Raw genomic sequence first — 144179 nt, 5'->3', positions numbered from 1 at the left:
GTAGAAGTACGTCACCCAGCACAGGTGACTCGGTGCCCTATCAAAATGGCGAGGGGTGTCTGTGAGAAGCGTGATGTGGATGTGTGAACTATAAATGAGTGTACTTAACTCTTTGTCATCCTTTTGCTGTAGTTGAATGGACGAGTGAGTGCAGTAAGCTGAGTCCCCCTTTATAGTATCATCCAAGGCCCATGTTCAGTAAGTGGGTGATGGTTGTGATATTCTAGTTTATACGATATGAGAAAACAACATGATACTGTTCTGTCTCCTCATAGGTTTCCCCTTAGGCGGGCTTTGCACGCTGCGACATCGGTAACTATGTGTTACCGATGCTGCAGCGATAGTCCCGCCCCCGTCGCACGTGCAATATCTAGTGAAAGCTGCCGTAGCGATTATTATCGCTACGGCAGTTTCACACGCACATACCTGCCGTGCGACGTCCCTCTGGCCGGCGACCCGCCTCCTTCCTAAGGGGGCGGGCCGTGCGGCGTCACAGCGACGTCACACGGCAGGCGGCCAATTGAAGTGGAGGGGCGGAGATGAGCAGGATGTAAACATCCCGCCCACCTCCGTCCTTCTCATTGCAGGCGGCGGCAGGTAAGGTGATGTTCCTCGCTCCTGCGGCTTTACACACAGCGATGTGTGCTGCCGCAGGAGCGAGGAACCACATCACACCTGTCGCTGCACCGGCATTATGGAAATGTCGGAGGCTGCAGCGATGATACGATAACGACGCTTTTGCGCTCATTCATCGTATCAAAAAGGATTTGCACGTTGCGATATCGACTGCGACGCCGGATGTGCGTCACTTTCGATTTGACCCCATCGACATCGCACGTGCAATGTCGCAACATGCAAAGCCGCCCTTATTCTCTCCAGTAATTGTATTATTACAGCAGATTCTTTATGATGTTACATCGTCATCTTCTCCCCATTCAGGTCCCTACAACATCGGATCCTCTCAGTGGAGATCTTCTATAGAAGAGAATTCTCCTGATTGACTCATCAAGGATGGATATGGACAGGGACAAGATGGCGGAGAGGATATTACACCTCACCCTAGAGATCCTCTTCCGGCTTACTGGAGAGGTGAGAGATTCTGATGACGTCACATTACACCATTCTTATCTATGGGAATAACAGATGGACAGAACTGGGGAGGTGAGGACTCTGGAAATAACTGAATAGGATAACTGAAGTGAGCACTAATATATATATATTATGAGTGCAAACCAAAAAATACATACTATATAAGGATAAGGCTGCACATCAAACTTAGATAATTTTTTTTTATTATAGTACAGTTGGAATAAATTTGTGAATTTTCACTTTTTATATGATGCATGCCAATTTCAGATCGTGCTGGTTCCCCCTTTTTTCTCTGTTTTGACCGTAGTTATGCTACAAATCTGGTGTCTGACCAACACCATACCATGCACGCCTGATTTTGGTTTGCAATATATTCCTCCTGTTGGTAGCTGTTCAGACTCAGTTACCTCACCCCTTTCCACAGGCAATGCTAATTAAGCACCATTCTTGGATCTGGTCCGCCTTTATCAATGGTTGCTGGTTGGCACTGGGAGGATCAGTTCTGATATAGTCCTGGTATGTGTGGGGCTTGCTCCACATGCTGGGACCTGGGCTGGTCTCTATCCACAAGTGCCTTTTTTGCAACATGGAAGCGGCTATATACAGGTTGCAGGTATGTGTGCTCCATTATGGTTCTGCTTTTAACTTTATCTAGGAGGCCGCATGGCACATGAAATACAGAATGTAGAGTAGGACCCCCCTATTGAGATTTGCCGTGACGTTGGCAGGGGTGGCTCAAAAAATTGATCAATTATTTGCTAAAAATCTCATTTTTTTTTATTATAGTACAGTTGGAATAAATTTGTGAATTTTCACTTTTTATATGATGCATGCCAATTTCAGATCGTGCTGGTTCCCCTTTTTTCTTTTTTTTCTAAACTTAGATAATGGTATAATGCCTCAAGCATATGGAAAAATATTGGAAAATACAATGAAAAATGCTACTTGCTAACTTGAACATGTGAATAATGAATTGCATACCTGCCATGAATATTAGGAAAAAGGAGATATTTAGCAATCGCATTGATCAATGTAACTGAGCCCCAAAACCTCGTCAAGGTATATCTCTATATTGGGGTCCCTAGCTCTGTGACCCTAACTGTGTGTCATCTCATTGCAATTAAAAACTGCTGTGGGTGGAGAGGGGTAACCACGGACTGTCTTATATAGGAGTTAGTATTGTATTTTCCAATATTTTTCCATATGCTTGAGGCATTATACTATTATCTAAGTTTGCAGCCTTATCCTTATATAGGACTCTGGAAATGTCTGGAGTGAGATTTCTTACTGTGTCTCTCCATAACCAGGATTACACAGTAGTGAAGAAGACCTCTAGTGAGCGCTGTCAGGACCCTGTGTCTGAGGGATGGGGAAGACCCCTGAGCCCAATCACGGGGCCTCCACCTCACCCCCTGATACATGAGGACATCAATGACCAGAAGATCCTAGAACTCACCTACAAGATGATGGAGCTGCTGACTGGAGAGGTGACACTGCTGGGAATGCTGGGACATTATACAGTAACGCTATGAAGGGATCGGGGGTGACGGTATCATTGTATGTGTCAGGTTCCTATAAGGTGTCAGGACGTCACCGTCTATTTCTCCATGGAGGAGTGGGAGTATTTAGAAGGACACAAAGATCTGTACAAGGACGTCATGATGGTGGTTCCCCGGCCCCTCACATCACCAGGTAATAGACAGGACTAAATACACACGGCCTATAATTATCTGTATGTAAGGAATGAATTCAGCCCCTCTATATGTCTCCTCCAGTTCTATCCAGTAAGAGGACAACACCAGAGAGATGTTCCCGTCCTCTTCTCCCACAGGACTGTAAACAAGAAGATCCCGATGTTCCTCAGGATCATCAGGTAGATGGAGAGAAGGGGCCATGAAATCTCCCTATGATGTGTAGACGGCTGTGAAGGTCTTGTGCTCAGTCTTGTTTTATCCCCCAGTATTATATGTGTTATACTTGTGTAATGAGAGCGGTGGAGATGGCAGGATTAGAGCTGATCATAGATGGGACTTCTCCATCTGTCTGTGAGTGTGTCATGTGTATAAGTTTGTGTACACACACAGAACCATATAGTGATTGGTTTCCCCCTTCAGATGTAATTTGGTGTTTTGGCACTGAGAACTTCATTAGCATGTTTGAATGTCACCTCACCATATTAAGGAACACTTTCTTAAAGAGCTCTAATGTTCTCTTTAAGAAAAGGAATACTAGAGTTTCTTCTTTGGTTGCTTAGCTATCAGAGAAAAAATGATTGGCAATCCGAAATCAGACTTGTTGGATCCTTTTGTTTCCTGACATCATCTATTGGGGGAAATTATGGAAACTTTCATACACATTAGTCTGTTGGCCAATATTGGTGAGTTCAACTGACATTGTCTTCTGTCAATGGGGTGTTAGAGGTACAATTTTTATCAGGGCTCTTTCTTCTACAAGGTTCTGTGCTTGGTTTGAACAGTCACTTTCTGCGATCAGTCTCTTTTTAAGTTCTTGAAATGAGTAGTAAATATTTAACAGGGCTATCCTATAAACATTTATTTTTTTTTTAACTATATTTTTATTCAAATTTTTCAAGAACGTATAACACTGGCATAAACGAATTCAGCATTGAAAATTCAATTCAAAAACATTACATTGTCCTGTTTGAACATGACAAATTCCATACGAATTTTTAGAATCAATACCCGTAACATGGCAAGGTAAAGCAAAGGAAGACCCCTTAACCCAACATACTTATGATTCCCCCCTATTTAACCCTTATGAACATGGTAATGACATAGAATAAAGAAATCCTACTCAAAATCGGTTTTTTTTCTCCTCGCCCATTTTGGTTCCTTTTAGTCACCTTTCGGCCTTTCCTTCCCCACCTCCAAGCCATTCAATGTATCCTTCAATTTTTCGGTATGATACCAGACTGTGTCCTTGAAAGGTGACATAATCCTGACTATCTCCTCCTGAGTACAATAGGCCAATATGAATTTTTTCATTTGTTAAAGTGCTGTTGTATTCTATCCGCCCTCCTTTCTGCATCCAGTCCGTCTATTTCAAGAAGATGCATGAGCTGACCCAAGATGTCTTCAGCCGTGGGGACCCTAGACTAGATGCCGCGCATTAGGCTCGAGACCCTGCAGAGGGATAAAAGTAGTGGAGGTCTGGCGGTACCCAATCCAAGGGTTTACTATCTGGCGGCTCAGCTTCAGCACATTAGGGGATGGGAGAACCCTGAAGGGGTGGGGGGCACAGTATATGATTCTACAACAATATTTTCACTCCACTAGTTTATTTGAGGTTGTAGAGGCAGGAGGCTTCGGAACTGCTGCTAATAGTTGCCCAACCCTACTACTAATCCAAAAACTTTGGGATAAAACTAAAAAACTACAAGACATTCAGGGAATCTCACAATATACCTCTATATGGAGAACTCCATGGTTACCTAACTTGCATTGTTTAGAGGGGTTTGGGAGCTGGGCTTTGAGAGGGATAAATAGATTCACACATATTGTGGAGGAGGGCCAACTCAGAGGCTTCCCTCAGTTGCAAGCAGAGTTTGGGATCCAGAATTTGGAGTTTTATAAGTACTTGCAACTGAGACATGCCCATCAGGCAGAAACCTCTATTATGGGTAGAGCATTGGAGCAGAACAAAGTCATGCAACGCATAGCAACCTCTAGAGGCTCAGCGGGAGTGATCTCTCGTTTATATTGGGATCTATTATATCTGGTGCACCGGAATTGTCCAGTAAACGCAAAAGAAAAATTGGAACGAGCTATAGGACCTATTAAGGACAACCAATGGGTAGAAATTTTAGAAAGAATTCCTAGTCTATCACTGGGGAGGCATACAGACTGTCACACCTGTACGTTATTCACCAAGTATATCGCACTCCTAGATTCCTGTTTGATATTGGAGTTGGAATTGACCCCTTCTGCCCGCGATGCAAAATATGTTTCTCAGATCTATTACATATGATATGGTCGTGTCCTGATATTGAACATTACTGGAGAGAGGTGACATAGATAATCGATAGAGTATATACGATAGAGACGAGCTTAACTCCCTTTGTATGTATTCTGGGATACGTGGAGGATTTGCCTTTGGAGGAGGAGGGCAAAGTGGCCGTATCTAGACTATTATATATTGCCAGAAAACTAATCGCTCAGCACCTGGATCTCGGACCACAGTCCTACAATATCTGAATATGTCAAAAAAGTTAATTGGGTGATAAATGTGGAGAAAAGTATATATCGGAAAAGAAATGGCGTAATTAAATTTGAAAAAATATGGGCACGATGGATAGACGGGTCAGGGTTGGCTTCGAGGGAACTGATTAGGTTTAGATTGGGCTTACTCTAAGGGGCAAAGGGCGAGAAATCTCTACAGAACTTATCTATAATGATGACGGAAGTTTGGGGAGAAGAGAGTAACATGGGAACAGGTTGGATTCTTCATCAAAAATGACATTTTTTTTGCACCAAGACCCTGTCTCTGGTTGTCATTGCCCTAACGCTATCGAAATCCTCAGTTCATACAATAGTATTACACTCCCCTCACAATTGAACGAAGTGTTTCCGCGGTTGCTCCTTCTTGTGTGCCGATTTACCCCAGCCGCAGCCTAACTCCAGTGTTTCGCCAACTGAGTATGGTCTGCCTGACTGTGTCATTCCTGAGGCAAAGTCTTAATTTTGGGCTACAGCGCATGCTCGTTTGGACTGTGCCTGAGTCATTCTGCGACCTGCGGCTCAACACACTTACACAGGGCCCTGGTGCTTGACTCACTCTCGGGAGGCCACTAAAACTAACTTCACCCAACATCAGCCCCAGGTGTCCCCTTACACTGCAGTGGCGGTCCCCACTGACCACAATACCGAGAGTGGCGTCACGAAAATACATATAAAGAAGCAACCTAAGTGTGACCAAACTCTTCCTCCACGTGGAGTCCCTGAAGGTAATGCACCAACACAACACCTGTGGGACTTCACACTGACTGAGAAAAGCCTCTTTGCACAGGTACTTGCACTCCGTGCCGGGTCTAAGTCCTGTTTTGTGCCTAGACAGCATGCTGAAGCGGATAGTCTTTTTTTCAGAAACTGTATTTCCCACAAGAAGGGGAGCACTACTAGACCTTGTACTAACCAATAGGCCAGACCGCATATCAAATATACAAGTTGGGGGTTACTTGGGGAATAGTGATCACAAAATAATAAGTTTTCATGTATTCTTTAGTAAGATGTCTAGTAGAGGGGCTACAAGGACACTAAACTTCAGGAAAGCAAATTTTAAACGGTTGAGAGATGATCTTAGTGCAATAAACTGGGATGATGTACTAAGTAATAAAAGTACACAAAGCAAATGGGAGACTTTTATGAGCATCCTGAATAGGGCTTGTGCAGAAAATATACCCTATGGGAACAAACATGCTAGAAATAGGAGGAAACCCCTATGGCTAAATAGAGCTGTAAGGGAAGCAATAAAAGAAAAACAGAAAGCCTTAAAAGAATTAAAGAGGGTAGGTAGTGATGAGGCATTATATAATTATAGAAAATTAAATAAAATATGTAAAAAGCAAATTAAGTTAGCTAAGTTTGAGACAGAGAGACTCATTGCGAGAGAAAGTAAAAATAATCCTAAAATATTCTTTAACTACATAAACAGTAAAAAACTGAAAAGCGATAGTGTTGGCCCCCTTAAAAATAGTCTTGGTGAAATGGTGGAAACGGATGAGGGTAAAGCCAACCTGCTGAATGACTTTTTTTCTACGGTTTTTATACAAGAAAATGCCATGGCAGATGACATGACCAGTGATACCATAAATTCACCCTTGAATATTACCTGCTTAACCCAGCAGGAAGTACGCCGCCGCCTCGAAATCACTAAGGTTGACAAATCTCCGGGCCCGGATGGCATACACCCCAGAGTACTACAGGAATTGAGTTCTGTGATAGATAGACCATTATTTTTAATCTTCTCAGATTCCTTAATAACAGGGTCGATACCGCAGGACTGGCACATAGCAAATGTGGTGCCAATATTCAAAAAGGGGACAAAAACTGAGCCGGGAAATTATAGGCCGGTAAGTTTAACCTCTATGGTTGGTAAAATCCTTGAGGGTTTCTTGAGAGATGCTATACTGGAGTATCTCAAGAAAAATAACCTTATGACAGAGTATCAACATGGGTTTATGAGGGATCGATCCTGTCAAACTAATTTGATCAGCTTCTATGAAGAGGTAAGTTCAAGTCTGGACCAGGGAAATGCAGTGGATGTTGTGTATATGGACTTTTCAAAAGCTTTTGATACGGTGCCACACAAAAGGTTGGTACATAAAATGAGAATAATGGGGATAGGGGAAAATATGTGTAACTGGGTTACAAACTGGCTCAGTGATAGGAAACAAAGGGTGGTTATTAATGGTACGTACTCGGACTGGGTCTCAGTTCATAGTGGGGTACCACAGGGGTCAGTATTGGGCCCGCTTCTTTTCAACATATTTATAAATGACCTTGTTGGGGGCATGCAGAGTAGAATTTCAATATTTGCAGATGATACTAAACTCTGCAGGGTAATCAATACAGAGGAGGATAATTTTATATTACAGGGAGATTTATGTAAATTGGAGGATTGGGCTGAGAAGTGGCAATTGAAGTTTAATGTAGATAAATGTAAGGTCATGCACTTGGGTAGAGGAAATAACATGTATGATTATGTACTTAATTGTAGAACACTGGGTAAAACAGACACAGAAAAAGACTTGGGTGTATGGGTGGATGGTAAACTTCACTTTAGTGGACAGTGTCAGGCAGCTGCTGCCAGGGCTAATAAAATAATGGGATGTATTAAAAGAGGTATAAGTGTTCATGAAAAAAATATAGTCCTACCTCTGTACAAGTCACTAGTGCGACCGCACCTAGAATACTGTGTACAATTCTGGTCACCGATATATAAGAAGGACATAGCTGAACTGGAGAGGGTGCAGAGAAGAGCGACCAAGATTATTAGAGGAATGGGTGGGCTGCAATACCAAGACAGGTTATTAAACTTGGGGTTATTTAGTTTGGAAAAACGAAGGCTTAGGGGGGGATCTAATCACAATGTATAAATATATGAGGGGACAGTACAGAGACCTCTCCAAAGATCTTTTTACACCTAGGCCTGCGACTGGAACACGGGGGCATCCGCTACGTCTTGAGGAAAGAAGGTTTAATCATAATCACAGACGAGGATTCTTTACTGTATGAGCAGTGAGACTATGGAACTCTCTGCCGCATGATGTTGTAATGAGTGATTCACTACTAACATTTAAGCAGAGCCTGGATGCCTTTCTTGAAAAATTTAATATTACCAGTTATGTATATTAGATTTTATGACAGAGTATTGATCCAGGGAACTAGTCTGATTGCCGGATGTGGAGTCAGGAAGGAAATGTTTTCCCCATTGGAACTTGTTTGCCACATTGGGGTTTTTTTGCCTTCCTCTGGATCAACATGTTAGGCTACAGGTTGAACTAGATGGACTTAGAGTCTCCCTTCAACCTTAAAAACTATGATACTATGATACTATGCTACGGAGCATGCTCAGGCACTTACTGCATCAGAGGCTACGTCGGGTAATGAACTCTTTGGCCCTGCCCCTGATGTGGGGGGCACATATAGACCACAGGGCTTCAGGTGTCCTGACAATTTGGCCAGGCCACTCCCAACAGGCTTGCAGAGGCCCGCCCCTATGACTTGTCACCTCATTGTTCTTGGTGAGACGACTGTTGAGGTGTTTTGGTTGTGGCAGCCATGAGGTCATCATTCAAGTGGCGGTTCAAAATAGGACGCTAGTTATGCCAGTCATGACGTGTCACTCTGCTTTTGTCTCCAGGAGGTGCATTGTGGTCCACCCTGGTTTGGGGTGGACCCAGGTTATAAAAGGGGCTGGAGCCAACAAGAAGGTGCCCAGTCTTCTATTATGCTCCGAAAGAGCACACCTCCATGTGTTGAACCCATTGCGGCTTTAGGCCAGAGGTAGGCAGGGATAGGTCATCGATGCAGGCCACCACCACAGTTGGTAACGCAGAACGTTTAAGAACAGCTCCTGTCCTACCAGTTCCATGACTGCCGCCAAGGTGCCGCTGACCGTCTGGACCTTGTAGATCTTGTTATCTCTTCCACATATGACTCCTCCAGTACTTCCTCCCTTCCTCTTGGACCAACACCTGATTCCGAATAATGCTTACAGTGTGCTCCATCATGTAGATGACCAAAATTGTCACGCTGAGAATGTCATCGCCAGTGTTAAACATCTGCGTCGACATTTGTAAACTGTGTAGAACGGTGTATATGTCCTTGATCTGACACCACTCCAGCAGCGTGATCTGCACCACCTCTGGATCAAGTTAGCCCAGGGTATACATCATAATGTATTTCAGCTGGGCTCTGCGGTGCTGCCACAGACGCTGCAACATGTGCAGATTCAAATTCCTGCGTGTCGGAACATCGCATTTCTGACGTTTAACCGCCAGACCTTAAGACTTCAGGAGCGATGAAAGTTGTTGAGCTACTGGGTGCGAACGATGGAAGTGAGCACATGGTGAGCGTGCCCGCTGTACAAGGCCATGTAGGCCGGGATGTTGTTTTAAAAATTGCTGGAGAATCAGATTAAACACGTGAGCCATACAAGTCACGTGTGTCACATTGGCCTGACGAAGGCCAATTTGTACTCCTGTCGCAAAGTGACAACGTGTTCCTTTCGTGCATAGTGCTGATGATGGGAGAGGAGTCAACGCCAGCGGCGCAGGTGAACGCAGGTTATGCTCACCCACTGGGCTGCGTTACCTTGACATATGCCGAACCAATGGCTGAATGCAGGTGGTGGGTATCTCACAGATAAAGTACCATCATTCAGCTACAACCAATGGGAAGACACAACACCCTTTTTTAGGCCTCTCCTGTCTGAAGACCACTGCCAGACATAGCTATGAACCTCTGATTACTGTTACCCCCAGTTTAGTTTTATGAGTTTGTATGCTTGTTACCTGACTACTTTTCCTGCTTGCTGTTTAGGTACCTTGTTGGCCGATTTGCATTTCACCACTGCTTGTTTTCTGATTAAGTTCTGTCCCTCCCATTCTGTTCCTCTTACTCAATTAATGTTTTGACCCTGCATGACTACTATTCTCTGGAACTGCAGCCTTCCACAGGTATTGATCAACTTGGGCCCTGTGTCATTTAAATCACTGTATAGGGGTTAAAGGGTTTCAGGGTTCTGGGGGTCCAGCTTGGTGAGTGGGTTTCCTCTAGCCTATCCTTTACAGCCTGTCTGAGTGTGTCGATCCAGGCAGGCCCTCGACAGAAGGACATGTAGGCCGGGATAGTGTTTTAAAAATTGCTGGAGATTCGGATTCAATACGTGAGCCATACAAGGCACGTGTGTCACATGCCCTGAAGAAGGGCCGCAGACTGTTTAGCATCATTGTCGCACCCGGCATTCCCTGGCTGCTGGTTGAGTGGAGACATCCATTGATGAAACTCGGTCTCACTCTACAGAGCTAACTGTCCACAACTCCTCAGCGGTGTCTCACATTTCCCCTACATTTCAAAGTAAACATTTGACTGCCTGATGGCCTTGAGCTCTGCTGCCAGCATAGTAAGGAGGTGTGTGGGATTCCTTGGGCGCAGTTACAAGGAAGGGTGGCCTGACCACAAAGGGTTTGGGCTGAGGTGCAGGAACAACACGAGGTTGATGAGGCAGAAGCAGTGGAGGAACTTGTACATACAGAGGAAGGATTGAAACACACAACTCGTGGGGACGGAAAGACTTGTACAGCAGACACTTCTCCATCTATCACCATAGTTACCCAGTGCCCAGTCAGCGACATGTAACGCCCCTGTCCATGCTTACTGTTCCAAGTATCTGTGGTGAAATGCACCCTGTCACACACAGAGTTTCTCAAGGAAGCGGTGATGTTGTGTGTGACCTGCTGTGTTAGCCCGGGCACCCCTTTCTTGGAGAAGTAGTGGCAAATGGCCATCGGCTCTTGGGGCACTGCAATGGGCATAAGGTCTCGAATATCCTCGGTGACAAAAGGGTGTAAAGGCAGCCTTTCTGTAGCCAAAAAGTTTGAGATGCTGAAACTAAACCTCTTAGGCATGTCATGCACTTCGAAAATCATGTAAAAAAACAGCGAGAGGACTCCAACCACAGTCTCCCTCGTTTCCACTGATTGGGCCACACACACCCCACTTGACTGTCATCAGTTGACCCCCCTTTTGTAAATGAAAAAGATGCTTTGCATGAAGCACTCTCAAATATACGCGTGCCTTTCGCCTCACCTGGATGACCCAGGGGAAGAAAAGTCCTCTGAGAGCCATGACTTGTTCATTTTGGTTCTTTTATAAACACAGCGAGGGGACTCCAACCACAGTCTCCCTCGTTTCCACTAATTGGGCCACACACACCCCACTTGACTGTCACCAGTTGACCCCCCCCTTTTGAAAATGAAAAAGATGCTTTGCATGAAGCACGCTCAAATATACGCGTGCCTTTCGCCTCCCCTGGATGACCCAGGGGAAGAATTGTCCTCTGAGAGCCATGTCCACATTGTCAGTGGACAGACGCGTGTGCTTATCTGTCAGCAGACCCCCAGCAGCACTGAAGACCGGTTCCGAGAGAACGCTGGCTGCAGGACACGACAAGATCCCCAAGGCGTACGTGGCGAGCTCAGGCAATTTATCCAGATTGGAAGCCTAAAATGAGCAAGGCTCAAGTTGCACAGTAATGGCATCGATGTTTCCTTGTATATACTCATATATCTGTGTCTCCTCCTCTTTTTCCTCGTAACGCTGTTTTGTTTTCGCATGAGAATTTGTTCTTGTCACTTTCCCATGTGTTTGTGTTGTGTTGTGAGTTGTTTGTCACCTTTTGGACACCTTTGAGGGTGTTTTTATGTGTTTGTGATTGCCTCCCATTGTTTCCTATGCGGTTCGAGCGGTTCGCCGAACCGGTTCGCCGAACTCGAACGAGACCTCCGTTCGGCGAACCGAACTCGAGCCGAACCACGACCGGTTCGCTCATCTCTATTAATTGTAAAAATGAAAGCATTGTCGTCCGCCTACGACATTCCCAGGCAAAGTTATGGCCAATAATCACTTTGGGATATTGTTTCAGACCCAGGACAGGGGTGGGGAAGTGCTCCCCTGTGAGGTCACTAGGTAGAAGGGGACTTGGATTGTAGCCAGATTGATAAAGACAGAGGGGACACATTTTGGTTTGTCTTTACTTGGGGGTCATGTGTACTATACACATGTGAGGAAGTCCATGACACCCTGGTCGAACGGCGCCCCCCTGTGCCCAGATGCATAAGGTAACTGCTTGATCGGACTCTGTTGTAACCCCGTCTTATCTGTAGATGTACTCTGACATATATATATTATATATATATATATATATATATATATATATATATATATATATTCTATAAATTCCATATTGTATATATTGTAGTTTCTAGTGGGCCATTTAGGGCGATTAAAATATATAATATAATCTTGGGCTGTTCTGTTATCTCGATCCTGAATTCCACGTCTGTGTGCTCGGCGTAATAGTTATCGTAATCGATTGGTGGCAGCGAGTTTATGCCAAGGATCATTGTAGGGCAACCAGTGAGACCTGGGAAGGTTTAAATATATTCCGTCTGCAGAGGTCGGGGGAATATATACCTTACTCTCACCGGGAACCCTTCAATCATCGGCATAGTAGAAAAGCGGCCTCCTTGCTCATTGTCGCGCAATTCCATAATTGGCCTGACTATAAGAGGGGCGCTAGAGAGCGCGTCACGTGCTCTGTCTGTCGGGTGGAAAGGGGGGTGTAACTTACGCTCCCTACCCCCCGTTTCGTGACAGCCTCTTTCACACGTTCGTGAAAAATCACACACGTTTTTCACGGACGTGTCAGAGGTGTGTTTTGCCCTCCGTGAGCCGTGTTTATGGGCTACGTGTGTTCTCCGTGTATTATTCGTGATAACACACGGAGAACGTGAACTTTCTACTCACCTGTCCATGGCGTTGCTGTCCGTGGTACTGATCTTCGGTCTCTGGTCCTGCCGACTGCCCGCTGCTTCCGGCCGCAGTGAAGTGAATATTCAATAAGCATAATGAGCGGCGGTCGGCAGCAAGTGACAGCAGCGGCAGAGACTGCAGGGCTGGAGAAGGTGAGTAAAGTTTTGGGTTTTTTTTTCTCACAGACACATGTCTTTTCTCTGGTGCGTGTCACACGGAACACGTGCGTGTCACACGGAACACATCCGTGTGGTCCGTTTGCATTTCGTGTGACACCCGTGATGCCGGAGAAAAAACTGACATGTTGCCGTGAGAAACACACGGACACACGGAAGTACGGAACGGACACACGTTCCGTGCGAAAATACGTGTGTCCAAAACCATATGAATACATAGGTCTACGTGTGTACGTATCTCCGGTACGTGAAAAACTGCCAAACACGTACCGGAGGCACATATGTGTGAAAGAGGCCTAACATGCACCTTTTAGCAAACTCTACAGTGCACAGAAGAGACCTGTATTGTGCCCTGCATATATCACAGAATTTCTTGTTCAGCCTCATATTTATTGTAGATAATATTGGAATCTATTATTTACAATCAGTCGCAGTTTTTCTTACACACGGACATTCCTGGTCCTAGGTAAACCGCTGAGTCTATCAGCCAAACAATATTAAAAGAGAAGCCCTGTGTGCACACTGTGTTTTTTGCCTTGGATTTTGCTGCAGAAAAGCTGCAGATTTTGTTCATAACCTTGCTTCAGTCCTTCTCCAGCAAAATCTATGAGAAAATCAAAATACTGTGCGCACACTGTGTTGTTTTTTTTTCTCTCCAGGTTTTGCTGCAGAATTTCTGCAGCAAAAAGAAGTAGCATGTCCCTTAATTTCTGCATGTACCTGCGTTTTTGCCATTAAATAATGGTTAAAAATTGCAGGAACCAACCTACGGAAAACCCGCAGCAAATCCGCACCAAAAACGCAACAAACCGCGTCAAATCCACATGCGGTTTTTGTTGCATTTTTTTGCCGCGGATGCGGAATTTTCTTAAGAAAATACCATTTTCCAGTAGGGCCTAAGGGTATGTGCGCACGTTGCTTTTTACCTGCTTTTTACCTGCTTTTTTGCTGCTTTTTCTTCTGCGCTGTTTAATGCCAAAATGGATGTGTTCTTCTATTCAAGCAAAGTCTATGGGAATTTGGGTTTCTTGTTCACACTATGTTGTTCAAAATGCTGCCTTTTTGTGTCAGAACTTTGGTCAAAAACTCAGCTTTGCAGTGCAAAACCGAAATGGCAAAAACAATTGACATGTTGCTTCTTTGAAAAGCTGAGTTTTTGACCAAAGTTCTGCCTCAAAAAGGCAGCATTTTGAACAACATAGTGTGAACAAGAAACCCAACTTCCCATAGACTTTGCTTGAATAGAAGAACACATCCATTTTGGCATTAAACAGCGCAGAAGAAAAAGCAGCAAAAAAGCAGGTAAAAAGCAGGTAAAAAGCAACGTGCGCACATACCCTAAGAGTCCATATGTGGAGGTGTGAAGCATTACCCTCCATACACGCTTCCATGTGGAGACTGGTGAATTCTCTTCTCTTTCCACAGTCACACATTACATAATTATCAGGCAATGATCGGCCCCAGTGTCTATACTGGATGTGGACAGTCATTCTGTGGGGACAGAGGCCATAAAAGCTGCACTATGGTTTTCAAATTAGTTTTACATGTTGGATAAACCCTTCACTGGTCCTGTGTATTCTGACAATACTGCTTTATAGACAGATCAGGCTTTTTTTTTAACATGTATTTATATTACTCCTGTACTATCATCACATATAGAGGCCCCTCCTGTACTATCATCACATATAGAGGCCCCCTGAAGAGTAATTACATATATCCTAAGATAATAACAATGACACTGGGGGTAGAGGATAATGAGGCTGACACTGGGGGTAGAGGATAATGACACTGACACTCAGGGTACAGGGTAATGACACTGACACTGGGGGTACAGGATACTGACACTGAGGGGTACAGGATAATGACACTGACACTGGGGGTACAGGATAATGACGCTGACACTGAGGGGTACAGGATAATTACACTGAAGGGTACAGGACACTGGGGGTACAGGATAATGACACTTGATATCAGAGAATGGGAAAGCTGAGAGCTGTGGACAAGATGGATATCAGACCATAGAAAAGATGGATGATGATGAGGAAAAGAGCCTCTTTCTCTCAGCACAGCACCCAGCTTTCCCAATCCCATCCCATGCTCTGACTGCTGCTATCCCTCTTTCCCTAATCCATACTGATATATGGTTACTGTGTGGACTTCACTTACATCATGCAGCATAGACTGGTGAACACACAGTGCACCCCCAAATCACACACACCCAGCACCCCCAAATTACACACCCTGCACCCCCAATATCACACACACCCTGCACCCCCCAAATCACACACGGCACACACCCTTTTCCATGTATTATATTATTATTATTATTATTATTATTATTATTATTATATTACCCCTCTCTCAAACACACTGAAACGCATGTGCCACACACCCTGTATCTCTGAACACCCCCTCTGTCACAGTCTGGACCTGCACCACCCATTTCCCACTCATCCCTCTTTTACCGAACACTTCTTCCTCTGGCACATCATCCTTGGTCGGCAGCTCCTTCCCGGCTCTTCCCACGCAGTCACATAGGCATGAGTCATCGCAGTTTCTGGCAGATCCACCACTAGAATTCATCTTTTTCCTCTTGGATGGAGCTCCTGCTCTGCCCCTGCCGCGCTGCAGCTCATAAGCTCTCGGTGCCTCCAGGTCAGGAGCGCCCCCCCTCCTCCCGTGTAGCTGCTGGCACTATCATCTGACTGCCTGCATAAAATATTATGACCTGCGGTGGCGTCAGGTGAGCCGCGGCCGCAGGTCATTTTAATACGCCCAGTGGGGGGTCCTGCAGGCTGCCTGAGACAGCATAGATTACGGACAAGGTCGGGGCCTATAGGGGGTTTCCCCGCTACCCCGCCATGCCAGACCGACGATGGACACATAAACCAACACTCATCATGAATTAGTAAAAATATAGGTTACTAGCAGAGCAGGAGTTCATGAACATGAGAATAAAGGGAGAAAATAACCAATATACAGTTAGGTCCAGAAATATTTGGACAGTGACACAAGTTTTGTTATTTTAGCTGTTTACAAAAACATGTTCAGAAATACAATTATATATATAATATGGGCAGAAAGTGCACACTCCCAGCTGCAATATGAGAGTTTTCACATCCAAATCGGAGAAAGGGTTTAGGAATCATAGCTCTGTAATGCATAGCCTCCTCTTTTTCAAGGGACCAAAAGTAATTGGACAAGGAACTCTAAGGGCTGCAATTAACTCTGAAGGCGTCTCTCTCGTTAACCTGTAATCAATGAAGTAGTTAAAAGGTCTGGGGTTGATTACAGGTGTGTGGTTTTGCATTTGGAAGCTGTTGCTGTGACCAGACAACATGCGGTCTAAGGAACTCTCAATTGAGCTGAAGCAGAACATCCTGAGGCTGAAAAAAAAGAAAAAATCCATCAGAGAGATAGCAGACATGCTTGGAGTAGCAAAATCAACAGTCGGCTACATTATGAGAAAAAAGGAATTGACTGGTGAGCTTGGGAACTCAAAAAGGCCTGGGCGTCCACGGATGACAACAGTAGTGGATGATCGCCGCATACTTTCTTTGGTGAAGAAGAACCCGTTCACAACATCAACTGAAGTCCAGAACACTCTCAGTGAAGTAGGTGTATCTGTCTCTAAGTCAACAGTAAAGAGAAGACTCCATGAAAGTAAATACAAAGGGTTCACATCTAGATGCAAACCATTCATCAATTCCAAAAATAGACAGGCCAGAGTTAAATTTGCTGAAAAACACCTCATGAAGCCAGCTCAGTTCTGGAAAAGTATTCTATGGACAGATGAGACAAAGATCAACCTGTACCAGAATGATGGGAAGAAAAAAGTTTGGAGAAGAAAGGGAACGGCACATGATCCAAGGCACACCACATCCTCTGTAAAACATGGTGGAGGCAACGTGATGGCATGGGCATGCATGGCTTTCAATGGCACTGGGTCACTTGTGTTTATTGATGACATAACAGCAGACAAGAGTAGCCGGATGAATTCTGAAGTGTACCGGGATATACTTTCAGCCCAGATTCAGCCAAATGCCGCAAAGTTGATCGGACGGCGCTTCATAGTACAGATGGACAATGACCCCAAGCATACAGCCAAAGCTACCCAGGAGTTCATGAGTGCAAAAAAGTGGAACATTCTGCAATGGCCAAGTCAATCACCAGATCTTAACCCAATTGAGCATGCATTTCACTTGCTCAAATCCAGACTTAAGACGGAAAGACCCACAAACAAGCAAGACCTGAAGGCTGCGGCTGTAAAGGCCTGGCAAAGCATTAAGAATGAGGAAACCCAGCGTTTGGTGATGTCCATGGGTTCCAGACTTAAGGCAGTGATTGCCTCCAAAAGATTCGCAACAAAATATTGAAAATAAAAATATTTTGTTTGGGTTTGATTTATTTGTCCAATTACTTTTGACCTCCTAAAATGTGGAGTGTTTGTAAAGAAATGTGTACAATTCCTACAATTTCTATCAGATATTTTTGTTCAAACCTTCAAATTAAACGTTACTATCTGCACTTGAATTCTGTTGTAGAGGTTTCATTTCAAATCCAATGTGGTGGCATGCAGAGCCCAACTCGCGAAAATTGTGTCACTGTCCAAATATTTCTGGACCTAACTGTATGTTTGAAAAATACATATCCAAACTCTATAGTAAAGCATCTAAATCTTTATTGTACAAAAGATTTAAAAATCACACCAAGAGGAGAACAATAAATAGATAATATACACAATAATATCACAGGTGAAAAATAAGAATTCCAGAAGAAATCATCTGTCAGTGGGCTACATATGGGTGCATACTAAATCACATCCAAGGTATCCCAAAAGTGTGTGCTAAAAATAATCACACAGGGGCCAGTATGAAAAAGGATCAAATCACATGGAGAATATAGTGCTAAATTACCCATGGCCAATCAATATAACATCAGGTATACCAGTCCCAATGAGCAACTAGTAAATAAGCACAACACATCACATCATAGGGTTAATATTGCTAACCCATAGTAAACACACCAGACAGATGAGTAACGCCCCCCAACGCGTTTCATGATGTTCCTTGGGGGGCTGCTCCATGGTGTAGAACAGGAGAGGGGTTTTTATATGTCCATAGTGTCTGATGGCCGTCAATGATCCAGTATGGCCACATGGGGGGCGGGATCCAATCCGGAGTCTACATCATCAAGCAATTTCCGGAAATGATGCGGGCATTACAGTGTTGTCACACTATGCCCACCCCAACCAGTTTAGGAAGCCGTCATTCAAAGACTCACTTAGAGGGATGCCACTGTGCATGCGTGCCCTGGGCGCGGTCATCCTGGAAATGGGCAGATGTATGGGCAAAATTGTGTATAAGGTAAAATCAAAATGTGCTACATTGAGAGTTGGAATTCATAGGCAATCGAGATACAGAAGCATGCACAGTATGGTTATGGGCCATAGTTATAATCCCCAACATCCCGAGATCCATGTGGGTTATAATACAAGCACCACATAGGTCCATGGCATATATAGCTGTACCCATACATAATGCATGAGTACATATAACCACAACCAATGCGTTGCACGTCCCTGGATGTCGGCCACCAAACCACCCCATAACATATATAACATTTATCTGTTTGGGGTGTTGAGTACTGAATGTACATGTTATGCCTCTATATGTTTGCATATTATGTTTGAATAGAGATTCCAGGCCTTTTACCCCTTATTGACAAATGTTGTACATATACATATGAATTTTGTATCTATATATGCCCTGGATGTGGTGCTTGTATTATGCACCACATGGATCTCGGGATGTTGGGGGTTATAACTATGGCCCATAACCATACTGTGCATGCTTCTGTATCTCGATTGCCTATGCGTTCCAACTCTCAATGTAGCACATTTTGATTTTACCTTATACACAATTTTGCCCATACTTCTGCTCATTTCCAAGATGGCCGCGCCCAGGGCACGCATGCGCGGTGGCATCCCTCTAAGTGAGTCTTTGAATGACGGCTTCCTAAGCAGGATGGGGCGGGCATAGTGTGACGACACTGTAATGTCCGCATCATTTTCAGGAATTGCCCAATGACGTAGACTCTGGATTGGATTCCGCCCACCATGAGGCCGTACTGGATCATTGGCGGCCATCAGACACTATGGACACATATAAACCCCTCTTCTGTTCTACACCAAGGAGCAGCCCCCCGAAGAAGACCACGAAACGCGTTGGGGGGGCGTTACTCATCTGTCTGGTGTGTTTACTATGGGTTAGCAATATTAACCCTATGATGTGATGTGTTATGCTTATTTACTAGTTACTCATTGGGACTGGTATACCTGCTGTTATATTGATTGGCCATGGGTAATTTAGCACTATATTCTCCATGTGATTTGATCCTTTTTCATACTGGCCCCTGTGTGATTATTTTTAGCACACACTTTTGGGATACCTTGGATGTGATTTAGTATGCACCCATATGTAGCCCACTGACAGATGATTTCTTCTGGAATTCTTACTTTTCACCTGTAATATTATTGTGTATATTATCTATTTATTGTTCTCCTCTTGGTGTGATTTTTAAATCTTTTGTATAATAAAGACTTTGATACTTTACTATAGAGGAAATGTTTGGATGTGTATTATTTTTCAGACCTATTAAATATATAGTGGCTGCTTTAACGCTCAAAATGTTAGGAGCTGTTCTACAATACAAAGGAACTGCGTCTTTTCATTGAATTGCGCTTCACATTGTAGCTCTGTTCATTGTGTTTAAATCGGGCCAGCCGTTACAGCTTATTACAAATATTTGATATGGCACCAGGTATTGGACCCAACCAATATGATATTAGTTACCTAGCCCAAGGATAGGTCATTTATCTTTTCTGTACAAAAAACGTTTAAACTGACAGTGTGTGTCCTGTGCTGTACGGAAGATATCTGGTAACCAACCTTCTATATCACTGTGCGTGATCAAAATATAATAGTGTTTCAAGATATAATGCTAAACTGACCTGTACACCTGGGCAAAACTACAGAAAAGAGGATGTCATAGTGAAGGAATCGACAAGTAAGAGAGAGTGGATGTGTAGTCAAATACAATGTACCTAGAGGTTGAATCAGATGAGATCCAACATTGTGAGTTCCCCGGCCTGTGGTGTCTCTCAAAAAGAAATGCTCACGTTGCTTCAGTGTTGTACCTTCAAATTACAAAAATCAGTTTGAAAAGAAGTGCTTTCCTTCATCAGCATCCAGAGTGTCTCCTTTTTTTTTTAGTAGTATAGTGTGATGCAGCAGATTCCATTTGTGAGTATGTGATGCCCCTGGACTATCAGGTCGTCACAAGGTATTGCACAATCTGCCCTCCCGTGGAATATCCACCTCATTCTTGTTTTTGGGTCCCTAACCATATGGTGTTGCCTACATCAGCTAATCAAATCCTGCACCACACCCACCAAACACACCAGTGGACGGCTTGAGTGGAATAGAGTCGCCGGTGGCCTGGACGGCAATGTGAAGAGACGTGTTTGTGGACCTCTCCTGCAAACTCCCTTGATAAATCCCTGAATACCGCTGTTATCACTGCCTCAGCCGGCTGTCAGGAAGATAAGGTGGTGAGGACTTGTCTGGGGTGAGTCTGGTGGATGCAGAGTGCCATGGTCCGTCACAGGCAAAAAGATAATGGAGGCGGGAAAGTCCCCAGCTCTCAAGATGGTGCCATGATAAGGCAGGAAGCTGAGAAAGTTAATGCAGCCTGTCAGGAGAGGATGCAGGTCGCAGCAAGGCTGGAGAAATTTGCCTGGACTTCAGAGAAATCACTTCAGCATACAGATAACAGAGGTGAGATAGAGGAGGGAGAAGACAATGCCAGCTCTGATGAGATGGGGGATGGTGAAAAGCAGCAAGATAAGACAGGAGAAGTGGAGAAAGCACATAGTGCACAGGAGGCTCCAGAAAACCCCACTTTAAAGGACATTTTTGCAGTGGTGTCTTTTTGTAAAACAGCTCTGACTACCCTGACGAAGCAAGTTAAGGGATTACAGGCAGAGGTTGCTGACATCAAGAAAGACCTCAAGAAAGCCGATCTGAGAACAACGGCTGTAGAGGAGAGAGAGTGGGGATAACAGAGGATCATATTACAAAACTACAAAAGTCTGAAAAAACATTTGCACAGCAGATAGCTGAAATCATGGCAAAAAATGTCCACGAGATTCAAACAGCAATAGCGCTGCTGCGCCTGCATAACATACTTATCTCCAAGGCACTTTTCCATATACTCCCGTGCTTCAGGGCACATCATCCTTCACCCCTCAGTCACCTACTATACAGCAACTTGACTAAGACCGAGACAGGTCGAAACGTCGTTGGATGTTGCTTGATCACATGATTAAATAAATGTTTTTTCACCTTCTGGCAAATTTACAAATCGAGTGCAGTGAATTTATTGTTATACAAAAGCTACGTATGACTTTTACAGGAGTAAAGAGGCGCCTGCGAGAGATGGGGTGCAATACTCAATGATGTTCCCGGCAAAGCTAAGAGTGACGGCGTTGGAGCGGGTGCACTTTTTTACAACTCCAGAGGAAGCCATGCAGTGGTTGGACGCAAACGAAAAGCGGATCCGTTTGAAGGAATGAGCTGACTGTCTGAATCTGCAGTGTGTTGGAGAAGGCCGGCTGAGGCTCTACAACATCCTTAGGAGCTTACAGGGGACCCTTCTTGTTTTTTCTTTTTTTTTCTCCTTCCCTTTGGGATTGAGGTAGTATGCAGGGGGAATGTGAAGGGTTTGATGTGAGCTTCGCAGGACATGGGGACTGCCTAATTAGGCGCGGTGGTGGTATTTACAATTTGAGATTCCAGTTTAATTGCTGTTCGCCATTTTACTGTTATATTGGTTGAGTGGAATATGATTATACATAGAAAGGGGGGGAGTGGAGAATTGTTGGAAAAGGGACGAGTTTTAAAATGTGTCCAAGAGGGGAAGGCGAGGGAGGTAGGGGGGAATTTAGTAGGGATTATGGACCAGGTTTGGAAAACCCGATGCTTCACGGGAGTACTCGAAAACACGAAGTGGTGGGGAGTAGGAGGGGAGGGGAGCAGGGGGGGAGGGGGGAAAGGGGTAGGGTAGAGGCAGCATGGGGAGATACTACAAGGTTTGATGGTTTTACTGGGTGGGATAATGGGGGATAGAATTAAGGTGTTGAGTTGGAATATTAGAGGGTTATCAGATAGGTCTAGGAGAGCGGCAATAATTAAATATGTTCAAGACCAGAACCCGTCAGTAATATGTCTACTAGAAACGCATCTAACAAAGGAGACAACACATGTTTTAAATAGGAGATGGGTGCAGAAGGCCTATCACTCCACCTTTTCCAACTATGCAAGGGGTGTATCACTGCTGATCCATAACTCTGTGCAATATGAAGAGATAGAAGTGTATGTGGATAAAGAGGGACAGTGTGTGGCCGTCAAGTGTAAAATATTTGGCAGACTCATGTGTATAGCTGCAATATATATACCACCTCCATATAAGTGCACCAAACTAAGGGAGATAAGGGAGTTCTCTGAGAAGGGGGGAGTAATCCCTTTTTTACTGGTGGGGGACTTCAATAATGTGATAGACCTGTACTGGGATAGGAGTAGTAGACCTCCAGGTATTCAGGATAGTTCTATGACTTCGTTTGGCACTCTTATTGGGGAACTTGGAATGGTGGATGCCTGGCGAGTGAGGAATGGGAGGGTATCCTGCTTCTCTTGTTATTCGGCTTCACATAACACTCTGTCCCGCATTGACATGGCTCTAGCTAGTGATCTGATGGATGCAATGATAAGCGACGTGCAATATCTGACAAGAGTGATTTCAGATCATAGCCCAATTCTAGTATCCATACGACGGGGGACCCTGACAGGGGGAAGGAGGGGAGAGTGGAAGCTTCATCCAGCATGGATCCGTCATATTAATATGGGGAATATAGAACGGGATCTTGGGGATTTCTTTATCCACAACGAGGGTAGCACTGGTCCGCTGGTGGTATGGGATGCGATGAAGGCATACCTCAGGGGGCTCCTGTTCAGGGATATCTGTAAATGTAAAACACAGACGAGGCAGGATGAGAAAGATAGCCTGGAGGCCTTAGATAAGGCAGAGCTGGAAGCAATCCGGAGTACTACTACGGACGCGAAGCAAAATCTTAGGCAGGCGCATGAACAGGTTAATAAGATGCTTTTGGAGAAGGCGGTAAGGAAGCAGGCATTCCAAAAATTGCATTTTTATGAGGAGGGGGAAAAAGTTGGTCATCTATTATCGGTCATAGCTGCAGCTCAAAGGAGTAGTTCATTTGTGCATGGTATGGACACGGTGGAGGGGACACAGGTCACTGAGGTTGAGGAGATCCTTGGGGTCTTTAAAGATTTCTATCGCACGCTATATTCTTCTATTGGAGAGATGAGGGTGGAAGAGGTGGACTCATTTCTTGAGCGAGGTGAGCTTCCGGTGTTGTCTGTGGCGGATAGAGATAAACTGGAGTCACCTATTACTATTGATGAACTGGAGGGCGCTCTGCATGGCATGAGCAATGACAAGGCACCGGGAGCAGACGGGCTACCAGTTGAAATTTATAAACAGAAGAAATCCTATTACCCAAACTATTGAAAGTCTTTGAGGTGGCGGAGGGGGAAGGTGTATTGCCTGAATCTATGAGAGAAGCAATAATAGTAGTAATTCCTAAGGAGGATAAAAATCCGAGGCTTCCAGACTCATATAGACCCATCTCGTTATTAACAGCGGACGTGAAGCTTCTGGCTAAGGTGTTGTCAAACCGGCTGACTGGAGTTATATCTAACCTAATACATATGGACCAATCAGGGTTCATGGCCAATAGGTCGACAGCTGCTAATATCAGGAGATTGTACCTTAATCTACAGTTGCCGCCTGACAACCCTGGCCGGAGGGTGATCGCTTCGCTAGATGCCCAGAAAGCGTTCGATAGTGTTGAGTGGGGGTATCTGTGGAAAGTGTTGCAGCATATGGGTTTTGGCCCAAGGTTTGTAAAGTGGGTGCAGCTGTTGTATAATAGGCCTACTGCTAAAGTTAGAGTTAACGGTATGACCTCCTCAGCGTTTGAGTTGCACCGGGGAACGAGGCAGGGCTGCCCACTATCGCCGCTCCTATTTGCTATTGCAATAGAGCCTCTGGCGGCGGCCATTAGGAAAACAAAGGAGATCCATGGATTTAAGTATGGGCATTTAGAGGAGAAAATAGCTCTTTATGCTGACGATTTATTACTTTTCTTGGGGGATCCATCAGCCTCATTGGATCATGCCATGCAGATAATAGAGAAATTTGGAGAAGTTTCGGGACTGACCATTAATTGGTCTAAATCGAGCCTCTTTAAAGTGGATGGGGAAGTAGCCTGGACAAATGAGGATACTGGGGCTAACAAATTGAAGAATGTGGACGAATTTAAATATCTAGGTATCCAGATATCTCTGCCAGTAGAAAAATACATACAGGTGAACTTATGGCCTCTCCTTAAAAAATTGAGAGCCAAGGTGGATGCCTGGAACAAGCTACATTTGTCAGTTGTTGGAAGGGTTAATTTGCTAAAGATGGTAGTAATGCCTAAACTCCTATACATACTGCACAATGCCCCTGTTTGTATTTCAAGGAAAAGATTTAAAGGGATAAACTCGCTGTTTAGGGACCTGGTGTGGGGTAAAAAGCAGCCTAGGGTGCGATTAGAGACTTTACAAAGGCCGAAGGATGAGGGGGGTCTAGCAATCCCAAATCCGGAATTGTATTATATAGCGGCGCAATGTCAACACCTCAGGGGTTGGTCTGATCGAGAGAAAGATGGGGGCATTAAAGAAGTACTGGAATACATAGTGGGTAGAAGTCCATTGGTAATGGGACTAGAGGATGGTGCGGTGGGGCTCCTGGGTAGAACATCTCCTACAATGGCACTTATAAATAAGACCTGGGATAGGCTGAAAAGGGTGAGAGGGGTGACCCGGTTAACTAAGTTTACACCTATCTGGGATAACAGTAATCTCCCGGAGATTCAGAAAATGGGGAATATTGAGGAGTGGAGACGCAAGGGTGTGATATACATGCATCAGATATTGGACGGAGGAATTGTGAAGTCGTTCCCGCAGTTACAGAGTGAGTTTCAGTTACCGGCGTCCGGCTGGCTTCACTACAGCCAATTAAAACATGCGATTGCAGCCCAAGCGGCTAAACAAAGTGTGGCCATACAGACTGACCTGGTACTGGAGTATGTGTGTAAGGGTGGAGGAAGCACTAAAGGGATCATTTCTGGCACGTATAAAGATTTACTACATACCTTTCTTTTAGACTACCCAATTAAAACTAAATCTAAATGGGAGGAGGAAGTTGGGCCGATAACGGAGGAGGTGTGGGAGAGTATCTTAGAGTATATCCCTAAACTTTCCATGAGCGAACCAGCCAGACTGTCTCACCTATACGTGATTCACCGGGTATATAGGTCTCCTTTACTGATGTTTAAAATGGGGTTGAAAAGGAATTCGGAGTGTCCAAGGTGTCAGGGATCTGACGCAGGTATTTTTCACATGATGTGGTCTTGTCCGAGACTGGTCTCCTTTTGGACTAAGGTTATCCACAAGATAGGAAGAACATATGGGTGTGTCCTCCCCAGGGAACCAGTGTGTGCCTATTGGGATATGTTGAGGAGCTTGGGGTGGAAAATACTATGAAAATTGTCATTGCTAGGCTGCTATATGCAGCAAGAAAGCTGATCGCCAGGTCCTGGATTAAAAAAGACCCCCCGACCAGGGGAGAGTACATTAAAAGGGTGAAATGTATTCTTCAGCTGGAACGGGGAGTGTATGAAAGAAGGGGGAATGTTAAAATGTTTGAGAAGCTATGGTCTCCTTGGCTGCAATGCGAATAAGACGAGTGATGGACCAATAAACTGGTCTGGGACCGGGATAGCCGTCTGAGACCTCTGATGTGTATGTTTTGTTTTATTTGTGTTACTAGTTGTTCCTCTTGCACAACGGGATGGTTGCTATACTACAGTTGAAGGGTATCCTAAGTGTGTACTAAATGGGATGTAGTATCGGGGAGAAGTGTTGCTGCCGGGGTGGGGGAGGGGGCGGGAGGGGGAGTTAAAGGGGTAATAGATGTGATAAATTTAATTTGGATGCCGATTTGTTATTCTGTTGTATGTATTCTGTTTTAATAAAAAAGTATCTGATTTAAAAAATAGGCCAGTGTTTAATGAGTATATCACGCATATTCTCCCACTGTTGATTATAGGTTGATATAAATCTGATAGTGTTATCAGTCCTCCTAGGTTTAGATCGGAGCAGGAGTTGTCCTCTAGTGTTGTGAATGGCACGATTGTAGCCATTCTTGATGGCCCTTCCACTGTATCCCCGGTCCCGAAACCTCTCCTTAAGATCTTCTGCCTGACGTTGAAAGTTGGCCTCTGTCGAACATTTCCGCCTCATCCTGAGGAATTGACCAATCGGTATTGCTTTAATAGTCGAATAAGTGTGTGCTGATGATGCATGAAGAAGTGAATTTACAGAGGTCGATTTCCTGAATACATCAGTCTGGATGACCCGGTGATGGTCTAATTCTAGACTGATGTCCAGGAAATCGACCTTGTTGGAATGAAAATGATAGGTTAATTTGATATTATATGGGTTGTTATTTAATTCTCTCACAAAATCCCCGAGCTCGTCAGCTGTGCCCTGCCACAAAAACAAAATATCATCAATGTACCTCATCCAGCACAGCACATGGTCGGCCGCCCCCACGCCTCCATCGCCAAATAGTCCCCTCTTCCAGAATCCCAGGAAAAGGTTGACCTACGAAGGCGCGCAGGCCGCCCCCATGGCTGTGCCGTCTGGAGGTAAAATAGATCTTTGAAAACAAAAAAATTATGTTTCAGGACAAAGCCGAGGAGCTCAAGGATCAATTCCAGTAAATGTGAATCCAGATTGGTCATTCCCAGGAAGAAGCGGACAGCGGCGAGGCCATCATTATGTGATATACATGTGTATAAAGATTCGACATCAGTCGTGACCAAAAGTACTCCAGGATCCACAAATATCCCATCAACCCTACTCAGGACGTCCGTAGTGTCCCGGACATACGAAGGAAGAGTTTCCATAATAGGTTTCATATAATAATCCAAGAATTTACAGATTGGGTCACTCAGTCCTTCGATGCCGGACACTATGGGACGTCCAGGTGGGTCAAGGGGATCTTTGTGGATCTTAGGTAGGAGATAAAAGGTCGGGACTTTAGGGGACACAGTGAGAAGGCCATCATGCACCTTTTTGGTGATTATGCCCTCGTCCAATGCCCGTTGTAGGATGAGTGATAGTGCAGCCAAGAAACGAGGGAGAGGATTATAGTCCAATTTTTGGTATGTGTCCCTGTTTCTTAGCTGCCTAAAAGCCTCCCTCTCGTATTTGTCGCTGGGCCAAATGACAATGTTACCCCCCTTGTCCGAAGGTTTAATCACTACATCAGTCAAAGACTGCAATTGTCTGAGTGCAAAGCGGTGGTTACGACCCAGATTATCACCTCGTCTTTGAGTAGTAATTTTCATAAAATCTTTGGTCACTACTTTAGTAAAAATGTCCACCGCTGCACATAAGGACAAGGGGGGAAACTTTGATGACTTAGGATAGACATTGGGAGGGAACATACCTTGGGTTTGGGCATCTTGTTCCTCTAACAGGTCATTGAGTGCTTGCAGGGCCTCCCTTTCCTGAGTGCTGTCCAGTCCGTCCTCCCCACGGTTTCGATGGTGTAATTTCTTTAGAATCAATTTCCTCGCAAAGAGGTGCAAGTCCTTCACTGCAGTGAAGAGGTTAAAACAATTAGTAGGGACGAAGCTCAAACCCCTAGAAAGCAAGTCAATTTGATGTTGTGTCAATATATGATTAGAAAGGTTGATTACCTCTAGGGCATTTGATTTCTTAGCGGCTTTTCCTTTTGCCTGGTACTTTGGAGAGGGGTTATTAGATCGATTCCTGCCCCTTGTGTTAATTACATTAATTTCCAAGATACCAGCTGTGCTGGATGCTTCCCCAGTAGACTCATTATCAGAAATTACAGATTGCAGAGAGGTTGAACGAGAACGGGATGCAGATCCAGACCTAAAAGTAGGCCTGGATCTGCCGCCCGTTACCTCCATCGGTACATTTTATTGTTGTTTAAAGTCGCTCAAATCCCTCTGCAGTTTCTTAAATTTAAAATCTCTAACTTCTTTGCCCCATTTCTCAACCAATTGCTTCAATTCCTCCTCAAGTGCAGTGAAGGACTCGTGAGGTATATCTCGGGAGATAGAGGCTTGCAATTCGTCCATCTCGTGTTCAAAATCTTTTAATGATTGGGTATTTGACTTAATGAGAAGTTTCATATAACCGCAGGAGCACGTACTGGACAGCAACTCCCACTCATTTTTAAAATCTTTATCCTCAACTCCATAGGAAGGGAAGACCTGGATTCTTAGGCCTCTAGGGATAAGATCCCTTTCTAAATATTTTTCCAGGAAGGACTTATTCCACCACATGCGAGTCCTTTTCCTAAGGATACCCTTATATTTAAAAATCCTCTCTTTTACTCCATCATCCACACCCTCTGGGGTGGTTTTATTCCTGTCCTTAAATGCTTTGTCAAGTTCTAGGAGCCACGTCTAGTCACGTGTCCTAAAGTCCATGATGAACCACGGCCAAACTGTGAAAAACACAGGAATAATCAATGTCCAAACAAATAGCCACATGGTCATAGCTTGGAGTCTCATATGGGTCACACCGGATAGGGCATGATTAGAACCTCCTAGTGTGGCCCCGAGACGGCACACTCCAACAAGCATGTACTAAACAAGAGCACTAGGAGTACTGATACAAATAGTATAAATTTTATTTTGTATTTATAAATAACAAGTAGAAAAAATAGAAGGACGTTTACAAGCAAGTTAAGGGAATAAAAATCTGGATCCCATGGACCACAATAAAGAACTCAGTGGTAGGTAAGTATAATAAGGCTTAAGCTCAGACCACTCACAGATAGTATGAATATAACAAATCAGTCAAAATCCTATAGAATCACATACAGTTAGGTCCAGAAATATTTGGACAGTGACACAATTTTCGCGAGTTGGGCTCTGCATGCCACCACATTGGATTTGAAATGAAACCTCTACAACAGAATTCAAGTGCAGATTGTAACGTTTAATTTGAAGGTTTGAACAAAAATATCTGATAGAAATTGTAGGAATTGTCCACATTTCTTTACAAACACTCCACATTTTAGGAGGTCAAAAGTAATTGGACAAATAAACCAAACCCAAACAAAATATTTTTAATTTCAATATTTTGTTGCGAATCCTTTGGAGGCAATCACTGCCTTAAGTCTGGAACCCATGGACATCACCAAACGCTGGGTTTCCTCCTTCTTAATGCTTTGCCAGGCCTTTACAGCCGCAGCCTTCAGGTCTTGCTTGTTTGTGGGTCTTTCCGTCTTAAGTCTGGATTTGAGCAAGTGAAATGCATGCTCAATTGGGTTAAGATCTGGTGATTGACTTGGCCATTGCAGAATGTTCCACTTTTTTGCACTCATGAACTCCTGGGTAGCTTTGGCTGTATGCTTGGGGTCATTGTCCATCTGTACTATGAAGCGCCGTCCGATCAACTTTGCGGCATATGGCTGAATCTGGGCTGAAAGTATATCCCGGTACACTTCAGAATTCATCCGGCTACTCTTGTCTGCTGTTATGTCATCAATAAACACAAGTGACCCAGTGCCATTGAAAGCCATGCATGCCCATGCCATCACGTTGCCTCCACCATGTTTTACAGAGGATGTGGTGTGCCTTGGATCATGTGCCGTTCCCTTTCTTCTCCAAACTTTTTTCTTCCCATCATTCTGGTACAGGTTGATCTTTGTCTCATCTGTCCATAGAATACTTTTCCAGAACTGAGCTGGCTTCATGAGGTGTTTTTCAGCAAATTTAACTCTGGCCTGTCTATTTTTGGAATTGATGAATGGTTTGCATCTAGATGTGAACCCTTTGTATTTACTTTCATGGAGTCTTCTCTTTACTGTTGACTTAGAGACAGATACACCTACTTCACTGAGAGTGTTCTGGACTTCAGTTGATGTTGTGAACGGGTTCTTCTTCACCAAAGAAAGTATGCAGCGATCATCCACCACTGTTGTCATCCGTGGACGCCCAGGCCTTTTTGAGTTCCCAAGCTCACCAGTCAATTCCTTTTTTCTCATAATGTACCTGACTGTTGATTTTGCTACTCCAAGCATGTCTGCTATCTCTCTGATGGATATTTTCTTTTTTTTCAGCCTCAGGATGTTCTGCTTCACCTCAATTGAGAGTTCCTTAGACCGCATGTTGTCTGGTCACAGCAACAGCTTCCAAATGCAAAACCACACACCTGTAATCAACCCCAGACCTTTTAACTACTTCATTGATTACAGGTTAACGAGAGAGACGCCTTCAGAGTTAATTGCAGCCCTTAGAGTCCCTTGTCCAATTACTTTTGGTCCCTTGAAAAAGAGGAGGCTATGCATTACAGAGCTATGATTCCTAAACCCTTTCTCCGATTTGGATGTGAAAACTCTCATATTGCAGCTGGGAGTGTGCACTTTCTGCCCATATTATATATATAATTGTATTTCTGAACATGTTTTTGTAAACAGCTAAAATAACAAAACTTGTGTCACTGTCCAAATATTTCTGGAGCTAACTGTATGAGCACCACTGATCAAAATTGCAATATAGCAAATAGTTTTGCCCATTCACGGTAGTAGTGCAGGGGAGCCAGTCAAACATAGCCCATATCCACAATAAGGCATAACGCTTACCTAATCAAAGGTGGTGCAGGGGAACCAGGCCAACCCAGAGGGGACCTCCGACGGCCGTTTCGCGGGATATACCCGCTTCTTCCGGGAGGAGTGAGTGCGGTGTGTGAAGCCGCGCCACCCTTTTGAAGTCGTCACCCGGTCACGTGATGTAAATCACCTGACCAGATGCCAGAGGAGTCCGGAAGACTCGCGCAGACGCACAGCAACATCCCGGGCAGCGCACTAAGTGCGCATGCGCGGGATATGCCGGAGACAGCGCAGCGTCACCACTCCCTGGCAACAGGGGGGACATGAAGTGCAGACAGTCCAGGTAGGCACAAAGGTGCATTGCACCCAGTGCGTAACGGACATCATGCACACCGCGCCCCCCCTGGTGGCGGGATAGGGAAGGCAACCAGATAAAGATAAATGGACTTTAGTTATAAATTCCAAATGGAGTACCACAGGTGACATACATCATCAAGTAAGGATGTCATTAAGCTCAGAGAGGGGACGCGTCACCACTGACGAGCATGACAATTACTCAAAATGGAAAATGACACCTGTGGAAATCTTAGATTGACCAGAATACTATCCACTCTGCCTTACCAAGGTTCAAAAGGAGGGGTGGGGGGGGGGGGGGGAATGAAAAGTATACAGATATAGATTGGTCTGAAATAAAGGGTCCGTTTTTCATACTACCAAGTAATAGTGACACCATCATAAGGTGGGGGGATATTCATCACAGGATATAGCCAAGAGCAGAGATATATGCATTTACATACATTAAGACATACGATTGTACAGTATATATCATTTCAAAAAAGTCACTATGTAATTCTGTCAAAATTCCTGAAAAGCCCATCTTGGTAGCAGTGTCTCCTGGTCTCTTACTTACACCGACTCTTGGTCATGTTTCCAACATTATTTGCGCCTCACTTCTGGCACAATTACTCTGCGCTGCCTTTTGTAGTCCATTTTATGTGTGGTATGTAAGGTCTCATTTTCTCTGCTTGGAAAACAACTAGACCAGAGAAGTGAGATAATTATTATTGCCGCTTACCGCATGTCTTCTATATGGCGGCATTAGATTTTCCTCCGCTCCTTTATCCCGTCTCCAGCCATCTTTTCCTTGCTCTTTTTTTTTTTTTTTCTTAATTAATGTATAGCACAAGCAAAGGTAAGATATTTAGTTTAGTATCTCAGTAGAGAAATCTGCATTTTTGCCCTTTTGCGTCTGATTATTTGCCCAATGCAGACACATTTTGACATTACTGAGGGAGGAGATAACAACGCTGCTCATATACGACTATGGAGTGGGGAGGAAGATGAAGCTAAAGGCCGGCACAGACAGGCTTATTTCTTTACACAATTCAGAATCACTATCTCAGTTTGGGCTCACAGTTGAAATTCCCTATCAGTATGTCTTTGGAATAAGGGAAGAAGACTGTCAGATCCTTTCGGCCTCAGAAAAGAAGGTCTCCAAAAATAATAAGAACATTTATGGCAAGGAGACAGTATAGGCCGATGCCTGGATCAGATTCTTCCTTAAAGAAGCCATCATTTCGAAAGGAGGCAACTTTGTGACACCAGCTGTTCAACAATAGTAGTAAGATCATCCAGAGTCTATCCAACTTGGGCAGTGACTTCCTTGGATGCATGGGTTTTGTCAGTAATAAGTATGGCTTATTGTTTGGAGCTAAAAGAGTTTCCCCCTGACCAGTTTCTATTGAATCAAAGCAAAAATCTAGTTATGTGGAACCTTGTACAAGAAATCAAACAAAAGGGGCATTAGAAGAAGTTTCAGTTCAGCAAGAAGGCTTATTAAACTCTTATTAAACTCCTAACACTGGAGGGCAGTGGTGTCTGGTGATAGATCTTAGGCTGCTTTTACACTACGTTTTTTTAGCATGCGTCATGAACGTTATTTTGCTACAAAAGCGGATCCTGTTTTTGCAGAGAAAAATGCATGCAAACGCATGTGTTCTTTTGCAGGATCCTGTCACTTGAAGTTTATGGGCGGGCATTGGAGTCATGTGATCGGGAGTGAGGGGAACTGAACGTGAGACTGGGAGCCGGCATCTGACAGCTGCGGAGGCTCGTAACCAAGGTAAACATCGGGTAACTTGCTTGGATACCCGATATTTACCTTGGTTACGAACGTCTGCTGCTGCTAGGAGCCGGGCTCCCTGCACACGTAACCAAGGTAAACATCGGGTATCCAAGCAAGTTACCCGATGTTTACCTTGGTTACGAGCCTCCGCAGCTCTCGGGAGGGGGAGAGAGAGACTGATCACACCAGGCTGGTTTCTGGGCATGCTCAGTAGAGCAAGCAGGATCCTGTCTATCAGCATGCCAGCGTTCACATGCGTTTGCGTGCTGTTTAGTCAGGATCCAGCAATTTGCAGTATTTGGACGCAGCTCAAAAATGCTACAAGTAGCGATTTTGAAAAAAGTTAAAAAACTGCAAGTCGCTGGATCCTCACTATAACGCACGCAAACGCAGGTGAACGCATGTTGACATGAGTCCATTGCAAATGCATTGAAATGAAAATGCATTTACACTGGATCCGTTTTTGCGTTAAAAAAACGTTCAGGACGCATGTTAAAAAAACGTAGTGTGAAAGCAGCCTTACTTTCCTGAACAACTTATTCCTTATTAGCAATTCTTCAAAAAGGAGATTATCTATCAGCCATACATCTTCAGGATACATATTTACATGTTCAAATCCTTCCAGATCGTCAGAGATTTCTTCGCCTAGCCATAATGTGGGGTTCGCAAGTGTTCCACTTTCAGTTCACCTCTTTCCCATTTGGCATCTCAGTAGCTCCAAAAGTCTTCACCAAGATAACAGTGGTGCTTGCAGTAGCATTCAGACAAAGTAATATATTTAGTCCCTTATCTTGATGATTAATTGATAAAAGCATCCTCAAGGTGCAGTTTAAGGACTATATCCAGAGGACTCTGAGTTTACTGAACTCTCATGGGTTCCTAATCAACTGGGCGACGTCTCAGCTGTCTCCTTCCATGAAGTTGAAATTCCTGGGGTTCATCATTAATTCCAAACAAGTTTCGGTCACATTATCCAGCCAGAGGATTCAGAAGCTTCAGGACAGTGTAACTCATCTGGTTTGCTCACCATCAGGACAGCAATGAGAGTTAAGGGACCACTAACCTGTTCCAAATAAGTAGTTTCATGGGCCTAGCATCACTTCCAGTCTTTTCAGACAGATATCCTTCATTGGTCCAGGAACCGTTCTTCCCTACTGTCCTATATACAGCTTCCCCAGACCACCAAACAAGATTGTCTGCTCTGGTGGTTGTCTCAAACATCCATCGATTGTTACTTCGAAGGCATCAAACTATCCTTAGGTTGCCCATGTGGGCAACACCTGTGTTCAGGAATTCTGGTCGAGCCAAGGAAGTTGCTAACATCATCCAACCTCATAGAACATGAGAGCAATAAGGGTGACACTCCGTTTTAGTTCTCTTATGTATCAGCAAGTAGTATTAGTCCATTCCAACAATTTAACCTCCGTTTATTTCATGAACAAACAGGTGCAACCAGAAGTGATTTGTTAGCTGTGGAGTGTCGGTGGATCTGGGCAGAAACAAATCTCCACAGTTTTACAGGGGTCCATATTCCAGGGGTCCAAAATGTCAGATACTGGCTGAACAGCAAAATGATTCTTTCAGTAGAAGGGAGCTTCAGAGACAGAATATTTCTTCAAATCATAAGCAAGATTGGGTCTCCCGATCTAGACGCTATGGCTATTGTCACAAGGGTTTTATGCTGTCCCCCATGCTAGGGGTCTCTAGGCTATCCCTAACGTAAGGGTGACCCCTAATGGTGGAGATGCCTGAGTGCCTTGCCTAGTGATGCTCTTGACAAGAACTAATCTGATTCCCCCCTCCCACCAGGGAAAGAAAGGGTAGGAGTGAGATGGAAACACAGATTAAGACAGACAGGGAAAACCAAAACTATCAGACTGCAAACACACAAGAACAAACAATGAGCAACTCGGGAGAAAAGCAAGAGCAGCACAGTAGCAATAAAAAGACAAGAGTTAAATCCACAACCGCACACAGCAACAAGTGCTACAACCACTAGTTAGTGTGAATCACAACACCTCACCAGACCAGCTAACAGAAACTATAGCTGGCATAGAAGGAAGGATATAGCCAGCATATATAGGAGGGGAGCAGATGTGATTGGTAATAACTCAAGATAAGGTAAGATAACTCACAAGGAGACCAGCAGAGATTAACTCTTGTTAGCCTGCCTATAAACTATCAATCTGTTGGGTCGACGCCCAAGTCAGCCTTCGCTGATTACAGACGTCAGAGAAGTTATCAGGCGGAATGTCAGAATTTGAAGTCTGAACAGATTGTGATGCTGACATGACAGTCGGCAATGTTTGTATAAACCTCCATGTGACAGCTACGTATCACAATGCGAAGATCCTCCATTTTTTTTCTTTTCAAACATGCGATCATCCATGGGCTCTGGAAGGCATCTCTTTCTCCTGGATAGGCATTTTGGTCTATGTCTTCCCACCACTACCATTAATTCTGAAAGTATACCTCAAGATCAAGGAGGATGGGGAAGGAGTAATAAGGAAGTGGACGTTCGTCGCCCACAGCGAGGTCGTCCAGAAGGTACGTACGTGTGACGGGGGTTAAACGAGTTTGTGCGCCATGGGCAGTGATTTGCCTGTGACGCAAAAACGACGGGGGCGGGTATAATCAATTGTGAAATCGCACAATCGGTCGTCCCGTGTAAAGCAGGCTTAAGAAATCAGGAAGGAGGAAGACACTTTTATCCCATCACTGTAATTGCATAACAATGTGAAATGCTATTAGTGTCTGTATAGATTTTTAATGCTATTTTAAATGTTTTTTTGCAGATGGTAGATGATATTAATGGAATAAGTAAAACAAATAAAAAAAAACACCAGTGCTTCCACTATAAATGAAAATATTGTGTATGGGGTTATGATTTACAGTTAGGTCCAGAAATATTTGGACAGTGACACAAGTTTTGTTATTTTAGCTGTTTACAAAAACATGTTCAGAAATACAATTATATATATAATATGGGCTGAAAGTGCACACTCCCAGCTGCAATATGAGAGTTTTCACATCCAAATCGGAGAAAGGGTTTAGGAATCATAGCTCTGTAATGCATAGCCTCCTCTTTTTCAAGGGACCAAAAGTAATTGGACAAGGGACTCTAAGGGCTGCAATTAACTCTGAAGGCGTCTCCCTCGTTAACCTGTAATCAATGAAGTAGTTAAAAGATCTGGGGTTGGTTACAGGTGTGTGGTTTTGCATTTGGAAGCTGTTGCTGTGACCAGACAACATGCGGTCTAAGGAACTCTCAATTGAGGTGAAGCAGAACATCCTGAGGCTGAAAAAAAAGAAAAAATCCATCAGAGAGATAGCAGACATGCTTGGAGTAGCAAAATCAACAGTCGGGTACATTCTGAGAAAAAAGGAATTGACTGGTGAGCTTGGGAACTCAAAAAGGCCTGGGCGTCCACGGACGACAACAGTGGTGGATGATCGCCGCATACTTTCTTTGGTGAAGAAGAACCCGTTCACAACATCAACTGAAGTCCAGAACACTCTCGGTGAAGTAGGTGTATCTGTCTCTAAGTCAACTGTAAAGAGAATATATACGGATAAGGCTGCACATCAAACTTAGATAATGGTATAATGCCTCAAGCATATGGACAAATATTGGAATATACAATGAAAAATGCTACTTGCTAATTTGAACATGTGAATAATGAATTGCATACCTGCCATGAATATTAGGAAAAAGGAGATATTAAGCAATCGCATTGATCAATGTAACTGAGCCCCAAGGCCTCGTCAAGGCATATCTCTCTATATTGGGGTCCCTAGCTCTGTGACCCTAACTGTGTGTCATCTCATTGCAATTAAAAACTGCTATGGGTGGAGAGGGGTAACTAAGGACTTTCTTATATAGGAGATGGAAAAAACATGGCCGAAAGGGGCGGAGCTGTGTTCACATTCAGAAAAAAACTACATATAACTGAATAGGATAACTGAAGTGAGCACTAATATATATATTATGAGTGCAAGCCAAAAATTACATACTATATACGGATAAGGCTGCACATCAAACTTAGATAATGGTATAATGCCTCAAGCATATGGACAAATATTGGAATATACAATGAAAAATGCTACTTGCTAATTTGAACATGTGAATAATGAATTGCATACCTGCCATGAATATTAGGAAAAAGGAGATATTAAGCAATCGCATTGATCAATGTAACTGAGCCCCAAGGCCTCGTCAAGGCATATCTCTCTATATTGGGGTCCCTAGCTCTGTGACCCTAACTGTGTGTCATCTCATTGCAATTAAAAACTGCTATGGGTGGAGAGGGATAACTAAGGACTTTCTTATATAGGAGATGGAAAAAACATGGCCGAAAGGGGCGGAGCTGTGTTCACATTCAGAAAAAAACTACATATAACTGAATAGGATAACTGAAGTGAGCACTAATATATATATTATGAGTGCAAGCCAAAAATTACATACTATATACGGATAAGGCTGCACATCAAACTTAGATAATGGTATAATGCCTCAAGCATATGGACAAATATTGGAATATACAATGAAAAATGCTACTTGCTAATTTGAACATGTGAATAATGAATTGCATACCTGCCATGAATATTAGGAAAAAGGAGATATTTAGCAATCGCATTGATCAATGTAACTGAGCCCCAAGGCCTCGTCAAGGCATATCTCTATATTGGGGTCCCTAGCTCTGTGACCCTAACTGTGTGTCATCTCATTGCAATTAAAAACTGCTATGGGTGGAGAGGGGTAACTAAGGACTTTCTTATATAGGAGATGGAAAAAACATGGCCGAAAGGGGCGGAGCTGTGTTCACATTCAGAAAAAAACTACATATAACTGAATAGGATAACTGAAGTGAGCACTAATATATATATTATGAGTGCAAGCCAAAAATTACATACTATATACGGATAAGGCTGCACATCAAACTTAGATAATGGTATAATGCCTCAAGCATATGGACAAATATGCTTGAGGCAATATGCTTCAAGCATAAAAATATGCTTTTTCCTAATATTCATGGCAGGTATGCAATTCATTATTCACATGTTCAAATTAGCAAGTAGCATTTTTCATTGTATATTCCAATATTTGTCCATATACTTGAGGCATTATACCATTATCTAAGTTTGATGTGAAGCCTTATCCGTATATAGTATGTAATTTTTGGCTTGCACTCATAATATATATATTAGTGCTCACTTCAGTTATCCTATTCAGTTATATGTAGTTTTTTTCTGAATGTGAACACAGCTCCGCCCCTTTCGGCCATGTTTTTTCCATCTCCTATATAAGAAAGTCCTTAGTTACCCCTCTCCACCCATAGCAGTTTTTAATTGCAATGAGATGACACACAGTTAGGGTCACAGAGCTAGGGACCCCAATATAGAGATATGCCTTGACGAGGCCTTGGGGCTCAGTTACATTGATCAATGCGATTGCTAAATATCTCCTTTTTCCTAATATTCATGGCAGGTATGCAATTCATTATTCACATGTTCAAATTAGCAAGTAGCATTTTTCATTGTATATTCCAATATTTGTCCATATGCTTGAGGCATTATACCATTATCTAAGTTTGATGTGCAGCCTTATCCGTATATAGTATGTAATTTTTGGCTTGCACTCATAATATATATATTAGTGCTCACTTCAGTTATCCTATTCAGTTAACTGTAAAGAGAAGACTCCATGAAAGTAAATACAAAGGGTTTCACATCTAGATGCAAACCATTCATCAATTCCAAAAATAAACAGGCCAGAGTTAAATTTGCTGAAAAACACCTCATGAAGCCAGCTCAGTTCTGGAAAAGTATTCTATGGACAGATGAGACAAAGATCAACCTGTACCAGAATGATGGGAAGAAAAAAGTTTGGAGAAGAAAGGGAACGGCACATGATCCAAGGCACACCACATCCTCTGTAAAACATGGTGGAGGCAACGTGATGGCATGGGCATGCATGGCTTTCAATGGCACTGGGTCACTTGTGTTTATTGATGACATAACAGCAGACAAGAGTAGCCGGATGAATTCTGAAGTGTACCGGGATATACTTTCAGCCCAGATTCAGCCAAATGCCGCAAAGTTGATCGGACGGCGCTTCATAGTACAGATGGACAATGACCCCCAGCATACAGCCAAAGCTACCCAGGAGTTCATGAGTGCTAAAAAGTGGAACATTCTGCAATGGCCAAGTCAATCACCAGATCTTAACCCAATTGAGCATGCATTTCACTTGCTCAAATCCAGAATTAAGACGGAAAGACCCACAAACAAGCAAGACCTGAAGGCTGCGGCTGTAAAGGCCTGGCAAAGCATTAAGAAGGATGAAACCCAGCGTTTGGTGATGTCCATGGGTTCCAGACTTAAGACAGTGATTGCCTCCAAAGGATTTGCAACAAAATATTGAAAATAAAAATATTTTGTTTGGGTTTGGTTTATTTGTCCAATTACTTTTGACCTCCTAAAATGTGGAGTGTTTGTAAAGAAATGTGGACAATTCCTACAATTTCTATCAGATATTTTTGTTCAAACCTTCAAATTAAACGTTACAATCTGCACTTGAATTCTGTTGTAGAGGTTTCATTTCAAATCCAATGTGGTGGCATGCAGAGCCCAACTCGCGAAAATTGTGTCACTGTCCAAATATTTCTGGACCTAACTGTACGCTCTTCCCATTGACAATGAGAAATAAGAGTGTGTCTGCTCACTCAAAAAGTAATATCAAAAGTATAAAAACATTGCACTGACTCAGGATGTGGCCCGCACTCTACAGAGCTGCTCGGATCCGGGTTCTCAGTTGCTCGAGGGTCTCCGGACCAGGGGGTCGTGCGGCCACTCAAATGAAGGGGGTTATTTACAAGGGATTTTATAGAGTTCGTGACGTCACCCGTGGTTTGTATTAGGAGTACCACCGCTGCAGTTTGGAGTACCCGGGAGTGATGGAATGGGACAGCCAGGTGTTAGACCCCTCCACGGGTAGGGGGGAATACCCCGGGACTCGTGATGGTAGGGTAATGCTGTTGGGTGCAGGGGGTCACTTTGGTACTCACTCAGTCCATTAAGTAGACACCGACAACTGGTAAACCAAGTCTCTGGACACCGCTGCCGCTGAGGGGAGCTAGTTCGGGTCCCGTCCCCAATGGTGTTGCCTGGTGATCAGTGACCTGCCTCTTGGCTCTTGGTACTAAGTTTACTTCTTTGGTGGTCCCGGTAGTGTGAAACTTGCCGAGTCCCGCTCCTCACTAAGGCTAAATGTGGGAGCTTGCTCTCAGGGCTCAACGCTTGGGATTTTCTGGACCGTTTTGGATTTGGAAAGTCCTATCCCCCTCGTTGCGCTAATGCCCCGATTCTGGAGCAGGTGGGGAACGAATCTTGAAGGCTCCATTCTCCGGGGGTAAATTATCGGGTTGCCTGAAGCTACTCCCCGACCTAGGATCCACGTACCCCGTTGTGCCTCGGTCCCGGACCGGTGATGGTGCAAGGCCGCCGGCTGTGCTCCTCGACAGATCCGTGCCCCTTGCGACAATCCCCAGCGACCGGGGGTCCGACTCCTCTAGGCCCAGACCCCTGTCTGCCACCTAGTTTCCCAGGAGCCCTGCTCCCAACCTCCTCTCACATTCACTACTCAGACGACTCTCTCTTTGACACTCCTCACCTCCTCTTCCCCAACCCCCCAGGTTGGCGACTCTATTCCTTTTTTTTTTTAAATCAGATACTTTTTTATTAAAACAGAATACATACAACAGAATAACAAATCGGCATCCAAATTAAATTTATCACATCTATTACCCCTTTAACTCCCCCTCCCGCCCCCTCCCCCACCCCGGCAGCAACACTTCTCCCCGATACTACATCCCATTTAGTACACACTTAGGATACCCTTCAACTGTAGTATAGCAACCATCCCGTTGTGCAAGAGGAACAACTAGTAACACAAATAAAACAAAACACACACATCAGAGGTCTCAGACGGCTATCCCGGTCCCAGACCAGTTTATTGGTCCATCACTCGTCTTATTCGCATTGCAGCCAAGGAGACCATAGCTTCTCAAACATTTTAACATTCCCCCTTCTTTCATACACTCCCCGTTCCAGCTGAAGAATACATTTCACCCTTTTAATGTACTCTCCCCTGGTCGGGGGGTCTTTTTTAATCCAGGACCTGGCGATTAGCTTTCTTGCCGCATATAGCAGCCTAGCAATGACAATTTTCATAGTATTTTCCACCCCAAGCTCCTCAACATATCCCAATAGGCATATCACTGGTTCCCTGGGGAGGACACACCCATATGTTCTTCCTATCTTGTGGATAACCTTAGTCCAAAAGGAGACCAGTCTCGGACAAGACCACATCATGTGAAAAATACCTGCGTCAGATCCCTGACACCTTGGACACTCCGAATTCCTTTTCAACCCCATTTTAAACATCAGTAAAGGAGACCTATATACCCGGTGAATCACGTATAGGTGAGACAGTCTGGCTGGTTCGCTCATGGAAAGTTTAGGGATATACTCTAAGATACTCTCCCACACCTCCTCCGTTATCGGCCCAACTTCCTCCTCCCATTTAGATTTAGTTTTAATTGGGTAGTCTAAAAGAAAGGTATGTAGTATATCTTTATACGTGCCAGAAATGATCCCTTTAGTGCTAACTCCCCCCTTACATACATATTCCAGTACCAGGTCAGTCTGTATGGCCACACTTTGTTTAGCCGCTTGGGCTGCAATCGCATGTTTTAATTGGCTGTAGTGAAGCCAGCCGGACGCCGGTAACTGAAACTCACTCTGTAACTGCGGGAACGACTTCACAATTCCTCCGTCCAATATCTGATGCATGTATATCACACCCTTGCGTCTCCACTCCTCAATATTCCCCATTTTCTGAATCTCCGGGAGATTACTGTTATCCCAGATAGGTGTAAACTTAGTTAACCGGGTCACCCCTCTCACCCTTTTCAGCCTATCCCAGGTGCCATTGTAGGAGATGTTCTACCCAGGAGCCCCACCGCACCATCCTCTAGTCCCATTACCAATGGACTTCTACCCACTATGTATTCCAGTACTTCTTTAATGCCCCCATCTTTCTCTCGATCAGACCAACCCCTGAGGTGTTGACATTGCGCCGCTATATAATACAATTCCGGATTTGGGATTGCTAGACCCCCCTCATCCTTCGGCCTTTGTAAAGTCTCTAATCGCACCCTAGGCTGCTTTTTACCCCACACCAGGTCCCTAAACAGCGAGTTTATCCCTTTAAATCTTTTCCTTGAAATACAAACAGGGGCATTGTGCAGTATGTATAGGAGTTTAGGCATTACTACCATCTTTAGCAAATTAACCCTTCCAACAACTGACAAATGTAGCTTGTTCCAGGCATCCACCTTGGCTCTCAATTTTTTAAGGAGAGGCCATAAGTTCACCTGTATGTATTTTTCTACTGGCAGAGATATCTGGATACCTAGATATTTAAATTCGTCCACATTCTTCAATTTGTTAGCCCCAGTATCCTCATTTGTCCAGGCTACTTCCCCATCCACTTTAAAGAGGCTCGATTTAGACCAATTAATGGTCAGTCCCGAAACTTCTCCAAATTTCTCTATTATCTGCATGGCATGATCCAATGAGGCTGATGGATCCCCCAAGAAAAGTAATAAATCGTCAGCATAAAGAGCTATTTTCTCCTCTAAATGCCCATACTTAAATCCATGGATCTCCTTTGTTTTCCTAATGGCCGCCGCCAGAGGCTCTATTGCAATAGCAAATAGGAGCGGCGATAGTGGGCAGCCCTGCCTCGTTCCCCGGTGCAACTCAAACGCTGAGGAGGTCATACCGTTAACTCTAACTTTAGCAGTAGGCCTATTATACAACAGCTGCACCCACTTTACAAACCTTGGGCCAAAACCCATATGCTGCAACACTTTCCACAGATACCCCCACTCAACACTATCGAACGCTTTCTGGGCATCTAGCGAAGCGATCACCCTCCGGCCAGGGTTGTCAGGCGGCAACTGTAGATTAAGGTACAATCTCCTGATATTAGCAGCTGTCGACCTATTGGCCATGAACCCTGATTGGTCCATATGTATTAGGTTAGATATAACTCCAGTCAGCCGGTTTGACAACACCTTAGCCAGAAGCTTCACGTCCGCTGTTAATAACGAGATGGGTCTATATGAGTCTGGAAGCCTCGGATTTTTATCCTCCTTAGGAATTACTACTATTATTGCTTCTCTCATAGATTCAGGCAATACACCTTCCCCCTCCGCCACCTCAAAGACTTTCAATAGTTTGGGTAATAGGATTTCTTCTAACTGTTTATAAATTTCAACTGGTAGCCCGTCTGCTCCCGGTGCCTTGTCATTGCTCATGCCATGCAGAGCGCCCTCCAGTTCATCAATAGTAATAGGTGACTCCAGTTTATCTCTATCCGCCACAGACAACACCGGAAGCTCACCTCGCTCAAGAAATGAGTCCACCTCTTCCACCCTCATCTCTCCAATAGAAGAATATAGTGTGCGATAGAAATCTTTAAAGACCCCAAGGATCTCCTCAACCTCAGTGACCTGTGTCCCCTCCACCGTGTCCATACCATGCACAAATGAACTACTCCTTTGAGCTGCAGCTATGACCGATAATAGATGACCAACTTTTTCCCCCTCCTCATAAAAATGCAATTTTTGGAATGCCTGCTTCCTTACCGCCTTTTCCAAAAGCATCTTATTAACCTGTTCATGCGCCTGCCTAAGATTTTGCTTCGCGTCCGTAGTAGTACTCCGGATTGCTTCCAGCTCTGCCTTATCTAAGGCCTCCAGGCTATCTTTCTCATCCTGCCTCGTCTGTGTTTTACATTTACAGATATCCCTGAACAGGAGCCCCCTGAGGTATGCCTTCATCGCATCCCATACCACCAGCGGACCAGTGCTACCCTCGTTGTGGATAAAGAAATCCCCAAGATCCCGTTCTATATTCCCCATATTAATATGACGGATCCATGCTGGATGAAGCTTCCACTCTCCCCTCCTTCCCCCTGTCAGGGTCCCCCGTCGTATGGATACTAGAATTGGGCTATGATCTGAAATCACTCTTGTCAGATATTGCACGTCGCTTATCATTGCATCCATCAGATCACTAGCTAGAGCCATGTCAATGCGGGACAGAGTGTTATGTGAAGCCGAATAACAAGAGAAGCAGGATACCCTCCCATTCCTCACTCGCCAGGCATCCACCATTCCAAGTTCCCCAATAAGAGTGCCAAACGAAGTCATAGAACTATCCTGAATACCTGGAGGTCTACTACTCCTATCCCAGTACAGGTCTATCACATTATTGAAGTCCCCCACCAGTAAAAAAGGGATTACTCCCCCCTTCTCAGAGAACTCCCTTATCTCCCTTAGTTTGGTGCACTTATATGGAGGTGGTATATATATTGCAGCTATACACATGAGTCTGCCAAATATTTTACACTTGACGGCCACACACTGTCCCTCTTTATCCACATACACTTCTATCTCTTCATATTGCACAGAGTTATGGATCAGCAGTGATACACCCCTTGCATAGTTGGAAAAGGTGGAGTGATAGGCCTTCTGCACCCATCTCCTATTTAAAACATGTGTTGTCTCCTTTGTTAGATGCGTTTCTAGTAGACATATTACTGACGGGTTCTGGTCTTGAACATATTTAATTATTGCCGCTCTCCTAGACCTATCTGATAACCCTCTAATATTCCAACTCAACACCTTAATTCTATCCCCCATTATCCCACCCAGTAAAACCATCAAACCTTGTAGTATCTCCCCATGCTGCCTCTACCCTACCCCTTTCCCCCCTCCCCCCCTGCTCCCCTCCCCTCCTACTCCCCACCACTTCGTGTTTTCGAGTACTCCCGTGAAGCATCGGGTTTTCCAAACCTGGTCCATAATCCCTACTAAATTCACCCCTACCTCCCTCGCCTTCCCCTCTTAGACACATTTTAAAACTCGTCCCTTTTCCAACAATTCTCCACTCCCCCCCTTTCTATGTATAATCATATTCCACTCAACCAATATAACAGTAAAATGGCGAACAGTAATTAAACTGAAATCTCAAATTGTAAATACCACCACCGCGCCTAATTAGGCAGTCCCCATGTCCTGCGAAGCTCACATCAAACCCTTCACATTCCCCCTGCATACTACCTCAATTCCAAAGGGAAGGAGAAAAAAAAAGAAAAAACAAGAAGGGTCCCCTGTAAGCTCCTAAGGATGTTGTAGAGCCTCAGCCGGCCTTCTCCAACACACTGCAGATTCAGACAGTCAGCTCATTCCTTCAAACGGATCCGCTTTTCGTTTGCGTCCAACCACTGCATGGCTTCCTCTGGAGTTGTAAAAAAGTGCACCCGCTCCAACGCCGTCACTCTTAGCTTTGCCGGGAACATCATTGAGTATTGCACCCCCATCTCTCGCAGGCGCCTCTTTACTCCTGTAAAAGTCATACGTAGCTTTTGAACAGAAATGGAGTAGTCCGGGTATATGGAAATTCTCTGGCCGTCAATCATAAGATCCTCCATGTCTCTTGCCTTTCGCAGTATAGTGTCCCTGTCCCTGTAGTTGAGGAGCTTGGCTAGCATAGTGCGAGGGCCCCTGCCTGCTGGTTGTGGCTGCATCGGGACTCTGTGTGCACGTTCCACGGCATAGAGCTTGGATAAGACATTAGCACCCATTTTCCCCCTGAGCCAGTCTTCTACATATTCAGTGGGGTTTCTTCCTTCCGCTTTCTCAGGGATGCCGACAATTCGGATGTTATTTCTTCTAGAGCGGTTCTCTAAATCATCATTTTTTGCCATGATTTCAGCTATCTGCTGTGCAAATGTTTTTTCAGACTTTTGTAGTTTTGTAATATGATCCTCTGTTATCCCCACTCTCTCTCCTCTACAGCCGTTGTTCTCAGATCGGCTTTCTTGAGGTCTTTCTTGATGTCAGCAACCTCTGCCTGTAATCCCTTAACTTGCTTCGTCAGGGTAGTCAGAGCTGTTTTACAAAAAGACACCACTGCAAAAATGTCCTTTAAAGTGGGGTTTTCTGGAGCCTCCTGTGCACTATGTGCTTTCTCCACTTCTCCTGTCTTATCTTGCTGCTTTTCACCATCCCCCATCTCATCAGAGCTGGCATTGTCTTCTCCCTCCTCTATCTCACCTCTGTTATCTGTATGCTGAAGTGATTTCTCTGAAGTCCAGGCAAATTTCTCCAGCCTTGCCGCGACCTGCATCCTCTCCTGACAGGCTGCATTAACTTTCTCAGCTTCCTGCCTTATCATGGCACCATCTTGAGAGCTGGGGACTTTCCCGCCTCCATTATCTTTTTGCCTGTGACGGACCATGGCACTCTGCATCCACCAGACTCAACCCAGACAAGTCCTCACCACCTTATCTTCCTGACAGCCGGCTGAGGCAGTGATAACAGCGGTATTCAGGGATTTATCAAGGGAGTTTGCAGGAGAGCTCCACAAACACGTCTCTTCACATTGCCGTCCAAGCCACGCCCCCTAAACACTGGCCTATCTTGCAGGCTGAGCCGGCACTTAGGGGTTGCCTCCCTGATGTCCCCTCCATGACATCCAGGAGATCTAGGAATCTTCGTGATCTGTTGGTGCGCAGCCATTATGTCCCTACCCCTTCAAAACATTTTCTTGGTTCAGTTACACCTAGAAGGGGGTGTACTCCATGTGGCCACTGCGTGGCATGCGTCAACATCAGCAGGGGGAATTCCTTCCCTTCTGCTGACGGGTCACGCATGTTTCAGATCAAGGAATATATTTCATGTCAAACCACCGACGTTATTTATTACGCAACATGTGCCTGTCCCTTCATCTATATTGGCTTAACTACACGTGAACTCCGTGTCCGTACACGTGAACACATGAGAGACATATGTGGGGCTAAGACAGTTACTGACATCTCGACTTTAAAAACCCTACCTAGACATTTTAGAGCTGCGCATCAATGTAATCCTAGGTCATTGAAGATCCTGGGTATAGACGTGGTATATGGGGGCATTAGAGGAGGCAACCTGAAGAAACGTCTTGCACAGACTGAGACCTGTTGGATTTCCACTCTGGGTACATTCACTCCGGCCGGTCTTAACGAATCTATCAGCTACGCTCCTTTTTTATAAGCCACATGCGGGTCTTCAAACTAACATTTTTTTGGGCCCTCTCGTCTCCCTATCGTTCCTCAGCTCTTGACTTTTGGCTCCCGAACCTCCATGCACTCGTTTCCAGATTGAATCCTATTGTTCCTTTTTTTTGGGACTATGGAATACAGTAACTCTCCTGAGGAGGTTGTTAGCTGGGAGTTGGGAAACGTGGGAGATTTATGATCCTCTCATGCATACAAGTGTTTTTAAATTATGTGTTGTATTTATAGTTTATTTTTTCATCTTTCTTGTTAGGTTATTCTTTGTCATCCCTTTTTCTGATCTATGCAGTGTTCTGATTTCCGATTTTATTCAATCACCAAGTCAAGAACTGTGAATCTATCAAGATGGAGGACCCATAACAATCCTTGGGATAAAGAACCAAGCATATGAGATATTAACATGTTCTAATAGGAACTCCCTTCTCTTTTCCTTATGGGCTTTTTAGGAATTTGACAGAATTACATAGTCACTTTTTTTAAATGATATATACTGTACAATTGTATGTCTTAATGTATGGAAATGCATATATCTCTGCTCTTGGCTATATCCCGTGATGAATATCCCCCCACCTTATGATGGTGTCACTATTACTTGGTAGTACGAAAAACGGACCCTTTATTTCAGACCAATCTATGTCTGTATACTTTTCATTCCCCCCCCCCCCCACCTCTCCAGAGGCAGAGTGGATAGTATTCTGGTCAATCTAAGATTTCCACAGGTGTCATTTTCCATTTTGAGTAATTGTCATGCTCGTCAGTGGTGACACGTCCCCTCTCTGAGCTTAATGACATCCTTACTTGATGATGTATGTCACCTGTGGTACTCCATTTGGACTTTATAACTAAAGTCCATTTATCTTAATCTGGTTGCCTTCCCTATCCCGCCACCAGGGGGGGCGCGGTGTGCATGATGTCCGTTACGCACTGGGTGCAATGCACTTTTGTGCCTACCTGGACTGTCTGCACTTCCTGTCCCCCCTGTTGCCAGGGAGCGGTGACGCCGCGCTGTCTCCGGCATATCCCGCGCATACGCACTTAGTGCGCTGCCCAGGACGTTGCTGTGCATCTGCGCGAGTCTTCCAGACTCCTCTGGCATCTGGTCAGGTGATTTACATCACGTGACCGGGTGACGGCTTAAAAAAGGGTGGCGCGGCTTCACACACCGCACTCACTCCTCCCGGAAGAAGCGGGTATATCCCGCAAAACGGCCGTCGGAGGTCCCCTCTGGGTTGGCCTGGTTCCCCTGCACCACCTTTTGATTAGGTAAGCATTATGCCTTATTGTGGATATGGGCTATGTTTGACTTGCTACTAATTGCTGCGTTACTCTGTGATATTGTTTACACTTAGCCCCTTTTCCACTGATATTATATGAGCTCAAAACCCCCCTCCCTTTCAAACCTGTCTTTAATCTGACAATTTAAAATCACATTCCTGTGTATCCATATGGGCATCACTTTGTTAATAATACCTATACATGAACCACAGAGTTCACGGTCGTGGTCCACGTGACTCAGGCTCCTGGTGACTCAGTCCCTTGGACCTGGCTCCCATGCACTACTACCGTGAATGGGCAAAATTATTTGCTATATTGCAATTTTGATCAGTGGTGCTCATATGTGATTCTATAGGATTTTGACTGATTTGTTATATTCATACTATCTGTGAGTGGCCTGAGCTTAAGCCTTATTATACTTACCTACCACTGAGTTCTTTATTGTGGTCCATGGGATCCAGATTTTTATTCTCTTAACTTGTGCTTGTAAACGTCCTTCTATTTTTTCTACTTGTTATTTATAAATACAAAATAAAATTTATACTATTTGCATCAGTACTCCTAGTGCTCTTGTTTATTACATGCTTGTTGGAGTGTGCCGTCTCGGGGCCACACTGGGAGGTTCTAATCATGCCCTATCCGGTGTGACCCATATGAGACTCCAAGCTATGACCATGTGGCTATTTCTTTGGACAAGATGTACAAATGTATAACACAGAGAGCGCCGGACCCCCGGGACTGAGCTCAGGGCAGAGAAACCAGAGAGTGCCGGACTCCCAGGACTAAGCTCATGGCAGAGAAACTAGAGAGCACTGGACCCCCGAGACTGAGCTCAGGGCAGAGAAACCAGAGAGCACCTGATCCCCGGGACTGAGCTCAGAGCACAGAAAACAGAGAGCACCTGACCCCCAGGACTGAGCTCAGGGCAGAGAAACCAGAGAGCGATTGACCCCCGGGACTGAGCTCAGGGCAGAGAAACCAGAGCGCCTGACCCCCGCGACTGAGCTCAGGGCAGAGAAACTGTGGCGCTCTGGACAAGCCAGTTCGTCACAGGTACTGCAACAACACACCCCACACCCCGGTTAGGCACATCAGCCGCACACATAAAATCCTTGTTGCCTCCCTCCAGGGGCTGATGTCCACACCAGGTGGGGTGGAGCCAGGCGGTTGGCTCCTCCCACCGAGGAGTTCACAGTCCTGGAGGCGGGAAAAGAGTTCAGTTGAGTTTGGGGAGTTGAAGTTCCGTGAGGGAAGTGGAAGGAGTAGTGGAGGAGCTGACTGACCGTGTCCGGGTATGTGGCCCGGGCACCTACGAGCAAGGTTGGCAGACGGTGGTGACCGTCTGCAGGCGAGGCCGATTGACGCACAACCGTAAAAACCGGGAACGGGCGGTGGCCCGCCGGTACCAGACCGAGGAGCGAAGAGAGGCCAGCACCATTCGGCAGGGCCTACGGACCCCAACCAGGCTTGGAGTCGCCGTTAAACCGGTCAAATCCGTTAGCGACGGGAACCTCCGGGGTTTCCCAGCAGCAAAGACCCGACTAAAGGCAACCGCTCAACCGTGAAGGGAAATACAGCTACCGCCACAGCTAGAGTTCCCAGGGCCTGCGGGCAAAAGGGGCTCCTCCGGCAAATATACCGCTGGGGAGCGGGTTACCGGTGGGAAGTCATCGGGGCCGAGAACACAACACCGGTGCAGGGAGAGACAGTTACCGCCAACCTACCGGGAGTGACCGCCGCAGCCGTCTGTGGGATTCGTCCATCCAGCCGTTTGTTTTACCAGAGACCCTGCGCCTGGCCAAGGCCCGTAATCCACCTTACAGTCAACAACTCCGGGCCCCGGGACTACCAAAATCCCCCTACCCACGGAGGGGAGAGAAACATCCCAGCTGCTACCTGTCATCGCTCCCGGGATCCCCGTACAGAGCAGCAGTGGTGCCCCAACCTCACCACACACCGTGGGTGGCGTCACAAACCAACATCCCAAACCCCAACAGACCACCCCTTTCACTCACGGGCGAGGAGCGCCGCTCGAGGTCCCGGGATCCGGCCCACCGCTCGAGACACCGAGCAGCAGCAGCAGCAGCTGGACCCGAGCCGCAAGCGCGGTTGAGCAGCGCACCCCCCGCCCGCGACAAAACCAGAGGGCGCCAGACCCCCAGAACTGAGCTCAGGGTAGAGAAACCAGAAAGAGCTGGACCCCTGGGACTGAGCTCAGGGCAGAGAAACCAGGGAGTGCCTGACCCCCGGGACTGAGCTCAGAGCAGAGAAACCAGAGAGCGTCAGATCCCCGGAACTGAGCTCAGGGCAGAGAAACCAGAGAGTTCCGGACCCCCGGGACTGAGCTCAGGGCAGAGAAACCAGAGAGCGCCGGACCCCCAGGACTGAGCTCAGAGCAGAGAAACCTGAGAGCGCCAGACCCCCGAGACTGAGCTCAGGGCAGAGAAACCAGAGAGCGACTGACCCCCGGGACTGAGCTCAGGGCAGACAAACCAGAGAGCACTGGACCCCCGGGACTGAGCTCAGGGCAGAGAAACCAGAGAACACCGGACCCCCGGGACTGAGCTCAGGGCAGAGAAACCAAAGAGCGCCTGACCCCCGGGACTGAGCTCAGGGCAGAGAAACCTGAGAGCGCTGGACCACCACGATTGAGCTCAGGGCAGAGAAACCAGAGAGAGTGCAGGACCCCCGGGACTGAGCTCAGGGCAGAGAAACCAGCGAGCGCCTGACCCCCGGGACTGAGCTCAGAGCAGAGAAACCAGAGAGCGCCAGACCCCCAGGACTGAGCTCAGGGCAGAGAAACCAGGGAGCGCCTGACCCCCGGGACTGAGCTCAGGGCAGAGAAACCAGGGAGCGCCTGACCGCTTCGCACACGTCGTACACACATGGCTCAACTCCGTACACATCGTACACATTCAGCTCTGCTCCATACATCTTGTAAACATGCGGCGACACGCCACACACGTGATATACATGCAACTCCACTCCGTACAAATCAGAGGTGGACACTGAAAGCAAAGGGCCCCTGTGCAAGAATTGTGTATGGGCTCCCCCTCCTCCCCGAGACAAAAAATCACCTCTGAGACATGCAGAGTAGCATCCCTGAGAGTCCGTAGTGCAGTGACGTCACTGAGAAGAAGAGTCTGGCGCAGGACATCAGAGAGAGCTACGGTGGGTATATTATCACATCACATGAACATTTAGCTAATACAAAATGTAATGGGACCCTTCTTTAACAATCATAAGGTTGTTACCAGAAAACATCTACCTCTCCACCCACACTCCCACTTATCCACACTGTTCCCTCTATGCACCCACTTGTCCATACAATCCCCCCATGCTCCCACTTATCCATACAATCCCCCCTATTCTCCCACTTATCCATACAATCCCCCCCTATTCTCCCACTTATCCATACTGATCTCCTATGCTGCCACTTATCCATACTGTTCCCCCTATGCTCCCAAATATACATACTGTTCCCTCCTATGCTCCCACTTATCCATACTGTCCCCCTATGCTCCCAATTATTCATACTGTTCCCTCCTATGCTCCCACTTATCCATACTGTCCCCCTATGCTCCCACTTATCCATACTGTCCCCCTATACTCCCACTTATCCATACTGTTCCCCCTATGCTCCCAATTATTCATACTGTTCCCTCCTATGCTCCCACTTATCCATACTGTCCCCCTATGCTGCCACTTATCAATACTGTCCCCCTATGCTGCTACTTATCCATACTGTTCCCCTTATGCTCCAATTTATCCATACTGTTCCCCTTATGCTCCCACTTATCTACAGTGCCCTCATATGCTCCCACTTATCAATACTGCCCCCTATGCTACCACTTATCCATACTGCACCCCATGCTACCACTTATCCATACTTTGACCCCAAGTTCTTACCTCTCCATACTGTTCCCCCCTTCTTCATACTGTTACTTCACTTCTTAATACTGTGCCCCTCATTTTCCATGTGGTCCACCCACCCCACGATCCTCTGTTTCTCATACTGTCCCTCAGTGTGTACTCACATTCTCTGCAGTCTGGCGCCGAGTCATTGCAGCCTCCGTGGCACAGCAGTGATGGTCATTAAACATCTCTGCTATGCACCACGCGCCGATAGCCGTTCCAGGGAAATAGCAGTGACGTTTAATGACCACCGGCCTATCAGACACTGCTCGCAAGAAAGCACAACCTTTGATAGGCCAGCGGCCATTAATCGTCAGTGCTCGGTGCATAGCAGTGACGTTTGATGGCGCATAGGCCCGTTCAAACCGCAGTTATCGGCAGCAGACCCCCTCTATATCAAGCACAGGGGGCCCGTCAAGGACTCGGAGCCCACGCTGTCCAGCCAGGCCAGTCAGACTCTGGTTGTGAGGGAGGCCCCTTTCCCCTCTGGGCCCCTGTGCAGCCACAGCGGCTGCACTGGCAATATGTACCACCAGCAGTACACATCTTACACACGCTCTGTACACATTGTGCACAGATAGCTCTGCTCTGTTTGCATCATACACACGTGGCTCCACTCAGTGGTTAGGCGGCTTTATTCCTCAACTCAGTATGATTACAGTGACACCAGATTTATATACAGAACCTATTACATTACCTGCAGCATCTCCCATTGATTCAGGCACCTCTAAGGCAGTGCCCATCAAGCAGCCTAGCTAGCTCCAGTATATACATATATAAATATATATATATTTTTTGTTGTTTTCTGATTATTTTTAAAATATTTTTGCAATTTTTCTTTACTTAGTCCTACATGGGTTGGGACATTACCTTTTATTGTCCTGATCACAGGCATAATGTATTGCAATGCACTAGCATAGTGCAGCACTGACAGAAGCATCTAGAATCATACTTTTCGCATGATCCCAGAGGCTTTCCGTACCTATGTGACTCGGAGGTCATCATAATGACCTCAAGTCACCATGGCAACGATCGCGATCCCTCTCCCAAACCCCTAAATGCTCTGATCGATATCGACAGGTGTTAACCAGCCATAACTATGGACTTATGGGACACTTTGCCAGTGAATGACAGGAATGTTTTAGTCCACATCATCCCCGTCCCCAACTGCTGAACGTATGCTGCAATGGGGCTGGAATGCTAGTGAAGAGTGGATCCCAATACCCCAACCAGAGGGAGAGGCGAATGTGGTACAAGGGCAAGTGTTCCGGACCAGGTGGGACATCTCAGCGACCATGAAACAGCATCTGCAGTTAGTCTGGGTAGAGGGCATGGAGGCTGTGAGGCTCTGTGACTCCGGACCTAGGTCACATTGATCAAAGACCATCTAGTCCCTGACCAATGTTTTGCTCCTGCCAGCCGTATGTAAGTCAACGTAGCCGGAGAGAATCTGTGAACATTTGGAGGGCCCAACTACATTTAGACTGGGGTCACAGGCTGAGAATAGTGGATGCCCATTTTGGTGTATACATGGAGGAGCTTTTCATTCATTATACAGATACCTGAGGAAGGGGTCAGTTCGTCCCCGTAATGCGTAGTGTCTTTTATTCCCACTGTCATTTTACTTATCACTACTAAATTATTTTCCTCAGCCTCATTGTCACTGCCTATCATTTCTGATCAGCAGCGCACCACACACCGCAAATTTTCATCCATTTCCGGCAGTAACCCAAAGCCAAAAACTGGTGCCCAATGAGTCAGCCGAGAGGGAACAGAGCAATCTCAACATGATGACTAACAGTTCTATCGGTTTAATGGATCACAGATAAATAAGTCACAGCTTCTTCAGCATTAGATGGCAACTGGACTGATACTCTGGTATGGATACATCTATAACTAAGGTTTTGCCTTTCTGCCATGGGCTCTGCAACTTTAAGATCTTCAGGTGTCACGGTTGTGTTACGGGTGTCTAACAGTCCTGTGCTGTCCGGCTATAGAAGGTCACAGTGTTCGGCTGCACAAACTGCTCCCTGAGCTTCTATTATTCCTGCTTGGTGTATTTGGTATCCTATGTACAATGGGTGCAGAAAGTATTCAGACACCTTTAAATGTTTTACTCTTATTTTCATTGCAGCCATTTGGTAAATTCAAAAAAGATCATTTTTTTTCTCATTCATGTACACTCTGCACCCCATCTTGACAGAAAAAAAATAGAAATGTAAACATTTTTTGCAAATTTATTAAAGAAGAAAAACTGAAATATCACATGGTCATAAGTATTCAGACCCTTTGCTCAGTATTGAGTAGAAGCTCCTTTGGAGCTAGCACAGCCATGAGTCTTCTTGGGAATGATGCAACAAGTTTTTCACCTCTGGATTTGGGGATCCTCTGCCATTCTTCCTTGCAGGGCAAAACACTCACTGATCTTAGGGAGACCAGCCAGAGAAAACAATGAAACAAAGAGTGAAAAATTTAAAGGGGTCTGAATATATTCTGTATCCACTGTATCTCCTCTGCTTGGTTTTCATCTCTTTCCCTTTAGGACCCTGCACAGCACCTCGCTCTTTGAGGGTTTGTTTCATCAGCACTTCCTTGGTGTCTGTATATACCTTTATTTTCCGTTATACTGTGCTGGTGATCGGTCTAAGGCTATGTGCGCACGTTGCATAGTTGCATGCAGTTACGCTGCGATCTGCACCGCAGCGTAACTGCATGCGTCCTGCGTCCCCAGCACAATCTATGAAGATTATGCAGGAGACGTGCGCACGTGGCGTATTAGAGCACAGCGCTTCAGCTGCTGCCCGAAGCGCGCGTTCTAAGAAGTGACATGTCACTTCTTTCCTGCGCTCTGCATACAGCCCCCGCTCTGTCTATGGGAGGGGTTGCACCCAGAGCGCATGGAATCGGCTTTTTTTTTTTTTCCATTACGTACTCTTTCTGCAGCGATTTGAAGCGCACATGTGCTGTTCAAATCGCTGCAAACATTTCTGCAGGGACAGAACGCTACGTGCGCACATAGCCTAATACCGTTAACAAGTCTCCAGCACAAGCAGCCGGCTTGTATTCCTCTGGAGAAACCTCGTTTGCAGTTCGTCTCCATGACTCATCTGAAGATAAGTTAATTGTTTTCTTTCCCCTTGTTTGTTAAGACTGTGTCTTTTTTAGAGCTTAGTAGGGTTGATTAGGTGCTCATCCCATCTGCTCCCAACCTAGAGCCTATTTCAGGGTCAGGTATCTGGCTGGGTGCATAGGTGTGGAGCCTATGCGTGGTGAGGGAAGCCAGGGCACAGCAGAAGGTTTGCTCAGGGGTCACCATCTCCCCCTTCCCTAAACACAGGGTTTCGCTTCCCTTTTGCCGTTCACTTGCTACTTCCCTGTACCCAGCGTGACAGGGTTATACCTTTCAGGACGTTGACTACTCACTGTAGCTGGCAGGACGCTGAGTGCCACTCGCCAGTGTCCAGACCTGTCTGGATTCTGGATTTAGGTTCCCTGTATAAGGCAGGGACGTGCCTTTATATTTCTTCTGTAGTTGGCTCTTGGTTGTTAGGGCTCTGAAAATAGTGACAAGGCACTCAGTCCTAGCAGCCCTTTTACCGTGCTCCTCCTTCCAGTAGGGTCTGCTTCTAAAGGCCCTGTCACACAGAGATAAATCTGCGGCAGATCTGTGGTAGATCTGTGGTTGCAGTGAAATTGTGGACAATCAGTGCCAGGTTTGTGGCTGTGTACAAATAGAACAATATGTCCATGATTTCACTGCAACCACAGATCTGCCAAAGATTTATCTCTGTGTGTAACAGGGCCTTAAGGCTGGAGTCACACATTTCACTGCCCGGAGCGGCTGGCGGCTCTCCTGACAGGAGCATGTCAGATACATACAAAGACATGAAACTGATACACTCCTGTCAGGAGAGCCACCGACCGGGCAATGGAATGTGACTCCAGCCTAAGGCTAGTTTCACACTTGCGTTGAACGGTATCCGTTGCATTGCGTTGTGTGACCGATGCAACGGATGTGTTGCATATAGTGGCACAACGGATGCTGCAAAACAACGGAATCCTTTTTGTTTTTTGTTTTTTTACAGTTTACCGGCGGCAGACTATTGTGAACGATCAGCTGATCACTCACAGCAGCCGGTCGCCGGGTGATCAGCCGATCGCTCACAGCAGCCGGTCGCCGGGTGATCAGCTGATCGCTCACAGCAGCCGGTTGCCGGGTGATCAGCTGATCGCTTACAGCAGCCGGTCGCCGGGTGATCAGCTGATCGCTCACAGCAGCCGGTCGCCGGGTGATCAGCTGATCGCTCACAGCAGCCGGCCGCCGGGTGATCAGCTGATCGCTCACAACAGCCGGCCGCCGGGTGATCAGCTGATCGCTCACAGCAGCCGGCCGCCGGGTGATCAGCTGATCGCTAACAGCAGCCGGTCGCCGGGTGATCAGCTGATCGCTCACAGCAGCCGGCCGCCGGGTGATCAGCTGATCGCTCACAGCAGCCGGCCGCCGGGTGATCAGCTGATCGCTCACAGCAGCCGGCCGCCGGGTGATCAGCTGATCGCTAACAGCAGCCGGTCGCCGGGTGATCAGCTGATCGCTCACAGCAGCCGGTCGCCGGGTGATCAGCTGATCGCTCACAGCAGCCGGCCGCCGGGTGATCAGCTGATCGCTAACAGCAGCCGGTCGCCGGGTGATCAGCTGATAGCTCACAGCAGCCGGTCGCCGGGTGATCAGCTGATCGCTCACAGCAGCCGGTCGCCGGGTGATCAGCTGATCGCTCGGCCGGCGAGAATGTGTGCTGGGGGCGGAATGAGAAGTAGGTGGAGCTGAGCGGGGCCATGGCGCTGAGGACAGGTGAGTGTGCGTGTGTGTATGTCTATGTATGTGTGTGTATGTACATACATGCGGAGTGGAGTGCGGGAGGGGGCGGAGCCAAGTGGGGAAGTGTTGGGCTCCCTACACACGTAGCGAGGGTAAATATCGGCAAAGCACTTTGCTTGGTTACCCGATATTTACCTTGGTTACAGGTGCAGGGAGCCAGAGAGCGCATGCGCAGTGAAATCCAACCGATTGCGCTGCTCAAAAAAAGTTACATGCTGCGTTCCTCCCGCCCAGCGCAGCGTCAAAATAACGAGGCTGCGTTGTCCAGCGGATGCAACGCTGACACTTGCGTTACAGTGCGTCGTCCATACAAGTCTATGCAGAATAGCGCAGGGTGTTAACAGACTGCGCTATTCTCCATAGTGACGGACTGCGCTGAACGTAAGTGTGAAAGTAGCCTGACCCTGAAAGACCAACTCTCAACGCTCTCTTATCACCATAGTGACCAGACTATAGAGGACGTTCATCACACATCCTCCAATACAGTCTGACAAACCTGACCGCCACCTGCTGGTCTCCAGTGGTATTACAGAATGACACCAGGTAATACATCAAAGCAGGAATTATTCCACCGGCTCCTGTGAAGAAAGAACCGCTTGTAATGGCCCCGACACTGTAACCCCCCTGACCCCACACATAACCTTCCCCTCATCCAGCACCATGACACCCAGCACAGCAGAGTCCTGCATACACTGAGGAGCTGATCATGTGACCCCTGACTCCTCCCCTCCATGTGACATCATCACAGGTCCTGGAAGCACAGAGCAGCCATATATCTAGTGTGCGGCTCTGCAGGAGGAGGTGTGTGGAGATTCCCCATTACTGGGGCAGGGGGCATTAACCCCTTCAGCTCTGAGACTTTCTTGGTGTTTTTCTCTCGCTGATTTCTATGAATTGTGAGGTTTTTGTTCCTTTTCCTCTGATAGATACAAACGCCCCAACTATGAGAGGCCGGAAGTGAGGAAACCCGTCTGCCCTCAGTCCTCGGCCCCTTTCTGCCCTCAGTCCTCGGCCCCTTTCTGCCCTCAGTCCTCGGCCCCTTTCTGCCCTCAGTCCTCGGCCCCTTTCTGCCCTCAGTCCTCGGCCCCTTTCTGCCCTCAGTCCTCGGCTCCTTTCTGCCCTCAGTCCTCGGCTCCTTTCTGCCCTCGGTCCCTTTCTGCCCTCAGTCCTCGGCCCCTTTCTGCCCTCAGTCCTCGGCCCCTTTCTGCCCTCAGTCCTCGGCCCCTTTCTGCCCTCAGTCCTTGCCCCTTTCTGCCCTCGGTCCTCGGCCCCTTTCTGCCCTCGGTCCTCGGCCCCTTTCTGCCCTCGGTCCTCGGCCCCTTTCTGCCCTCGGCCCCTTTCTGCCCTCGGTCCTCGGCCCCTTTCTGCCCTCGGTCCTAAGCCCCTTTCTGCCCTCGGTCCCCGGCCCCTTTCTGCCCTCGGTCCCCGGCCCCTTTCTGCCCTCAGTCCTTGCCCCTTTCTGCCCTCAGTCCTCGGGCCCTTTCTGCCCTCAGTCCTCGGGCCCTTTCTGCCCTCGGTCCTCGGCCCCTTTCTGCCCTCGGTCCCCGGCCCCTTTCTGCCCTCGGTCCCCGGCCCCTTTCTGCCCTCGGTCCTCTGCCCTTTTTGAAGTTCCCATTGTTTTAACCATAGACCATCTTTTTTAAAATGAAGAAGTAAATCCTGTATTTATCCCTCATTGGGCTGATGCTGGAACTTCTCTCTTTTTGCACAGGGATTTCTGGGCCTCTTTGGACTTAAGGCTCCTACCGTGCACCGCGCCTGATTGATTGGATGTACACACATATTGGACAGGTGAGCTGCTGAAAACATCTCTATACTATTGTCATTGTGCCTTCATGCAGTATAATGTTCCCACAGTACCGCCACCCACACACAGTATAATGTTCCCACAGTACCGCCACCCACACACAGTATAATGTTCCCACAGTACCGCCACCCACACACAGTATAATGTTCCCACAGCACTACCATCCCCCACACACAGTATAATGTTCCTACAGTACCGCCATCCCCCCCCACACACAGTATAATGTTCCCACAGTACCACCATCCCCCCACACACAGTATAATGTTCCAACAGTACCACCATCCACCCACACATAGTATAATGTTCCCACAGTACGGCCGTCCCGCACACAGTATAATGTTCCCACAGTACCACCATCCACCCACACACAGTATAATGTTCCCACAGTACCACCATCCACCCACACACAGTATAATGTTCCCACAGTACCGCCATCCACCCACACACAGTATAATGTTCCCACAGTACCGCCATCCACCCACACAGTATAATGTTCCCACAGTACCGCCATCCACCCACACACAGTATAATGTTCCCACAGTACCGCCATCCACCCACACACAGTATAATGTTCCCACAGTACTGCCACCCCTACCCCCACACAGTATAATGTTCCCACAGTACCGCCATCCACCCACACATAGTATAATGTTCCCACAGTACCGCCATCCACCCACACATAGTATAATGTTCCCACAGTACCGCCATCCACCCACACACAGTATAATGTTCCCAAAGTACTGCCACCCCTACCCCCACACAGTATAATGTTCCCACAGTACCGCCATCCCCCGCACACAATTTTAACATAGTACCACCATCCCCCCACACACAGTATAATGTTCCCACAGTACCACCATCCCCCCACACACACAGTATAATGTTCCCACAGTACCACCATCCCCCCACACACACAGTATAATGTTCCCACAGTACCACCATCCCCCCACACACACAGTATAATGTTCCCACGGCACCACCATCCCCCACACACACAGTATAATGTTCCCACGGTACTACCATCCCCCCCCCCGCACACAGTATAATGTTCCTACGGTACCACCATCCCCCCGCACACAGTATAATGTTCCCACGGTACCACCATCCCCCTTAGACCTGTGACACACATCTGTGCCGCCAGTATGTGTTTGCCATTTTTTGCACATACCGGCGGCAAGGAGACACGTTCAGCAATGCTACCCTATTGTAGCAGGCACACACACGTAAAACCACACGGAACGTGTGTCCGTTTGTACGTGTGTGCGTTTTTCTACACGCTGACATGTCAGTGTTTTCTCCAGCAGCACGGGTGTCACACGGCCCGCACCCGTACCACACGGGTGTAGTGTGGATGCGGTCCCGTGTGACACGCGCCGGAGAAAACACACGTGTCAGAGAAAAAAAAAAACCTTAACTCACCTTCTCCAGCCCTCCTGTCTCTACCGCTGCTGTCACTTTCTGCCGACCACCGAAGATCAGCACCAAGGACAGCAGAAAGGACTATGTGAGTATGTAAATAACCTGTTCTCCGTATGTTATCACGGATAGCATGCGGAGAACACATGTGGCCCGCACGTACCAGAGACCCGTACTTACCTGCACGCAACACGCAGGGGAAATACGTGTCTCTCGGCACGTGCGTGATTTTCACGTGAGTGTGTCGGAGGCCTTACACAGTATAATCTTCCCACAGTACTGCTATTCCCCCCCCCCTCCCCAGACGCAGTATACTGTTCCCACAGTACCACCATCCAACCACACACAGTATAATGTTCCCACAGCACATGGGATGGCTATTATAGCAGCAATCATAGCCTGACTTCAATGTGTCAGGCAGTTTCTTTTGCCGAAATATTGAAATCGCTGTGATTGGCTGTACGGAATTGAACAGCTAATCACAGCGATTAAATTTGCAGGGGGATTGCGCCTCGCCCTTGTGACGACAAGTCCCGGTGCCATGCTGCCAGATTCTGCTGGCACCAAGATGTGAAGGCTGTGTCTGAAAACTCGGTGCCCGCATGATCACCATGACATACCTATACATCATTGGTCCGAAACCCTAATCTGATCATGATCTATAGATATGTCAAATGTTGTTGAAGTGTTCCGACAACCTGAAAGAAGAGACGTATAGCTCGGTAGTTTTACCTCATGTTTGCCAAAGTACAAGAAGAGACTCTTAAAAGTTATCTGTGCATTTGTAAAAGTGCATCTCCCAGGACAGACAACTCGGTGTACTATCAAAATGGCGAGTGGTGTCTGAGAAGTGTGAGTTAGAAATGGGGTGTACTTAACTCTTAATCATCCTTTTGCGGTAGTTGAATAGAAGTGAGTGCAGTAAGCTGAGTCTACCTACAGTAACATACAAGGTCTGTGCATATCAAGTCGGTGATGGTTGTAAAATCTGAGAAAAAAACATCACCATGTTCTATCTTCTCAAATGTTTCCCCTTACTGGAAATAATAATTATTACAGCGGATTCTTTATGATGTTACATCGTCATCTTCTCCCCATTCAGGTCCCTACAATATCGGATCCTCTCAGTGCAGATCTCCTGATTGCCCCGTGAAGGATGGATATGGACAGGGACAAGATGGCGGAGAGGATATTACACCTCACCCTAGAGATCCTCTTCCGGCTTACTGGAGAGGTGAGAGATTCTGATGACGTCACATTACATCATTGTTATCTATGGGAATAACAGATGGACAGAACTGGAGAGGTGAGGACTCTGGAAATGTCTGGAGTGAGATTTCTTACTGTGTCTCTCCATAACCAGGATTACACAGTAGTGAAGAAGACCTCTAGTGAGCGCTGTCAGGCCCCTGTGTCTGAGGGATGGGGAAGACCCCTGAGCCCAATCACGGGGCCTCCACCTCACCCCCCGATACATGAGGACATCAATGACCAGAAGATCCTAGAACTCACCTACAATATGATTGAGCTGCTGACTGGAGAGGTGACACTGCTGGGAATGCTGGGACATTATACAGTAACGCTATGAAGGGATCGGGGGTGACGGTATCATTGTATGTGTCAGGTTCCTATAAGGTGTCAGGACGTCACCGTCTATTTCTCCATGGAGGAGTGGGAGTATTTAGAAGGACACAAAGATCTGTACAAGGACGTTATGATGGAGGTTCCCCGGCCCCTCACATCACCAGGTAATAGACAGGACTAAATACACACGGCCTATAATTATCTGTATGTAAGGAATGAATTCAGCCCCTGTATGTGTCTCCTCCAGATCTATCCAGTAAGAGGACAGCACCAGAGAGATGTCCCCGTCCTCTTCTCCCACAGGACTGTAAACAAGAAGAGCCCGATGTTCCTCAGGATCATCAGGTAGATGGAGAGAAGGTGCCATGAAATCTCCCTATGATGTGTAGACGGCTGTGAAGGTCTTGTGCTCAATCTTGTTTTATCCACCAGTATTTTGTGTTTATATGGCAGGAATAGAGCTGATCATAGATGTGACTTCTCCAATTGTCTGTGTGTGTACATGTGTATAAGTTTGTGTACACACCTAGATGTATATAGTGATTGGTCAGTCGATCCATTGAATGCGACAATTCCAGCACTTTACCCGGCTTTTCCCGAATTGCCCTGGTGCGGTGGCAATCGGAGTAATAAGGGGTTAATCACAGCTCATAGCTGCCACTAAGCCCTAGATTGGTAATAGCAGGTGCCTATGAGACACCTTCCATCACCAATCTGTAAGTGAAAAGAAATAAACAATTAAAAAATTAGTGGGGTTCAGAGGATGGGAAGATAAAGGGATCCATTTAGTGTCACAAGTACTACAAAATAATATTCTTAAGAGTTTTGAGCAATTGAGAACAGTTTCACCTCCCGCATGTCTTCTTTTATCAGTATTTACAGCTGAGGCACGCACTGGAAAGACAGGGGAGGACAAACCCGGTGACAGTGACACATAATCAAACATTACATATGCTACTTACATCTGAGTCCTTTAAAGCAGAGGTCCCCAACTCCAGTCCTCAAGGCCCACCAACAGTGCAGGTTTTTGGGATTTCCTTAGTATTGCACAGGTGTTAATGTAATTACCTGCCCAGGTGCTGGTTCCAACAGCAGTGCAATGCTAAGGAAATCCTGAAAACATGCACTGTTGGTGGGCCTTGAGGACTGGAGTTGGGGAACCCTGCTCTAAAGGCCTTATTTCTGAACTACACAAAAGATTACTACCTGCCCATCTGGAGACATACCCACTGTCTGTTAAAAGTAAATGGGAACGGGACGTTGGTCCCCTGATGGAAGACCAGTGGTCCGACATTCTAGAACAGGTCCCTAAGTTGGCAGTCTCTGAGTGCCAAAGGCTGTCTCAAATATATCTCATCCACAGGGTATATAAAACGCCCAGCCTATTATTCAGGATGGGACTTAGACCAAATGCACAATGTGTTAGGTGTGGACAGGATGATGCCCATTTGATGCATGTTATGTGGGAATGTGGACACATTGGTAACTTCTGGAAACAAACCCTGGGACTCATAGACCAAATATATCATATCACAATACAGCCGTCACCTCGTTTATGTTTGTTGAGTCTGTGGGAGAGAGGAGTAGACCCGGACTCTCCAACAGCCCTGGGAATAGCCGTATCCTGTACCAAGCAAGGAAGATACTGGCATACCATTGGTTAGATCCTCTACCACCATTACCAGAGCTTAAAAATAAATTAAATAAAGTAATTAGATTGGAAAGGGGAGTTTATTTAAAGAGAAAAACACTGAGAAAGTTTTACAAAATCTGGCAGCCATGGATGGAGTCGCCGGGCCTCCCCTCTGGGGCACTAGTGCAGGGTGCAATGCTGGACCAGTTACTGTTGTGCTTGCAGAGAATGGAACGTTTGGGGAGTAAAAGTTAAAACTAGTGTTTTACGTGGCGAAGTGGAAGGGGCCGGAAGGGTGTGATTGATGACTAAACGGGGAGAGAGAGGCAAGCGGGTATGGAAATATGATGCGGAGCGACACGGCTGATGGAGGAGACTTTTCTATTAGACTGAGGTATTATTGCATAATTTAAACTTTTGTTTATCTGTGGAGCCATGTTGTTTGTAGGCTCAATTTATATAACTGATCTAAGAATCCTTTTTTCTTTTTATATACAGAGGAAGAACCTGATTTATAGACAACATATTTTTTTTCAATGTACGCTTTTACTAGTTATATAAGATGCAATATATTTTCTCTGTATTGATTCTTAGTTGTTTAATAAAAAAGATCTGATTTAAAAAAGAAATAAACACAAACCCCGAAAAAATCCTTTATTTTAAATAAAAATACAAAAAGCCCCCTCTTTCACCACTTTATTAACCTTATAATCACTCCCCTGGAGGTCGAATGTAATCCACACTAGGTCCCACAACAATTCAGCTTTGCTACATCTGAAGATCGTAGTGGGCGCCATAGAACAGGACTGTCCGCTTTGATCTCTAAAGAATGAATGAGCCGCACGATCAGCGGTCACTTCACGCAGGTGATTCCCGATCACAGCTGGCGCCTGAGTGATATCACTGCTGAACACGCGGCTCACTCATTAGCTGTATAGACCCACAGACCAGGTCTGTGATTGGTTGCATTCGGATGCTGGGGGCGTGTCTGACTGTAATCAATCACAGATGAAAGCAGTGAGTATGTAATGAGTGGGGAAGTGGAGGAGCCGTGGTAGTGTACAGCAGCGTCGGTGATTCGGTAAATATAGCGCGCCTACTCCTATCCCCACCACCATTTGAGTGCTGGCCAGATACCCTGGATCAATTTTTATTAACCCGGTTAGACCCACTGATTCAGGGTATCTGCGAGTCCACCTGTTAGGGTGAAAAACCGTAGCACAAGCGCTGAAAAGAATTGACATGTTTTATTCTTGTCATAACGCAGCAAAACCGGAGGTGGTTCAGAAAACCGTCATGAAAAAATCCTGACGTGTGTGTGTGTGTGTGTGTGTGTGTGTATGAGATTTCAGAAATCTCAGACTTTGCTGGGACTGTAAAAAGCAGCGTTTTATTAGCATGGATTTACGTAAAATCAAGGCCAATCCGTAGCTAAAAAACCCAGTGTGAACATAGCCTTATTTAACCTTTTGGATGACTGACAGCACTGGACTAACCCAGCTTCCAAAGAGTGTGGTGGTGTTCATAGCATCCAATCATACCATCAGCAGTAAAGGAAATAAATGTGATTGGTTGATATCGGCAGTAAAGACTTATTTATTTTTTTGTCACAGTTCGTAACAATATGGTGATGTCTATATCAACCGGAGCACAGGTTTCATTTTACCTCAGCAGTGTAAGAACTGAAAGCTGTGCTGTGATTGGCTGCTATGGGGAGCAGAGGCAGTTTTTCTTTTAGACAGGGTTCATAAGAGCGTGGTGCTGTTCTTTCCACGATTCCTTTCAGTATTTTGTGGTTGTGGTGGATTGAGCTTCTGTTTCTAATAACGTGATCAAAATGGCTATAAGGGGGTGTCGTAATTCACCCGACAACTTTTGCTACGTTTGCGGTTGTTTTGTAGTGAAGAGACGACAAAGGAACATTGAGGATTTTGCTAAGAAAGTGTATTATGCCCCCTTTGTGTACAACTAGATGATCAGGACAAGTCTCGGGCTCCACATGTAGCGTGTTCAGTTTGTGTAGAAGAACTGAGACCATGGTCTAAAGGGCAGAAAGCTTTCGTTTTGGCGTGCTATGATCCGGAGGGAACTGTGAAATCCTAGTGATGACTGCTACTTTTGTGTATTATGGAGGGATTCAAACTTAAAAATAAGAAGGAAATTATCACAACCTCCCATCAGTGATTCATCCTGAGCCTCACTGTCCCTTCAGCTCTGGAGAAACTAAGGATATACCCGATTCAGAACATGAAGAGCCGGATTCTGATGAAGACCTTCACGCTAGTTCCAACGAGCCACAGCTTTTTAACAGCTCAAATTAAATGATTTAGTCAGGGACCTGGACCTTCCTAAATATTCTGTAGAGCTTTTAAGCTCTAGACAGAAGGAAAGGAATCTGCTAGCTCCTGGTACATGGTTTTCATGGTACAGAAGAAAAGAAAATTAATTCCTTCCATGATTTTCTCAAGATGATGCTAGTTTATTGCAGTGATGTTCGTTGGCTGATTTAACTTGATAAACACAGCACACCTTTTGGGATATACACTGTGTTCCAAATTATTATGCAAAAAATATTTTTTCATATTTTCCTAAATTAACTTTATGAACTGCAGTCATTGTTGTTTTCCAGTCATCTACTATCCGAGTATAATTGAAATGTTTTTGATCAAACTGCCTATGAAAACAATATATTTTTAAAAATAATAAACACTTAAAATGCATGTTCCAAATTATTACGCACAGCAGAGTTTTCAACCTTTTTTATTTTTATTTTATAAACAAAATGGTCAATTGTGAAATTATAAGCATGATCACCTTATTACAAAGTGAAAAAAACAGTTTTCAACTCAAAACTTAATTCTAGGTGATGTTATATTTGCACATAGGACCCCTTGTTTGAAAGAAGCTTCTGAACTTTCTCTTGCATTGAGTTTATCAGTTTTTGGATGGTTTGTGCTTCAATTGTTTTGCATGTGGACAGAATACCCTCCCAGAGCTATTGCTTAGATGTGAACTGCCTCCCGCCATCATAGACACTCCTTTTGATGAGAATCTTTGGATTATCAATGGAGTTGAGGTCAGGGGAAGATGGTGGCCACACCATAAGTTTGTCCTCTTTTATGTCCATAGTAGCCAGAGATGCAGATGTGTTATTTGCAGCATGAGACGGTGCATTATCATGCATGAAAATGATCTTGTTGCGGAATGCACGGTTCTTCCTCTTGAACCATGGCAGGAAGTGCTGTTTTAGAAACTCCACATAGATTATGGAGTTCATCTTTACCCCTTCAGGGTTACTAAAGGGGCCGACAATCTCTCTCCCCATGATTCCAGCCCAAAACATTACTCCTCCTTGTTGGTGCCTTAGCAGTGTTTTCATGGGGTGTCCATCAACCAGCCGTCCTCCACTCCATCCATCTGGACCATCGAGTGTTGCATGGCACTCATCGGTGAATAAAACAGTTTGGAAGGCAGTCTTCATGTATCGTTTGGCCCACTGGAGCCGTTTCTGCTTGTGTGCAGTGGATAGAGGTGGTCGACAGGATGGCTTCCGCACCGCTGCAAACCTCTGAAGGACCCTGCATCTTGTTGTTCGGGGGACGTTGGAGGCACCAGCAGCTTTAATAACATATCTGCTGTTATGACAAGGCATTTTAGCAGCTGCTCTTTTAACCTGACGCAATTGCCTGTTGGAAAGAGTCCTCAATTTTTCCTTATCAGCACGCACACGTGTGCTGTGAACCAGCTACATACTTCTTGATTGTGCGATGATCACGATGAAGTGTCTTGGCAATGTTGATTGTAGTCATGCCTTGACCTAAATACTCCACAATTTGTTGCTTCTCAGCAGCCGACACATCCTTTTTTCTTTCCCATTTTGGCAAAAAATGTAGGCTGCTTAATAATGTGGAACAGCCTTCGTAAGTAGTCTTGCCTTTATTTGGACACACCTAACGCCAAACTAATGTGCACAGGTATCTGCAATTGCTTTCAGTGATATGAAGACCCCTTACACACATCACCATCAATAAGTTAGGGCGATAAACTAAATATAATATAGATAACGAGAACAATAGTATAAGGCCTAAATGATCTTTTATTAAGAATTCATTTAAAAACAAACCGTATATAAACATTGTATGGGTACCACCAGATATAGGGGGAGGACAGAGAATAAGTTTATAAATAAGTACAATATTGCGGGCTTAAATAAATTCTTATTATTAAATAACATAATTAAAAGTGCAAAGTGCATAGAAATCACTTTCAAATGTGAAGGCACTATCACATAAACACTGCAGTTTTATAAAGAAAAATGTAATTCTTAAATGATGCTAGAAAGAAGCCCATGCAGCTAAAAAAAGAGCTCCGGATAGCACGTGTCAATGCGCAGTGGTTACACCTTTACATATTCACTACGATCAGACACCCACATGGGGGAGTTGAATGTGCATAAGGAGATTCTCCAAACTACTAAGAGTATAAGAGAGCACAGCACATTGTTATTATAATTAGAAATTTAGCCATCAATATAAATTCATTTTATAGTACTTACAAGGTACAAGATTCAGCCTCCGTCCACCCCCACCACTTCAACGTACGTTTCGTTGAAACTTCCTCAGGGAGCGCATGTTGGAGGTTTAGGGGGATGGTATTTAACAAACCGATGGCCAATAAACCGCTGAGCAAGAATCAGCTGATGTGCTGGTCAGTGCGGTGAGTCATATAGCGGCGCATGCGTCTTTCACATAGATCACACACATGGAAGTCCTGCACAGCGGACAACGGGGAGAAAACGTCAGTCGCCGTCATGGAGATGACACCTAAGCCTTGGCCCCAATTGCCGTCAGCAGCACAACCTGTGATCATGCTTCAGAGCATGCACACAGACTGAAAATGGAACTCAGGGACTATCTGGCGGTATAAACTATGTAATAAATGAATATAGCATCCACTAGATATTTAGAATTGCAATAGGCATTATAAATTATTAGTATCCAGACCCACAATCATATTTCTAATAAAATGTATATCATATATATACCACATAAATGTACATCGTATATAAAAAATAAATTTAACAATATAATTTAAATAACATACAGTAAGTCAATTATACATACAACCCAATTAAGCAAATTATTCCATAATTACATAGCTACAACATTTTATAATAAGTGTAAATATATAATCAATTTAATATAGTGATATCGCAGAATTATTAAAGTGTACATATAAATAAAATATAGTGATATATGAATATAAAATCACATGATCAAAACATATTATATTATACATGTAAGCTGACCATAAATAAAGTGGTTTATAAATATGAATGTGATTAAAGTGAAAAAATTATTATGCTAGATTTCCATGTATACATCCACACACACATGCATGTATGATATGCATGAATATACACATGAAAAAACATTTACACTATTTTATGCTTATTATATGATTACACATATATAATTCATTTTACACTAATTTGTTACACATCACTATAGAATTTGTGTGTTTTTTCATGTGTATATTCATGCATATCATACATGCATGTGTGGGTGGATGTATACATGGAAATCTAGCATAATAATTTTTTCACTTTAACCACATTATTCATATTTATAACCACTTTATTTATGGTCAGTAATTTTGTATGGTCACCTTTACGTGTATAATATTATATGTTTTGATCATGTGATTTTATATTTATATCACTATATTTTATTTATATTTCCACTTTAATAATTCTGCGATAACAATATATTAAATGAATTATATATTTACACTTTTATTTTAAAATTTTGTAGCTATGTAATTATGGAATAATTTGCTTAATTGGGTTGTATGTATAATTGATTTACTGTATTTAAATTATATTGTTAAATTTATTGTTTATATACGATGTACATTTATGTGGTATATATGATATACATCTTATTAGAAATATGATTGTGGGTCTGGATATTACCCTCACCTACTGTATCCTCACCTGTCCCTTGTAGACTGTGAGCCCTCGTGGGCAGGGACCTCTCTCATCCTGTACCTGTTTGTGTCTTGTACTGTTTATGATTATTGTACTTGTCCCTATTATGTATACCCCTTTCACATGTAAAGCGCCATGGAATTGATGGCGCTAGAATAATAAATAATACTAATTTATAATGCCTATTGCAATTTTAAATATCTAGTGGATGCTATATTCATTTATTACATAGGCACTATCTGGCGGTATAAACGGAGTTCCATTTTGAGTCTGTGCGCATACTCTGAAGCATGATCACAGGTTGTGCTGCTGACGGCAATTGGGGCCAAGGCGCAGGCGTCGTCTCCATGACGGCGACCGACGCTTTCTCCCCGCTGTCCGCTGTGCAGTACTTCCATGTGTGTGATCTATGTGAAAGACGCATGCACCGCTATATGACTCGCCGCACTGACCGGCACTTCAACTGATTCTTGCTCAGCTGTTTATTGGCCATCGGTTTGTTAAATATCATCCCTCTACCCCCTCCAACATGCGCTCCCTGAGGAAGTTTCAACGAAACGTACGTTGGAGTGATGGGAGTGGACAGAGGCTTAATCTTGTACCTTGTAAGTACTATAAAATGAATTTATATTGATGGCTACATTTCTAATTATTATAACAATGTGCTGTGCTCTCTTATACTCTTAGTAGTTTGGAGAATCTCCTTATGCACATTCAACTCCCCCATGTGGGTGTCTGATCATAGTGAATATGTAAAGGTGTAACCACTGCGCATTGACACGTGCTATCCGGAGCTCTTTTTTTAGCTGCATGGGCTTCTTTCTAATCATTTAAGAATTACATTTTTCTGTATAAATCTGCAGTGTTTATGTGATAGTGCCTTCACATTTGAAAGTGATTTCTATGCACTTTGCACTTTTAATTATATTAATAAAAGAAACCTTTTGTATGTGAAAGTGCATTCTCAACTCTGAGCTCCCCCTCCTGGATGGCTAGTGATACTGCATGTGGGTTATACCATGCGTATTAATGAAATTGTAATGCACTGTGCACTTTGGATGAGCCGCATATTAGTTCATTAATAAATTATTTTTTTTTTAAATCCGGTTCATTTTTATTTAACAGCAAAATTATACAACGCATAAAATAATTCCCTCCATAGAAATATCACAGAAAGGGAAAAAACCTTTAGTCAATAAGAAAAACCACACAAATAACATAATAAACAATGCACCCGCAGTCCACGTCTCATTTCAATATGGGTCTCAAAGTGCATATTATTTCCCAATATATTCTCCATAGTATAGCTTACCCAGTCCAACCAGTGGTAGGCCAACAGTTTCCTAGCCTGGTACAAGAGACGTGTAATACCGACCATTACCGGCGAACTCAAGTCCACCCCCCCCCCCCTTCCAGTAGACCCAGGATACATATAATAGGTCTTGGCTGTAGACGGATATTGAAAACTTGTCTAACCAATTCTAGTACTGCCCTCCAGTAATCTTCAATGTTCCCACAGGACCACATCATATGCATCAGATTAGCACCCTCCTGTCCGCACCTAGGACACAGATCATCCATCCTTAGGGTACCTTCACACTTAGCGATGCAGCAGCGATCCGACCAGCGATCTGACCTGGTCAGGATCGCTGCTGCATCGCTACATGGTCGCTGGTGAGCTGTCAAACAGGCAGATCTCACCAGCGACCAGTGACCAGCCCCCAGCCAGCAGCGACGTGCAAGCGACGTTGCGCTTGCACGGAGCCGCCGTCTGGAAGCTGCGGAGACTGGTAACTAAGGTAAACATCGGGTATGGTTACCCGATGTTTACATTAGTTACCAGTGTGAGCAGGGAGCCGCGCACACTAAGCGCTGGCTCCTTGCTCTCCTAGCTACAGTACACATCGGGTTAATTAACCCGATGTGTAATGCAGCTACATGTGCAGAGAGCAGGGAGCCGCGCACACTGAGCGCTGGCTCCTTGCTCTCCTAGCTGCTGTACACATCGGGTTAATTAACCCGATGTGTACAGCAGCTACATGTGCAGAGAGCCGGAGCCGGCAGCACAGGCAGCGTGAGAGCTGCTGGTAACTAAGGTAAATATCGGGTAACCACCTTGGTTACCCGATGTTTATCTTGGATACAGCTTACCATAGGCTGTCAGACGCCGGCTCCTGCTCCCTGCTCGCTTCATTTGTCGCTCTCTTGCTGTCACACACAGCGATCTGTGTGTCACAGCAGGAGAGCGGCTTTGAAGAAAACGAACCAGGGCTGTGTGTAACGAGCAGCGATCTCGCAGCAGGGGCCAGATCGCTGCTCAGTGTCACACACAGCGAGATCGCTAATGAGGTCACTGCTGCGTCACAAAAAGCGTGACTCAGCAGCGATCTCGGCAGCGAGCTCGCTGTGTGTGAAGCACCCCTAACTCCCATCTTATGCAATAGACTAGGTGTCCTATATACTCTATGTAACAGGAATAGCTGCGACAGTCGTTGGCCTTCAGATACAGCAAGGCTTGGAGTCTGAGACAGGACCTCACCCCACTGTTCCTCTGTCATAGGGCCTAGGTCCCTCTCCCACTTTTCTCTAGCCTGCAAAGGGAATTTGTCGAGGTGTCTAGATAACATCACTGTATACAACCTAGAAATAATACCATAGGAGCGATCAGATGTCAACAATTCAGTAAGAGTGTGATTCCGCTCTATCCTAATGTCCATACGACGTGTCTGTGTCTCATAGGCATGACGGAGCTGCAGGTATTGGTAAAAGGAACTGTGCGGTATCCCAAACTCAGCTTGAAGCTGGTCAAATCTTTTAAGTATATTATTCTGAAGAATCTGAGACACCTGATGCACCCCCCTGCTCACCCACATTCTCCAACCCGGGAGTCTCTGCAGCTTCGCCAGTCCACGATTATGCCATAAGGGCCAGTACTCAGTCATTCCTGATATTCCCAGCAACTGCTTCCCTCTATCCCACACCTTGTACATCAATGATAATGTTGGATATAATGTTCCTCCTCTGGGTGAGTAACCTGCGTCCAAAAAAGCCACTGGGTATCCCCATTCTGCAAGGCCCCTCACCAATTTGCCCCCAGCGTCATATGCCTCATCCTTTCCCCACCCCCTGAAGTGCTGCATCTGTGCCGCAACATAATAAACCCACGGGTTGGGGACTGCCAGACCCCCATCCTCCTTCCCTCTCTGCAGGGTCTCAAGGCGGATTCTAGCCTGCTGCTTTTGCCACAAGAGTTCCCGAAACAAAGTGTTGATTTTACGGAAAAATTTCCAATGAATCCATATTGGGGCGTTGTGGAGAAGATACAGAAGTTTGGGCATCAGTACCATTTTTAGTAGATTAGCACGGCCAATAAGGGACAGTGGGAGTCGACACCAGGCATCTATCTTGTTCCTAAACTGAGCCAACACTGGTTCCAGATTTTGAGAGTAATAATCACGCGGTCGGGCACTAACCACAATCCCCAGGTATTTAAATTTATCCACCGTCGGAATTGGCAGCCCCAGAGTACTAAAATTAGATGGGAGTGGATCTATAGGGAGCAGGGCCGATTTCTTCCAGTTTATTAGGAGTCCCGAGCGCCTACCAAATTCTTTAATAATATTCATTGCTGGGCCCACCGATGTCCCCACCTCCCTGAGATACAGCAACAAATCGTCCGCATAGAGGGAAACCTTATGCTCCAGACCGCCTATCTCAAACCCCTTTACGTCAGTGGATGCACGAAGCATAGCCGCCAATGGTTCAATTGCCGCTGCAAATAGTAATGGAGAGAGAGGACAGCCCTGTCTCGTGCCCCTGGCCAAATTAAAAGACGAGGAGGTACAACGATTAACTCGAATCCTGGCCCTCGGAGAGGCATATAACAATTTGACCCAGCCAATAAATCTGGAGCCAAGTCCCAATTTCTCCAAAAATACCCATAGGAAATTCCATTCAATACTGTCAAAGGCTTTGGCTGCATCTAATGACAGGACTGCTCTCTCCTTGTTTCTCCCTTCAGAACTTAGCTGTATCCCCAGGAATAAACGTCGCAAATTAATGGAAGTAGATTTATTGGGGATGAATCCAGTCTGATCCTCGTGGATCACTGACGTGATCACCCGGGACAATCTGTTAGCTAGAATTTTAGCGATTAATTTAATATCTAATGTAAGCAGCGAGATGGGACGATAGGAGTCAGGCGCGGTCGGATCTTTCCCGGGTTTTAAAATCAGAACAATAATAGCCTCCCTCATGGATGCAGGGAGGGATCCCTTCTCCTCAGCATCTCTGAACACATCCAAGAGTCTTGGCAGCAGCAGATGGGTATATAATTTGTAGAATTCACCCGGGAGTCCGTCCGCACCTGGGGCCTTTTCATTTTGGATTTGACCGAGCGCCTCCTCCAGCTCCTCCAGGTCTATATCTCTATTCAGGGAATCTCTCTCACTATCTGACAGACTGGGGAGAGTGATCTCCTCCACAAAGTCCCGCAGTTCCTCATCCCCATAATGCGATTTAGAGGAGTATAATTGGGTGTAATACTGTTGCATGACCTCCACAATCCTCCCGCTGTCCCTCACCTCCTCTCCAGTGTCAAGTTTCAATTTGGTGATATAGGTCAATCCCTCCTGCGCCCTAGCAATTGTAGCCAAGAGATGTCCCACACTCTCCCCCTCCGTAAAGTACCGCTGCTTAAGGAAAAAGCGTTTGTTAGTGGCCAAGGAAGTCATTAATAAATTATGCACTTTGCACCTTGATGATTAGAATTTTGTTATTTAATATTTATATGAATTTATTTAAGCCCGCAATATTGTACTTATTTATAAACTTATCATTCTCTGTCCTCCCCCTATATCTGGTGGTACCCATACAATGTTTATATACGGTTTCTTTTTAAATTAATTGTTAATAAAAGATAATTTAGGCCTTATACTATTGTTCTTGTTGTTTATGATTTAACATTGAGTAAAATGTTAGCAAGGGGAGTCTTTACTGATTCATCCCAAAAAAATCTGAAAGTTGTGCTACTGCACAAGGGCATTCTGTGCACTTGAAGGAAAGCGATGAGAATTTAGTCTTTATACTCAAGAAGCATAATTATAAGGATCAACGATGATCAATATGTGGTGATCTGAAAGCTTGCTTTGTTCCTTGGGCAGCAAGGAGGATACACAATGTACTCCTGCTTTTTGTGCGAATGGGACAGTCAGGATAGGACTCATAGCTGGAGCCAAAAAGTGGGCCAATAAGAACATGTTTGCAATCTGAACTCAACAACATAGTTGCGAAAAGTTTAGTTGATCCCAAGAAAGTTCCTTTGCTTGCCACTCCATGTTAAGCTTTAACTGATGCAGCAGTTTGTGAAAGCTCTACCGAAAGAAGGAGAGACTTACCATATTTTTCGGACTATAAGACGCACCGGACTATAAGACGCACCCTTGTTTTAGAGGAGGAAAAAATAGAAAAAAAGTAAAAAAATGTGGTCATGACACAGTTATTTTACTGCTGACAGTGTTATGGAGGTAATAATATCCCACAATTCTGTACTCATATCCCCCATTTTGGGTATCTTCCAGGTATATATGGCCCCCATCGTGGAATATGTATGTTCCCCATCATTATATGTGTGATCATCCAATCTGGTGTGTGTGTGTATGTGTGTATAATAATATATATATATATATATATAATATTATAATATTACAGTGCTGGCCAAAAGTATTGGCACCCCTGCAATTCTGTCAGAGAATACTCAGTTTCTTCCTGAAAATGATTGCAATCACAAATTCTTTGGTATTCTTATCTTCATTTAATTTGTCTTCAATGAAAAAAAAGAAAAATTTGTCATAAAGCCAAATTGGATATAATTCCACACCAAACATAAAAAAGGGGGTGGACAAAAGTATTGACACTGTTTTGAAAAATCATGTGATGCTTCTCTAATTTGTGTAATTAACAGCACCTGTAACTTACCTGTGGCACCTAACAGGTGTTGGCAATAACTAAATCACACTTGCAGCCAGTTGACATGGATTAAAGTTGACTCAACCTCTGTCCTGTGTCCTTGTGTGTACCACATTGAGCATGGAGAAAAGAAAGAAGACCAAAGAACTGTCTGAGGACTTGAGAATCCAAATTGTGAGGAAGCATGAGCAATCTCAAGGCTACAAGTCCATCTCCAAAGACCTGAAAGTTCCTGTGTCTACGGTGCGCAGTGTCATCAAGAAGTTTAAAGCCCATGGCACTGTGGCTAACCTCCCTAGATGTGGAAGGAAAAGAAAAATTGACGAGAGATTTCAACGCAAGATTGTGCGGATGGTGGATAAAGAACCTCGACTAACATCCAAACAAGTTCAAGCTGCCCTGCAGTCCGAGGGTACAACAGTCTCAACCCGTACTATCCGTCGGCGTCTGAATGAAAAGAGTACGTTTGGTACGATACCCTGGAAGACCCCACTTCTTACCCCGAGACATAACAAAGCCAGGCTGGAGTTTGCCAAAACTTACCTGAGAATGCCTAAAACGTTTTGGAAGAATGTTCTCTGGTCAGATGAGACAAAAGTAGAGCTTTTTGGGAAAAGCCATTAACCTAGAGTTTACAGGAAAAAAAGAGGCATTCAAAGAAAAGAACACGGTTCCTACAAACATGGTGGAGGTTCCCTGATGTTTTGGGGTTGCTTTGCTGCCCCTGGCACTGGACTGCTTGACCATGTGCATGGCATTATGAAGTCTGAAGACTACCAACAAATTTTGCAGCATAATGTAGGGCCCAGTGTGAGAAAGCTGGGCGTCCCTCAGAGGTCATGGGTCTTCCAGCAGGACAATGACCCAAAACACACTTCAAAAAGCACTAGAAAATGGTTTGATAGAAAGCACTGGAGACTACTAAAGTGGCCAGCAATGAGTCCAGACCTGAACCCCATAGAACACCTGTGGAGACATCTCAAAATGGCAGATTGCAGAAGGCGCCCTTCAAATCTCAGGGACCTGGAGCAGTTTGCCAAAGAAGAATGGTCTAAAATTCCAGCAGAGCATTGTAAGAAACTCACTGATGGTTACCGGAAGCGGTTGTTCGCAGTTATTTTGGTTAAAGGTTGTGCAACCAAGCATTAGGCTAAGGTTGCCAATACTTTTGTCTGGCCCATTTTTGGAGTTTTGTGTGAAATGATCAATTATTTGATTTTTGTTCTCTTTTTGTGTTTTTTCATTGCAAGCAAAATAAATGAAGATAATCATACCAAAGAATTGTGATTTACTCAGTTTCTTCCTGAAAATGATTGCATTCTCTGACAGAATTGCAGGGGTGCCAATATTTTTGTCCAGCACTGTATGATCCAACCCTATCCAGGTGTACAGTAATGCCTTTTATATACTATATTATTTATTTCCTTACTTTTACAGATGTGATGCTCACCATGCTTCAGTTTGGTCCTGGCGCTAGAAACAAAGTCTCCCATATCTCGAGGACCTGCAGGGTTGTAATGAAGAGGCAGGGCACTTTGCTGTTCTGTGCTGTTCTGGCCCACCCCTCTTCATTACATCACTGCAGGTCCTGCTGTTATGGGAGACTTTAATTCTAGTGCAGAGGCAGGAGCAAAGTGAAAGCAATGTGAGCACTCGGCACAGAGACTGCGGGCTGTGCTGTGCTGGTATGCCATGCTCTGGCCCGAACACTGCAGTGATCTGCACTTCCTCCGGGCCAGTCATGACTGCAGCGGCACCCTACTCCCACCTCTTTCACAGCGGACACGCAGTCTCCCCAGCCTCTGCAGGAAGCTGGCAGCTGGAGCACCCATGTGTGTCCGCTGTTTACATTAAACAAGTATTGATTTGTTGCTCCTCACACCCGCTTCTGGTCACTGACTGCAGAGAGAGGTGAGCGGGGAGCAGCTAATGAATATTCGTTTACTTTAAGCAGCGGGCACACGTGGTTTCTCCAGCTGCCGGGTTCATGCAGCAGCGACCCTCCCCGCCTCCTGTGATCCCACTGCATAGCACTGACTCCCCACAGCTCCCTACCCAGCAGGTACCCCAGTTTCACACTCGAACTATAAGACGCACCCCACACTTTCCTCCCCAAATTTGGAGGAAAAAAAGTGCGTCTTATAGTCCGAAAAATACGGTAAGTACCTGTGTACCAAATTTGAGGACTGGCTGAGGCAGAACTGAAGGAAGGCATTTTTGTTGGTCCAGATATTCAGAAACTCATAAAGGACGTTGTGTTCAAAAGAAAAATGAAAGTGGTTGAGTAAAGAGACTGGGATTCTATTTAAAGACGTTGTGAAGAAATTTCTAGGTAACAACAAAGATCCAAAATTTAAGTTAATCGTGGAGAACATGGTTACATGGGTTGGAAAAAAAGACCTAGGTCCATCTAGTTCAACCTTCCTCCACCAGTTCTACATTTGGTCACTAAGTCATTTATAACCCACAATGTTGTGTGTACTGAGGAAATCATCCAGCCGTTTTCTAAAAGCTGTTATAGTATCTGCCATTACTACCTCTTGTGGTAGGGCATTCCACAGTCTGACTGCTCTAACTGTAAAGAACCCTTTCCTATTTAGCGGTCGAAATCGCTTTTCTTCCACTCGCAGTGAATGCCCTTTGGTCCTTAGCATTGTCTTTGGAAGAAATAAGTCATGTGCCAGTCCTTTTTATATTGACCACACATGTATTTATACATATAAATGAGCTCTCCTCTGAGACGTCTTTTTTTCTAAGCTAAACATATCTAACTTTTTCAACCTGTCATCATATGGGAGGTCTTCCATTCCTTGTAGTAGTCTAGTTGCCTGCCTTTGAACTAACTCTAACTTCTGAATGTCCTTTTTAAAATGTGGAGCCCAAAAGTGGATCCCATATTCCAGATGTGGCCTTACAAGTGATTTATAGAGGGGTAACAATATGTTGGGATCCCGGGATCTAATCTCTCTTTTTATACACCCTAGAATCTTGTTTGCTTTTGCAGCTGCTGCTTGACATTGAGTGCTGCTGCTCAGCTTATTTGTAATGAGAATACCCAAGTCCTTCTCCTGTTCTGTAGTCCCGAGTTTACTTCCATTTAATGTATACGCAGTTATAGGATTACTACGTCCTAGGTGCATTACTTTACATTTATCAACATTAAATCTCATTTGCCAAGTATCTGCCCATTCCGACATCTTTTTGTAATATTGTACTATAAAGATCAGTTTTTAATATCCTACATAGTTTGGTGTCATCAGCAAAGACTGACACTTTACTATCAATCCCATCCACAAGGTCATTAATAAATTGATTAAAAAGAATCGGTCCTAGCACAGATCCCTGCGGCCCCCCTCTGCAGACTATAGCCCATTTAGAGAATGTACCATTTATGACTACTCTTTGTTTCCTATCTTTTAGCCAATTCCTTACCCAGTTGCATATACTTTCCCCTAGTCCTTGCTTCTGAACCTTTAGTATAAGGCTATTATGTGGTACAGTATCAAATGCCTTTGCAAAGTCCAAATAAATCACATCAGCTGCATTACCAATATCCAGATTTTCACTTACCCCCTCATAGAACCCCAACAGATTGGTTAGACACGACTTATCTTTCATGAATCCATGCTGTCTGTCAGTTGTTATATTATATTATTTTCTGCAATATATTTTTGCCTTTCATCCCTTAAAATGCCGTCAAAAACTTTGCATACTACTGATGTCAGGCTTACTGGACGGTAGTTGCCTGGATCCACCCTCTTACCTTTCTTAAATATCGGTACCACATCAGCAATCCTCCAATCCTGAGGCACCAACCCGGTTACAAGCGAGTCTAAATAGATGAGATACAGCGGTCTGTTGATTACGGAGCTCAATTCCCTCAATATTCGTGGATGAATGCCATCTGGCCCTGGGGATTTTTCAATGCTTAATTTACTCAGACGTAGCCGTACTTCATCTTGTGTTAAATTAATTATATCGGGTGGTGAACTTTGATTTTTCACTTGTTGAATGATCCCTGGTACAGTCAGTTCCTTGGTGAATACAGATGAGAAATGCCTATTTAATATCTCAGTCTTTTATGTTTGTCCTCTATAATTAACTTGTTATTATATTTTAAGGGGCCGATACCATCCTTTGTTTTCCTTTTTGCATTAATGTATTTATAAAAGTTTTTGGGATTTATATTAATGTCCTTGGCGATTTTTGTTTCAGTGTCAAATTTTGCTTGCTTGATTTTCTTTCTTGCATTTCCTATTGATATCTTTAAGGCCGCTTTACACGCAACGACATCGCATTCGTGACGCACATCCGGGATCGTTAGCGACGTTGTTGCGTGTGAAACGTACGAACGACCGCTAACGAGCAAAAATACTCACCTTATCGTTGCTCCTTGACACGCTCCTCCATTCCCAAATATCGTTGCTGCTGAGGGTACGATGTTGTTCGTGGTTCCTGCGGCAGCACACATAGCTATGTGTGACACCGCAGGACCGAGGAACCTCACCTTACCTGCGGCCGCCGGCAATGAGGAAGGAAGGAGGTGGGCGGGATGTTCGTCCCGCTCATCTCCGCCCCTCCGCTTTGATTGGGCGCCCGCTTAGTGACGTCGCTGTGACGCCGATCGAACCGCCCCCTTAGAAAGGAGGCGGATCGCCAGCAACGTCGCTAGGCAGGTAACTACGTGTGACTGGTTCGAGCGATGCTGTGCGCCACGGGCAGCGATTTGCCCGTGACGCACAACCGACGGGGGCAGGTATGCACGCTAGAGATCTCGCTAGCGAGATCGCAGCGTGTAAACTGGCCTTTATACTTCTGAAATGCTATTTCTGTATTCTCAACCTTTTACACGCCATTTGTTTTTGTTTTATTATACTTTGTACAGTCTTATTTATCCATAGTGGTTTCTTTTTATTCCTGGACATTTTATTACCAGAGGGTATAAGTTTTTTACAGGGCTCTAGGAGTATATCCTTTAAACTTACCCCATTTATGTTCGGTATCCCCAGTTACCATGACTTTGTCCCAATCTACACATTTAAGCGGTTCCCTTAATTTGCTGAAATCAGCTTTCCTAAAATTCCAGGTTTTAGCATTTCCCCTTTGAAATGTTCTATTGAATATTACGTTGAAGCTTATCATATTATGATCGCTGGTGCCCAAGTGCTCCTGGACCTGTAGATCTGAAATTGTATCTGGCCTATTTGACAGGACCAGATCTAGCAAATTATCTCCCCTTGTCGGTTCATCTACCATCTGAGAGAGGAAATTGTCTTGAATAGTAGATAAGAACTTACAGCTTTTAGCACAATCATGAGATTCTATGTCCCACTGTATGTCTGGATAGTTGAAATCCCCCATAATAAGAAGCCGATTATTAATATTAGCTGCCTTTTCAATTTGTTCCAGCATTTCACCCTCTATTTGTTCAGGTATGTTAGGAGGCTTATAGCAAACTCCAATTAGCATTTTTCCATTACTCCTCTCCCCATATACATTTACTCATACTCACTCTACATTGCTGCAGTTCCCCCCTATGTCATCATTCAACACAGGTTTTAGGTTAGATTTGATAAATATACACACCCCACCACCTAAATATACACACCCAAACACCTTTCTTGTCTTTCCTGTCCTTCCTATATGTACTATAACCCTGTATGTTTGTCACCCAGTCATGGCTTTCATCCAGCCAGGTTTCTGTAATGCCCACCACATCATAATCCATAGTTGACATAAGAGTCTCAAATTCATTCATTTTGTTTGCAAGACTTCTTGCTGAAACATTTTAAAGTCTTGGGTTGTCTGATGAAGTTAAATTTTTTACATTCCCATTTGGACAATTGGTGCTGTTAGTGAAGAGTAAGGAGAAAGATTTCATCAGGATTTCAAGGAGATGTACCAATATTTTGGACTTTAGTCTTTCAGGCTTCGTATTCCACCATCTACTACAGCTTTGAAAGTGAGATACCTTCATTTTATAGACAATCATCTTGGCTATCTCGCACACAAATTTGATTTGCAACTATTTAGCTACATTGTTACTGTTTTACTCCTAAAAATCTAAATTTAAATTTTTAATATTTTGAAATCTACCCTTTTGGCTTTCACCACATATGTCTCAACCAAAATATGATCCCATGTCTCTTCTACACTTTCCATTGTTGCTGCGTACTGGTCAGCTCACATGGGTATGTATAAAGCATTTTCTTCAACTCTACCCACGAGTTGAGGTCTGGGGACTGTCGGGGCCCAATCCAGCACCTCACCTTCATTGTCATTAAACCATATATTTGCCAATCTCGACGTTTGCTTCAGTTCTTTGTCCTGCTAGAACACTGTCGTCCTTTTCATACCATAGTAGTTGAATGTACAAAATGACTCATCTTGTAGGATACGCACATATAGCTCCTGGTAAGATCTGAGGTTGTGGGTTATATTAACCACCCAGACAAGTTAACGTTGCAATTATTTTTGTTTCTTCTATCTACGGTCTCACAGTAATTTTGCTTAAATGGCCAAAGAGGGATTCTCCAAGTCCACGAGATATAAAACCAGGGCCAGTAGTTTCACTGTCCCCATACCAGTTGATACCCTCTGTCTCAACTTTTGGTCGGTGCCCAGCTTTTGTATCTCTTACCACAATAGTCTGCAGTCACAACCTATGCCCCTCCAGATGACGGATACCACAACCACGCATATCCATGTCCAGCCAGAAACTATTCCCCCATCCCCTCGTCAGTGTCTTATATACCCAAAGCTGCCCCCTGGGATCAAACCTGGCCCGCCGGGAAACTCCCTTCCAAAGATAACTGTGCATTGGTGGAAGTATTTTCCTGAGGCCGAACCCCTCACCTGGGACTGCATATGAGACCCCTGTGGTGATGGCTCCTCTGAGTTTACAGTCCCCATCCACATAATAGGACTAGTGTCTGGGAGAACAATGGCCTAATTGAGGCCCTTGTGACACCAATGACAGTAATGGGATGATTGCTTTACTCTTATTACCAATCTCATGCCTGGCCTTCTGTGTACCCTAAACTGACAAGCAAGAAAATGTCTATTAAAACATAACAATGAGATTGAAGTAACCAGCTCTCCATGCTGGAAAAAGTCTGCATCCTTTGTTGTGGACTGTGCTGTATGTCCATTGGTACAAACGTTTTTAGTCCACAGCCAGCACCTCACAGCTCAGCATTGAGACCACATCCATCCTGGTCAAGTATCCAACGCCTTTGGGTGTAAAACAACTCCATATTGTCAGGCTTCCACCACCGAACTTGACAGTTCCTTTTAATTTCTCCAACAGTTCGCCCCTTTTTCCCAATGTTTCTTTCAGACCCATTTGCACCTATCACAGCCTAATCTAGTGACTTTCATCTCATCGCTCCAAATCACCTATTTCCAATCTTCAACTGTTCACTTCTCTGACTTTTTTGCAAACTGGAGCCAATGCTTCTTAAGACGATATTGAAGTAAAGGCTTCTTTACTTTTTTTCCGAGCCACCATTCCAGACTTGTGTAACATGAATCACAAGTTTGTCGCCCCAGAACTGATAGACCTTGTGATGAGCCGACTTGTTGACTATGATATTTTACCTGAACATCCATCTCTTGATTTTGAATGCATGACTGGATTTTATTTTCTATTCGTCCCACTGTCCTGACGCTCACATAATGCAGTTTGGCAATTTTCTTGGTCGAGAGATCGCTATCGATGAGCTGGATGATGCTGTTTCTCTTGTCTTGGGAAATCTTCATGGCTGCTCCTCGATTTGAACCAGTGATCTTTCACTTGGGAATCAACCTAATAACACACTGAGCTATTAGGGAATGTGAGAACAGGTTGTAATTTGTAGTATACAGTAAGAAAAGATTTTTCCAAACACCAGGAGCAAAACAGTAACAATGCAGTAACATGACAAGAATCTGCATAACTAATCATATGCTAAATAGTTACTAGTCAAATTTATTTGAGATAAGCAAGATGATTGTCTATAAAATGAAGGTGGTCATGCTCTCAAAGCTGTAGTGGATGGGGAGATATAGAGCCTGAAAGTCACAAGTTAAAAACATTGTTACTCTTTTGCTCATCAGTGTGTATAATATTGTTTTACATTTTTAGCTACAATAAAGATTTTTCTTCATCTCTCTTGTATAAAATTTCCCTTGCGCTTTATGCAAAATCCATACAAGATGGTTAAAAATATTGTGGTCTTTTTTTGTTTTTTCAAATTGGGGCATAAGAAAATATAAAAATCAGTCATTGGGTTTGTAATAAATGTCATAAAGCCGAATTTTGCAAACCTGTACTTTAACATATTTGAGGAAAATTAAAAGACAATTATGTCATTATTTTTGCACTTGACATGTACATTTACTGTTACCAAATATGCCCAAGTTTATTTTCACAATAGCGGCACATTTTCTGGAAAAAAAATAGATTTTATGTCATTGTTTTCAAAAAACAAAAACTGTTGTTTTGGGTTTTTTTTGCTACTGGGGCAAAAATCGACGCCATGCTATCACATAGCGAGATACCAGTGCTGTGCTTAACTGTCTAGATGTGACAGTCGCTATTGATCGTAGCGTATGTGGAGTTAGAAATTCAGAGTTTGATTCCCTTCAATCATTGTCGTGTAATCATTTATCAAGGTTTGCAGATTGTCTCAGCATCAGCTTTCATCAGCTCATCTTCTCCCCATTCAGGTCCCTACAATATCGGATCCTCTTAGTGGAGATCTTGTATATAAGAGAATTCTCCTGATTGCCCCATCAAGGATGGATATGGACAGGGACAAGATGGCGGCGAGGATATTACACCTCACCCTAGAGATCCTCTTCCGGCTTACTGGAGAGGTGAGAGATTCTGATGACATCACATTACATCATTCTTATCTATGGGAATAACAGATGGACAGAACTGGATCGGTGAGGACTCTGGAAATGTCTGGAGTGAGATTTCTTACTGTGTCTCTCCATAACCAGGATTACACAGTAGTGAAGAAGACCTCTAGTGAGCGCTGTCAGGCCCCTGTGTCTGAGGGATGGGGAAGACCCCTGAGCCCAATCACGGTGCCTCCACCTCACCCCCCGATACATGAGGACATCAATGACCAGAAGATCCTAGAACTCACCTACAAGATGATGGAGCTGCTGACTGGAGAGGTGACACTGCTGGGAATGCTGGGACATTATACAGTAACGCTATGAAGGGATCGGGGGTGACGGTATCATTGTATGTGTCAGGTTCCTATAAGGTGTCAGGACGTCACCGTCTATTTCTCCATGGAGGAGTGGGAGTATTTAGAAGGACACAAAGATCTGTACAAGGACGTCATGATGGAGGTTCCCCAGCCCCTCACATCACCAGGTAATAGACAGGACTAAATACACACGGCCTATAATTATCTGTATGTAAGGAATGAATTCAGTCCCTGTATGTGTCTCCTCCAGTTCTATCCAGTAAGAGGACAACACCAGAGAGATGTCCCCGTCCTCTTCTCCCACAGGACTGTAAACAAGAAGATCCCAATGTTCCTCAGGATGATCAGGTAGATGGAGAGAAGGTGTCATGAAATCTCCCTATGATGTGTAGACGGCTGTGAAGGTCTTGTGCTCAGTCTTGTTTTATCCACCAGTATTAAGTGTTTTATACTTGTTGTCACGGACCCGGGCCAGTTGTGACCTTGTCAATCTGTGACGAAACCACACCACTAGACAATACACTATACAGTGTTTCCACTCATATCTTGTCCATCGCCATTAACTTGAGAACGGCGGCAGCTATAGGTATAGAAGTGGGGTCTAGGTATAGTAAAGTAGCCACGCGCTACGCAATGAAACCACCTATAGCGCCACCTGGTGAAAAACATCGGCGTTCACATTTTTATCTTGAAAACGCAACGAGATAGAGGAAAAAAGAATTGCATTGATGATGTAGGGCATCATCAATTCAATACGAGTAGACACCTTACATACAGTAATGCTATGATTAGAACGTGTAAAACTCACAAGGCTGCGGACGTGAAGCGATATCTCATGGAGTCCTTCCTACAAGTCATTGGGTATGGTGGTTGTGTGGAGTGGCCTCCACGCTCACCTGACCTGACCCCATTGGACTTCTTTCTGTGAGGTCACATCAAACAGCAGGTGTATGCGACCCCTCCACCAACATTGCAGGACCTACGACGACGTATCACAGATGCTTGTGCAAACGTGTCACCTACCACATTGCACAATGTGCAGCAAGATACAGTATGCTCTCCAGAGTCCAGATGTGCATTGTAGCTGACGGTGGACACTTTGAGCATCAAAGTTAAATGAGCGCCATATGCCTGACCAGCATTCAATGTTTTGGGGGGGGTCATGGGTTTCATATCATAGCATTTCTGCATGCAAGGTGTCGATTCGTATATAATTGATGATGCCCTACAATTTTTTTATTTAACTTTTTTTCTCTCTCGTTCTGTTTTCAAGATAAAAATGCGAACTCCGTTGTTTTCCACTAGGTGGCGCAATAGGTTGTTTCATTGCGTAGCGCATGGCTATTTTACTATACCTAGACACCACTTCTATGCCTATAGCAACAGATATGCAGATGGGTCAATTACCTTATTCCTTGTGGATATGAATGGTGGCTTGAACAGGGGGGCGCTGTAGAGCCTCACGTTTCCTGGGGCTTCCCCCACATATAACACACGGGACCACCTGGAAAAGAATAACGCAAAATGTCCGCTCTGGGGTTATCAATCTGGCCACATTCCATGTCCCCTTCCACCTGTGACCTCAGACTGGGCTGGCCTTTTACTTGTCCAGGGAAATATGGATTTCAGTTTTTCCTCATAACTCCGCTCGTGAATGTCTCACATGGAAGATATTATTATATTTCCCCTTATTTGATCTATCCATAGACAGTAAATATTATGTCTGGGTTCTTTTGGGGAGTTATTAATCATTGGCTGCTACACACGTCGCACAATCTTGCCGAGAAGTGTGTGTGGTGTGCGTCATCTAATATGTGGGAGCAACACACTCCCCAATATTGTAACTCTTCTAACGGGTCCGAAGAGTCTAGAGCCAATCCTTAGAAGATAGGTATAAACTTGGAGTTCTCCTTCTACCTACCTTCACCATTTGCTGATTTCCTGGCTGCTGCAGGGAGTTGGGTGTATGTACAGTGATAGTTGACTGACCTTTGGCATTCTCATATCTCAGAATATTCCTCACATTTGTGTAATGAGAGTGGTGGAGATGGCAGGATTAGAGCTGATCATAGGTGTGACTTCTCCATCTGTCAGTGACTTTTACAATATGTGTTTCAGGGGGAAGATCTGCCCCATATTAATACTACAGAGACATATGTGAGGGGTGATGAGCGGAGTAAAGAGGAGATTCCTACAGATGACTACCCAGGTGAGTAGTGACCACTAAATGCAGACAAGTCACAGATTCTTCTCATTCACTGGCTGTGACTTCTTTAATGGCAGTGTAATTTTGCCATATGGTCAAGTGGTCACCATTCTGCTGCTAGACCACTACATGCTCCACCACCCATAACTGTCCCTATTACTTTGGGCATTGGAGGTCCTTCTGTTGGCGTGAGACTGTTTTAGGTGAGAGCCTAGCTTGAAGGATCCACCCAATCCCTTGGACTTAGAAGATGTTGACCTTTAGCTACCCACATCTCTAAACTTAATCTGTAAAGCCAAATGACAGCGTATGTAGAATGTGTTGACAACTTAGAAAATCATGTGACCAAAAATATAATCTATATGCTGACGTTGTTTTTATGACCGAAACGCCATGCCAAATGTGAAAATTTCTTTTTCAGTCTTTTCTTTTTCTTTATTCACTCATACATGTTTTTTTTTCTATTTAAACCCTTTCTCAACCTCCACTCGCTCAGAAAAGGATATTTTTTTCAAGAAGTTATCCGTTCTTAATAATTACTCTAGTCGATAATAACTGATAATTAGATCCTTAGTAGAACAATCCATCTTCACACCTATGTGATAAAATGACAAAACAAAATGCAGCCTCTCAACAACAAATGTGATAACCAAAATTCTCGAATTGCCAGACAGCCCCATGCATATGAAGTAGATTTGTGGCCTGAGTTACACATGGGATATTTAGATTTTAATGTTTCTGATCTTATACATTGAAGTTGCAGACTGTGTAACCTGTGAATTACCATTTCCACGGGATAAGAACATTAGAGAATTATATTTCCCATTGTTTAAGTTAAAGGGACTGTGAAAGAACAGTGACTATTCAAACCAAGTACAGGCGCACAGTGCACCCTTGGTGTGGCCAAATAGTCAGTACACCTTCTCACCTACCGTGTTTCTCCAAAATTTAGACTTACCCAAAAACTAAGTCCTAACATGTTTTTAAAAGATTTTGAGTATGCTTGAAATAAAAGCCCTACTCCAAAAATAAGCTCAGTTACAGTCAGTGTGAACTTTAGGGGGAGACAAACTGCACAACTTCCTAGGGTTCCCACACTTTTAGGGACCCCAGTGTTTGTATTCCAAGGTTAAGATTGTTCAAGGACCTTTGGGGACTTTATTGTATTTCTTGTATCCCTGATTTCGAGACCTGATCTTAAGTCTTAAATTCGATTTTTATTTTTTTGATCCTAAAGAATTCAGATTACTGCACAATTGCTCTTGAAATGGGGAGCACTAATACTTCCTCTACTCTTCTGGTCAGAACTCATAGGAGCACCACTGGTCCATCATAAATGAGTACAACTCCACTTTATTGGACTATGTTAAAAAGTTCTCTCTAAATGTGTAATATTTCTTCAAGAAACTCATCAGACAGAAAATATTGGCCCCCTACAATAGTTTGGATTGCCGAGAGCCCCCGAGCCACATACTCTAATTACTCCAGATGTGTCACCTCTAGTTACTAAATCACTGATGGTGAAGGCTGTCGGGGTGGAGTGCGATCATTTTAGTAGATGTGTTAATGTCTATAGTCCCAGTTTTTGTCTCCTATTGATAGTACCCAAAATACTCTGACTTAGTCGCTTTCCTCTGCAGGCCCCATTTCTCCAATCTGACATCTGTTACTTTACTTAGAAATTACTTTGGGTGCTTAACCTGATCACCATAGATTTTCTTCTTTTTTTTCCGTGACACATTGTACTTTGTTAGTGGTAAAATTCGGTTGATGTATTATTACACAAATACTGTAAATGTAAAGAATAACATTTTCTGAAGATTTGGAAATGATCCTATATTATAGAAAACTGGATTTCTTCCAGTGTCAAGAAACCATTCAGAAAGTTTGTTAGCCCTTTACTTGTATCACAATAAGAAAAACGTAGAATGCAAAAATGTAATTTTAATTTTTTTTCACAAAAATGTTGATGTAGCCCAGAATTATTTTAGTAGTAGAAAAATATGGAGTCCAGTTTATTTTGCAAATTGTCCTGAATCCAACATCATCCTACTTTTTGAGCACAACTCTGGGTTCAGAAGGGAAGCAGCGACATTTGGCTACAGAAAAGCAGATTTTTGTGGACTAGTGTGTCAACACCATTTGCAGATCAGCTAAGGTTTCAGGAAGGCGGAAAACAGAACAGTAGATGGGTATGTATGGGGTTTTCCCCATAAAGGAACTCCATGCGGTAGTGACTATTTTCCTTTCTCTATGACAGCACCACAAGAGAGAGGGATCTGACCCACAGAGACAGGAAACTACTGAATAAAAGGGTAGAAATGCCTCCCGCAGCAGTTGGTTTTCTGTCCTTGTAGGGAACCTACACAAGAAGAATGTGAGGAACTTACCCAGGCCTGGAAGCGACTTCTGCTGGAGTCTTTCCCTGGGGAACAGCAGTGCCAAGGGGTCTGGATGCATCATAGGAGGTCCAGTGGTTGGCTCTCGCTAGCATATGAGGAAGGTGGCGGCTGTGCGGCATCCACCTGAAAGGGAGTTTGTGCTCCAGCTATCCTTTGGGTTCAGCTATAGAAGATAAGCAGCAGCAGAAACTGCAGAAGCAGATACAGCATGGTCCACTGTAGCGTCAGGACAGACGCAGCGGTCGCAGTCACACAAGTGATGATAAGAACACCAGAATTGACAGTAAGACCAGCCAGCAAAGCAGGGGGATCAGGATGAATTCACGGCCTTTAGGGCACATTGCTTGGATAGTTTGACCCTGCCTCCAGTTTAATAAATGCAGCTGATGGTGAGTGTTCTTCGTGAAGGTTCACCGGGGTACTAAGGCCTTTTTTTTATTCTTGTTGACTGCTAAGAAAGGCCTAGGATGTGTACCTTAAAGTCCAAAAATAAGGAGTGTGCGCTCTGAAGACATAGCTTACCCAGCTCGTGATAAAAGAAACTCTGTGCAGCACGTGTCCAGCAGACAATTTGTGAGGAGCCCCTGAATTCTGCAAGGGACCTGATATTTGTGATAAGATCAGAGTCCAAAAGCTCCCTTAATGCCTTGGTTATCAGAAGAAAGAAAAGTCTAAGGATGGGGTACTGTAATCTGAGTCTAGTAAGTCAGAGAGGTTGGATGGAGAATATGAATTAGAAACGTACTCTTCTTCATCCTCTGACGATGGGTCAGGGGTAGGTCTTGCTTACCTATCGAGGGCACGGACATTGTACTCAAGACTGTTAGAGCAACCATGGGCATTGCATGGCTAAAGATGTCAAGATCATTTGAAGATGGTATGTTCGGGGGATTAGAGCAAAGGATACTGCGTTACTTCCCAATTAATGAGAAAATACAGGTTATAATTAAACTAATTAAAAAAAAAAGAGTGGGATAAGCTGGAGGGAGGGGAGTCTACTTGAAATAAAGTTGTGAAGGTGGATGTGGCGAAATCCTCTCAAAGATCTTTACTACCCTTCTAGGATATGGGAATCCTGAAGGATCCCTTAGATAAGAGCTGAGGGTTACATTAAGCGTACCTGAGAGTAGTCAGCAGGTGCACTGAAGACAGCTACAATATATCTGCGACCTGCACATCTAGATCTATGATGATTTGGTTAAACCAGCTGGAGAGCCAAATAAAGAACAGCATGCCAGGGGCTAAGATTCTAACCTCACTCTTTGTTCTGCAAGGAGGAGCAGCTTTTTTGGCGGACGCCTCGACAGTCTCCATTAAGTTGGCAACCAAGTCAGCAGGCTTGCTCAATGCAGCCTAGGGTTCTGTGGCTTAAATGTTGTCCAGGGGATGTGCAGTCAAAAGTCAAATTGTGCTCTGTCCCATGTGACGGTGAGTACTTGTTTGGTTGGTCATGTTCTGGATAATATTCTAAACAAGGTGGGGGATAGAAAGAAATTGATCCTTAAAGGGAACTTGTCAGGTCCCTTATGCATTCTAGCCTACAAGCAGGGTGATGTGTGGCCTAGAAACCCCTTCCAACCCATCCCTGTTTTGTAATATTGTTATATGAACTTAAAGAACACTTAAGTTATAAAACCTTTTTTTTTTATAACGTACGTGTTCCCTATGTAAATAAGCAGAGGGTCTAGTCCCCTGGACATCGCTTCGCTCTGTGGATGTTTGCATGCTTTTCGTCGTATGATATGACACCCCTGTGGACGTGATATAATGGATTTATATGAGCGATGTGACTGGCAGCTCCTGGAGATCCCGCGCGTGCGCACTTGCCATTCGCGCAACCTTCTTATCTGTGTGTTTGCTTGTCGGTTTCAAAAGCCCACTGCGTATGATCAGAAGATTCCTGCGGTTCCGACCATGCGCAGAGCACGTCTAAAGCTGGCAAGTAATCACCCGGATAAGAAGGCTGTGTGAATGAGAAGTGCGCATGCGCGGGATCTCCAGGAGCTGACGGTGACGTTCCTCATGTAAATCCATGGTTTCACGCTCACAGGGGCGTGATACCACGGAAAGCATGCAAATGCCCACGGGGCGAAGCGACGCCCAGGGGACTAGACCCTCTGCTCATTTACATAGGGAACATGTAAATTACAAAACTTTTTTTTATAAATTCATATTACACAATATTACAACACAGGGATGGATAGGAAGGGGTTTCTAGGCCAAACATCACCCCGCTTGTAGGTTAGAACACATATGGGACCTGACAGGTTCCCTTTAAACTGTCCATACAGAAATATAGGAGATCCTTGCGAAGGAGAAGATATGGCCAAAAAAGACTTCCCAGGGATCAGGAGAAGTGGGAGGATAAGAGAAGCCAAAACAAAGGATTTAAGTTCTCTCTCTTCTTCTCTGCCTTTGCAAGATCTCCTCCAATGGTTGGATCCTGGATATAATAAAATCAGGCCTGAAGCTGGAATTCCAAACCGCTCCTCCACAGAGGTTTGTTTTAACATGCCTCAGAAGGTCGGGAGAGCAGCAAGCAGCCCTGCAGAAGTAAGTCCTGGATCTAATGCGGAAACGGGTGATCACAAAGGTACTAGCGGAAGGGGATTTTATGCCCCCCTTTTCATAAGAAGCTGGATGGCTACTTCAGAACTTTAATCAATTTAAAGACTGAACAGCCGCGTAGTCGGTAAGTATCACAGATTAGTAATGGGGGGGGGTCTTATAGACTCCTTCCATTACTAATCTAGGATTTGGTATTTGGTGGCAGCTGTGAGCCATTATTACCTCGATTGTTAACACACAACGACAATTCTGCAGGCTGCTATATTTAGGCTGGGGGCGGCCCAATAACAATGAGCCTCCCCAGCCTGAGAACACCAGCCCCCAGCTGTCGGTTTTATCATGGCTGGATATCAAATTGGGGGGAGACTGAATGTCGTTTTTAAATAGCCGCATAGGGTCCCTCATATTTTTGATGTACAGCTAAGATAAGCACTCAGCTGGGGACTGCAACCTGTAGCCATATGCTTTTATGTGTACTGAGTATCATAATATGGGGGGGACCCTACTCCAATTTTTTTATTTATTTTTACACCACTATTGGGACACAAACAGGGTGTGTGATTCCAAGCAATCAGACATGCTGGGACACAGAGTGGTGGTGCAGTCTAACTGCAACCAATCACAGACTCCGGGACTGCTGGTGGGTGAGGGAAGCGGTGAATATGTACGAGGGTAATGAGCGGCCCCGGAAGTATCAATACAGATTCGCAGGAGACTCGGTAAGTATAATTCCCTTTAATATCCTATCCTCTCTATCTATCTATATATATATATATATCTATATATATATATATATCTATATATATATATCCACAATGAAGAGATGAAAGGTCGCACTCCAAAGGTCGAATAAAATATTTTTCTTTTTATTCCACGATCACATCAGGGGTACAGGTAGTGAGGGAGGATGAGGGTGTGCCACGTCGGACGACGGCAGCCGTTTCGCAAGTAACCTTGCTTCTACGGGTCCAGACTGGTATCCTCCACTCAGCTTTATATATATATATATATATATATATATATATATATATATATATATATATATATATATATATATATATATATATATATATATATATATATATATATATATATATATATATATATATATATATATATATATATATATATATATATATATATATATATATATATATATATATATATATATATATATATATATTATATATATTATATATATTATATATATATATATATATATATATATATATTATATATATATTATATATATATATATATATTATATATATATATATATATTATATATATATTATATATTATATATTATATATATATATATTATATATATATATATATATATATATATATATATATATATATATTATATATATATACATACATACATACATACATACATACATACATACATACATACATACATACATACATACATACATATATATATACATACATATATATATACATACATACATACATACATACATACATAGATAGATAGATACACATATGTATGTATGCATGTTATATATATATATATATATATATTAGTATATATATTAATATAATATATAAACACACACAGTGCTGGCCAAAAGTATTGGCACCTCTGCAATTCTGTCAGATGATACTCAGTTTCTTCTTGAAAATGATTGCAATCACAAATTCTTTGGTATTATTATCTTCATTTAATTTGTCTTCAATGAAAAAAAATAAAATAAATTGTCATAAAGCCAAATTGGATATAATTCCACACCAAACATAAAAAAGGGGGTGGACAAAAGTATTGGCACTGTTTGAAAAATCATGTGATGCTTCTCTAATTTGTGTAATTAACAGCACCCGTAACTTACCTGTGGCATCTAACAGGTGTTGGCAATAACTAAATCACACTTGCAGTCAATTGACATGGATTAAATTTAACTCAACCTCTGCCCTGTGTCCTTGTGTGTATCACATTGAGCATGGAGAAAAGAAAGAAGACCAAAGAACTGTCTGAGGACTTGAGAATCCAAATTGTGAGGAAGCATGAGCAATCTCAAGGCTACAAGTCCATCTCCAAAGACCTGAAAGTTCCTGTGTCTACGGTGCGCAGTGTCATCAAGAAGTTTAAAGCCCATGGCACTGTGGCTAACCTCCCTAGATGTGGAAAGAAAAGAAAAATTGACGAGAGATTTCAACGTTCGGATGGTGGATAAAGAACCTCGACTAACATCCAAACAAGGTCAAGCTGCCCTGCAGTCCAAGGGTACAACCGTGTCAACCCCTACTATCCGTCGGCGTCTGAATGAAAAGGGACTGTAAGGTAGGATACCCAGGAAGACCCCACTTCTTACCCCGAGACATAAAAAAAGCCAGGCTGGAGTTTGCCAAAACTTACCTGAGAATGCCTAAAACGTTTTGGAAGAATGTTCTCTGGTCAGATGAGACAAAAGTAGAGCTTTTTGGGAAAAGCCATCAACATAGAGTTTACAGGAAAAAAAAGTTATTCAAAGAAAAGAACACGGTCCCTACAGTCAAACATGGCGGAGGTTCCCTGATGTTTTGGGGTTGCTTTGCTGCCTCTGGCACTGGACTGCTTGACCGTGTGCATGGCATTATGAAGTCTGAAGACTACCAACAAATTTTGCAGCATAATGTAGGGCCCAGTGTGAGAAAGCTGGGTCTCCCTCAGAGGTCATGGGTCTTCCAGCAGGACAATGACCCAAAACACACTTCAAAAAGCACTAGAAAATGGTTTGAGAGAAAGCACTGGAGACTACTGAAGTGGCCAGCAATGAGTCCAGACCTGAATCCCATAGAACACCTGTGGAGACATCTCAAATGGAAATTTGGTGAAGGCACAAATCTCAGGGACCTGGAGCAGTTTGCCAAAGAAGAATGGTCTAAAATTCCAGCAGAGCATTGTAAGAAACTCATTGATGGTTACCGTAAGCAGTTATTTGCAGTTATTTTGGCTAAAGGTTGTTCAACCAAGTATTAGGCTAAGGGTGCCAAAACGTTGGCCAATTTTTGGAGTTTTGTGTGAAATGATCAATGATTTGATTTTTGTTTCATTCTCTTTTGTGTTTTTTCATTGCAAGCAAAATAAATGAAGAGAATAATACCAAAGAATTTGTGATTGCAATCATTTTCAGGAAGAAACTGAGTATTATCTGACAGAATTGCAGGGGTGCCAAGTGTGTGTGTGTGTGTGTGTGTGTGTGTGTGTGTGTGTGTGTGTGTGTGTGTGTGTGTGATTATATATACCAAATAACTCACAGGACATCACCGGGACTAGATCGCCACAGTACAAGGACCGGTATTTGCAAATTAAGCTATAATCGGTGTGAAGGAACAGGCTCCACCATCTTTTAAAGGGCGGAGGCGGCTGTGCTAGGTCTACGGTATCCTGTGACCCTAGCAGCAATCCACAGGCAAGCAGAAATTAACTCCTCCTATCTTAATCACTAATAAGCACACAAGTGGTCGACACCCGAGTCTGTGCTAATCAAAAGCACCAGGTGGCGTGTCAGACTGTGCAGTGTGAACAAGGTCAGAAGTCGCCATGACACTTAGTGAGTTTAGAGCAGAACACGATGTGAAAGTACTCCTCCCTTCGCAAGGGGCCTCTCTACCCTCTGGACCAGGTCTCTCCGGATGATATCAATGGAAAGCCCTAACCAGGCGCTCCGCATAGATATCTCAAGCTGGCACCAAAGTCCTTACCTCAGGACCATAACCCTGCCAGCGCACCACATACTGCAGAAAATGACGAACGATCCGGGAATCAATAATTCTGGACACCTCCAACTCCAAACAACCATCAACCAAAAGCGGCGGTGTAGAGGCGGGTTCCCGAACCCACAAACCTCTTCAATAGAGACTTATGATAAACATCGTGGATTTTATGTACCGCAGGTAAAGACAAAAGGAAGGCCAGCGGGTTAATGATGGCAGTAATACTGAGCGGACCGATGAAGCTTAATATTTTAGTGGATAACCACACCAAATCATGCACGCACAGGTCCAGACCCAGCACACGTCCACAATCAGTCACACGCTTATACCTAGAGCCCAAGCTAAGCAAGTACTGCTGAACTTTTCTTCATGTAGATACAGTCATATGAAAAAGTTTGGGCACCCCTATTAATGTTAACCTTTTTTCTTTATAACAATTTGGGTTTTTGCAACAGCTATTTCAGTTTATTATATCTAATAACTGATGGACTGAGTAATATTTCTGGATTGAAATTAGGTTTATTGTACTAACAGAAAATGTGCAATCCGCATTTAAACAAAATTTGGCCTGTGCAAAAGTATGGGCACCCTTATCAATTTCTTGATTTGAACACTCCTAACTACTTTTCTTTATCGCTTCATTGGGGGACACAGAGACCATGGGTTGTATGCTGCTGCCACTAGGAGGCGACACTAAGCAAAACAAGGAAAACTCCTCCTATGCAGTATACACCCACCAACTGGCAATTGTACCTCAGTTTAAGCTTAGTGTCCATAGGAGGTGGACACACTTGGGGCTGCTCCCAGCCCCTCAGGTTTGTATTTTTAATCTTTTCCCCTTTTTCGTTTCAGACACAGCTCGTCGGGCGACAGGGTGTAATCGCTCACCCTGCTCTCCCCCCTAGAGGCCGGTCGCACAGAAGTGGGGTCCGTCCGCCACTTCCGTTGACTTCCGTGCCTCTGGCAGGACCCTACCCCCCTAACACTCTCAAGACTGTTTGGGGGGCATCCGCACAGAGGGACAGGCGGATGGTCCTTGCCCCCCTCCCCCTGCACGCTCGCCCTCCACAGCCGGCCTGATCAGGGAGGGGAGACGAAAGATCATTGGAAGATTCCCGTCTCCCTATGTCCTTCCCAGGAGGCCAGGATCAAGATCAAGCCAAAGAGGACTATCAGCCACCGGGACAGGTACCCATCCCTTGTCCCGGGTCATGGGGGGCTCCGTTTTTAAAACAAAAAAAAAAAATGTCTCTTTAAATGATTATCTTTCAAACTTAGCTCCTTACCCCGGGTCAGCTCCCCTCCAGGCAGTACGCTCGGCTCCCCCACACAGCCCCGACCCCGTCCTCGGCGCCGTCCTCGGCCCCCCCTGCGGCCTCCCCTCAAAATTTAGTCCCCGGCTTCCCTCCGGCCTAGCTCCCGTCCGGCCACGCCCCCTCCCGGCCAGCCTATCGCATGAGCCCTCACTTCTAGCAGGCCCGCCCGCTCCAGCAGCCAGTCACAGGAGGCCTCTGCGCGCCCTTTCCCAGCCAACCACGGGCCTCCTCTCTCTCTCTCCCGGCCGATACCTGCAACCTGCGCGCCGTTTTTTCGCGCTCTTTTTCTGCTCCTCCTCCGGCCTGGGCTCTCAGCAGCAATCACTGCCCTGCGATCTCCTGTGCGGCAGACACGCTCCACGTGCAGCCACCGGCCTCACGTCCCTGCAGCTCCTCGGAGCCCCCACCTATGCTCCCTCAGCCTGCATACCTGAACAGAACACAGCGCCTGCATACAGAGACAGCTCAAACACAGGACGCCAGAATCTGGGTAAGCTCTGCCACTGGGAGGCAGCTCCTTCCCCAGTACCTCATCCACCTGGCATCCTCCTGTCTCTCTTCCCTTGCCTCATTCCCTCTCTTCTGTCCCATGTCCAGCACAAGAGCGACCCGCTCTCAGCCACAGGCCATAATGCTTCACTTCGCCTGCACCTCTTGCCTAAGGAAGTTTCCCTCAGGGCAGTCCTCCCCCATCTGCGTAGCCTGTAGCACCCCTAACATGACTACTACGGAGCCCCCCACCGCCCGTAACGAGGACTCTGCCCCCATGCCTGGGTGGGCCTCAGCTCTCTCCCAGTCCGTGGACAACCTAACTAACATGTCTCAATCCTTAGCCTCGGCCATAGACCGTCTGTCCGCCTCCTCCTCTGGAGTCCCCCCGGCGACCCAGAGCGAGTCTGAGCCCGCAGCGCCTCCAGCCCGGCAAGGCAGAACCCACAGGAGGTCTAGGAAGCGGTCCCTCTCTGGGTCATCCTCCAGCTCCCCTAGCCCTGCTATGGCCGCCAGAGCATCACGCTCGCTGTCTCCTGCCTCTTCTGCGGCAGCTCCAGATTCGGACCAGGACTCTGCTTCTGACTCCGATCTGGACTCTGAACATATATCCAAGCTGACCGGTATGATGGACAGTCTGGTCATTGCTGTCAATCAGACCCTAGAGGTACAGGATATTGATCCGGCGCCTACCTGTCAATCAGTCCCTTTCAAAAGAGCCAAGAAGCTGCCAAGAAGCTTTGGCAACCACAGGGAGTTTGAGGATATTTTTTCCAGACAGTGGGAACATCCCGACAAGCGTTTCCAGAAGCGCAAGCGGGCTCAGGTCCTTTATCCCTTCCCACCGGAACTTCTTCAGAAGTGGTCAGTGGCCCCTTCAGTGGATCCTCCAATCTCCCGACTCTCGTCCAGTACCACCCTGCCGCTGTCCGATGGAGCCTCCCTGAAGGATCCCTCGGACAGGACCATAGAATCCTTAGCCAGGTCGGCCTTTGAAGCCTCCGGCTCTGCCATCACTCCAGCCTTTGCAACCACCTGGGTTTCCAAGGCTGTCTCCGCCTGGGCAAAGCTCCTTTGGCGTGGTATCCTGGCTGACGCTCCCAGACCAGAGCTGGCAGATCTGGCAGATCAGATCACTCATGCCGGAAAATATCTAGTCGCTGCGTCCCTTGACTCTGCTGCTTCCGCTGCCTTGGCAGCCGGCAACATTACTGCAATCCGCAGAGCCCTGTGGCTTAAAGCGTGGAACGCGGACTTCGCATCCAAAAAGTCTCTCACCAGTCTTCCCTTTGTCGGTGCCAGGCTCTTCGGAGAAAAGCTGGACAAGATCATCTCTGAGGCTACGGGAGGCAAGAGTACCTTCCTCCCCCAACAGAGGACCCCTCGTGCCCCTCCCAAAGCGGCGGCCTTTTCCCTTTCGCCCCTTTCATCAATTCTCCACCAACACCAACTCACGTCGGGAGCGGTCCCCAGCGCGTCAGGAGAGACGGAAGCCCTCCTTTAAGGCAACACCCCACTGGCGTTCCTGGCGTTCCCGTGGCCAGCAGTCCAAGTCCTCCAGGTCCAGATCCCACAGATTTTCCTTCGCATGACTGGGCTCCCGTCACCGGGTCCCCATCCAGGGTCGGCGGTCGTCTCCGCATGTTCAGAAGCACGTGGCTTTCCGTGATAGACGACGCCTGGGTTCGAGACGTCGTCTCTCACGGCTACAAGATAAAGTTTTCTTCGCTCCCACGCTCACGCTTCGTCCAGTCCAAACCCCCCAAGGATCCCTCCCTCACAAAGGGCTTCTTCGCAGCCATTCAGGCCATGCGAGACTCTGGGGTCATCATCTCTGTACCCCCTCAAGACAGATTCCAGGGTTTTTATTCAAACCTCTTCGTGGTACCGAAGAAGAATGGCACAGTCCGCCCCATCCTGGAGCTCAAGCGCCTCAACAGGCGAGTCCGCCTCCGGCGATTCCGCATGGAGTCTCTGCGCTCAGTGATAGCGTCCATAGAACCAGGGGAGTTCCTTTGCTCGGTGGAAATCCAGGACGCCTATCTCCACATCCCGATCTTTCCAGCTCATCAGAGATTCCTACGCTTCATGGTTCAGGGGCAACACTTCCAGTTCACTGCCCTCCCATTCGGGCTCTCGACAGCTCCCAGAGTCTTCACCAAGGTGATGGCTACTGTCATGGGTATTCTTCGGACCCGGGGAATTCTAGCCATCCCGTATCTGGACGACATTTTGATCAAGGCTCCCTCGGCGGCGGAGTGCCGCGACAGTCTCAACATCACTCTGGATACTCTATCCTGTCTCGGCTGGTTGATCAACAGACCAAAGTCATCTCTGATCCCGACTCAACGCATCTCATTCCTCGGCATGATCTTCGATACTACGCAAGCGAAGGTTCTTCTGCCCAAGGACAAACTCACAGCTATTCTCAGGGGGATTTGGAAGCTCCAACGCGCACCTCGCTGCTCTCTTCGATACTGCATGAGCATTCTCGGGAAGATGGTGGCGTCAATGGAAGCGGTGCCCTACAGTCAATTCCACACTCGCCCCCTTCAAGGTCTCCTTCTCGCAGCATGGGACAAGTCCCCTCACTCCCTGGATCGACCAATTGCGATCCCTCCTCGAGTCAGAGAGTCATTGGAATGGTGGAGATGCTCTCCCCTCACCCTCCAAGGGAGATCATTTCTTCCCCTTCGATGGAGGGCCGTCACGACAGACGCCAGCCTGCTAGGATGGGGGGCCACTTTCCAGGACCTCACAGTTCAGGGTCGCTGGACCGAGCCGGAAACCAAACTTCCCATCAACATCTTGGAACTCAGATCAGTTCGCCTAGCTCTCTTTCATTGGAAGGCTCTGCTTCGCGGACACCCAGTTCGGGTGCAGTCCGACAATGCAACCACTGTAGCCTACATAAACCATGAAGGCGGAACACGCAGCCGAGCGGCAATGAGAGAGGTATCTCAAATCCTCGACTGGGCCGAACAGAACATCCCAGCGATTTCGGCGGTCCACATCCCGGGCGTGGACAATTGGGCCGCCGACTTCCTCAGCCGAGAGGGCCTCGACGCGGGAGAGTGGTCCCTCAATCCCAGAATCTTCCAGCAGATCTGTTCCAGGTGGGGGACCCCCTACATGGATCTCCTGGCCTCCAGGTGGAATCACAAGGTCCCCCAGTTCGTCTCCAGGGCAAGAGACCCACTAGCACTCGCAACGGACGCCCTAGCGATCCCCTGGTCGCAGTTCTCTCTGCCGTACCTCTTCCCTCCACTTCCGCTTATACCCAAGCTAGTCAAGAAGATCAAGGCGGAGGGAGTTCCGGTGATTCTTGTGGCCCCAGATTGGCCTCGTCGCCCGTGGTACGCAGAGCTCGTGCACCTTCTCGCCGACGTTCCGTGGAGACTTCCAGACGTCCAGGACCTTCTCACTCAAGGGCCTTTTCTTCACCAGAATTCAGTCGCTCAATTTAACGGCATGGCTGTTGAAGCCGCAGTACTAACTTCCGCGGGATTCTCAGAAAAGGTCGTCCAGACAATGATCAAAGCTCGGAAGCCTTCCTCTTCCCGCATTTACCACCGGACGTGGAAGGCCTATTTCCGCTGGTGTGAAGCTAACCAGGTCACAGCCATGACCTTCTCCTTGCCAGTTCTGTTGTCATTCCTACAGTCTGGTCTGGATGCTGGATTAGCACTCGGCTCCCTCAAGGGTCAAGTGTCTGCTCTTTCCATTCTCTTTCAAAGGAGGATTGCCTCTCGCTCACAGGTTCGCAATTTCATTCAGGGGGCCGCGCATGCGGCGCCCCCCGTTCAACCTCCGGTGGAGCCCTGGGACCTCAACCTGGTTCTGTCTGTTCTCCAGCATTCCCCCTTCGAACCTATGCAGGAGATGTCCCTCACGTTCCTCTCTTGGAAGGTCGCCTTCTTAGTTGCCATCACGTCAATCAGGCGGGTATCTGAACTAGCGGCGCTTTCCTGCCGCTCTCCATATCTTGTCTTCCACCAGGATAAGGTAGTCCTCCGTCCGGTTCCGTCCTTTCTGCCCAAGGTGGTTTCCTCTTTCCATCTTAACGAGGACATTGTTCTCCCCTCCTTTTGTCCGAATCCTTCGCACCCTCGTGAGATTCTTCTCCACAAGCTGGACTTGGTCAGAGCTCTCCGCTTGTACATTTCCAGGACCTCTCAATTCAGACGGTCGGATTCCCTTTTTGTACTTCCGTCTGGCCCGCGCAGAGGCCTACCTGCCTCCAAGTCCTCCATTGCGCGATGGATTCGCTCTGCCGTACTGGAAGCCTACCGGGTAAGAGGGAGAACGCGCCCACTCAGGATTACGGCCCATTCCACCAGGGCGGTGGGAGCCTCGTGGGCGGTCCGTCACCACGCTCCAGCGTCGCAGCTTTGCAAAGCGGCCACCTGGTCTTCGCTCCACACTTTCACAAAGTTCTACAGGGTCCACACTTTCGCATCCTCCGATGCGAGCCTCGGTAGACGAGTTCTGCAGGCTGCAATGGACCGAGGTCAGCCCTGAGAGTAACATTAGACTCACCCGTGGGACTGCTTTAGGACGTCCCATGGTCTCTGTGTCCCCCAATGAAGCGATAAAGAAAAGTAGATTTTGGGTACTCACCGTAAAATCTCTTTCTTGGAGCCTTCATTGGGGGACACAGCACCCGCCCTTGTGTTGGACATATGTTACTGTTCAATGTTTCTGTTGAATGTTGAGTTTAATGTCCACTTCTGTACGATTGTTCGTTTTTTCTACTGTTGTCTCCTATTGTTTTCTCACTAACTGAGGTACAATTGCCAGTTGGTGGGTGTATACTGCATAGGAGGAGTTTTCCTTGTTTTGCTTAGTGTCGCCTCCTAGTGGCAGCAGCATACAACCCATGGTCTCTGTGTCCCCCAATGAAGGCTCCAAGAAAGAGATTTTACGGTGAGTACCCAAAATCTACTTTTTACTGACTTACTAAACCACTAAATTGGTTTTGTAACCTCATTGAGCTTTGAACTTCATAGGCAGGTGTATCCAATCATGAGAAAAGGTATTTAAGGTGGCCACTTGAAAGTTCTTCTCCTATTTGACTCTCCTTTGAAGAGTGGCATCATGGGCTCCTCAAAACAACTCTCAAATGATCTGAAAACAAAGATTATTCAACATAGTTGTTCAGGGGAAGGATAGAAAAAGTTGTCTCAGAGATTTAAACTGTCAGTTTCCACTGTGAGGAACATAGTAAGGAAATGGAAGAACACAGGTATAGTTCTTGTTAAGCCCAGAAGTGGCAGGCCAAGAAAAATATCAGAAAGGCGGAGAAGAAGAATGGTGAAAACAGTCAAGGACAATCCACAGACCACCTCCAAAGACCTGCAGCTTCATCTTGCTGCAGATGGTGTCAATGTGCATCGGTCAACAATACAGCGTACGTTGCACAAGGAGAAGCTGTATGGGAGAGTGCTGCGAAAGAAGCCGTTTCTGCAAGCACGCCACAAACAGAGTTGCCTGAGGTATGCAAAAGCACATTTGGACAAGCCAGTTACATTTTGGAAGAAGGTCCTGTGGACTGATGAAACAAAGATTGAGTTGTTTGGTCATACAAAAAGGCGTTATGCATGTAGGCAAAAAACCACGGCATTCCAAGAAAAGCACTTGCTTCCCACAGTAAAATTTGGTGGAGGTTCCAACATGCTTTGGGGCTGTGTGGCCAATGCCGGCACCGGGAATCTTGTTAAAGTTGAGGGTCAACTAGAACCACAAGGTCAATGCTAGAGGTAGTAATTATTACCAAAAACCAACAAATTCCACTACTCTCGTAAAAATATATTTTATTCAATAAATACTTAAAAAACAGAACAATTATAATGTTCTCTCTCATCATCAGAACCACATATAGGACAAAGACAATTAGTGCAGGTGTCGATCAGTGTTCGACCCTCGCCAAAGGGTAGGCTCAGGACAAATGGTTCATAAGTGAGAACCGGGTTCAGAGGTTTCTCAGATAAGTATCAGGATGATCCTGAGTCACATATATCCTACGTTTTTCCTCCTGTGCATTATCCCAGGGTCCTAAACCTCTGTTCCTATAGATAGGCTAACCCTCACTGTCCTAGTAACCTATAGCGGGGGTGGCCATCACCAGAAAAGTGATAACGTGTAGTGCAGGACAGAACCACAATTTAACAAACAACATAAACAAATCATGCGTTAGTTGTCAAGGTTCTTCAATGGGACATGGTTTCCCTTGCATAAGTATAGAACTGTTAGGTAAGAGTCAAGAGGTCCACTTAGCTTATGGACCCCCTCAAACTCTTCCGACGCGTTTCACCCCCCCTAACGCAATACAGGGGATCATCAGGGGACCAATTCTGAATCACTTCATTAATTACCACACACAGGGAACTATTCTTGATTTTCAGGCCAATACTTATTCCTTAGTTAATGTGTAACCTCGTTAAGGGAAGACTTGTTAGACCTGCCAGTTGTTACTGACTAGTCCCTGAGCTGGGATGTAATAGATGATTGTGCATGCAGTGGTGGTTGGATTGTCTGGACGGATGAGTTTATGTCCACTCTAACTTCCACCACCGAGAAGTGAGCCGTTTAGGGCAAAATGAGGCTGACAGTCCTGTCAAAGGAGTCAAGCAACATACACGGAACAAATTTTCAATTCTAATAGTGTGTCTGTGGATATCCTCATTATTCTGGACAATGCATGGCCACAGTTATTCCCTGTAAAGGAAACCACATGCAGAGGAGGAGAAAATAGCTCCCTGTCCTACGGGTCTTTCAAAATATCACTCGGCATTAAAGTCACTAGTATTCCCGGATAGTGAACTCCACCAGCAAGGACTGTAAGTCCCGAGTATCAGCTACTCTATACCGCTGGGAGCTCACAGCTGTAATAGATTCCTCCAGGGTACAGTGTAGCGCGGTCAGAGCGTAGCCATCATCCAGACTCAAAGTCTCTCCTCCTCTGCATGTGGTTTCCTTTACAGGGAATAACTGTGGCCATGCATTGTCCAGAATAATGAGGATATCCACAGACACACTATTAGAATTGAAAATTTGTTCCGTGTATGTTGCTTGACTCCTTTGACAGGACTGTCAGCCTCATTTTGCCCTAAACGGCTCACTACTCGGTGCTGGAAGTTAGAGTGGACATAAACTCATCCGTCCAGACAATCCAACCACCACTGCGTGCACAATCATGTATTACATCCCAGCTCAGGGACTAGTCAGTAACAACTGGCAGGTCTAACAAGTCTTCCCTTAACGAGGTTACACATTAACTAAGGAATAAGTATTGGCCTGAAAATCAAGAATAGTTCCCTGTGTGTGGTAATTAATGAAGTGATTCAGAATTGGTCCCCTGATGATCCCCTGTATTGCGTTAGGGGGGGGTGAAACGCGTTGGGAGAGTTTGAGGGGGTCCATAAGCTAAGTGGACCTCTTGACTCTTACCTAACAGTTCTATACTTATGCAAGGGAAACCATGTCCCATTGAAGAACCTTGACAACTAACGCATGATTTGTTTGTTGTTTGTTAAATTGTGGTTCTGTCCTGCACTACACGTTATCACTTTTCTGGTGATGGTCACCCCCGCTATAGGTTACTAGGACAGTGAGGGTTAGCCTAGCTTTAGGAACAGAGGTTTAGGACCCTGGGATAATGCACAGGAGGAAAAACTTAGGATATATGTGATTCAGGATCATCCTGATACTTATCTAAGAAACCTCTGAACCCTGTTCTCCCTTACGAACCATTTGTCCTGAGCCTACCCTTTGGCGAGGGTCGAACACTGATCGACACCTGCACTAATTGTCTTTGTCCTATATGTGGTTCTGATAAGAGAGAGAACATTATAATTGTTCTGTTTTTTAAGTATTTATTGAATAAAATATATTTTTACGAGAGTAGTGGAATTTGGTGGTTTTTGGTAAAGTTGAGGGTCGCATGGATTCAACTCCGTATCAGCAGATTCTTGACAATAATGTGCAAGAATCAGTGACGAAGTTGAAGTTACGCAGGGGATGGATATTTCAGCAAGACAATGATCCAAAACACCGCTCCAAATCTACTCAGGCATTCATGCAGAGGAACAATTACAATGTTCTGGAATGGCCATCCCAGTCCCCAGACCTAAATATCATTGAAAATCTGTGGGATGATTTGAAGTGTGCTGTCCATGCTCAGCGACCATCAAACTTAACTGAACTGGAATTGTTTTGTAAACAGGAATGGTCAAATATACCTTCATCGAGGATCCAGGAACTCATTAAAAGCTACAGGAAGCGACTAGAGGCTGTTATTTTTGCAAAAGGAGGATCTACAAAATATTAATGTCACTTTTATGTTGAGGTGCCCATACTTTTGCACCGGTCAAATTTTGTTTAAATGCGGATTGCACATTTTCTGTAAGTACAATAAACCTCATTTCAATCCAGAAATATTACTCAGTCCATCAGTTATATATGTATATATATATGAAACTGAAATAGCTGTTGCAAAAACCCAAATTGTTATAAAGAAAAAAGGTTAACATTAATAGGGGTGCCCAAACTTTTTCATATGACTGTAATGTAGAACCTAAATGGTCCTCTTCAGGTTAGAAAAGTACAGAATTGAGGATGTTGACCATGGACACAAAATAAAGGAGATACACACATGAGGAAGTTGGTTGTTAATAGTAAACTCAGCCACAGGAAGGAATGAAGACCACTGCTCCTGGTTATCAGAGACAAAACAGTGCAAATATTGCTCCAGGTTTTGAGTAATGTGCTCTGTTTGCTCATGGAATGCTGATCAGTGAGACAATTTAATTCCTAAGCGAGAGCAGAATGGCCTCCAGAAATTAGCAATAAATTGAGTATCCCTAACAGAGACAATGTTAGACAGGACTCCATGGAGTCGGATGATTTCATGTATAAATATCTGAGCTAGCATCTTAGCATTCGGTAAAGATGACAAGGCGATTAAAATGTGTCATTTTGGAAAACTTATCAACCACAACAAAAAAATAACCATATTACCAGCAGGAGAAATGTCTGTAATGAAATCCATGGGAATAGCAATGCAAGGTTTGCTAGGTACACTTAATGGCAGCAGACACCCAGACGATTGAGAGTGCGATGGCTTAGAATGTACACAGATGGGACATTCAGACACAGGCGATCACATCACTCTGGATTTTGGGCCACCAAAACAAACGCAACACAGGATCCAGCATGTCCTTCACCCCAGGGTGCCCAGCAAGGACCGTATCATGATCATCCCTGAAAACCTTAAGGCAGAGGTTCAGAGGAACAAATGACTTATTAGCAGGAACCCCAGATGGTGCCCCTTCCTGGGCCTCAGCATTCTCAGTCTCAACCTGTGTACTTAGTGCCAACACCAGCACTCCCTTCTGCAGAATGGGCATCAGTTCCTCATAAGATTCCCCACCTGGAAAACTCCTGGACAAGGCATCTGCCTTAGTGTTTTTAGAACCAGGACGGTAGGTAACCAAAAATTAAACTTGATAAAGAACAACAACCACAAAGCTTGTCTCTGAGAAAGGCACTTTGCTGAGTCAAGGTACAGGAGATTTTTATGGTCCCTAATTACTGTGAGAGGGTGAATAGTTCCTTCCAAAAAGTGTCACCATTCCTCAAATGCCATTTGACGGCGAGTAATTCCCTATTACCGATGTCATAGTTATATTCGGCTGGCAAAAATTTCTTGGAAAAGAAGGCACATGGGCGTAGTTCAACAACCGAAGGACCCACACAAAAAACACCCACTGCTACCTCCACAGTAAATGGAAGTAACACATTGGGCTGTATAAGTACAGGTGCTGATGCAAAGCATTTTTTTCAGCCAAACACGTCTAAAGCACTCTCAGACCAGTTAGAAAAGTCCGTACCTTTGTTTGTCATGTCAGTCAGACGTCTAGCTATGACAGTGTTTTTTTGTTTTTTAATAAAAATCCAAACTGCAAACAGATCAGAGGCACTCATCCAAAGGAAAAATCTTCTTTTACTATTTCACCTTAAAAACAGCAAACGGGGCACAGGGACACGGGGCATCCGTGAAGGAAGGGGAGAGAGGATGTCAACAGGAGTTTTGCACCAGTCTGCATTTCTACGGGTCTACCTGAATTTTGTTTTTTTTTAAATAATTATTAAATTAAATTTTTTTTTTTTTTGTAAACTTTTTGTAATTATTTGCAAAACCAAAGAACCAATGCAGCGCCCTAAGATTCTCAGGCCGGTCCCATTTTAGAATAGCCTGCAGCTTGGAGGGATCCATCCTAAAGCCAGGGGCAGAAATAATATAACCCAGAAATAGCACTTCCTGAATGGTGAATATACATTTCTCTAACTTAGCATACAATTTGTTTGCCCTGCAAAATCTGTTTAACATGTTTCATGTGTGACTAAGATCTAGAGAATAAATGAGAATATCAGCTAAGTATATGATAAGAAATTTCCCCTATAAGTGAGCAAATAGATAATTTATGAAATGTTGGTTACACTAAATAGCATCTCCAGATTTTGAAAGTGATCCTCAGGTGTATAAAATGCCATTTTTTACTCATCCCCATCGGACCTGAATCAGATTATAGGCCCCTCTTGAGCTAGAGTTTGGAGAACAATTTTTCACTGAAAATCTGGTTAATTAGGTCCAAAATCAGAGGGATTGGATTACGGATCACGAATCATAATCTGGTTAACCAAACATGGGCGTAGTCCACCATCTTTCTTTTTTACAAAGAAAAATCCTGCCGCTACTGGGGATGAAGATGGTCTAAAGTTACCATTGGCCAAACTCAGTTTATGTATTCCTTGAGTTCTCGTTTCTCAGGACCGTACAGATTATACATTCTCCAGTTGGGCAACTTGGCCCCTGGCTTCAACCTTGTGGTGCAGTCATAAGGCCTGTGAGTCGGCAGATCCTGACAACCATTTTCAGAAAACATCACTAAGCTCTGACAGAGGCTCTGGGATAATAGATATTACGGTCGAGACACAGCTCTCCGGACAGTGTTCCTTAGAGTAATAGTTCCACTGAACTATGTCCTGGGTCTTGCAGTCATCTACGTAGTTGTGTAATGTGAACCAAGGGAATCCTAACACAATTTGTGTAGGCACCTGGCAAGGTGGAATCCTAACACAATTTCTCTGAGCACCTGGCAAGTAATATGCTCAGAATGGAGTACCCATATGCGGAGTTCTAATCTCTTTACACACTCCTTGAAGACCCCTTGGGAGAGGGGTGACGTGTAGATGACAAAAATCCGTATAGGACTGGATAACATGTCAACCCTTAACCCAGAAGAGCGAGCAAACAGTTCGATTATGTTGGCCTCAGAACCACTATCAAGAAACACCTGAATTAAGTCCTCTTACCCCTGTGTTTTTACCTTGGCAGGTAAAAAAACACTGAGATACCATGGTGGAGGAAATAGACATAGGTTGGAATCCCAATCCCCCTTGGTCTAACAGTTTCCCGACGGCCCACCTCTCTTACGCACTATGGGGCAAATTACCCTTTTTACTGCAGAAAAAGCATACACTTTCCCTTTTAGAAGTAGGGAACTCTCTCCTCATCAGAGACGTCAGACCGAACTGCATGGGCTCGGGTGAGGCCTCTGGAGGTAAAGCGGGTGCTGCTGCCCCCTTTCACATAGACTTGGTATTATGAGACCTCTGATGGAACCAGCGATCTATGCGAATTACCAGAGCCAAGGCTCACGCCAGTGAGGGAGGGAGTCTCGTACATAACCAAGGCCTCCTTCACCCTATCGGAAACACCCTGAAAAACTGTTTTTTGAGGCAGCGTTGTTCCACTGTGTATCCACTGACCAACGCCGGAATTCAGCGCTGTAATCCTCAGCCGGCTGATTCCCATGTTGAAGTGAACGGATCTCCGACTCAGCCGACGACACCTGATCAGGATCGTCTTAGTTGAGACCGGGCGCAAAAAACCCCCCCAAGAAAACATCCACAGATCCAAACACTGGAGTCAAGAGGCAAATAAAATACCCAAGCTTGTGAGTCACCACTCAGAAGTGAGACCACAATACCCACGCGCTGTGCCTTAAGATGACACAGGCGAAAATACAATTTACATGCCTCCCGGAAGGAGACAATCCAGCTGCAATCCCCAGCATAACACCCTGGAAGAGGCAGTTTAGGTTCAGGTGATCAGACAACCAACCCGGACTGCGCCGAGGTAGAAGACTGAGCCTGTTGCTGAACTGCCTCTTTTAATGCCACCACCTGTAGTGACAACGCCTGCAAATGCCTCTCAAGGGAAGCTACGGGGTTCATGGAGAAATTTTAATAGACCGATTTATAATGTTACAAAGTTTGAAAAGGTAACTTGTAATTGGGGCACGTACTTGCTCTAGGGCTATGGGGACCCTAGCTGTCCTTGTTCCCAAAGATATGTCTAATGGTGACTGTCTGGGCTGCCTTCCAAACCCTAGATCCTGAAAAGCCCTGGTCTATACCCCCCTCTGCCCCACCCCCGGCGAGGGCCAGGACACAAGTGGTTAATCACACGCAAAGAGCTAGACAGGGTAAAAACTAAACTCAAACTCCCTGCACATGCACAGAGGTAAGAAAATATGTGCTCAGGAGGAAATAAAAAATCAGGGAGGAAATAAACAAGGATATTTGCACAACACACCAAATAACACACAGGGTATCACCTGGACTAGATACCACAGCACAAGGACTGGTATTCGGAAGCTATAATCGGTTTGGAGGAAGAGGTTTTACCATCTTTTCAAGGGCGGAGGTGGCTGTGGTAGGTCTCCAGTAACCTGTGATCCTAGCAGCAATCCACAGGCAAGCAGAAATTCACTCCTGCTAGCCTGATCACTAATAATCGCTCAACTGGTTATTGCCCAAGTCTGTGCAACTCAAAAGCACCAGGTGGCGTGTCAGACTCTGCAGTGTGAACAGGGTCAGAAGTCACCATGACATTTGGTGAGTTTAGAGCTCAACATAGAGTGACATAGAGGTGACTGCACATCTTTGGGAGCACGATACTTTGATAATACCATATCTGGCTGATTTTCTGGTGGTGGGCACATCAGAGGAACCTTATGTTTGGCAAGAGTGAGAGCCACTGTGGAGGAGCTAGGCTTGCTTCTGAATCTAGAGAAGTCAAAATTAATTCCCCTGAGAGTTCAATCCTTTTTATGTTATCATTTAGATTCTGTAACTCAGATGTGTTACTTACCGGAAGAAAAGAGAAACTATAAAAATATATGCAGTCAGAAACTATAAAAAAGACCTTCTATGACACTAAAAAAAGCAATGTCAGTGTTAGGGTGCGTGCCCAGGATCAGTGTTTGCAGCGTTTTGGATGTAGCGTGTTTTCGCTGATTCCATAATGCTGCGTTGTACAGTACAAGCATAGTGGACGGGATTTCTATAAATCTGGTGCCCACTGTGCTTGTTTTTTCCGCAGCAAACACTGACCTCTTTCCAGACCGTAGTATGTTAATTGTTTGCAGAGTCGCATGCATCTTCCATAGGGAGAACACAAACAAGAGACTACAGCACACTGAACCTTGATTGTGGGTACGAGCAGCTGCAGTCTCCTGCGTTCCGCGGAGGAGACTCGCGGACCCGCAGGTCAGGACCCGCTGCGTCTAGGACGCAGTGAGTCAGATTGTGGGCACATACCCTTAGGGTCCCTAACTTCATGCATTGCCGCTTTTTTCTGGGCTCAGGTTCATACCAGGCAGTTACAGCAGTAGATACTCTTAGGAGAAAGGAGGCTAAGAGGGAATCTGGAAGGAAGGATAGATATTTAATCACAATGGAAGCCTTTTTATGTTGGTGGAGCATGAAGAATTTGTCAAAAAGTGTCCCATGGGTAAATCATGTTACAGCAGTTGTAACCATGGATGCAAGTCCAGGGCGCTGTGGAGCTCATCGGATGTATGGTTTAGCCTAGGGGACTTGACGGAGACCAGAAATAAGAAGTTCCTTCAATATAAAAGAGCTTCTAGTGGTAAAATATGCAATGAAGTACACTGCTCAAAAAAATAAAGGGAACACTTCTTAAACAACACAATGTAACTCCAAGTCAATCACACTTCTGTGAAATCAATCTGTCCAGTTATGAAGTAACATCAGTTGTGAATCAATCTCTACTGCTGTTGTACACATGGACCAGGCAGGTAGAAATGATAGTCAATTAGCAAGACAGGAGTGGTTCTGCAGGTGGTGATTAGACTATTTCTCTGTTCTCATCCTTTTTGGCTGTTGTTTTGGTCACTTTTCCATTTTGTCATTGCTCTCACCCTAGACGTAGCATGAGGGGGTGCCTACAACCCACAAAAGATGCTTAGGTAGTGCAGCTCATCTAGGATGGAACATCAATGTGAGCTGTGGCAAGATGGTTAGCTGTGTCTGTCAGCACAGTGTCCAGAGCATGGATCAGATACCAGGAGACAGGCAAGTACACCAGGAGATGTAGAAGAGGAAATAGAAGGGCAACAACTCGTCAGCAGGACCGCTACAGCCTCCTTTGGGAAAGGAGGAATGGGGGGAGCAGTGCCAGAGCCCTGCAAAATGACATCCAACAGGCCACTAATATCAACCCAGGGCCCACTGCACTTACATGTTGTGTCACAACAGGTCTGGGGATCTCATCCAGGTACCTAATGGCAGTCAGGGTACCTCTGGCTAGCAAATCGAGTGATGTGCGGCCCTCCAAAGAAATGCCACCCCACACCATTACTGACCCACTGCCAAACCGGTCATGCTGGAGTATGTTGCATGCAGCAGAACATTCTCCACGGAGTCTGCAGACTGTCACATCTGTCATGTGCTCAGTGTGAACTTGCTCTGATTTGTAAAGCGCACAGGGCGTCAATCTCGAATCTGCCAATTTTGGTGTTCTCTTGCAAATGCATATCGCCCTGCACAGTGTTGGGCTGTAAGCACCACCCCCACTTGTGGACGTCGGGCTCTCATACCATCCTTATGAAGTCTGTTTCTGACAGTTTGAGCAGACCCCAGGATATTAGTGCATACTGAGGGGCATTTTGTAGGGCTCTGGCACTGCTCCTCCTGTTCCTCTTTACACAAAGGTAGAGGTAGCGGTCATGCTGCGGGGTTCTTGCCCTCCTATGGCCCTCTACAGGTCTCCTGGTGTTCTGGCCTGTCTCCTGGTATCTGCTCCATGCTCTCGACACTGTGTTAACAGACATTTCTAACCTTCTTTCCACAGCTCGCATTGATGTGACATCCTGGATGAGCTGCACTACCTGAGCAACGTCTGTGGGTTGTAGACACCCCCTCATGCTACCTCTAGGGTGTTCGCAATGACAAAATGCAAAAGTGACCTAAAACAACAGCAAAAAGAATGAGAACAGAGAAATGGTCTGTGGTCACCACCTGCAGAATCATTCCTTTTATAGGGGGTGTCTTACTAATTGCCTATCATTTCTACCTGTTGTCTCTTCAATTTGCACAACAGTAGGAAACATTGATACACAATCAGTGTTGCTTCATAACTGGACATGTTGATTTCACAGAAGTGTGATTGACTTGGAGTTACATTGTGCTGTTTAAGTGTTCCCTTTTATATTTTTTTTGAGCAGTGTATTTGCTCTCAGATCTACAGAACCAGCATGTCAGTATTCTGTCAGACAATCGAACTACGCTTGCCTATATCAATCATAAGTGCGGAAACAAGATCAAAAGCTCTCGTGGCAGTGACAGAGGAAATTTTCAAGCTGGAAGAAACCCTTTTTACCCTTGACACATCAGAGGAAAGGAGAATACCAGGGCCGACTTGCTAAGTTGCAGTCATCTAAGACAGGGGCAAGTGGGCTCTGAATTAGAAGGTCTTTCAGCAAACAGTGGATTTATGGGGACTTCCAAGTATAGACCTTTTCGCAAACAGGTGGAACAGGAATGTAAAAAGGTTTGGTTTCTTAAATCCCAGGGAAAAGCTTCATGTAGTAAATACCTTCCAGATTGCTTGGGACTTTCACCTGGCTTACGCCTTTTTTCCTATAAGGATGAATCAAGTAGTCCTGACAGTATGGGAAGACCAAAAGACCATGGTTTTCATGGATGAGACTAATATTGTTCTTCCATCCGTGGATTCTTCCAGATATTCTAGATCTTTTCAGTCATGGTCCAATCTGGCATCCACAAGTGGTGGGGCTATATTTGACAGTCTGGAATTTGAAGGTCCCTTCTGATTCAGGAAGGTTTTTCCCCAAATTTCACATTTACCTTACTTTAAAAATAGAAAGCTGGTAAAAGTGACAAAATATGGCAGGACCTTTTTAGAAAGTTTTTATTAATTCATGGGGTCTGCTAAGTGACAAAATTCCTGTGGGACCCATTTTAGAGTTCCTTCAGAAAGGTTGAGACATGGGGTTATCCACCAGTACTCAGGTTGCAGATATCAGCGATAGGGTACGATTCCACTTGCGTATAGCTTCTGCTGCGAGCGCATTGGAAGCGATATCGAGTGTGAGCAGAGGTTCATGCAACTGCGATCGCATCACAGCTGCGGAGAAGAGGGAGGGAGCACTTTCTCCTCATCTTCTCCACGGCCTGTCTCTTCGTATATCGCACTGCACTTGGATTACATGCGAGTGCAGTGCGAGGTTTCACGTGGTCCCATAGACTTGTATGGGGGTGCGTGAGCCGAGACTCACTGCCAAACGCAGCATGCTACGATTCATTCCGCATGCCACTATGGCATGAGAAATAAATCACAGATGGACATTGCCCCATAGTTTTGCACTAGAGGGAGAGCAATCCGATGTTTTATCGGATTTTACTCGTCAGTGCAAAACACAAGTAGAAGCCTAGAAGCCTTATATAATAGTGACCTAGCAGGCAATAGATGAATTGTTAGATTTATAAGGGTGTGTGATAGAGGTAAGGCGATACATCTTTCAATGGTACCTCCCTGGGATCTGAACTTTAACTGAACCCCTCTGAACCCCTCTTTGTACCTTTAGAGTCCTCTACAGTGAAAAATCTTACTTTAAAGACCGCACTCTCTGTGGCTCTGACCTCAGCCCATTGGGTCAGTGATGAAAGAAAGGGGAAGTCTTCAGCATCCATGGAAGGCACAGGTGAGTAAATTAAAAAAAAGTCATTATTGAAAATTCATAAACAGTTATGGAACTAGATGTGAACCGCCATGAAATAAACAGTAAAGGATAATCCTTTGCGTTTTGGCGAAAAGACGCCTTATTCATGAATAAGAATGTCTTTGTCGAAACACGTAGGTTATCCTCCACTGTCTGTATCATGGTGGTTCACATCTAGTTCCATAGCTGTTTTTGTTGAATTTTCAATAGACTTTTTTTTTTTTTTTTTTTATTTACTTACATGTGCCTTCTGTGGATGCTGGAGACTTTCTTTCTTTCTTCTCCGCAAGATTCCGTCCGAAGCTAGGGTGGCTCCGTGCACTGGCTGTGACCTCCTCTGTTGGAGTGAGCTGATCTTCAATGTTTACATATTAAATACAGAAACCTCAACATTTAGAACCAGAGGCAATAGTACTGAGAGACGGTCGCAAAGGACCACCACCCCAGACTGCACTACTCAGAGATGCATGTATACACATGCTGTGTATATACATGTGTATACATGTATCTTGTGTATAAATGTTTTCATATTATAGGGTCAGTGCTATCCAGGAGTTGCCAGTGGACCCCCCCCCTATTTTCGAATGTTTGAGGACAGGATAATTCTAAGACTAGACCCAGCCTATCTTCCGAAGGTTTCTCCTAAATTTCATAGGATCCAGTAATTTGGCTTGTAAAATTTGCACTAAGCCTAGTAACCCAAAGGAGGAAAAGTTTCACATCTTAGATGTCAGGAGGTCCCTAGTTGATTGTTTTCAGGACTAAACCATGGAGAAAAAGTTGGTCGCTATTTGTCTTCTTTCAGAGTCCAAAAAAGGCCTAGGTGTATCAAAGGGCACTATGAGATCAATTAGGGATGTTATTAGCTTCTCCTACTCCTACAGTGGTAATTCAGTTTCGGTAGGTATTAAAGCCAATTCTACTAGAGCATTTGCGACTTCCTGGGCTGAGAAAGTGGAAGCGTTGATTGATCATATATGTAAAGCAGCGACTTCGTTCTCTCATTCTACCTTCTGTAAGCACTTTATTGGATCTATCCTCTTCTGGTAACCTTTCCTTTGGAAGAAGGATTCTGCAAGCAGTGGTCCCTCCCTGAGGGATTTGCTCTAAATCTCTCGTGCGGTGCTGTCATGGAAGAAGGGAAAAACCAAATTACTTACCGGTAATAGGATTTTCTAGAGTCCATGACAGCACCCTTATATTCCCGACCTTTTTCACAGCTTTTGTTCTGCACTAACTGTAATGTGGTGTGTGTTTCAGGGCACTCTTTTTTTTTGCTATTTCTGGTGATGGTGTGTGTATATGTAACTTTGTGGGAGAGCGTCTCATTCTATGTAACCCAATTAATGTGTGGGAGAGGTACTTTTTATTAAGTAGGTTTCCTGTCCTTGTGGGGCGGATCGCTCTCTCGTGTGGTGCTGTCATGGCCCATGGAAAATGCCATTACCAGTAAGTAATTTTAGTCTTTTTCAATTGACAAACATAACTAAGGTCTTGTTTTTTTTGGGACTTTCGTAAAGGTTTGGTTATATGTTGAAGTCCATAACATTTTTTGGTGACTTAAATTGTGGACTCTTTTAGTAGTAGCTAATAATTTAATTTCTCTACATAACTTGTAATTTCTATGGATATTTTAGAAATGTTATAAAAATATAATTTGATTTACAAAGTAATCTTTATTCTTGGCAGGTGACTGTACAAGATCAGAGGGACAACTGACATCTTCATATTTTAAATCAGAAGACCTAGATATCAAACATGATATAACTGAAATGTATGCCATTATTACAGATATACCATCATCCCTTCACAACAAAGATCTATCATCTTTTGATACTTCACAGACTATTAAGAAAAATAAAAGTCACAAAAGAGATGTTAAAAAGAAAACTGATCTTAAGGTAAAGATGCCATTTTCAAGTGCAGAATGTGGTAAACGTTTTTCCCTCAAAGATTCTTTTGCTAAACATAAAAAAACTCACACCGAGAAGAAAACATTTTCTTCAGAGCTTGGGCCAAATTCTAACAAAAAATCAAAGCCTGTTAGCCCTGAGAGAGTTCACACAGGGGAGAAGCCATATTCATGTTCACAATGTGGGAAATGTTTTAACCAGAAATCACATTTTGTTGCACATCAGAGAACTCACACAGGTGAAAAACCATTTTCTTGTTCAGAATGTGGAAAATGTTTTGCGGAGAAATCAAGTCTTGTTAAACACCAGAGAATTCACACTGGGGAGAAGCCTTTTTCGTGTTCAGAATGTGGGAAATGTTTTAATCGGAAAACACTTTTACTTGCCCATCATAGAACTCACACAGGGGAGAGGCCATTTCCATGTTCAAAATGTGGAAAATGTTTTGCAAATAATTCATGTTTAATTCAACACCACAGAACTCACACAGAGGAGAAACCATTTTCATGTTCAGAATGTGGGAAATGCTTTAAAGCTAAATCTGATCTTGTTCCACATAGGAGAGTTCACACAGGTGAGAAGCCATACCAATGTTCAGAATGTGGGAAAAATTTTAGCAACAAATCACATTTTGTTAGTCACCAGAGAACTCACACAGGGGAAAAGCCCTTTTCCTGTTCAGAATGTGGAAAATATTTTGTAAATATATCAAGGCTTGTTGAACACCAGAAAATTCACTCAGGGGAGAAGCTCTTTTCATGTTCAGAATGTGGGAAACGTTTTTATCGGAAATTTCTACTTGTTATACATCAGAGAACCCACACAGGTGAGAAGCCATTTTCATGTCCACAATGTGGAAAATGTTTTGCAGAGCATTCAAGTGTTGTTAAACACAAGAAAATTCACACTATGGAGAAGCCATTTTCATGTTCAGAATGTGGGAAATGTTTTAATCGGAAATCATACTTACTTGTCCATCATAGAACTCACACAGGGGAGAAGCTGTTTTCATGTACAGAATGTAGGAAATGGTTTACAGAAAAATCAAAGCTCATTTCACATCAGCGAACTCACACAGGGGAGAAGCCATTTCCATGTTCAGAATGCGGAAAATGTTTTGCAGAGATTTCTAGTCTTGTTAAACACCAGAGAATTCACACAGGGTTGAAGCCATTTTCATGTCCAAAATGTGGGAAATGTTTTGCAGTGAAGCAAACTCTTGTTACACATCAGAAAATTCACACAGGGGAGAAACCATTTTTATGTTCCGATTGTGGGAAATGTTTTGTACATAAATCTAGCCTTGTTAAACACCAGACACTTCACACAGGAGAGAAACCATGTTCATGTTCAGAATGTGGGAAAAGTTTTGCTTATAAATCAAATCTTGTTAGGCACCAAAAAATACACACAAAGAGGAAGCCTTTTATATGTTCAGATTGTGGGAAAAGATATACAGATAAAACATATTTTGCTAAACACCAGAGAACTCATACAGGGGAGAAGCCCTTTTCTTGTTCAGAATGTGGAAAATATTTTGTAAATTTATCAAGTCTTCTTAGCCACCAGAGAATTCACACTGGGGAGAAGCTCTTTTCATGTTCACAATGTGGAAAATGTTTTTACCAGAAATCAAATTTTGTTGCACATCAGAGAATTCACACAGGTGAGAAGCCATTTTCGTGTTCAGAATGTAAAAAATGTTTTGCAGAGAAATCAAGTCTTGTTAAACACCAGATAATTCACACTGGGGAGAAGCCTTTTTCATGTTCAGATTGTGGGAAATGTTTTAATCGGAAAACACTTTTACTTGCCCATCATAGAACTCACACAGGGGAGAAGCTGTTTTCATGTATAGAATGTGGTAAATATTTTGCAAATAATTCAAGTTTAAGTAAACACCACAGAACTCACATAGAGAAACCATTTACATGTTCAGATTGTGGGAAATGGTTTAAAGCTGAATCAGATCTTGTGGCACATAGGAGAGTTCACACAGGTGAGAAGCCATACCAATGTTCAGATTGTGGGAAACATTTTAACAATAAATCACATCTTGTTACACATCAGAGAACTCACACAGGTGAGAAGCCATTTTCATGTTCAGAATGCGGGAAATGTTTTGCAGAGAATTCAAGTCTTGTTAAGCACCAAAGAATTCACACAGGGGAGAAGCCATTTTCATGTTCAGACTGTGGCAAATGTTATAAGCGGAAATCAGATTTAGTTGTCCATTGTAGAAGTCACACAGGGGAAAATCCACTATCACACCTAGGTGAGGAAAGTTCTACTTGAAAATCATAGTTTAAATGCAAAGAAAAACTCACATAGGGACAAACTGTACAACAAAACATGTAACAGAGACAAAGTAAAGACCATTGGGAATTGATTCCCTTCTGTCTACTCCAATACTGATAATATTGGGTTTAAGAAGACTTGGATAATTGAAACAATTGAATAAGTATTTAAAATTGGCCCTTCCAAAATTTGCACTTAAAAACATAACCATAACATAAGTTTGGTGTCCCCCAACATAATCTGACACTTAGTGGCAAGACCTAGAACTTGATGAGTCGCCCATTTCATCCATAGCTGCTGGTTCACAAGTTTCTATGCTTAACGTGAAGCCATGAAATAGACAAGGACATTCAAAGTTGCCAATCTTCCTCTTTTAACTATTTTAATTGTTATGGAAAAAGTTTCTCTTTTTGCATGCACTGGAATTCTTATGATATTTTCTGTTACATTTGTGATTGTTTTAAAACACCCAACTATTAATGTGTCAATCATTCCTGTATGATCCACAAACTGTTCAACTGTTGGATGACCTATTAAAAAAGAAAAAAACAACCTTTTTAATAAAGTTAAATTTGCTGTGTCTTTTAAGCGTCTTGAATAACTGAATGCTACCGTCTGTTTTTATGCTGCTTATATAACCATAAAATTCCGACTGATACAGTCCTGTAATAATGACTTTGTTAATCATGGTTTGTCTGAGGGTCGTCTGAATCCATCTAAATGTTATCAATTTATGTACAAAAATCAATAAACGTTCTACCGCAGTTTTACCACTTGTGTCCAGTGTCAGTTTTTCTACATGCCCTTTTATAAAACCTTGGGGGTCTCCAACTAAATCAGCCGAGTATGGTTTATTTACAGGGGTTGGACAAAATAATGGAAACACCTGGAAACATCAACAAAAGTTAGTTTAACATGGTGTAGGTCGACCTTTTGCGGCAATTACAGCCTGAATTTTTCGAGGTATGGATTTATACAAGGTGTGAATTGTTTCTAAAGGAATTTTAGCCCATTCTGCAGTTAAAACAGCCTCCAGTTCTTGAGCGACGATGGTGGCGGAAATCGACGTCTAACTTGAATCTCTAAAATCGACCATAAATGCTCAATAATGTTGAGGTCTGGGGATTGTGGGGGCCAGATGAGATGCTTAACTTCATTAGAATGGTCCTCGTGCCATGCTTTAACAATTCTAGCTGTATGCAGGGGCGGACTGGCCCAACAGGCGGTCGGGAGAACCCCCGGTGGGCCCCTGCTATTGATGGCCACGCCCCCTGGGCCCCGCCCCCCCTACCCCTCCTGGGCCCCTATGGATATGTGAGAGAGGCCCCCCCCCCCGGCTGGTAATTTCACTAATCATATCGGCACATTGCCGATATGATTAGTGACAAGCCCATTCCCTCTGCAGCGGCAAGCAGCGAGAGCGATCCCCCTGCTCTGCCTCCTGTCACTGTTAGTGCCGCTCTGACTCATCTGCGCAGCGACACTGCAGGAGGAGGCAGTCTCAGAGCGATGACTGCTTCCTTCCTGTGCAGGTGCTGGCAGCATCGCGCTGCGGATGACTGACCCGGCGTCGCCCCATGCCAGGCTGCAGGAGCAGCAGCAGGTGAGTATAGAAGGCGGGGGCCCAGGGGAGCAAGGCAGGGGCCCCTGGGGGTGTGCGGGGGCCCGGGGGGGGGGGTGTGCGAGGACCCAGGGGAGTGAGCAGAGGCCCCTGGGGGGGGTGCGGGGGCCCGGGAGGGGTGCGGGGGCCCAGGGGAGCGGGCAGGGGCCCTGGGGGGGGGTGTGTGCGGGGGCCAAGGGGGGGGCTCTTTAACTTACCAGTCACCTGCCTGGGGCCAGCTCCAGCCGCCTCCACCATCCCATCCAGGGGCGTAATGATCGCGGAGCCCGGTGTCAGCAGGGGGCAGAGGGGCCCATGACCTGGAGAGGCCACCAGGCGTTTCTGAGCTGCGGCAGAGCAGAATTGCTCTTGCACAGCAGACGGAATCCATCCTTCCAGGACCTGCGATGATGTCATCCCCATGTGACTGTGGGAGGAGACACAGGATTGCCGGGGAGAAAGCAAAGATACTGATTCCTGAAGATTTGGATAGATGACTGGTAATGAGAAAAGAGGGGACATAAGAGGGAGGGGAGGGGGCGGTGCAGGGTGAGTGGCATATGAGGGCTGCAGACTGACAGAAGGATGTGAAGGGGTGCAGAGTGTTTGAGAGGGGTAAGTTGGGGTACAGGCAGGGTGAGATATGTGGGGCAGGGTGTGTGACATATGGGGGTGTAGTGTGTGTGACATGGGGGTTGCAGTCTGTATGGGGAGCAGTGTGTGTGATTATATGGGGGTGTAGTGTGTGTGTGTGTGTGTGTGTGTGTGATATGGGGGGTGCAGGCTGTATGGGGAGCAGTGTGTGTGATATATGGGGGTGTAGTGTGTGTGTGTGATATGGGGGGTGCAGGCTGTATGGGGAGCAGGGTGTGTGATTATATGGGGGTGTAGTGTGTGTGTGTGTGTGTGTGTGTGACATGGGGGTTGCAGTCTGTATGGGGAGCAGTGTGTGTGATATATGGGAGTGTAGTGTGTGTGATATGGGGGGTGCAGGCTGTATGGGGAGCAGTGTGTGTGATATATGGGGGTGTAGTGTGTGTGTGAGTGATATGGGGGGTGCAGGGTGTGTGACATGGGGGTGTAGTGTGTGTGATATGGGGGGTGCAGGCTGTATGGGAAGCAGGGTGTGTGACATGGGGGTGTAGTGTGTGTGATATGGGGGGTGCAGGCTGTATGGGGAGCAGGGTGTGTGACATATGGGGGTGTAGTGTGTGTGACATGGGGGTTGCAGGCTGCATGGGGAGCAGTGTGTGTAATATATGGGGGTGTAGTGTGTGTGTGTGTGAGATATGGGGGGTGCAGGCTGTATGGGGAGCAGGGTGTGTGACATATGGGGGTGTAGTGTGTGTGTGTATGTGTGTGATATGGGGGGTGCAGGCTGTATGGGAAGCAGGGTGTGTGACATGTGGGGGTGTAGTGTGTGTGTGTGATATGGGGGGTGCAGGCTGTATGGGGAGCAGGGTGTGTGACATATGGGGGTGTAGTGTGTGTGATATCGGGGGTGCAGGCTCTATGGGAAGCAGGGTGTGTGACATGTGGGGGTGTAGTGTGGGTGTGATATGGGGGATGCAGGCTCTATGGGAAGCAGGGTGTGTGACATATGGGGGTGTAGTGTGATATGGGGGGTGCAGGGTGTGTGACATATGGGGGTGTAGTGTGTGTGATATGGGGGGTGCAGGCTGTATGGGAAGCAGGGTGTGTGACATATGGGGGTGTAGTGTGTCATATGGGGGGTGCAGGGTGTGTGACATATGGGGGTGTAGTGTGTGTGATCACGTAGAGCTGATGGTTGCCATGGTAGCACAGAGTCATGTGATGATTCCTGTAGCTATCATGAGTCAGTTCCTCTTACACCTGACAGATCGCCAGAGGAAAGCAGCATTTATGCAGATCAGAGCAATGCAGCAGGGGGACTAGTAATATATATATATACACATATACAGTGCCTACAAGTAGTATTCAACCCCCTGCAGATTTAGCAGGTTTGATAAGATGCAAATAAGTTAGAGCCTGCAAACTTCAAACAAGAGCAGGATTTATTAACAGATGCATAAATCTTATGTTGGCCAGTTAAATTTTATTAAATTTTCAACATAAAAGTGTGGGTCAATTATTATTCAACCCCTAGGTTTAATATTTTGTGGAATAACCCTTGTTTGCAATTACAGCTAATAATCGTCTTTTATAAGACCTGATCAGGCCGGCACAGGTCTCTGGAGTTATCTTGGCCCACTCCTCCATGCAGATCTTCTCCAAGTTATCTAGGTTCTTTGGGTGTCTCATGTGGACTTTAATCTTGAGCTCCTTCCACAAGTTTTCAATTGGGTCAAGGTCAGGAGACTGACTAGGCCATTGCAACACCTTGATTTTTTCCCTCTTGAACCAGGCCTTGGTTTTCTTGGCTGTGTGCTTTGGGTCGTTGTCTTTTTGGAAGATGAAATGACGACCCATCTTAAGATCCTTGATGGAGGAGCGGAGGTTCTTGGCCAAAATCTCCAGGTAGGCCGTGCTATCCATCTTCCCATGGATGCGGACCAGATGGCCAGGCCCCTTGGCTGAGAAACAGCCCCACAGCATGATGCTGCCACCACCATGCTTGACTGTAGGGATGGTATTCTTGGGGTCGTATGCAGTGCCATCCAGTCTCCAAACGTCACGTGTGTGGTTGGCACCAAAGATCTCGATCTTTGTCTCATCAGACCAGAGAACCTTGAACCAGTCTGTCTCAGAGTCCTCCAAGTGATCATGAGCAAACTGTAGACGAGCCTTGACATGACGCTTTGAAAGTAAAGGTACCTTACGGGCTCGTCTGGAACGGAGACCATTGCGGTGGAGTACGTTACTTATGGTGTTGACTGAAACCAATGTCCCCACTGCCATGAGATCTTCCCGGAGCTCCTTCCTTGCTGTTCTTGGGTTTGCCTTGACTCTTCGGACAAGCCTGGCCTCGGCACGGGTGGAAACTTTCAAAGGCTGTCCAGGCTGTGGAAGGCTAACAGTAGTTCCATAAGCCCTCCACTTCCGGATGATGCTCCCAACAGTGGAGACAGGTAGGCCCAACTCCTTGGAAAGGGTTTTGTACCCCTTGCCAGTCTTGTGACCCTCCACGATCTTGTCTCTGATGGCATTGGAATGCTCCTTTGTCTTTCCCATGTTGACCAAGTTTGAGTGCTGTTCACAAGTTTGGGGAGGGTCTTAATTAGTCAGAAAAGGCTGGAAAAATAGATAATTAATCCAAACATGTGAAGCTCATTGTTCTATGTGCCTGAAATACTTCTTAATACTTTAGGGGAACCAAACAGAATTCTGGTGGATTGAGGGGTTGAATAATAAATGACCCTCTGAATAAACTTTTCACAATTTAAAAAAAAAAAAAAGAAATAACATTCTTTTTTGCTGCAGTGCATTTCACACTTCCAGGCCGATCTACAGTCCAAATGTCACAATGCCAAGTTAATTCCGAATGAGTAAACCTGCTAAATCTGCAGGGGGTTGAATACTACTTGTAGGCACTGTATATATGTATGTATATATATATATATATGTTAAGAAAAAGTTTAAAAAAAAATAAAAAACCTAAAAGTTCAAATCATCTCCCAATTCACTCCATTAAAAATTATTTTTAATTTATTTATTTATATTTAATTTATTTTTTTAAGCAGTGAGTAAACAGTGGCTAGAGGTCTATGGGGGTGTATTATACTATATTGAGGATTATGGAGTGTGCATTATACTATATGGAGGATTATGGAGTGTGCATTTATATTGAGGATTATGGAGTGTGTATTATACTATATGGAGGATTATGGAGTGTGCATTTATATTGAGGATTATGGAGTGTGTATTATACTATATGGAGGATTATGGTGGGTGCATTATACCATATTGAGGATTATGGGGTTTGCCTTGTATCGAGGACTATGGGATATGCAGTATCCTACACCCACCTACACCCCACCTACTGTCTCCTCCCCATAATCCTATAGAATGTAAGCCCGCAAGGGCAGGGCCCTCTTCCCTCTGTACTAGTCTGTCTACTGTAACTTGTATATGTATTTTGTATGTAACCCCCTTCTCATGTACAGCACCATGGAATCAATGGTGCTCTATAAATAAATAATAATAATAATAATAATCTTAAATCGAGGACTGTGGGATGTGTATTATATTATATGGAGGACTATGCTCTACATTATATAATATGGAGGACTATGTGACGTGTATTATAATACATGGAGGACTATGGGAGGTGCATTATAATATATGAAGGGTTATGTGCGACCCATTATACTATATGGAAGGCTATATAAGGGTCACTATAGTATTTGGATAACTATATACAAGGGGGACAAAGATAAAGCACTGCATGGGAACGTTTTGTGCTGAGGAAAAGAGGCTCTTTCCCTCAGCACCCAGCTTTCCCATGCTCTGATATCATGGGAAAGCTGGGTGCCGAGGGAAAGATGTATAGCAGAGCATGGGAAAGCTGCTGATAGAGAGATTTCAGATCATGGGAAACCTGGGTGCTGAGGGAAAGAGCCAAGTGTCAGCGACACTATTCCATACCCCGAGTGTCATGTATGTGTGGGGGGGCCAGGTCCAAACTTTGCACCGGGGCCCATCAAACTCTAGTTATGCCACTGATCCCATCTGTCCTGCTGCTGGGGGCCTGTAGTGCAGCTGCCCCCATCCCCAGTATGGTGCCCTCAGGCAGTTCCCATGCCACAGGGCATCACAGGCCTGAGTGGGCCCCGCCACGCGGGCTTTCTATCGTAAACTTCAGTGATCGTACAGAACTTGTACAATCACTATCACTGAAGTTTTTGCAGTTGCCGGACCTTTAGTGACATCACATGTCATGTGACTCACCAAAAGTCCTAGCGGTGCAATGCGGGAGTCCCAAGACCTGCACCGACCGCGCCGGTATCCAGATGTATGTGCGTCTTTCAGGCGCGCAATACATTTGTACAGTGCGGCCGGTGACAGGAGGGAGAGCAGCACTGGTACCGTGACGTACCGTCATCGCCGGGGCTGCAGAGGAGCGCGCCTCAGTCCTGCACCAACATCATCATTACCGGGGCCGCAGCTGCAGGGACGAAGAGCAGGAAACGCAGGCACAGGTAAGCGCTCCAGAGGAGCCGAAGATGTACTTTTATATGAGGGGCTGCGGGTGGGGGAGGAGCAGTGTTATTTTACAAGGGGCATTAAGAAGCGGTGGGGGACTTTATGGAGCATATTATGGGTCAGTGGGAGACATAATAGGGCAGTGGGGGACATAATAGGGCAGTGGGGGACATAATAGGGCAGTGGGGGACATAATAGGGCAGTAGGGGATATAATAGAGCAGTGGGGGACACTATAAGGCAGTGGGGGACACTATAAGGCAGTGGGGGACACTATAGGGCAGTGGGGGACATAATAGGGCAGTGGGGGACATTATAGTGCAGACAGGACATTATAATGCAGTGGGGGACATAATAGGGCAGTGGGGGAAATCATAGGGCAGTGGGGAATATAATAGGGCAGTGGGGAACACTATAGGGCAGTGGGGGATATAATAGGGCAGTGGGGGACACTATAGAGCACTGGGGAACATATTAGTTTATGGTGGCACGTGGGGCATAATTACTGTAGGGGCAAATTAGGGGACATTATTACTGATGAAATATAAGTTAATTGTGAGCATACTGTCTCCAATGGGGGAACAAGAGTCTGATGTGGTGTAGAAATTGGGGAAATGGTGAGGAATGTACTCTGGGAGTGATCGGCTATAGGTGACTGTTATTTTCTGCAGAGTCACGTCATGGCAGGAAGAAGTGATGGCGGTCAGCACCGGATGAAGAGGAAAAGCGAATATGAATAAAGTCAGCTAGAGACGTCACTGGTAAGTCAGTGTGTTACATGAACACATACTATACACTATACTGTACACTGTATACAGAGCTCCTGTGTATAATGTCACTGGTGAGCACTGTATTACCTATACACTATATACAGAGCTCATGTGCATTATGGCACTGATGATACTATTAGTGTTATTAGCATTGTAGTTTTTATTCATGATCATTATTATAGTATTATATGTCCTTGTGTGGTGGTAATATGTCATCTGGTTATGTACTGATATTTGTCTCGTGTGTGGTATTATTTGGTCATTATGTGGTGTGGTAATAGTGTCACGTTATTTCTCCCTTGTATGTGGTTGTATTCGATCACTATATGGTCTGATTATGGTGTGGCAGTATTACTTTCTTATATGTAGTTATAGTCGGTCATTATGTGGTGTGATTATAGTGTTGCGGTATTTCTCCCTTGTATGTGGTAATATTCGGTTACTGTGTGGTCTAATTATGATGTGGTGGTTTTACTCTCTGGTATGTGGTTGCTTTTGATCACTATGTGTTGGTAGTATGTTATCTGGTCATAGTGTTGCGGTATTTCTCCCTTGTATGTGGTATTGTTCGGTCACTTTGTAGTCTGGTCACAGTGTGGTGGTATTTCTCCCTTGTATGTGGATGTATTTGGTCACTGTTTGGTGGTAATATGTGGTCTGATCACTGTGTGGCGGTATTTATCCCTTGTATGTGGTTGTATTCGGTCACTATGTGGTGGTAATATGTTGTCTTGTCACGGTGTGGCGGTATTTCCCCCTTGTATATGGTATTATTGGTTTTGGTATAGTGGATTGTATTGTGTATGGAGGTCACATTTTCTCTCTATAAGGGGGAGATTATTTCCAGTAGAAATTAAATACTTAAACATTTAACCCCTCCCTGTCCTGTGACTATTACACTGCAGTAAATATGCACTTAGAGATTCTCCAGTGAAAACAAGTAATCACCTTTACTGAGGCCACGTGCACACACTGAGAATTCAGTGAGTTTTTCTACCTCAGTATTTGAAGCCAAAACCAGGAGTGGTAAAATCAGAGAAAAAGTGTAATAGAAACATGACACCACTTCTGTATTTATCACCCACTCCTGGATTTGGCTACAAATACTGATGTAAGATACTGACCAAATACTGAACGTGTGAACGTGGCCTAAGGATAAGTGATAACTTATTCATCTGTGTGGACCGATTGCTGGGACCTGCACCGATCGTGCAACTTTTATCCCCCATTATACTGGAGCTCATGTCCGACTCGACCCCTGATCCATTCATTCCCTCAGTGGCTGCGAGCGCTGGGCTTGTTTTTATCTGGCTGCTCCACAGAGGATGAATGGAGCTGCGGTCACACACCCCACCCCACAGAGGATGAATGGAGCTGCGGTCACACACCCTACCCCACAGAGGATGAATGGAGCTGCGGTCACACACCCCACCCCACAGAGGATGAATGGAGCTGCGGTCACACACCCCACCCCACAGAGGATGAATGGAGCTGCGGTCACACACCCCACCCCACAGAGGATGAATGGAGCTGCGGTCACACACCCCACCCCACAGAGGATGAATGGAGCTGCGGTCACACACCCCACCCCACAGAGGATGAATGGAGCTGCGGTCACACACCCCACCCCACAGAGGATGAATGGAGCTGCGGTCACACACCCCACCCCACAGAGGATGAATGGAGCTGCGGTCACACACCCCACCCCACAGAGGATGAATGGAGCTGCGGTCACACACCCCACCCCACAGAGGATGAATGGAGCTGCGGTCACACACCCCACCCCACAGAGGATGAATGGAGCTGCGGTCACACACCCCACCCCTCAGAGGATGAATGGAGCTGCGGTCACACACCCCACCCCACAGAGGATGAATGGAGCTGCAGTCACACATCCCACCTGCCGCTGCAAAAAGTTCCCCAATCTTCCGATCGGTGCGCTTTCCACTGGTCTGGTTCCACCGATCAATAAGTTATCACCAACCTACCCTGTGATAACTTGTTTTCACCAAAGACCCCATTACTGCAAACGACTATAATTGTACATCACAGTTATGGTGCACAATATAGATGTGCAGGAGCCGCCTGTGCTGTACAGTCAAAGCAATACAATAATGGGGATAACGCTAATGGGTGTTTATACTTAGCTGTAGGGTGGGCCCCTGGAGTCAATTCCCCTGGTGGGCCCCAGACACCCCAGTCCACCCCTGGCTGTATAAATTGGTGCATTATCATCCTGAAAGATGGCGTTCCCCTCCGGGAACAGTGCTTGAACCATGGGATGCACTTGGTCGCCCAAGATGCCTAAATAATCTCGGCTGTTAATTCTTCCATGAAGGGATATCATTGGCCTGGCGGATCTCCAGGAAATAGCACCCCAGATCATCACAGAACCTCCGCCATGTTTTACGGTTGGGAGAAGGCAGCCTGGATGGAATGCTTCTTTCGGCTCTCTCCAAACGTACACTCGTCCGGTGGTTGGAAATAGGGTAAACGATGATTTGTCTGAGAATATCACGTTTCCACTGCTTGAGGGACCAATTCTGGAAGTTTCTACACCACTCTAAACGCTTGGACACATTTGTCATTGAGAGCAGCAGTTTTCTAATTGCAGCTCTTCCGTGGAATCCAGATTTGTGCAGCTCCCGATGAACAGATTTCGTAGAAACTGGGTTCTGTAGGTGTTCATTGATCTTTTACGCGATCCCCAAAGTGCACAAGGGTTTGGACCCCCTTAAAGGACGACCTATAGTGTCGGGGGTGGGCTCAGTGACTCAAAATGTTAGTGTTTATTTGGACAACATATTAAGACCTTTCGTTTCAGCACTCCCCTTTTTATTAGGGACACTTCGGACTTACTTTTGAAAATTCAGGATATTTCAATTGATGGCGATTTCTATCTAGCCTCAATTGTACAGCTCTATTCCACATACAAGTGGGATAGAGGCTGTACACCATTTCCTCCGGTCTAGAGCTACCTTTCTAAGGGATCACAATAATTTTGTTTTGGACCTACTTGATTTTGTGTTGTCACATAACTATTTTTTGTTCGATGGTAAGTACTTCCACCAACTCAGGGGCACAGCGATGGGGAGCTCATGTGCTCCCTCATACGCTAATTTGTTCCTGGGTTGGTGGGAGGAAACAGTAGTCTTTAACATTGACACTCCGTGGTGGGTTTCCCTGATTTTATATTGGGGAAGATATATTGATGACATCCTGGTTATATGGGCGGGTATCCCACAGGAGTTCCATCGTTTCGTCGAATGTATCAATGTTAATGATATTAATCTTAGGTTCACTTCTGAAATTCATAGGTCAAGTCTTTCATTTTTGGATGTTGAAATTCATGCTAAAAGTGATGGGATACTGTCAACTAAAACTTACAGAAAGCCCACCTCGGCTAGTAGCTTACTTCGTTGGGATAGCTTCCATCCCATCCCCCTAAAAAGAGGTATACCTACAGGTCAGTACCTTTTAGGATTAGAAGAAAGTGCTCAAGTGACGGTGATTTCCTCGAGCAATCCAGGGACCTAAGGAGACGTTTTAGAGAAAGGGGCTATCCGCATCATGTACTTCAGGGAGCGTTTCAACATGCACTTGGCAGCGATCGTAGCTCTTTATTACAGATTGGTAATAGAAGAGAACCAGATGAAGGGCCAATAAGGATCATTGGTACCTTCGATAATCAATCGGAGAAAGTGTTTCAGATCCTACGTAAACACTGGGGAATTTTAAGAGCAGACTCGGACCTCCAGGATATATTACCTCCCCGCCCTTTGGTCATCTTTAGAAAGGGGGGTTTAATTAGAGATCAGTTGGTACATAGTCACTACAGTCGGCCAACACCGGCGGGAACGTGGTTGGAGAGAAGACCTTTTAGGAACGTTTTGGTCTGGAGACTGTAAATACTGTGACTGGATAATACAGAGTAAGTCAATCACAAGTGCTAGTACAGGATGCCGGTATTATTTTATATTAGATTTTGCGAATTTCAAAAGTGAAGGCTTGGTCTTTCTAGCCACATGTGACTGTCCCTGTGATTATGTAGGGGAGACCATAAGGGAGTTAAGGAGACGAATAGGGGAACATGTTGGAGACAATAGACACAAAAGGGAGACCCCTATAGCAAGACGTGTTTGGGATTTTCATCATGGAAACATAAAATCTGTTCGGTTCTGTGTCCTGGAAGTAATAAGACCTAGCCCAAGAGGAGGAGATTGTGATAATAGGATTTTAAAGAATGAATGTCAGTGGATTTTCCGTTTGAAATCCCAATCCCCGAATGGTCTTAATGAAAGACTTAATTTTACACCATTTATTGGATAGGTTTCTGCCTATGGGGTACTATTCAGAGTGTTGGTTTCTGACTTCCAATTGAAAAGCCTTTGATATTGACCCGAAAATAGGGTCATTAACCCCGTACAAATATTATGGAGTAAAGATCAGTATCTGTGGACGTGTCCAGGTTTCAGGACCCTATTTAATTGATTGTATACTGTCTATACCGGAGTTATTATTTAAGGGTCTGACCTAATTAGATCAGGTGAAACCTTTCTTAGAACACAATATGGGATAGCTTTAAGCTGTTTTAGGATAATCCTGTTCATAATGTATCATTATTTTGTGATTAGAAATGCTCTATAAGGGTAATGAGATGTGAGACATTAACAAATGTGTGAACGTGGCCTGTTATGATTCGGAACCATGGACGATCACCATAAATCATTGGTAAAAAGATGACAAGAGCATTGGCAACTAATCTGGCCGCCATCCCCTTACTAACCATCAACACTAGAAGTAGCTGAGGGGTGAACTAACATCCTATGCACCTCGGACCCAGCCGGAGAAGCTAGCTATCCTAAAGGAAGGAAAGATGAATAACTCTTTGCCTCAGAATTAGAGCGTAAAGGTATAGCAAGCCACCCACATACAAAGACTAGAGTGATATAGGAAAACACAATACACAGATAGATGATTGGATTAGCAAAGGTGAGGCCCCACTGACTTAATAGGAAAGGATAGGAAAGGGGCTGATGGTGGCCAGAGAAAAACTACAAAATTCCAAATTCCTGATAGTACAAAAAGCCCTCAAATCGCTGAATCTGAACTCCGTCCTATACCAGGCGCTCTTGTCATACCAATGAACAGAAAGCAGGAACCATTACACATTCAAGAAGCAACAAACACATGGACTTATAGGAGCAATACTCCAAACATAGCTGCAGGGAGCTTCCTAGCTAAGCAACTGAGAGGGAAGATTCCTACCTGCAAATAAACTGAACACAACCACAGTAAATGATAAACTCAGATAAGAGCAAAAAGAACAAAACAACATAAAGAACCAGGCACATATCTGGGGTAGATGTGGTCTGGAGCAGGATGAAAAGGCTGGAAAACTAAACAACAAATGACATCCGGCTCAGCCTGCAGGCAGACCAAGGTTTAAATAGGCAGAGAGTTAGCAATGGAAATACCCATTGCTCAGACACACCTGGTCTCTGTCCAAACCATTCCTGGCCACAAGAGGGAGCCTCACAGCAGCAAACGCAGAACTGACATTCACAACAGTGGCCCCTTTAACAGGTCTCAGCAGTGATAAAGTGAGATTGGTGCAGCGTGAGACTCATAAGGACATCGAGGGGTTAAACGCTGTTCCTGCTCCTTTAATAAACACTACAGAGCGATATATATGTGGTGGTTTGGTTTCCATGATGAGGGATTAAACTTATCACAATCCCTGGTGCCATAGAGCATTCGTGGTGACGTATTGTGTTACTGCAGTCTGGTTGCCATGACACCGCATGAGGTGGGGGCGATCTCGTCAGAGTCATTGGTATGGAGGACTTCCTGGTTTCACTGCCCATGCGTGGTGAAGCTGAGAACAATAAACAGGAAGTCCCGGATGGTCGCTATGGATACTGGGGCATGCGCAGTCGATTGGCTGTGTGCTCTAGTGCCTGAGGGAGCTGGGACATGCGGAGTGGGCTCCTGGAGACAGGAGTCTGATTAGAATCCGGTGTTTGGCAGTTCACAATCAGGGAGCTATTTAAGCCTGCACTTTTATGGCGGCAGTTGCTACAATAGAAGACATCTGAGCATCAGAAGTGGTTGTCATTCCCTTTTTCCCAGGCCTCCTGATGATCCAAAATTTAGGGCGGGGAAACGCGTCGAGGTGGTGCAGACTGCACCATCTTAAGGAAAGTAATTTATTTTTCTAATAGCATCTATAATTGTCCATTGGGTCAAGGATGTGGAACTGGCATTGCACCAGTATGTTATATGCACCTAATGTGTGATGTTTACATGTGAAATAGAGCGGCTAGTAATTAAGGTTATGATTTGTATCTGTATTCCCCAACAAGTTTAAAACGGTGACTTCCCTGATACATCTGGTTAGGTGCCTGGCACTATCAATTTAAGGTGCATTGATTCAGCACCAGTTTGTTTCCCCAAATAAGTGTAATAACATTGAGGGTGATTTTTTGATGTATTGGGCCAGGTGCCTGGCAATATCTAATTGTTTAGGTACATTGTTTAGGCACCAGTTAGCATCCCTTATTAATAAAAAAAAAATTATGAGTGATTTACTGATACAATTAGTTGGGTGCTTTGCACTATTTAATTAGCGTACAATAATCTGGCACTAATGTGAAATCAGAGCCGATAGACCACGATCTATCAATTGTATAATTATCAATATATGTGCATTGGGTGCATATCTATGATCTCCTATGGTAGATTGGTAGGTTGAGTGAAGGGTAAGTGAGTGTTAGCCGTCGAGGAACGGGGGCGCCAAGACAAGTTACAGTGTCATACCTTCCGTTGGGAGGTAGGGGTCAGTATTAGGTATTTAGTAGGGTCATTGTAGGAAGGTATTGGGAATTTTTTTTTTGTTTTTCTCCATAATTTGACCCGTATCGTTGTTGAAAGGAGATTTCTCCAGTGTAATCTGACCTTTGTCTAATCATCCAGAACAAGTAGTATATCACAAAATAGTGTTCTTTGGATGATCCCTCTGTTCAACATGGAACTTCCCTTTGCTCTTTAAATATGTGGGTGAATCACCTGGGCAGTTTTAAATAATTATTGATTAATAAAAGTGATTTTATAGGGATTTGTTTGTTCGCGTTAAACTTGTTTTTCTACATGCCCTTATATAAAACCTTGGGGTCTCCAACTAAATCAGCCGAGTATGGTTTATTTACAGGGTTGGACAAAATAATGGAAACACCTGGAAACATCAACAAAAGTTAGTTTAATATGGTGTAGGTTGACCTTTTGCGGCAATTACAGCCTGAATTCTCCGAGGTATGGATTCATACAAGGTGTGAATTGTTTCCAAAGGAATTTAGCCCATTCTGCAGTTAAAACAGCTTCCAGTTCTTTGAGCGACGATGGTGGCGGAAATCGACGTCTAAGTTGAATCTCTAAAATCGACCATAAATGCACAATAATGTTGAGGTCTGGGGATTGTGGGGGCCAGATGAGATGCTTAACTTCATTAGAATGTTCCTCGTGCCATGCTTTAACAGTTCTAGCTGTATGAATTGGTGCATTATCATCCTGAAAGATTGCGTTCCCCTCCGGGAACAGTGCTTGAACCATGGAATGCACTTGGTCGCCCAAGATGCCTAAATAATCTCGGCTGTTAATTCTTCCATGAAGGGATATCATTGGCCTGGCGGATCTCCATGAAATAGCACCCCAGATCATCACAGAACCTCCGCCATGTTTTACGGTTGGGAGAAGGCAGTCTGGATGGAATGCTTATTTCCGCTCTCTCCAAACGTGTACACTCGTCCGGAGGTCGGAAATAGGGTAAACGATGATTTGTCTGAGAATATCACGTTTCCACTGCTCGAGGGACCAATTCTGGAGGTTTCTACACCACTCTAAACGCTTGGACACATTTGTCATTGAAAGCAGCAGTTTTCTAATTGCAGCTCTTCCGTGGAATCCAGATTTGTGCAGCTCCCGATGAACAGATTTCGTGGAAACTAGGTTCTGTAGGTGTTCATTGAGCTCAGCAGTGATTTTCGGAGCCGTGGTCTTGCGATGCTCTCTCACAATTCACTTTAGAGTCCGACGGTCTCTCTGTCAACTTTGACTTTCGGTCGGACATGTGCTTTGCTGCAGACGTTTTGCCTTCTCTTTCAAATGCAGACATTACTTTGGAGACAGTACTTCTTGACATGCCAAGCATTCGGGCACTTTCTGTTACACTAGCGCCTGCCATACGAGCACCAACAATTTGACCTCTTTGAAAATCCGAGAGGTCTGCGATTGGTATCAGGTTCTCATCAATGTTCTTACAATTCTGCAAAACAAACAGTTAATTTACATACACATATCACATAACACAAATAACTACAAAACATTAAGATATGTCACGGTTTGCATGTTTATAATGTGTTTGAAGATTATGATGCAAAAACGTTAGGTGTTTCCATTTTTTTGTCCAACCCCTATATCTCGGCACTTAATTTATTGGATCTGAAAGCTTAATGTTAGCTGCATTTAGCCTATTGGCCATTACTTTTACCAATATCTTGACATCAGCTGTCAAAAGATAGATGGATCTCCATGAGTCTGGGAAAGTAGCATCTTTTCCAGGCCTTGGCATGACCACAAATATCTCAAGCATGGAAGATGAGTCATGTAATAGTTGATCATTATTATCTTTCAGAGAGCTAATGTGTCTAAGTTTTTATTGTCTATTTGTAACTACAGATGACATGTTTCCTCCCTTTTCCTTAAAATAATGTTGTTTAAAGAAGAATGGCTTCCTAAGTTCAGTTTGTGCTCCATAGGACCTGTATTGAGATTGCTATAGCATCTGAGGTGTATTGTGAGGCTTTACAGCATTTGAGGTGTGCATTATGGTGTTCTATAGCAGCTAAGATATATATTATGAAGTACAACAGTTAGCGTGTGTATTATGATTAGTGATGAGCAGTTGCATGCTCAGAGAGGCTCAACTCGAGTACCCGATTATAATGGAAGTCAATGATTGGGCAATTCGACGCTCCACCTACATACAGACAGACATAAACAGAGCATTTCCTAGGGAGGCTTGGCTTTTTTTTTTTTACAGACATCCAAACTCTTCCATAAAAATACTGGAGTCCCTTATTGACTTCCATTATATTCATTTACTCGTGTCGAGCCTGTCAGCGCATTCAACGGCTCATCACCAATCATAATACACAGGAGCACATGGAAAAGTCACCCCCACCCCATGCTCTAACTATGTTGGGAGCATTTCTTCTTACTCCTGAGTGTTGCTGTCTACTTGTGATTGGGCAACTCATACAGGAAGAACTAAACTCCCCCAGTAAAAACTATCTCATAACACCCACTTGGACTTAACTTTGTGAGGAAAACCCCTTTAATTTTAAAATTGATTTCCATCAATAGATATTGGAATAATAAGAGATAATCCTCCAAAGGTGCCCCTGCTATGTACTGTGTAATGGCCGTGCCTGACTGTACAGGGACAGGGTCTGATCATACTATATCTCCTGGGCCAGGGAGGACGCAAGAGTATAAAGACATTACAGCTTTTGCCTCATTGTCAGGAAGGGCACTAACTTGATGACACCCACAAATCCCTGCTCCTCCAGATGGGTTCATTGCCATGTGCAACTCTAAAAGCGTACCTGGAAATCCCTCCAAATGTTTTCTGTCAAGTTTTTTGCCATTTGACACTCTGCAGGAAGTGGTTCCTGTATCAACACTTTTTCCATATCCCGTACCTGGACATCTCTTATTGTAATATCTAGAGCCATCTACAAAAATCTCACAATCTGCATTTGTCACACTAGGTACGGGAAGTACCCAGTGAAGAGCGAAAGGGAAGGGAGACCCTATGTCTAGGGAAGGGTGATATAGGGACACATGACCAAGCCTACCGCTGGGCCCTCACCACCCTAGATGGGTTCCGCACCTATGTGCTGAGCTGGATACCTGGTCTTAGGCTGACCCTGATCTGGGCCCTAGATAGTCAACCCCATTAAGCGCTAATAAAGACAGGGACAAGAAACGGGAAAAGTGAACGATAAACCTATCTCCAGGTGATTCCGAGAGGAACTGCAACAACCACAAAGTTTCTCCAGATGTATGCAAGCCAAGTGCTTGCACTGAAGACTTGTTAAGAGTATAAGAGCTATCACCAGCACAGAGTAATAGGAAGTAAAGATATATAAAGACACCAAGTGAAGTGCTGATGATATGCAGCAAAAAGTCTGGGGAACTCTTCAGCATCTTAAAGGGAAAGGTGATGAAAACCAAGCAGAAATAATAGAAGGTCAGAGCGCAGTTTGCGCAGCTAAATACTGTGACCTTCTATAGCTGGACACAACAGGACTGTCTGTCACTCGTGACAGCATTAGCAACTGGGGTTTCAACAACATTCTCAAGTTCTCACATGTCAGATTTTATTAGTAATAGATGAAAAAGAGATGATCCAGCTTCTAAATGTAATATGTTTAAAAATGTATGAGTTCTTAAAAAAAAAAGAGTTAGAAACATATATGCACATTAAGTTTTTATTAGTTCCAAACAATTATATTGGTCATCAGGATTACTAGATAACTTTGACCAAGGTTTAAGACCTTAATTACGGTAACCTCTTAAGGTTATGGCTTGTTCATCATCATCAAAGGTGATGTGAATTTCACAGCTTTAAAAAAAAACAGCCTACTCTATCTCTGTGCCAAAACCCCCCCAGCAGCCATGGGTTCTTCTAAGCAGCTGCCTAGCACTCTGGAAATGAATATGGTGAAGGTCCATAAAGCAGGAGAAGGCTAAAAGAAGAAAGCAAAGCATATTCAAGTTGCCCTTTCCTCAATTCAAAATATAATTAATAAATGACAGTTGCCAGGACAGTAGAGGTCAAGATAAGGTCTGGAAGACCAAGCACAATTTCTGTGAGAGCTGCTCGTAGGATTGCTAGAGAGGCAAATCAGAATTCCTGTCTGACTGCAAAAGACCTTCAGGAATATTTATCTAGAATTGGAATTGTGTACAATGTTCTACTGCTCAAAGACACCTGCATAAATATGACCTTTATCAAAGTCATCAGAAGAAAACCATCCATCTAAACAAGCCTGATGCATTTTGGAAACAAGTGCCATGCACCGGTGAGGTTAAAATCAAACTCTTTTGCCAAAATGAACAAAGGAATGTGTAGAGAAAAAAGGGCACAGAATTTCAAAAGAAAATCTCGTCAACCATTAAGCATGGGGTTGGATCAACCGTGTTTTGGGGTTGTGTGTTGCAGCAAATGGGAACATTTCACGGGTAGAGGGAAGAATAGATTCAATGACATTTTTTACAAATTTTTGATGCAAACATAACACCATCTATAAAAAAGCTGAAGGTGAAAAGAGGACTCCTACAGATGGATAATGATCCTAAACACATCTCAAAATGCACAATAAACAACCTCAAAAGGCGGAAGCTGAAGGTTTTACAATGGCCGATGATCTGAACATTATTGAAAATCTGTGGCTAGACCTCAAAAGAGCAGTGCATGCAAGACGAGCCAGGAATCTCACAGAACAGGAAGATGTCTCCAAGAAAGAATGGGAGCAAATCCCTGACACAAGAATTGACAAACTCTTGACTGCTACAAAAAGCATTTATAAGCAGTGATACTTGACAAAGGGGGTGCTACTAGGTACTAAACATGCAGGGTGCCCAAACTTTTGCATCAGACCATTTTCCTTTTTTATTAATTTTTTATTTTTTTTTTGCCTAAAATACAAAGGAAATGTGTCATCTTCAACTTTATGCCTTTCAGAGATCACTTAATCTTCAACTTGCTTGACTGTTCACAATAACAGTAATTTTGACCAGGGGTGTCAAAACTTTTGCATGCCGCTCTATACATAGCTATACCACATGTGATGTTGCACCTTGCAACATGGGGGGTACTTGCTCAGCATGAGGGCTTCAGGTAGACACGGGAGACACAGTTCCTTAAAACCGCAGGCTGCTTTAATTAGACTTCATAAAGCACAGCGCCGGTACGGACCTCTCATGGCCGGTACATGCAGGAAACCAGGGACATTCCCAAACATCAGCCCTTCAGACTGAGCTCAGCCCAAAAGTTCCTGCAGCCTTCTCAGACGCTGTTTCCTTACCTCCAAGCCCAGACAAACCCGGCTACTTCCTTCAGCACAGGAAACACAGAGCAGGGCCCTGGGTGTGTCCAGAGGTCTGGCTTTGTTAAAAATGTACTCTTAAATATATTTTTCTTCAAATACGCGATAAGACGCATGAATAATGGACTTCAGAATATATAAAAAAAATAAATGGATTTTATATCTGATAAAAATGGTTGGCTAATTATAAAGTTGCAGTTCAGTTACAGAAAAGGAAAAAAAATATACTGCATTAGCTTACGTAAAAGAGTTCAATTAGTCCATACTGATCAATAGAAAATCTTCATCCATCTCTCCTTGGATCCTGAATGGTAAGGCAGGGGTGATATACTGTAGGCTTGACAGCATGTGCTCATCTTGCTGGCTGGAAGGATCCTAGGTCAGTTGGCGACGTGCAGGAGTGAGAGACCCCCTCCATCGTGTCATGATATATATATATGGCAACTGTCCAGACCATATAGGGAAATTATTGCTGGACGCATGTCACGTGGTGTAATTTCTAGAAGCTTCCAGATGGATAAATATACCATACTATGTCAGCACTTATGTATATTCAATATGGATATCTTAATATTTATTCCTTATAAGAACTTTATCGATAAGCTATGCCCTCCAACATAAACAGAACTGTGAACATATATAATATGTCCTACTATAAAATGTTTGATAACTAGATGTATTAATTTTAATGTTTTTACAATTCCCCCTTGAGGCGGGTAAATAATTATTTTTTTTTAATGAAACCCCGAAAATTAATTAATACATCATTAAATTAACAGATCTTTTTCCCTTATTTGGCAATAATGGATTAATATCAATAATAATGATGAATAATGATGATGCGTGCAGGAGTGCCGGGGTGTGTGCGGAGATGATGCGTGTGGAAGTGCCGGGGTGTGTGTGGTGATGATGTGTGCAGGAGTGCCGGGGTGTGTGTGGAGATGATGGGTGTGTGCGGTGATGATGCGTGCGGGAAGTGCTGGGGTGTGTGCGGAGATGATGCGTGCGGCAGTGCCGGGATGTGTGCGGAGATGATGCATGCGGGAGTGCTGGGGTGTGTGCGGGGATGATGCGTGCGGGAGTGCCGGGGTGTGTGCGGGGATGATGCGTGCGGGAGTGCCGGGGTGTGTGCGGGGATGATGCGTGCGGGAGTGCCGGGGTGTGTGCGGGGATGATGCGTGCGGGAGTGCCGGGGTGTGTGCGGGGATGATGCGTGCGGGAGTGCCGGGGTGTGTGCGGGGATGATGCGTGCGGGAGTGCCGGGGTGTGTGCGGGGATGGTGTGTGCGGGAGTGCCGGGGTGTGTGCGGAGATGATGCGTGCGGGAGTGCTGGGGTGTGTGCGGAGATGATGCGTGTGGGAGTGCTGGGGTATGTGGGGAGATGATGCGTGCGGGAGTGCTGGGGTGTGTGCGGAGATGATGCGTGCAGGACTGCTGGGGTGTGTGTGGAGATGATGCGTGCGGGAGTGCTGGGATGTGTGCGGAGATGATGCGTGCGGGAGTGCTGGAGTGTGTGCGGAGATGAGTGCTGGGGTGTGTGCGGAGATGATGCGTGCGGGAGTGACGGGATGTGTGCGGAGATGATGCATGAGGGAGTGCTGGGGTGTGTGCGGAGATGATTCGTGCGGGAGTGCTGGGGTGTGTGCGGAGATGATGCGTGCGGGAGTGCTGGGGTGTGTGCGGAGATGATGCGTGCGGGAGTGCTGGGGTGTGTGCGGAGATGATGCGTTCGGGAGTGCTGGGGTGTGTGTGGAGATGATGCGTGCGGGAGTGCCGGGGTGTGTGCAGAGATGATGCATGCGGGAGTGCCGGGGTGTGTGCGGAGATGATGCGTGCGGGAGTGCTGGGGTGTGTGCGGAGATGATGTGTGCGGGAGTGCTGGGGTGTGTGCGGAGATGATGCGTGCGGGAGTGCCGGGGTGTGTGCGGGGATGATGCGTGCGGGAGTGCTGGGGTGTGTGCGGAGATGATGCGTGCGGGAGTGCCGGGGTGTGTGCGGGGATGATGCGTGCGGGAGTGCTGGGGTGTGTGCGGAGATGATGCGTGCGGGAGTGCCTGCAAGTGTGATGATGACGGGGGTCTCTCAATCTCTCTCAGCTTTAAAGAAAAAAAAAAGAAAAAAAAAACGGATCCGTCGCATCAGCCACAAACCGGATTGTGCCTGATTGCAGAAAACTGATGTGTGAACTTAGCCTTACCTAGACACAGGGTTTTGCTTCCCTTTTGCCGTTCACTTGCTACTTCCCTGTACCTAGCGTGACATTAGGGTTCCACCCTTCCGGGAAGTTGACTACTCACTGTAGCTGGCAGGATGCTGAGTGCCACTCGCCAGTGTCCAGACCTGTCTGGATTCTGGATTTAGGTTCCCTGTATAAGGCCTAAAACACACTTCCGCAAAAAAAACGTATGTGTCTCACGGTCCGTTTTTCGGGTCCATGTTCCGTTTTTTAGGGGCGTTTCTCCGGTACGTATGGCATCCGTGCGATGGCGTATGCGAGCCGTGTGTGCGTGTGGAATGTCCGTATTGGCCTAAAATACGTACGTGTGCCGTCCGTTTTTTCAGATCCGTATTTTCACACAAACAACCTTGTTAGCCCATCATAATGTGCTCCTGGTGTGTTAAATTGGTCAGTTAACTACCCAATTTGGTTAGTTTGCTTAAAAAAAGCTTAAAAAAACATGGCTTCAGAGCTCATTCTCACATTCTCACACTTACACACTCCAAAATGTGTCTCTCCAATGAAGCAACCATGTATTTGCTTTGGTTGATATCTAGGAGATTTGGGGTTAGGCGACATATGATTGAAGAAGAGCCACCACTGGAGAGAAGGATGTGGATTCACCCCCTTGTGAAGCTCAGAAAAACACACGGGCATTTTAATATTCTCTATGGCGAAATGAGTTCATTTAACAACATCCTTGGCCTTGTATACCATCGTTTAAAGCATCAGGACACCTGTATGCGCCTCAGCATCTCCCCTGAGGAACGACTGTTGGTGACTTTACGGTAGGTGTTGTCATGTATACTCATGCTTTATCTGTTATATTGAAATACATGTCAAATCTTAAAGGCATCATTTTCTAGATTTAATTTAATTTTAAATTTTTTGAAAACTTATATAGATCACATAACCTCATTGTAATCTTAAAATAAGATCTGAGTGCTCACATCTACCATTCTATCTCTATGAAAATTAAAGAAACAAGAGTCATAAATGAAACAATCTTGTTTATTAACCCCTTCACGACCTTGGACGGATCAATCCGTCAAGGAGCGTGTCCCGTTAAGCCCCGTCCCCTGCCGCAGGCAGGCAGAGGCGGTTGGCACACATATCAGCTGTTTTCAACAGCTGACATGTGTGCCTGCATGTTGCAAGTGGAATCGCTTCCACTCGTAACATTTAACCCCTTAGATCTCGCTGCCAAAGTCTGACAGCGAGATCTCTATGCGCGCGGCCATGTTTTTACTTACCGCCGCCCCCACCAGAAGTCACGTGAGTGATCACGTGACTATCGGTGGTTGCCATCTTAGCACAGGGTCATGTGATGACGCCTGCAGCTATGACGTTTCACTTTCGTTTTCCCTCGGCCGGCAGCAGAGGGAAACAGAAAGTGACTGAATCTGCTGTTTACAGCTGTATAGCTGTGATCAGCAGATAGATAAGAGCGATCGGATTGTTGATCGCTATAGCCCCCTAGGGGGACTAGTAAAATAAAAAAAAAAGTAAAAAAAAGTTTTAAAAAATAAAAAAAAACTAAAAGTTCAAATCACCCCCCTTTCACCCCATTCAAAATTAAAGGCTTAAAAAATAAATAAATATACACATATTTGGTATCGCCGCGTTCAGAAATGCCCGATCTATCAAAATATAAAATCAATTAATCTGATTGGTAAACGGCATAGTGGCAAAAAAATTCCAAACGCAAAAATTACGTTTTTTGGTCGCCGCATGTTTTACGCAAAATGCAATAACAGGCGATCAAAACGTAGCATCTGCGCAAAAATGATACCATTAAAAATGTTAGCTCGAGACGCAAAAAATAAGCTGTCACTGATCCATAGATCCCAAAAAATGAGAACGCTACGTGTTTCTGAAAATGGCGCAAAACGTGCACCACTTTTATTGGACGAACTTGTGAATTTTTTTTAACCCCTTAGATACAAGAAAATCTATACATGTTTGGTGTCTACAAACTCGCACCGACCTGAGGCATCACATAGATACATCAGTTTTACCATATAGTGAACACGGTGAATAAAACATCCCAAAAACTATTGTGCGATCACACTTTTTTTGCAGTTTTTCCACACTTCGAATTTTTTTGCTATTTTCCAGTACACTATATGGTAAAACCTATGGTTTCATTTAAAAGTACAACTCGTCCTGCAAAAAAACAAGCCCTCATATGGCAAGATTGACCGAAAAATAAAAAAGTTACTGCTCTCGGAAGAAAGGGAGCAAAAACCAAAAACAGAAAGTGCTCGGGGGCTGAAGGGGTTAAACAGAAAAAAAACTATTTTTCCAATATGGAAAGTAAATAGCAACACATATGGTTTGTCAACAAAAGCAATAAAATAATAGTCATACACAGTATCTCGCCAGTCATTGGATGACATAAATATTAGTTTGGAAATACAACTTACATGAATAGTCAAAGTAATGTCATGTTTTTTTTCTATTTCAGTTACCTTGCAACTGGGCAATCCATCAGCAGTCTACATTTCGAATTCTTATTGGGAAGGTCCACAATTGGCCAGATTATCCTGCATACCTGCACTGTGCTATGGGAGACCCTTAGGCATCATGTCATGCAGCTGCCTTCAACACAGGAATGGATGCACATTTCAGAAGAATTTTTTGAGAAAAAACAGCTTTCCCTAATTGAATTGGCGCCATTGACAGAAAGCACATTAGAGTGAAGAAACCACCTAACTCTGCATCAAGATATTTTACTTATCATAAGTATTTTTCTTTAGTTATTTTGGCCATGGTAGATACAAACTACTGCTTTTTATTTGCTGATATTGGGGCCTATGGCAGTGCCTCAGATGCACGCATTTTCAGAAGCTCACGTTTAGCAAGACGATTAATGTCTGATAGTTTAAGTTTGCCTGCACCAAGACCATTGCCTGGTACTAATGGCCCTATTGTTCCTTTTGTCATGGTTGCAGATCAGGGGTTTGCATTGTCTAGGCATTTGATGCGTCCATATCCCAGAAGGGGGCTGGACAGATCAAAAGCCCTATTTAATAGCAAATTGGCCAGAGCACGTTGCTATGTTGAACGTGCCTTTGGCATTTTGGCCTCAAGATGGCGCATTTATCAAACCACCATCCA

At 44.9% G+C, this 144179-nt stretch overlaps 2 protein-coding genes across 4 annotated transcripts; both read left to right on the top strand.

Annotated features, from left to right (window-relative positions):
- The first annotated feature begins 59267 nt into the window (after positions 1 to 59267).
- On the top strand, positions 59268 to 85313 carry LOC142312338 (uncharacterized). Its single transcript, XM_075351270.1, has 6 exons — positions 59268 to 59341; positions 61876 to 62316; positions 62398 to 62521; positions 62605 to 62702; positions 84656 to 84805; positions 84935 to 85313. The coding sequence occupies exons 2-6, from the start codon at positions 62062 to 62064 to the stop codon at positions 85157 to 85159; spliced, it is 852 nt and encodes a 283-aa protein (XP_075207385.1). The 5' UTR covers positions 59268 to 59341; positions 61876 to 62061; the 3' UTR covers positions 85160 to 85313.
- Positions 85314 to 85404: 91 nt separating this feature from the next.
- On the top strand, positions 85405 to 119936 carry LOC142312318 (uncharacterized). 3 transcript variants are annotated; one of them, XM_075351245.1, is made up of 3 exons: positions 85405 to 85500; positions 87271 to 87361; positions 116657 to 119936. In XM_075351245.1, the coding sequence occupies exon 3, from the start codon at positions 116740 to 116742 to the stop codon at positions 119173 to 119175; it is 2436 nt and encodes an 811-aa protein (XP_075207360.1). In that variant the 5' UTR covers positions 85405 to 85500; positions 87271 to 87361; positions 116657 to 116739; the 3' UTR covers positions 119176 to 119936. The 3 variants fall into 3 exon arrangements, with proteins under 3 accessions (XP_075207360.1, XP_075207361.1, XP_075207362.1); XM_075351246.1 differs by lacking the exon at positions 87271 to 87361; XM_075351247.1 differs by lacking the exons at positions 85405 to 85500; positions 87271 to 87361 and adding an exon at positions 92225 to 92313.
- The last annotated feature ends 24243 nt before the right edge of the window (positions 119937 to 144179 follow it).

This window comes from Anomaloglossus baeobatrachus, chromosome 5 (genome assembly GCF_048569485.1).
Source record: "Anomaloglossus baeobatrachus isolate aAnoBae1 chromosome 5, aAnoBae1.hap1, whole genome shotgun sequence".
In the NCBI taxonomy this organism is placed as follows: domain Eukaryota; kingdom Metazoa; phylum Chordata; class Amphibia; order Anura; family Aromobatidae; genus Anomaloglossus; species Anomaloglossus baeobatrachus.
This window is presented reverse-complemented; position numbering and strand designations above follow the sequence as displayed.

Excerpts from the sequence above, each read along its gene's own strand:
- LOC142312338 (XM_075351270.1), top strand. The coding sequence starts at position 62,062 with ATGGACAGAACTGGAGAGGTGAGGACTCTGGAAATGTCTGGAGTGAGA. Across the intron at positions 62,317-62,397 it reads TTGAGCTGCTGACTGGAGAG|GTTCCTATAAGGTGTCAGGA; the intron begins GTGACACTGCTG and ends TGTATGTGTCAG. Across the intron at positions 62,703-84,655 it reads ATGTTCCTCAGGATCATCAG|GTCCCTACAATATCGGATCC; the intron begins GTAGATGGAGAG and ends CTCCCCATTCAG.
- LOC142312318 (XM_075351246.1), top strand. The coding sequence starts at position 116,740 with ATGTATGCCATTATTACAGATATACCATCATCCCTTCACAACAAAGAT.